Consider the following 144,179-nt stretch of genomic DNA (forward strand, 5'->3'; position numbering starts at 1 on the left):
AGTATTATAGTGTGTAGTATAATATGTTATAGTATTATATAGTGTAGTATTATAGTGTGTAGTATAATATTTTATCGTATTATATAGTGTAGCATTATAGTGTGTAGTATAATATGTTATAGTATTATATATTGTAGTATGATAGTGTGTAGTATAATATGCTATAGTATTATATAGTGTAGTATTATAGTGTGTAGTATAATATGTTATAGTATTATATAGTGTAGTATTATAGTGTGTAGTATAATATGTTATAGTATTATATATTATAGTATTATAGTGTGTAGTATAATATGTTATAGTATTATATAGTGTAGTATTATAGTGTGTAGTATAATATGCTATAGTATTATATAGTGTAGTATTATAGTGTGTAATATAATATGTTATAGTATTATATAGTGTAGTATTATAGTGTGTAGTATTATATGTTATAGTATTATAGTATTATAGTGTGTAGTATAATATAGTGTAGTATTATATAGTGTAGTATTATAGTGTGTAGTATAATATGTTATAGTATTATATAGTGTAGTATGATAGTGTGTAGTATAATATGCTATAGTATTATATAGTGTAGTATTATAGTGTGTAGTATTATAGTGTGTATTATAATATGTTATGGTATTATAGTGTGTAGTATTATAGTGTGTAGTATAATATGTTATAGTATTATATAGTGTAGTATTATAGTGTGTAGTATAATATGTTATAGTATTATAGTGTGTAGTATTATAGTGTGTATTATAATATGTTATGGTATTATAGTGTGTAGTATTATAGTGTGTAGTATAATATGTTATAGTATTATAGTGCGTAGTATTATAGTGTGTAGTATAATATGTTATAGTATTATAGTGTGTAGTATTATAGTGTGTAGTATAATATGTTATAGTATTATATAGTGTAGTATTATAGTGTGTAGTATAATATGTTATAGTATTATATAGTGTAGTATTATAGTGTGTAGTATAATATGCTATAGTATTATATAGTGTAGTATTATAGTGTGTAGTATAATATGTTATAGTATTATATAGTGTAGTATTATAGTGTGTAGTATAATATGTTATAGTATTATATAGTGTAGCATTATAGTGTGTAGTATAATATGTTATAGTATTATATAGTGTAGTATGATAGTGTGTAGTATAATATGCTATAGTATTATATAGTGTAGTATTATAGTGTGTAGTATAATATGTTATAGTATTATATAGTGTAGTATTATAGTGTGTAGTATAATATGTTATAGTATTATATATTATAGTATTATAGTGTGTAGTATAATATGTTATAGTATTATATAGTGTAGTATTATAGTGTGTAGTATAATATGTTATAGTATTATATAGTGTAGTATGATAGTGTGTAGTATAATATGTTATAGTATTATATAGTGTAGTATTATAGTGTGTAGTATAATATGTTATAGTATTATATAGTGTAGTATGATAGTGTGTAGTATAATATGCTATAGTATTATATAGTGTAGTATTATAGTGTGTAGTATAATATGTTATAGTATTATATAGTGTAGTATTATAGTGTGTAGTATAATATGTTATAGTATTATATAGTGTAGTATTATAGTGTGTAGTAAAATATGTTATAGTATTATATAGTGTAGTATTATAGTGTGTAGTATAATATGCTATAGTATTATATAGTGTAGTATTATAGTGTGTAGTATAATATGTTATAGTATTATATAGTGTAGTATTATAGTGTGTAGTATAATATTTTATCGTATTATATAGTGTAGCATTATAGTGTGTAGTATAATATGTTATAGTATTATATATTGTAGTATGATAGTGTGTAGTATAATATGCTATAGTATTATATAGTGTAGTATTATAGTGTGTAGTATAATATGTTATAGTATTATATAGTGTAGTATTATAGTGTGTAGTATAATATGTTATAGTATTATATATTATAGTATTATAGTGTGTAGTATAATATGTTATAGTATTATATAGTGTAGTATTATAGTGTGTAGTATAATATGCTATAGTATTATATAGTGTAGTATTATAGTGTGTAATATAATATGTTATAGTATTATATAGTGTAGTATTATAGTGTGTAGTATTATATGTTATAGTATTATAGTATTATAGTGTGTAGTATAATATAGTGTAGTATTATATAGTGTAGTATTATAGTGTGTAGTATAATATGTTATAGTATTATATAGTGTAGTATGATAGTGTGTAGTATAATATGCTATAGTATTATATAGTGTAGTATTATAGTGTGTAGTATAATATGTTATAGTATTATATAGTGTAGTATTATAGTGTGTAGTATTATATGTTATAGTATTATATAGTGTAGTATTATAGTGTGTAGTATATTTTATAGTATTATATAGTGTAGTATTATAGTGTGTAGTATTATAGTGTGTAGTATAATATGTTATAGTATTATAGTGTGTAGTATAATATGTTATAGTATTATATAGTGTAGTATTATAGTGTGTAGTATAATATGTTATAGTATTATATAGTGTAGTATTATAGTGTGTAGTATAATATGTTATAGTATTATATAGTGTAGTATGATAGTGTGTAGTATAATATGCTATAGTATTATATAGTGTAGTATTATAGTGTGTAGTATAATATGTTATAGTATTATATAGTGTAGTATTATAGTGTGTAGTATAATATGTTATAGTATTATATAGTGTAGTATTATAGTGTGTAGTATTATGTTATAGTATTATATAGTGTAGTATGATAGTGTGTAGTATAATATGTTATAGTATTATATAGTGTAGTATGATAGTGTGTAGTATAATATGTTATAGTATTATATTGTGTAGTATGATAGTGTGTAGTATAATATGCTATAGTATTATATAGTGTAGTATTATAGTGTGTAGTATAATATGTTATAGTATTATATAGTGTAGTATTATAGTGTGTAGTATAATATGCTATAGTATTATATAGTGTAGTATTATAGTGTGTAGTATAATATGTTATAGTATTATATAGTGTAGTATTATAGTGTGTAGTATAATATGTTATAGTATTATATAGTGTAGTATTATAGTGTGTAGTAAAATATGTTATAGTATTATATAGTGTAGTATTATAGTGTGTAGTATAATATGCTATAGTATTATATAGTGTAGTATTATAGTGTGTAGTATAATATGTTATAGTATTATATAGTGTAGTATTATAGTGTGTAGTATAATATGTTATCGTATTATATAGTGTAGCATTATAGTGTGTAGTATAATATGTTATAGTATTATATATTGTAGTATGATAGTGTGTAGTATAATATGCTATAGTATTATATAGTGTAGTATTATAGTGTGTAGTATAATATGTTATAGTATTATATAGTGTAGTATTATAGTGTGTAGTATAATATGTTATAGTATTATATATTATAGTATTATAGTGTGTAGTATAATATGTTATAGTATTATATAGTGTAGTATTATAGTGTGTAGTATAATATGCTATAGTATTATATAGTGTAGTATTATAGTGTGTAATATAATATGTTATAGTATTATATAGTGTAGTATTATAGTGTGTAGTATTATATGTTATAGTATTATAGTATTATAGTGTGTAGTATAATTTAGTGTAGTATTATAGTGTGTAGTATAATATGTTATAGTATTATATAGTGTAGTATGATAGTGTGTAGTATAATATGCTATAGTATTATATAGTGTAGTATTATAGTGTGTAGTATAATATGTTATAGTATTATATAGTGTAGTATTATAGTGTGTAGTATTATATGTTATAGTATTATATAGTGTAGTATTATAGTGTGTAGTATATTTTATAGTATTATATAGTGTAGTATTATAGTGTGTAGTATTATAGTGTGTAGTATAATATGTTATAGTATTATAGTGTGTAGTATAATATGTTATAGTATTATATAGTGTAGTATTATAGTGTGTAGTATAATATGTTATAGTATTATAGTGTGTAGTATTATAGTGTGTAGTATAATATGTTATAGTATTATAGTGTGTAGTATGATAGTGTGTAGTATAATATGTTATAGTATTATATAGTGTAGTATTATAGTGTGTAGTATAATATGTTATAGTATTATATAGTGTAGTATTATAGTGTGTAGTATAATATGTTATAGTATTATATAGTGTAGTATGATTGTGTGTAGTATAATATGCTATAGTATTATATAGTGTAGTATTATAGTGTGTAGTATAATATGTTATAGTATTATATAGTGTAGTATTATAGTGTGTAGTATAATATGTTATAGTATTATATAGTGTAGTATTATAGTGTGTAGTATTATGTTATAGTATTATATATTATAGTATTATACTGTGTAGTATAATATGTTATAGTATTATATAGTGTAATATGATAGTGTGTAGTATAATATGTTATAGTATTATATAGTGTAGTATGATAGTGTGTAGTATAATATGTTATAGTATTATATAGTGTAGTATGATAGTGTGTAGTATAATATGCTATAGTATTATATAGTGTAGTATTATAGTGTGTAGTATAATATGCTATAGTATTATATAGTGTAGTATTATAGTGTGTAATATAATATGTTATAGTATTATATAGTGTAGTATTATAGTGTGTAGTATTATATGTTATAGTATTATATATTATAGTATTATAGTGTGTAGTATAATATGTTATAGTATTATATAGTGTAGTATTATAGTGTGTAGTATAATATGTTATAGTATTATATAGTGTAGTATGATAGTGTGTAGTATAATATGCTATAGTATTATATAGTGTAGTATTATAGTGTGTAGTATAATATGTTATAGTATTATATAGTGTAGTATTATAGTGTGTAGTATTATGTTATAGTATTATATATTATAGTATTATAGTGTGTAGTATTATGTTATAGTATTATATATTATAGTATTATATAGTGTAGTATGATAGTGTGTAGTATAATATGCTATAGTATTATATAGTGTAGTATTATAGTGTGTAGTATAATATGTTATAGCATTATATAGTGTAGTATTATAGTGTGTAGTATTATGTTATAGTATTATATATTATAGTATTATAGTGTGTAGTATTATGTTATAGTATTATATATTATAGTATTATAGTGTGTAGTATAATATGTTATAGTATTATATAGTGTAGTATTATAGTGTGTAGTATTATTTGTTATAGTATTATATACATAGGCGTGCGCAGCCTATTGCATTAGGGTGTGCACCCTAAAGCACAAACACACACCGCATGTATGTATATAAATATATATATATATTTTTGTTTGTTTTATATATATATATATATATATATATATACATATACATACATACACACACACACACACTGCTGTGTGTGTGTGTTTGTGTGCTGTTAGTGCGCTGTGTGAGGGTGCTGGTAGTGTGCTATGTGGGTGAGGGTGTTGTTAGTGTGTTGTGTGTGAGGGTGCGGTTTGTGTGTGAGGGTGCTGGTAGTGTGCTGTGTGTGAGGGTGTGTTAGGGTCCTGTTAGTGTGCTGTGTGAGGGTGCTGTTTGTCTGATGTGTGATATGTGTGTGTGTGTGTGTGTGGGTGCTGTGTGTGTTGGTGCTGTGTGTGTGAGGGTGCTGTTTGTGTCGTGTATTTGTGAGTGTGCTGTTTGTGTGAGGGTGCTGTTAGTGTACTGTGTGTGACGGTGCTGTATGTGTGCTGTGTGTGTGAGGGTGCTGTATGTGCGCTGTGTGTGTGCTGTAGTAAATATCCCCCCTCCCTTCTTACCTTATGATAGGGAGGGGAGATCCTTGCTGCCATGTGCCATCCCTGGTGGTCCAGTGTAGAGTATACTCTAGCCTGCGGGGCTAGAGTTCACTCTCGCGAGATCTGAGCGTTGCCACGGCAATGCTCAGATCTCGCGAGAGGAACCTGGCGAAGCTTCTGTCTAGAGCTCCCCGGGTCCTCTCCTGCCTCCCTCTATGCTGCTGTGGGCCGGTGAGGTAGATCTTTGATCTCCCCGCCAGCCCATGGAGGCTTAGAGCAGAGCCGGCACTCAAATAGTGCCGGCTCTGCATGAGCCTACAGGGGAGATCCGGAGATCTCTCCTGCCGGCAGGGGTCAAGTCCTGGGGAATAAAGTGTAAGAACTCTCCCAAGATTCCCACCCCCCCAAAAAAATAATATACACTTGTGTATATATACGTGCACACACACACTGACACACACACATATATATACGCGTACACACACACATACACTCACAGACACACACACATACACTTACAGACACACACATACTCTGACACCCACCCACACATTCACAGACACTCACATACTCAGACACACACATACTTAGAAACACACACACTCACAGACATACTTAGATACACACACAGACATACTTAGACACACACACACAGACATACTTAGATACACACACAGACATACTTAGATACACACACATACATACTTAGATACACACACAGACATACTTAGACACACACACACACAGACATACTTAGATACACACAGACATACATAGACACACATACACACAGACATACTTAGATACACACACAGACATACTTAGACACACACACACACACATACTTAGACACACACACACACATACTTAGACACACACATACACACACACACACACACATACTTAGACACACACACACACACACACAGAGACACTCACAAATTATTATTTTTTTAATTAAAAATTGTCCACCCAGCCTCCCTACCTGGAGTGCTGGCGTGGACTTGTCCCTGGGGTCCAGTGGGTCAGATGCCGGTCTCCATCTCAGCCACGGCGAGGGAGCTGTGTGCTTTCTGCTTCCTCTCACCGCGCGGGCTGTCTGCTGTAGCTGGGAGCTGGAATATGACGTCATATTCCGGCTCCGGCATCAGCAAACGGCGCGCGGCGAGAGGAAGCAGACAGCACACAGCTCTCTCGCCGCGGCTGAGATGGAGACCGGCGGGGGGGGTCCATTACCTCTTGCCCTCCCCCCCATGACAGGGGGAACTCGGGAGAACTCGGAGGGCATTTGGGGGTGGCAGAGTGCCTACAGGAACGCGTGGGAACATTGTTCCCACACGTTCCTGCAGGACTCACAGGCGTGCCGCGGGGATTAGGGTGTGCCTAGGCACACCCGGCACACCCCGTGCGCACGCCTATGATTATATAGTGTATTATAGTGTGTAGTATTATATGTTATAGTATTATATATTATAGTATTATAGTGTGTCTCTGGTTCGGGAGTTGGTGAATTCGTGTAGTTTACAGTTCGGGAGATTGGTGACTGCAGTAGCTGCTGGTCTATCTGGAAGGGGATTATCGCCTAAACAGTTTTTATCCTCTTGTGAGCGAAACGGTCCGTTACAATTGGTGGCAGGGGAGGGAACATTTCCACAGCCCAGAAGGACAGCTACAGGGCAACACCATTCCTTACATTTCAAAGTGCCAACGCCAGTACCCGCACAGCACCCCTATCTACAAAAGAAGCAACTTCAGGAGAACAAGCATGGCACCCAGCTACACGCAGGAGGAGTTTGACAAAGAGCTGAGATCACGGCTGATTTTCTTCGGACCCAACCCCCCGGAGAGATGCGTGCAGCTCGTGAGGAGACATGTAGAAGAGTACCTGCAGGTCGGAGCAGGGTGGGCACATAAGTTGGCAGGTTGGGAGAGACCCCAGTGGCCGAACAAGTTGCAGGGAGAGAAGCGTGTCGTCCTTCCTCCCCAGCGGCAGTGTGTACCCCAGGGAGCAGAAGGTGCAATCCTTCCTCCCCAGCGGCAGTGTGTACCCCAGGGAGCTGAAGGTGCAATCCTTCCTCCCCAGCGGCAGTGTGTATCCCAGGGAGCTGAAGGTGCCGTCCTTCCTCCCCAGCGGCAGTGTGTACCCCAGGGAGCTGAAGGTGCAATCCTTCCTCCCCAGCGGCAGTGTGTATCCCAGGGAGCTGAAGGTGTCGTCCTTCCTCCCCAGCGGCAGTGTGTACCCCAGGGAGCTGAAGGTGCCGTCCTTCCTCCCCAGCGGCAGTGTGTGTCCCAGGGAGCAGAAGGTGCCGTCCTTCCTCCCCAGCGGCAGTGTATATCCCAGGGAGCAGAAGGTGCCGTCCTCCCTCCCCAGCGGCAGTGTGTCCTGCAGGGAGCAGAAGGTGCCGTCCGTCCTCCCCAGCGGCAGTGTGTACCCCAGGGAGCTGAAGGTGCCGTCCTTCCTCCCCAGCGGCAGTGTGTCCTGCAGGGAGCTGAAGGTGCCGTCCTTCCTCCCCAGCGGCAGTGTGTACCCCAGGGAGCAGAAGGTGCCGTCCTTCCTCCCCAGCGGCAGTGTGTACCCCAGGGAGCTGAAGGTGCCGTCCTTCCTCCCCAGCAGCAGTGTGTAACCCAGGGAGCCGAAGGTGCCGTCCTTCCTCCCCAGCGGCAGTGTGTATCCCAGGGAGCTGAAGGTGTCGTCCTTCCTCCCCAGCGGCAGAGTGTACCCCAGGGAGCTGAAGGTGTCGTCCTTCCTCCCCAGCGGCAGTGTGTACCCCAGGGAGCTGAAGGTGCTGTCCTACCTCCCCAGCGGCAGTGTGTACCCCAGGGAGCTGAAGGTGTCGTCCATCCTCCCCAGCGGCAGTGTGTATCCCAGGGAGCTGAAGGTGCCGTCCTTCCTCCCCAGCGGCAGTGTGTATCCCAGGGAGCTGAAGGTGTCGTCCTTCCTCCCACAGCGGCAGTGTGTATCCCAGGGAGCCGAAGGTGTCATCCTTCCTCCCCAGCGGCAGTGTGTATCCCAGGGAGCTGAAGGTGTCGTCCTTCCTCCCCAGCAGCAGTGTGTGTCCCAGGGAGCTGAAGGTGTCGTCCTTCCTCCCCAGCGGCAGTGTGTATCCCAGGGAGCCGAAGGTGTCGTCCTTCCTCCCCAGCGGCAGTGTGTATCCCAGGGAGCCGAAGGTGTCGTCCTTCCTCCCCAGCGGCAGTGTGTGTCCCAGGGAGCTGAAGGTGTCATCCTTCCTCCCCAGCGGCAGTGTGTATCCCAGAGAGCTGAAGGTGTCGTCCTTCCTCCCCAGCGGCAGTGTGTACCCCAGGGAGCTGAAGGTGCCGTCCTTCCTCCCCAGCGGCAGTGTGTACCCCAGGGAGCTGAAGGTGTCGTCCATCCTCCCCAGCGGCAGTGTGTACCCCAGGGAGCTGAAGGTGCTGTCCTTCCTCCCCAGCGGCAGTGTGTACCCCAGGGAGCTGAAGGTGTCGTCCATCCTCCCCAGCGGCAGTGTGTACCCCAGTGAGCTGAAGGTGCTGTCCTTCCTCCCCAGCGGCAGTGTGTGTTACAGGGAGCTGATGGTGTCGTCCTTCCTCCCCAGCGGCAGTGTGTATCCCAGGGAGCTGAAGGTGCCGTCATTCCTCCCCAGCGGCAGTGTGTATCCCAGGGAGCTGAAGGTGCCGTCCTTCCTCCCCAGCGGCAGTGTGTATCCCAGGGAGCTGAAGGTGTCGTCCTTCCTCCCCAGCGGCAGTGTGTATTCCAGGGAGCTGAAGGTGCCGTCCTTCCTCCCCAGCGGCAGTGTGTATCCCAGGGAGCTGAAGGTGCCGTCCATCCTCCCCAGCGGCAGTGTGTATCCCAGGGAGCTGAAGTTGTCATCCTTCCTCCCCAGCGGCAGTGTGTATCCCAGGGAGCTGAAGGTGCCGTCCTTCCTCCCCAGCGGCAGTGTGTATCCCAGGGAGCTGAAGGTGTCATCCTTCCTCCCCAGCGGCAGTGTGTATCCCAGGGAGCTGAAGGTGCCGTCCTTCCTCCCCAGCGGCAGTGTGTATCCCAGGGAGCTGAAGGTGTCGTCCTTCCTCCCCAGCGGCAGTGTGTATCCCAGGGAGCTGAAGGTGCTGTCCTTCCTCCCCAGCAGCAGTGTGTATCCCAGGGAGCTGAAGGTGTCATCCTTCCTCCCCAGCGGCAGTGTGTATCCCAGGGAGCTGAAGGTGTCGTCCTGCCTCCCCAGTGGCAGTGTGTATCCCAGGGAGCTGATGGTGTCGTCCATCCTCCCCAGCGGCAGTGTGTATCCCAGGGAGCTAAAGGTGTCGTCCTTCCTCCCCAGCGGCAGTATGTATCCCAGGGAGCTGAAGGTGCCGTCCTTCCTCCCCAGCGGCAGTGTGTATCCCAGGGAGCTGAAAGTGCCGTCCTTCCTCCCCAGTGGCAGTTGGAGGGGATATCCTTTATTAGAGAGGCAGTTGGAGGGGATATCCTTTATTAGAGAGGCAGTTGGAGGGGATATACTTTATTAGAGAGACAGTTGGAGGGGATATACTTTATTAGATAGGCAGTTGGAGGGGATATCCTTTATTAGGGAGACAGTTGGAGGGGATATCCTTTATTAGAGAGGCAGTTGGAGGGGATATACTTTATTAGAGAGACAGTTGGAGGGGATATACTTTATTAGAGAGGCAGTTGGAGGGGATATCCTTTATTAGAGAGACAATCTATTATCAGAGAGGCAGTTGCAGGGGATATCCTTTATTAGAGAGGCAGTTTGAGGGGATATACTTTATTAGACAGACAGTTGGAGGGGATATCCTTCATTAGAGAGGCAGTTTGAGGGGATATACTTTATTAGAGAGGCAGTTGGAGGGTATATACTTTATTAGAGAGGCAGTTGGAGGGGGTATACTTTATTAGAGAGGCAGTCGGAGGGGATATACTTTATTAGAGAGACAGTTTGAGGGGATATCCTTCATTAGAGAAGCAGTTGGAGGGGATATACTTTATTAGAGAGGCAGTTGGAGGGGATATCCTTTATTAGAGATACAGTTGGAGGGGATATCCTTTATTAGAGAGGCAGTTGGAGGGGATATCCTTTATTAGAGAGGCAGTTTGAGGGGATATCCTTTATTAGAGAGGCAGTTTGAGGGGATATCCTTTACTAGAGATGCAGTCGGAGGGGATATACTTTATTAGAGAGACAGTTGGAGGGGATATACTTTATTAGAGAGGCAGTTGGAGGGGATATCCTTTATTAGAGAGGCAGTTGGAGGGGATATACTTTATTAGAGAGACAGTTGGAGGGGATATCCTTTATTAGAGAGACAGTTGGAGGGGATATACTTTATTAGAGAGACAGTTGGAGGGGATATCCTTTATTAGGGAGACAGTTGGAGGGGATATCCTTTATTAGAGAGGCAGTTGGAGGGGATATCCTTTACTAGAGATGCAGTCGGAGGGGATATACTTTATTAGAGAGACAGTTGGAGGGGATATACTTTATTAGAGAGGCAGTTGGAGGGGATATACTTTATTAGAGAGGCAGTTGGAGGGGATATACTTTATTAGAGAGGCAGTTGGAGGGGATATCCTTTACTAGAGATGCAGTCGGAGGGGATATACTTTATTAGAGAGGCAGTTGGAGGGGATATCCTTTATTAGAGAGGCAGTTGGAGGGGATATCCTTTATTAGAGAGGCAGTTGGAGGGGATATCCTTTATTAGAGAGGCAGTTGGAGGGGATATCCTTTATTAGAGAGGCAGTTGGAGGGGATATCCTTTATTAGAGAGGCAGCTGGAGGGGATATCCTTTATTAGAGAGGCAGTTGGAGGGGATATCCTTTACTAGAGATGCAGTCGGAGGGGATATACTTTATTAGAGAGACAGTTGGAAGGGATATACTTTATTAGAGAGGAAGTTGGAGGGGATATACTTTATTAGAGAGGCAGTTCGAGGGGATATACTTTATTAGAGAGACAGATGGAAGGGATATCCTTTATTAGAGACAGTTGGAGGGGGATATCCTTTATTAGAGAGACAGTTTGAGGGGATATCCTTCATTAGAGAGACAGTTGGACGGGATATCCTTTATTAGAGAGGCAGTTCGAGGGGATATACTTTATTAGAGATGCAGTCGGAGGGGATATACTTTATTAGAGAGATAGTTGCACCAGTCCTGATGCAAACAAGGTGAGGAAATATAACTGATCACATAACAAAGTGACAACTTCCGTGACAACATATCCCTATAAACCAGATTTCCCTTTCCTCCATGTTTATGGAGAAGCAGGCTGTATATTGAACAGAAAGGGTATTTAAAGTTAACACACCAGACTCTGGGATTGTCCTGTTGGCGTAGCAGCCATTGTCCTGTTGTCTCAGCGCTGGGTGTTTGGGAATTTGCTGACATTCCGGGGGATTATCTGTGTACATGAAATTCCTCTCTTCCTTTATTGTGGTCTCCTGATGCACAGGCAGCTCTGTGACAGTTGTCTTCCATTCACAACTGGTGCAAGGTTCACACTGTTTGCAATAAAACATGCGTCTATTGTGGTTTTCAGAGGTCATCCTGACACGTCACCCACTGGATCTAATGACAAATGTTTGATTAATGTGTGAGTGTGGCACAACTGACGTCCCCTAGACTCAAAGATAACAAGGGTTATTGTCCACGCTCTCAATACTCTGCTGAAGATCAGGGCTAATCTCCAAATGTCTACTTAGTAAAGGAAACCTAGGTAGACAATATGCCCAAATCTGAGCCATTTGGTACCCACAACAAGGAATGCAGAAAATGTTCAAATTCCATATAATGTAAAAGCATTTGTTGCTATAAATTTGGGATTTATTACATTGATCCGAACATATTTTGGATAATATATGCAGCAAAATCTGTTTTGAACTGAAAGCGAGAAATTGGGGGCAATTTTCCATACTATAGACTATATATAACGGGGGCAATTTGCCATACTATAGACTATATATAACGGGGCAATTTGCCATACTATAGACTATATATAACGGGGCAATTTTCCATACTATAGACTATATATAACGGGGCAATTTTCCATACTATAGACTATATATAACGGGGGCAATTTTCCATACTATAGACTATATATAACGGGGGCAATTTGCCATACTATAGACTATATATAACGGGGGCAATTTGCCATACTATAGACTATATATAATGGGGCAATTTGCCATACTATAGACTATATATAACGGGGCAATTTGCCATACTATAGACTATATATAACGGGGGCAATTTTCCATACTATAGACTATATATAACGGGGGCAATTTTCCATACTATAGACTATATATAACGGGGGCAATTTGCCATACTATAGACTATATATAACGGGGCAATTTGCCATACTATAGACTATATATAACGGGGGCAATTTTCCATACTATAGACTATATATAACGGGGGCAATTTTCCATACTATAGACTATATATAACGGGGGCAATTTTCCATACTATAGACTATATATAACGGGGGCAATTTGCCATACTATAGACTATATATAACGGGGGCAATTTTCCATACTATAGACTATATATAACGGGGCAATTTGCCATACTATAGACTATATATAACGGGGGCAATTTTCCATACACCGGGGGAGATTTGCCATACTTAAGACTGTGACAAACTCCCCTTTTTAAGGGAGTTTGCCATGAGTTTTTGGAGGGGCCTGCGTGCCAGCCTCCTAACCTGTGACTATGGCCCCTGGGGTGAATTGTCATTTAAAACGTCTGTTTGGGCTTATTGGATTTTAAAACACTTTTTCTGCCCATTTAAATCCATGGGAAAATGTGCCTCTTCCCCTCCCTCTTTTTCCTGTCCTATTGTTTCTCCAGCAGGGCTTTGTCCCAGGGACACTGCCAGACCAGTTTAAACTGGCTGCTTTGTCCCTCCCCAATCTCCCATCAGCCCTTGCTATTTTCTGACCTCACCCTACTATAGTGCACTTTTAACATTGAAAATAGACGGCCGCACAGCCAAAATCTGTGGAACTATTTTGGGCATGAAAGCCATGCTTGCGGTCGGTCAAAAGAGACAACTTTAACCACATGGCGATCCAACTGTATTCTTGAAATCTGAGCGCTGTTCAGACATATTGAGCGCTCAGATCCAAGCTATCTGGGGACATGTAGGTTAAACGTTGTATTATATGAGTTGTGTATTTTTATGTGGTTTTTGTAACAGTTTTTGGACTTAGAGATATTTCCTGTACCTGGAGATAATTGGCTTACCACAGCCACTTCAGCCAATTATCTCCAGCATAGAGGAGAAGATAGAGCGGCCGCACAGCCTAAATCTGTGGAACTGTTTTGGGCATGAAAGCCATGCTTGCAGTCGGTCAAATGTGACTTCCATAAAACTTTTAAACCCCTGCTCTGATCTGGGTGATTTTGGGATATGTTGTTCGCCCAGTTCAGGGCTATCCAGGGATGTAGGATTTGTGAGGAAATGGTGTTGTTTTGGGGTGTTTTTGGGCTTTGGGTACAACTGGATATTTTCTGCCTGTGGTAATTGAGTTAGTCCATTATGTTTGGTAATTGTATCACAGGCAGAGGGGAGGGTTTGTGTACATTAGCTGGGAGTGTCTGACTATACAATACTGTGTTGATTGGCTGTTGTGACTTTGTGTCCTGTGCTCCACAAGGTCCATGTGGGTGGTAACCTTGTGGGGAAAACTGTATATTAGAAATACAAAAAGAGAAGTCCTGCGCACACTCCCATTACTACTGGGCCGGCAGCAAGGACTACAATATACATCAGCCCCAAAATATAGTAAAAACCAAAGAAAAGAAAAAAGTTACCTGCGCTCTCTCCTTAATCCCTATGTATATTTAGACAAATGGAGGTCATTTAGTTGCTCCAATGGCCATTGGAGGGAATGCCCGCCTGCCATCCCATGCCGCCCATCCCATGTGTTCCCTAGTAAGGGTTAATAAGTATATAGGGGTGTATATAAAAAAATACCCCTCTCTGTCTCATTAGAGATATCTTTGCCAGAAGCTCAAGGAAGCAGGCTGAAGGGTCAGTGTTAGGACCCGCTTAGGGGGGTCTGCCTTGACGTTGGCAGGCGGGCATTCCCTTCAATGGCCATTGGAGCAACTAAATGACCTCCATTTGTATATTAGAAATGCCTTTGTGCTCATTAAACCAGTTCTACTTCACCCTCAATCTAGAGTCCTGTCTCTTATTGGCAGGGCCAGATTAAGAGCCCAGCGGGCCTGGTGCTGACAATTGATGGGGCCTAATTACAGAATCTTATCGACCAAAAACACTAAAACAGTCATAACTCGCAAGCGTCCTTTATCTGATGGAGTTGGTGTTGGAGGGAAACTCAATGGATGCAGCTATAAGAAAACACATACTATTTGCTAATCTCTTTATCTAATTAATGCTTACATCTTTCAAGTAAATCCATACCCCATAACAGCAGTGTCCATGGGCGGGGTAAAAGGGTGCACCACTGACGCGAATCATGTGACCAGAACTGCCAAAAGGGGCGAACATCCCCAAAAAGGGGGCATGTCTGTCCAAAGAATTGGAAGGCCAGTCTGGCATCAGTGTCCCTATGTATCACAGTGTCAATGCCCCCATGTCGCCCAGTCCCCTAGTCTCCCAGTGTCTGTGTCCCCATTTCTCCCAGTGTCCCTATCAGGCCCGGACTGGCCATCGGGCACACCGGGCAAATGCCCGGTGGGCCGCGGTGGCCATGGGCCGAGGCCGGCAGGGGAAGGTCCCAGGATCTCCCCTGCCGGTCTATGCGAGCGCCGGCCCCGCTGTTTTCAATGAAGGGCCGGTGAGGAGATCAGAGATCTCCCTCACCGGCCCCCTTGGAGAGACATGCGGCTGGGGAGGGAGGTAGAGGACCCGGCGGAGCTCTATCTTGCAGCTCCGCCGGGTTCCTCTCACGAGATCCGGCGCGTTGCCATGGCAACGACCGGATCTCGCGAGAGTGAACTCTAGCCATCAGGCTAGAGTTCACTCACCACTGGACCACCAGGGATGGTGTCGGAGTGCCGGTCCCCCCTCCCACTCACCAGCATGCCGGTCCCCCCTCCCAGGCTAAAGGTAAGAAGGGAGGGGGGGACATAATGCATACTCTTTCATTTTATTTTACCCCCCCCCCCCCAACACTCAATCCCTTCTAACATTCACACACAGCACACACATCACTATCACACACAGCACTCTCACTCCCATCACACACAGCACTCTCACTCCCATCACACACAGCACTCTCACTCCAATCACACACAGCACTCTCACACCCATCACACATAGCACTCTCACACCCATCACACATAGCACTCTCACACCCATCACACACAGAACTCTCACACACATCACACTCATCACTCACACACATCATCCACAGCACTATCACCCTCGGCACTCTCACACACATCACATTTAGGACTCACACACACATCACACTCAGCACTATCACAAAACACATCATACACAGCACTCTCACACACATCACACTCAGCACTCACACACTTGGCACTCTCACACACAGCACTCTCACACACATCACATTTAGGACTCACACACACATCACACTCAGCACTATCACAAAACACATCATACACAGCACTCTCACACACATCATACACACATCACACTCAGGACTCACACTCAGCACTATCACAAAACACATCATACACAGCACTCTCACACACATCACACACATCACACACAGCACTCTCACACATCATCCACAGCACTATCACACTCGGCACTCTCACACACAGCACCCTCACACACATCACCCTCAGCACTCACACACATCATCCACAGCACTATCACACTCAGCACTCTCACACACATCACACTCAGGACTCTCACACACATCGCACTCAGCACTATCACAAAACACATCATACACAGCACTCTCACACACATCATACACAGCACCCTCATACACAGCACCCTCACACACATCACACACAGCATCCATCATACACACATACTGCACCCCTCACATACACACCGAACCTCCCCAACACACTGCACCACACACATACACAATACTTCCAAATATATATATATATCTATCTATATATATATATATATATATATATATATATATATATATATATATATATATATATACACACACGCACACACACACACACTACATTCCTGACATACACACTCTGGATCCCCTATACCAGGGGTAGGCAACCTTCGGCTCTACAGATGTTGTGGACTACATCTCCCTTGATGCTTTGCCAGCAATATGGCTGTAAAAGCATTATGGGAGATGTAGTCCAAAACATCTGTAGAGTCGAAGGTTGCCTACCCCTGCCCTATACACACACTAGATTCCTTGTAAGCAAACACATACTACACCCCTAAACACACACTATCTACAAACACTACATCACATATACACACACACACACAATAGCCTGTATGCACACACTTGCTACATCCCCTATACACACATTCTTTACAGACCCTAGCCACATATGCACTACATTACACCACAAACACAACACGACTAAAACCGACCTTATTACACAATACCACACCACAATCAGCTCACTCTATACAAACACACACAATCCCACAAGCAGGCTCCAAACACAGCACGATACTCTTTCCTGGCATTTTTGTCTCCTGGTATCCATTTATAGAGACACCAGAGACAAGTTGCAAGGAAACACAGTGCAAGCATGTTATTAAATTTGCTTGCACTGTGCAGAACAAATACAGGGCTTTTTTCTCATGCTAGAGCTCTTTAGCAGAGCTCTGCGCATGGTCTGCCCTGGCCTGCACTTTGAGAAGGGGGCGTGTTTGTCGTTAGTGACGACAAAACACACCCTCTCTGCACCGCCCCTTCTTAGTGGGCCGCTGTGATAAAAAAATGCCCGGGCCGCATTTTTATCCCAGTCCGGCCCTGGTCCCTATGTCTCAGTGTGTCCTGTGTCACTAGGATACTAGGGGACACTGAGAGACATGGGGGCACGGGGAGACATGGGGGCATTTGTGAATACAGACATGGGGACACTGGGAGACATGAGGACACATACATTTGGGGACACTGGGAGAAATGAGGAGACAGACACTAGGGACACAGAAATGGGGACACAGACACTAGGAGACATGGGGACACAGACACAAGGGACACTGGCTGGGAGGCATGGGGACACAGACACTTGGGGACACTGGGAGACATGGGGCACTTGTGGGCATAGACATGGGGACACTGGGAGGCATGGGGACACTAAGGACACAGAGACATGGGGACACAGACATTGGGAGACATGGGGACACTGAGACACTAGGGACTCTGGCTGGGAGACATAGGGACACTGGGAGCCATGGGGACACTGAGACACTAGCTGGGAGACATGGGGACATTGAGAGACATGGGCACACAGACACTTGGGGACACTGGGAGACATGGGGCACTTATGGACATAGACATGGGGACACAGACATTTGGGGACACTGGGGGACATGGGGACACTAAGGACATAGAGACATGGGGACACAGACACTGGGAGACATGGGAACACTGAGACACTAGGGACACTGGCTGGGAAACATAGGGACACTGGGAGACATGGGGACACTGGCTGGGAGTCATGGGGACACTGGGAGACATGAGGACATTGAGAGACATGGGGACACATATACTGGGAGACTAGGGGACACTGGGAGCCATGGTGACACAGACATTTGGGGAAACTAAGACACTAGGGACACTGAAAGACATAGGGACACAGACACTAGGGACACTGGCTGGGAGGCATGGGGACAGACACTGGGAGACATGGGGCACTTGTGGACATAGACATGGGGACACTGGGAGACATGGGGACACTAAGACATTTGGGGGCACTGGGAGACATGGGGACACTAAGGACACAGAGACATGGGGACACAGAGACTGGGAGACATGGGGAAACTGAGACACTAGCTGGGAGACATAGGGACACTGGGAGACATGGGGACACTGGCTGGGAGTAATGGGGACACTGGGGGACATGGGGACACTGAGAGACATGTGTCCCCATGTCTCCCTGCTGCCTTTCCCCCCATCCTTCACATACCTGAGCTGTAGTCTGTCTCTGCAGGCTGGGAGCTGCTGTCTGGACTCTGTGCTGTGTAGCTGCTCCCCCGTGGATCAGTGAGTAGAGAGAGGCAGGGAGATGCTGTAACTTCCTATCCCCGTCTCTCTCCACACACAGTGACCCCTACTGGCCGGTGCTGGTATTGCAGAGTAATCTCCGTTTATACGGAGAAAAATATTTGCATTTTTATTGCTGGTATTGCTGCAGTACCGTAATGGCCAGGCAGCCTCCAATACCAGCTGTGCCTTAAAATACCAGTCAGGTGGTAAACCTAAGAGTAGTCTGTGTAAAAAAAAAAAAAAAAAGTTAATTTTTTTTTTTTTTACAATGGGCCTATTCCATGGGCCTGGGCCTGGAGCTGCAGCTCCATCAGCCCCTATGTTAATCCGGCCCTGTCCCTATGTCTCTCAGTGTCCCTAGTGTCATAGTTTCCCCAAATGTCTGTGTCACCATGGCTCCCAGTGTCTGTGTCCCCATGTCTCTGTGTCCCTAGTGTCTGTGACCCCATTTCTCCCAGTGTCACCAAATGTCTCATTGTCCCCATGTCTCCCAGTGTCCCCATGTCTGTATCCACAAGTGCCCCCAAGTGTCTCAGTGCCCCCATGTGTCTCAGTGTCCCCGGGTCTCTGTGTCCCCATGTCTCTCCTATCCTAGTGACACAGGACACACTGAGACATGGGGACACTTGGAGAAATGGGGACACAAACACTGGGAGACTAGGGGACTGGGCGACGTAGGGACACTGACACTGTGATACATAGGGACACTGATGCCAGGCTGGCCTTTCAATTCTTTGGATAGACATGCCCCCTTTTTGGACATGTTCGCCCCTTTTGGCAGGTCCGGTCATGTGATTCGCACCAGTGGCCCACCCTTTTACCCCGCCCATTGACTTCCTGCTTCACTGGACACTGCTGTTAGGGGTTATGGATTTACTTGAAATCCATAACCCCTATGGATGCTTTCATCTTTCAAGTAAATCAATAGCCCCTAACAGCAGTCTCCAGTGAAGCAGGAAGTCAATAGGCGGGGTAAAAGGGTGGGCCACTGGTGCGAATCACGTGACCAGACCTGCCAAAAGGGGCGAACATGTACAAAAAGAGATTAGCATAGAGTATGTGTTTTCTTATAGCTGCTTCCTTTGAGTTTCCCTCCAACACCAACTCCATCAGATACATGACGCTTGAGAGGTATGACTGTTTTAGTGTTTTTGGTCAATAAGATTCTATAATTAGGCCCCATCATTATTGTCAGCACCAGGCCCACTGGGGTCTTAATCTGGCCGTGCATAGGGACACAGACACTAGGGACACTGGTTGGGAGGCATGGGGACACAGACACTTGGGGACACTGGAAGACATAGGGCACTTGTGGACATATACATGGGTACACTGGGAGACATGGGGACACTAGGGACACAGAGACATAGGGACACAGACACTGGGAGACATGGGGACACTGAGACACTAGGGACACTGGCTGGGAGACATAGGGACACTGTGAGAAATGGGGACACAGACACTAGCTGGGAGACATGTGGACACTGGGAGACATGGGGACACAGACATTTGGGGACACTGAGAGACATGGGGACACTGAGAGACATGGGGACACTGAGAGACATGGGGACACCGAGAGACATGGGGACACAGGGAGACTAGGGGACACTAGGAGACTACAGGACACTGGGAGCCATGGGGACACTGAGACACTAGGGACACTGGCTGGGAGACATGGGAACACTGGGAGACACTGTGTTCCTAGTGTCTGCGTGTGCCAATGTGTCTCCCTATGTCTCACAGCATCCCCATGTCTCACAGCATCCCCATGTCCCCTAGTGTCTGTGTCCCCATGTTTCCTAGTGTCTCAGTGTCTCTACATCTCCCAGTGTCCCCATGTCTCCCTGTTGCATTTCCCCCATTCTTCACATACCTGAGCTGTAGTCTATCTCCGCAGACTGGGAGTTGCTGTCTGGACTCTCTGTGCTGTGTAGCTGCTCCCCGTGAATCAGTGAGTAGAGAGAGGCAGGAATATGCTGTAACTTCCTATCCCTGCCTCTCTCCATATACAGTGACCCCTACTGGCCGGTGCTGGTATTGCAGAGTAATCTCCGTTTATACTGAGAAAATATTTGCTTTTGTATTGCTGGTATTACTGCAATACCGTCATGGCCAGGCAGCCTAAAATACCGGCTGTGCCTTAAAATACCAGTCAGGTGGCAAACCTAAGAGTAGTGTGTTAAAAGTTTTTTTTTTTTTTTTTACATGTGCCTATTCCATGGGCCTGGGCCTGGAGCTGCAGCTCCATCAGCCCCTATGTTAATCCGGCCCTGACTGTGGTAACCCCGCAGTCCCTCATCTTCTTGTGTCGCCAATTCTACAGGATGTTTCAAAATAAGCAAATTATAACAAATAAAAAACTCCTAATAATCATCATTACTGCTACAAATCTTACAAATAGCGTATTGCAGGTATAATATGACCAATATCCCATGGCACTCTCACTAATGAGTTCCAGAGAACGGGAGTCCTCAGCCTTCCTGTGTTATTAGAGCGGGTGTGCTGACAGGATTAGTTTGTGCTGGCAGCACTCGCCCTGACAGCAGCTTTCAGAGTCTAATCAATCTGACAGCACGGCACGCTTCTCGCAGCCTGCGCCGGCACCAATTAACCACTCAGACTCCACTCAGGCCCTCTGTTTACACTCAGGGTATTCACTAACGTGTGAATTGTCAGGAATTCAGTTAATGTAGCAGTGCACAGGATTCCGCTGAAGAATACCATTAATGAGGCTCGTCCCAACAGTGAGAAGACTACCTGCGCAGGACTCCTCCACTTTGACTCTAGTAAATCTGTCCTATTCAAGATCTGTTCCTTCGGCAGGTTGTCACTTCCTGTTACTCACCCCAATTTCCTCTGTTTAGGTGCTCCTGGCCACAGACCACCATCATGGTCCCTCACCACCATACTCTCTGTGATCAACTGCCCTTTGACATAATCCGTCAGTCAGGTCCCATCTCTGATATAACAGTCTGGTACCCGCCCTTACAGGTCTAACTGCATTCAGGTTACATTTGTAGTTTATTGACAGGTATTTAAAGAGAAGGTTCTTTATTTATGAATCACATGAGAAAAAAAATCAAGTACTGATCCTTCTGACTTCTTTTTCTTACTTAAAGGGACACTATATCCACCAAAACAACTTTATCTTAATGTTGTATTGCTCATGCCTCTGTCATTTAGGAGTTAAATCATTTTATTTACACAGCCCTAGCAACACCTCCCCAACCTGTGAGTATTTGGTATGTGCGCAGCGGGTATAGGGTGCGTGTGCAGTTGGGATGGTATGTGGTGTACAAGTGCAGTATGTGCTTGGAATGTGTGCAGTGGGTGTGGGGAGTGAGCGGCAGTAAGGGGGTGAGCAGTAATGGTTGTGGGGAGTAAGCGGCAGTGGGGAGTGAGCGGCAGTGGGTGTGGGGAGTGAGCGGCAGTGGGTGTGGGGAGTAAGCGGCAGTGGGGAGTAAGCGGCAGTGGGGAATGAGTGGCAGTGGGGAGTGTGCGGCAGTGGGGAATGAGTGGCCGTGGGGAATGAACAGCAGTGGGTGTGGGGAGTGAGCAACAGTTGGGAGTGAGTGGCAGTGGGTGTGGGGAGTGAGCGGCAGTGAGGAGTGAGTAGCAGTTGGGAGTGAGTGGCAGTGGGGAGTGAGCGGCAGTGGGGAGTGAGTGGCAGTGGGTGTGGGGAGTTAGTGGCTGTGAGGAGTGAGTGGCTGTGAGGAGTGAGTGGCAGTGGGGAGTGAGCGGCAGTGGGGAGTGAGTGGCAGTGGGTGTGGGGAGTGAGCGGCAATGGGGAATGAGCGGCAGTGGGGAGTGAGCGACAGTGGGGAGTGAGTGGCAGTGGGTGTGGAAGTGAGCGGCAGTGGGGAGTGAGCGGCAGTGGGGAGTGAGTGGCAGTGGGTGTGGGGAGTGAGCGGCAGTGGGTAATGAGTGGCAGTGGGTGTGGGTGGCAGTGAGGAGTGAGTGGCGTGGGTGTGGGGAGTGAGTGAGTGACAGTGGGGAGTGAGTGACAGTGGGGAGTGAGTGGCAGTGGGTGTGGGGAGTGAGTGGCAGTGGGTGAGGGGAGTGAGCGGCAGTGGGAAGTGAGTGACAGTGGGGAGTGAGTGGCGTGGGTGTGGGGAGTGAGGAGTGAGTGGCGTGGGTGTGGGGAGTGAGCGGCAGTGGGGAGTGAGTGGCAGTGGGTGTGGGGAGTGAGCGGCAGTGGGGAGTGAGCGGCAGTGGGGAGTGAGCGGCAGTGGGGAGTGAGTGACAGTGGGGAGTGAGTGGCAGTGCGTGTGGGGAGTAAGCGGCAGTGGGGAGTGAGTGGCAGTGGGTGTGGGGAGTAAGCGGCAGTGGGGAGTAAGCGGCAGTGGGGAGTAAGCGGCAGTGGGGAATGAGCGGCAGTGGGGAATGAGCGGCAGTGGGGAGTGTGCGGCAGTGGGGAATGAGTGGCCGTGGGGAATGAACAGCAGTGGGTGTGGGGAGTGAGCAGCAGTTGGGAGTGAGTGGCAGTGGGTGTGGGGAGTGAGCGGCAGTGAGGAGTGAGCGGCAGTGGGGAGTGAGTGGCAGTGGGGAGTGAGCGGCAGTGGGGAGTGAGTGGCAGTGGGTGTGGGGAGTTAGTGGCAGTGGGTGTGGGGAGTGAGCGGCAGTGAGGAGTGAGTGGCAGTGGGGAGTGAGCGGCAGTGGGGAGTGAGTGGCAGTGGGTGTGGGGAGTGAGTGAGTGACAGTGGGGAGTGAGTGACAGTGGGGAGTGAGCGGCAGTGGGGAGTGAGCAGCAGTGGGGAGTGAGTGACAGTGGGGAGTGAGTGGCAGTGGGGAGTGAGTGACAATGGGGAGTGAGTGGCGTGGGTGTGGGGAGTGAGGAGTGAGTGGCGTGGGTGTGGGGAGTGAGCGGCAGTGGGGAGTGAGTGGCAGTGGGTGTGGGGAGTGAGCGGCAGTGGGGAGTGAGTGACAGTGGGGAGTGAGTGGCGTGGGTGTGGGGAGTGAGGAGTGACTGGCGTGGGTGTGGGGAGTGAGCGGCAGTGGGGAGTGAGTGGCAGTGGGTGTGGGGAGTGAGTGGCAGTGGGTGTGGGAAGTGAGCGGCAGTGGGGAGTGAGCGGCAGTGGGTGTGGGGAGTAAGCGGCAGTGGGGAGTGAGCGGCAGTGGGTGTGGGGAGTAAGCGGCAGTGGGGAGTAAGCGGCAGTGGGGAATGAGCGGCAGTGGGGAGTGTGCGGCAGTGGGGAATGAGTGGCCGTGGGGAATGAACAGCAGTGGGTGTGGGGAGTGAGCAGCAGTTGGGAGTGAGTGGCAGTGGGTGTGGGGAGTGAGCGGCAGTGGGGAGTGAGCGGCAGTGGGGAGTGAGTGGCAGTGGGTGTGGGGAGTGAGTGGCAGTGGGTGTGGGGAGTGAGCGGCAATGGGGAATGAGCGGCAGTGGGGAGTGAGCGACAGTGGGGAGTGAGTGGCAGTGGGTGTGGGGAGTGAGCGGCAGTGGGTAATGAGTGGCAGTGGGTGTGGGGAGTGAGCGGCAGTGGGGAGTGAGTGGCAGTGAGGAGTGAGTGGCGTGGGTGTGGGGAGTGAGTGACAGTGGGGAGTGAGTGACAGTGGGGAGTGAGTGGCAGTGGGTGTAGGGAGTGAGCGGCAGTGGGGAGTGAGTGACAGTGGGGAGTGAGGAGTGAGTGGCGGGGGTTTGGGGAGTGAGCGGCAGTGGGGAGTGAGTGGCAGTGGGTGTGGGGAGTGAGCGGCAGTGGGGAGTGAGCGGCAGTGGGTGTGGGCAGTGAGTGGCAGTGGGTAATGAGTGGCAGTGGGTGTGGAGAGTGAGCGGCAGTGGGTAATGAGTGGCAGTGGGTGTGGGGAGTGAGCGGCAGTGAGGAGTGAGTGGCGTGGGTGTGGGGAGTGAGTGAGTGACAGTGGGGAGTGAGTAACAGTGGGGAGTGAGCGGCAGTGGGTAATGAGTGGCAGTGGGTGTGGGGAGTGAGCGGCAGTGAGGAGTGAGTGGCCTGGGTGTGGGGAGTGAGTGAGTGACAGTGGGGAGTGAGTAACAGTGGGGAGTGAGAGGCAGTGGGTGTGGGGAGTGAGCGGCAGTGGGGAGTGAGCGGCAGTGGGGAGTGAGTGGCAGTGGGTGTGGGGAGTGAGCGGCAGTGGGGAGTGAGTGAAAGTGGGGAGTGAGTGGCGTGGGTGTGGGGAGTGAGGAGTGAGTGGCGTGGGTGTGGGGAGTGAGCGGCAGTGGGGAGTGAGTGGCAGTGGGTGTGGGGAATGAGCGGCAGTGGGGAGTGAGCGGCAGTGGGGAGTGAGTGGCAGTGGGTGTGGGGAGTGAGCGGCAGTGGGTAATGAGTGGCAGTGGGTGTGGGGAGTGAGCGGCAGTGGGTAATGAGTGGCAGTGGGTGTGGGGAGTGAGCAGCAGTGGGTAATGAGTGGCAGTGGGTGTGGGGAGTGAGCGGCAGTGAGGAGTGAGTGGCGTGGGTGTGGGGAGTGAGTGAGTGACAGTGGGGAGTGAGTAACAGTGGGGAGTGAGCGGCAGTGGGTAATGAGTGGCAGTGGGTGTGGGGAGTGAGCGGCAGTGAGGAGTGAGTGGCGATGGTGTGGGGAGTGAGTGAGTGACAGTGGGGAGTGAGTAACAGTGGGGAGTGAGCGGCAGTGGGGAGTGAGTGACAGTGGGTGTGGGGAGTGAGCGGCAGTGGGGAGTGAGCGGCAGTGGGGAGTGAGCGGCAGTGGGGATGGAGTGACAGTGGGTGTGGGGAGTGAGCGGCAGTGGGGATGGAGTGACAGTGGGTGTGGGGAGTGAGCGGCAGTGGGGATGGAGTGACAGTGGGTGTTGGGGAGTGAGCGGCAGTGGGGAGTGAGCGGCAGTGGGGAGTGAGTGACAGTGGGGAGTGAGTGGCGTGGGTGTGGGGAGTGAGGGGCAGTGGGGAGTGAGTGGCGTGGGTGTGGGGAGTGAGGGGCAGTGGGGAGTGAGGGGCAGTGGGGAGTGAGGGGCAGTGGGGATGGAGTGACAGTGGGTGTGGGGAGTGAGCGGCAGTGGGGAGTGAGTGACAGTGGGGAGTGAGTGGCAGTGGGTGTGGGGAGTGAGCGGCAGTGGGGAGTGAGTAAGTGGGTCTCTATCAAATAATAAACATTTTATTGTCCTGCTCCTGGCTGAAGGTGGGGGCTATTAATTAAATACAGTGCATTGCAAAACTATTCACCCCCCTTGGCATTTTTCGTGTTTTGTTGCCTCACAACCTGGAATTAACACGGATTGTTTGAGGATTTGCATCATTTAATTTACAGAACATGCCACAACTTTGAAGATGATTTGATTTTTTTAATGTGAAGCAAACAACAAATCGGGCAAAATAACAGAAAAAGGTCAATGTGCATAACTATTCACCCCCCTAAAGTCAATACTTTGTAGAGGCTCCTTTTGCGGCAACCACAGCTCCAAGTCGCTTTGGATAAGTCGCTATGAGCTTGCCATCTCTTACCACTGGGATTTTTGCCCATTCCTCCTTGAAAACTGCTCCAGCTCCTTCAAGTTGGATGGTTTGCGCTTGTGAACAGCAATCTTTAAGTCTGACCCCAGATTTTCTATTGGATTGAGGTCTGGGCTCTGACTAGGCCATTCCAACACATTTACATGTTTCCCCTTAAACCACTCAAGTGTTGCTTTAGCAGTGTGTTTTGGGTCATTGTCCTGCTGGAAGGTGAACCTCCGTCCTAGCCTTAAATCACACACAGAGAGGTACAGGTTTTGCTCAAGAATATCCCTGTATTTAGCACCATGCACCTTTCCCTCAACTCTGACCAGTTTCCCAGTCCCGGCTGCTGATGGTGTTCTTTGGATAATGTGATATGTTAGGTTTGCGCCAGACATAGCGTTTTTTTTGATGGACTTAAAGCTTAATTTTAGTCTCATTAGGCCAGAGCACGTTCCTCCATACATTTTGGGAGTCTCCCACAGGCCTTTTCGCAAACTCAAAACGTGCCATTTTGTTTTTTGTTGAAAGTAATGGCTTTCTACTGGCCTCTCTGCTATAAAGCCCAACTCTATGGAGCGTACGGCTTATTTTCGTCCTATGTACAGATACTCCAGTCTCTGCTGTGGAACTCTGCAGCTCCTCCAGGGTTCCCTTAGGTCTCTGTGTTTCCTCTTTGATTAATGCCCTCCTGGCCCGGTCCGTGAGTTTTGGTGGGCGGCCGTCTCTTGGCAGGTTTGCTGTTGTGCCATGTTCTTTCCATTTGGTTATGATAGATTTGATGGTGCTCCTGGGGATCATCAAAGATTTGGATATTTTTTATAACCTAACCCTGACTTGTACTTCTCAACAACATTGTCCCTTACTTGTTTGGAGAGTTCCTTAGTCTTCATGGCAGTGCTTGGTTAGTGGTGCCTCTTGCTTAGGTGATGCAGCCTCTGGGGCCTTTCACAAAAGGTGTGTATATTTAATGACAGATCATGTGACACTCAGATTGCACACAGGTGGACATCATTTCACTAATTATGTGACTTCTGAAGGTAATTGGTTGCACCGGAGCTTTTTATGGGCTTCATAACAAAGGGGGTGAATACATACGCACATGCCAATTTTCAGTTTTCTATATAGTTTTATGTATATATTTTTCTCATTTCACTTCACCAACAGACTATTGTGTTCTGATCCATCACATAAAATTCAGATTAATAAAACATTGAACTTAAGGCTGTAATGTAACAAAATAGGTCAAAAGTCAAGGGGGGTGAATACTTTAGCAAGGCACTGTACATACCATTATCCAGCCCCCTAAAATTAAGGCCAAGTTCCCAAACCCCCAATAAGTCTAATACCTGTAATATAAAATATTATACTTAAAATCAACGTCTTCTTTACCACAAAAGTCCCCCCAAAAAAACCCACACAAATTTCAGATGCTACTATTAAAAAAAGACCCAAGTCACAAGAAACAAGTGAGGGAGCAAAAAGCGTGGGACACATTCAAAATGTATCTTTACCTGTATCCATTATGTTGTTCTAAGTCACAGTATTGTAATAAACTTTATATTGTTCAAAATGAGCCCATTGAGGGCAACCCTCAGGATGACTACCCTCCCAATGGAAGCTCAGTCAGCCAACCAATCAGCATCATGTGCCATGTCCTCTCTGGATTCATTAGTGCGCCCAGTTGCCTGTTTGTGGGGGCATGTCTACTAAATATGGATTTCATTTAAAAAGAGCAATAAATGTGCCTCAAATTAAAATGTATTGCCATCCTGTCTGTTGGATTCAGGTGAATTGATATTACCTGAATCTAACGCACGCCGCAATGTGAAAAATATAAATCAAATAAAAACACCACACTATAAAGTAAAACAATAAAGTCCAATAAACCTCGTCATGGACTTGCGGTCAGTATAGGAATATAGGAAGGCCATCCGCTATGCCACATAGTGTGAGCAATGTCTGGCGTGCCCCATGTTGTCCTATTCAATACGGGACCATGGCTCTCACGTGGCTTTGCGTCACGTTTGACAAATTACAGGACAAAGAGACACGTGGGGACTTTAAAGCCACTCGTTTGGAAGCCTCTCTTGTTAATGAGGAACAGAATGTAATTTGTTTATTTGTAATATAATTATGTAAATCAAAGATGGAACTTTATGAAAATTTCCAGGATTAAAATGAGCTAATTTATCAAACAGAATGTACTTTTCATTTTGTGCGACGACATTAATCGTGCTTGTACCATACATCTTTCTCCTAATGGAATGGATTTGTGCATTGTAACAGAAAATGACTTTTCTCAATTACGCAGATATTCAGTGCTTAGTCAATGCTGCACCAGAACGCAATATCCCTCTCTAAATAAACAAAGTTTATGAATGCAGCCTTCATGCCAATAAGTCTGATTGAAAATCTAATCTGAGCGGCCATTATTTACACATCTCATGCTCGGATTGCAGATCCATTTTGGCTTATTATCGGCGATAAAATGGTCACCGGCTGGATTACACAATGCAGGTTTCTGGGCGTCATTAATCACATACAGTCAGCTGCCGCATCTTGCAACAACGGGTTACGGTCAAAATATCCCAAAATTAGATTTTACTGATTTGTTCTTCAGGATAATTTTATACTCATCCTAAGCATTCCTTTACTGTATTTGTCTTTGCTGCTTCCACTGGAAGGCTATTCCCGGTATCTACTACCATTTCTATATCACTGTTACTGCTCCCACTGGAAGACTATTCCCGGTATCTACTACCCTTTCTATATCACTGTTACTGCTCCCACTGGAAGGCTATTCCAGGTATCTACTACCCTTTCTATATCACTGTTACCACTCCCACTGGGAGGCTATACCAGGTATCTACTACCCTTTCTATATCACTGTTACTGCTCCCACTGGAAGGCTATTCCAGGTAATAAAATAGTGTGTGTATCACAGAGCTCCACGGCAATAAAACTCCGTGATGTGCATTGTGTATGAGTATATCACAGAGCTCCACGGCAATAAAACTCCCAGTAATGTGCAGTGTGTATGAGTGTATCACAGAGCTCCACGGCAATAAAACTCCCAGTAATGTGCATTGAGTATGAGTGTATCACAGAGCTCCACGGCAATAAAACTCCCAGTGATGTGCATTGTGTCTGAGTGTATCACAGAGCTCCGGGGCAATAAAACTCCCAGTAATGTGTCTGAGTGAATAACAGAGCTCCACAGTAATAAAACTCCCAGTAATGTGTCTGAGTGTATCACAGAGCTCCGGGGCAATACAACTCCCAGTGATGTGCAGTGTGTATGAGTGTATCACAAAGCTCCACGGCAATAAAACTCCCAGTGATGTGCAGTGTGTATGAGAGTATCACAGAGCTCCAGGGCAATAAAACTCCCAGTGATGTGCAGTGTGTATGAGTGTATCACAGAGCTCCACAGCAATAATACTTCCAGTGATGTGCAGTGTGTATGAGTGTATACCAGAACTCCACAGCAATAAAACTCCCAGTGATGTGCAGTGTGTATGAGGGTATCACAGAGCTCCGGGGCAATAAAACTCCCAGTGATGTGCATTGTGTATGAGTGTATCACAGAGCTCCGGGGCAATAAAACTCCCAGTGATGTGCAGTGTGTATGAGGGTATCACAGAGCTCCGGGGCAATAAAACTCCCTGTGATGTGCAGTGTGTATAAGGGTATCACAGAGCTCCGGGGCACTAAAACTCCCAGTGATGTGCAGTGTGTATGAGGGTATCACAGAGCTCCGGGGCAATAAAACTCCCAGTGATGTGCAGTGTGTATGAGGGTATCACAGAGCTCCGGGGCAATAAAACTCCCTGTGATGTGCAGTGTGTATGATGGTATCACAGAGCTCCGGGGCAATAAAACTCCCAGTGATGTGCAGTGTGTATGAGTGTATCACAGAGCTCCGGGGCAATAAAACTCCCAGTGATGTGCATTGTGTATGAGTGTATCACAGAGCTCCGGGGCAATAAAACTACCAGTGATGTGCAGTGTGTATGAGTGTATCACAGAGCTCCGGGGCAATAAAACTCCCAGTGATGTGCAGTGTGTAAGAGGGTATCACAGAGCTCCGGGGCAATACAACTCCCAGTGATGTGCAGTGTGTATAAGGGTATCACAGAGCTCCGGGGCAATAAAACTCCCAGTGATGTGCAGTGTGTATGAGGGTATCACAGAGCTCTGGGGCAATAAAACTCCCTGTGATGTGCAGTGTGTATAAGGGTATCACAGAGCTCCGGGGCAATAAAACTCCCAGTGATGTGCAGTGTGTATAAGGGTATCGCAGAGCTCCGGGGCAATAAAACTCCCTGTGATGTGCATTGTGTATGAGTGTATCACAGAGCTGTGGGGCAATAAAACTCCCAGTGATGTGCAGTGTGTATGAGTGTATCACAGAGCTCCGGGGCAATAAAACTCCCAGTGATGTGCAGTGTGTATGAGTGTATTACAGAGCTCCGGGGCAATAAAACTCCCAGTGATGTGCAGTGTGTATAAGGGTATCACAGAGCTCTGGGGCAATAAAACTCCCAGTGATGTGCAGTGTGTATGAGTGTATCACAGAGCTCCGGGGCAATAAAACTCCCAGTGATGTGCAGTGTGTATGAGGGTATCACAGAGCTCCGGGGCAATAAAACTCCCAGTAATGTGCAGTGTGTATGAGGGTATCACAGAGCTCCGGGGCACTAAAACTCCCAGTGATGTGCAGTGTGTATGAGGGTATCACAGAGCTCCGGGGCAATAAAACTCCCTGTGATGTGCAGTGTGTATGAGGGTATCACAGAGCTCCGGGGCAATAAAACTCCCAGTGATGTGCATTGTGTATGAGTGTATCACAGAGCTCCGGGGCAATAAAACTCCCAGTGATGTGCAGTGTGTATGAGTGTATCACAGAGCTCCGGGGCAATAAAACTCCCAGTGATGTGCAGTGTGTATGATGGTATCACAGAGCTCCGGGGCAATAAAACTCCCAGTGATGCGCAGTGTGTATAAGGGTATCACAGAGCTCCGGGGCAATAAAACTCCCAGTGATGTGCAGTGTGTATGAGGGTATCACAGAGCTCCGGGGCAATAAAACTCCCTGTGATGTGCAGTGTGTATAAGGGTATCGCAGAGCTCCGGGGCAATAAAACTCCCAGTAATGTGCAGTGTGTATGAGGGTATCACAGAGCTCCGGGGCAATAAAACTCCCAGTGATCTGCAGTGTGTATAAGGGTATCACAGAGCTCCATGGCAATAAAACTCCCAGTGATGTGCATTGTGTATGAGTGTATCACAGAGCTCCACAGCAATAAAACTCACAGTAATGTGCAGTGTGTATGAGTGTATCACAGAGCTCCACGGCAATAAAACTCCCAGTGATGTGCATTGTGTATGAGTATATCACAGAGCTCCGGGGCAATAAAACTCCCAGTGATGTGCATTGTGTATGAGTGTATCACAGAGCTCCGGGGCAATAAAACTACCAGTGATGTGCAGTGTGTATGAGTGTATCACAGAGCTCCGGGGCAATAAAACTCCCAGTGATGTGCAGTGTGTAAGAGGGTATCACAGAGCTCCGGGGCAATACAACTCCCAGTGATGTGCAGTGTGTATAAGGGTATCACAGAGCTCCGGGGCAATACAACTCCCAGTGATGTGCAGTGTGTATGAGTGTATCACAGAGCTCCACGGCAATAAAACTCCCAGTGATGTGCATTGTGTATGAGTATATCACAGAGCTCCGGGGCAATAAAACTCCCAGTGATGTGCATTGTGTATGAGTGTATCACAGAGCTCCGGGGCAATAAAACTACCAGTGATGTGCAGTGTGTATGAGTGTATCACAGAGCTCCGGGGCAATAAAACTCCCAGTGATGTGCAGTGTGTAAGAGGGTATCACAGAGCTCCGGGGCAATACAACTCCCAGTGATGTGCAGTGTGTATAAGGGTATCACAGAGCTCCGGGGCAATACAACTCCCAGTGATGTGCAGTGTGTATGAGTGTATCACAAAGCTCCACGGCAATAAAACTCCCAGTGATGTGCAGTGTGTATGAGAGTATCACAGAGCTCCGGGGCAATAAAACTCCCAGTGATGTGCAGTGTGTATGAGTGTATCACAGAGCTCCACAGCAATAATACTTCCAGTGATGTGCAGTGTGTATGAGGGTATCACAGAGCTCCGGGGCAATAAAACTCCCAGTGATGTGCAGTGTGTATGAGTGTATCACAGAGCTCCACAGCAATAATACTTCCAGTGATGTGCAGTGTGTATGAGTGTATCACAGAACTCCACAGCAATAAAACTCCCAGTGATGTGCAGTGTGTATGAGGGTATCACAGAGCTCCGGGGCAATAAAACTCCCAGTGATGTGCAGTGTGTATGAGTGTATCACAGAGCTCCACAGCAATAATACTTCCAGTGATGTGCAGTGTGTATGAGTGTATCACAGAACTCCACAGCAATAAAACTCCCAGTGATGTGCAGTGTGTATGAGGGTATCACAGAGCTCCGGGGCAATAAAACTCCCAGTGATGTGCAGTGTGTATGAGTGTATCACAGAGCTCCACAGCAATAAAACTCACAGTGATGTGCAGTGTGTATGAGTGTATCACAGAGCTCCACAGCAATAAAACTCACAGTAATGTGCAGTGTGTATGAGTGTATCACAGAGCTCCACGGCAATAAAACTCCCAGTGATGTGCATTGTGTATGAGTATATCACAGAACTCCGGGGCAATAAAACTCCCAGTGATGTGCATTGTGTATGAGTGTATCACAGAGCTCCGGGGCAATAAAACTACCAGTGATGTGCAGTGTGTATGAGTGTATCACAGAGCTCCGGGGCAATAAAACTCCCAGTGATGTGCAGTGTGTAAGAGGGTATCACAGAGCTCCAGGGCAATACAACTCCCAGTGATGTGCAGTGTGTATAAGGGTATCACAGAGCTCCGGGGCAATACAACTCCCAGTGATGTGCAGTGTGTATGAGTGTATCACAGAGCTCCACAGCAATAAAACTCCCAGTGATGTGCAGTGTGTATGAGTGTATCACAGAGCTCCGGGGCAATAAAACTCCCAGTAATGTTCAGTGTGTCCAGGTGGGATCAGGTTTACTGAGCAGTTAAAGTGGAAAATGAAGTGGATTCACTGACGTCAGATCCTTAGCTGTTGAATTATTGTCCTCTTCCTGTGTACGTCTAAGGCTCTGAATTTCTCGTTGAACGCTTAGCGTCTCGGGATGGAAGATATATTTTGTTTTGTATTATGGTGGCTCATAAATTATAAAAGAGATCCTCATTGTTTCTCTAATCTCACAAAGTGCATTGTATGAATGTGTTTAGGAAAGAATATGCGCATTGTGAGGGACCCCCTGGGACTGTGGACAAACTGCCAGGCAGCAGCGAGGGTCCCCACAGCAGCAGAAGGTCTTCTATCAGCATCTCCCAAACACGGCGCTCCTGGCCGCTGTCACATTGTGTAGGTACCTGGAACAGAGCAGACGAGAGATAGGGGGGCCACAGGCAAACAGAAAGCTGGGGGAGGATAAAACAGACACCGAGAGACCCAAGCTAATGAGCAGCCAAGGAACGAGAAAGTAATTAACTGCCTTCTCCTGATGCACAAATGCTCACATTGTCTGAGTATTTATGAGGCTGGCACCCAGGTCTGACAGAACAAATAGTAGCACTATTGTCTGCAGGTATGTACGAAGATCCTGATTTCAAAGCCTAATAGCTAGAAAATTCAGCAATTAACAATGAAATGGATCTTCTCATTATGTCAGCCCATTCAAATAATTTATTAAGAGTTCCTAAAAGCACGGCATTACAGCCTCTTATTGGGTTACATTATCTTGATTCATATTCAACATGAATACCCAGGGCGTATTCAGCAGTACCCAGGGCGTATTCAGCAGTACCCAGGGCGTATTCAGCAGTACCCAGGGCGTATTCAGCAGTACCCAGGGCGTATTCAGCAGTACCCAGGGTGTATTCAGCAGTACCCAGGGCGTATTCAGCAGTACCCAGGGCGTATTCAGCAGTACCCAGGGCGTATTCAGCAGTACCCAGGGCGTATTCAGCAGTACCCAGGGAGTATTCAGCAGTACCCAGGGCGTATTCAGCAGTACCCAGGGAGTATTCAGCAGTACCCAGGGCGTATTCAGCAGTACCCAGGGCGTATTCAGCAGTACCCAGGGTGTATTCAGCAGTACCCAGGGCGTATTCAGCAGTACCCAGGGCGTATTCAGCAGTACCCAGGGCGTATTCAGCAGTACCCAGGGCGTATCCAGCAGTACCCAGGGCGTATTCAGCAGTACCAAGGGTGTATTCAGCAGTACCCAGGGCGTATTCAGCAGTACCCAGGGAGTATTCAGCAGTACCCAGGGCGTATTCAGCAGTACCCAGGGCGTATTTAGCAGTACCCAGGGCGTATTCAGCAGTACCCAGGGCGTATTCAGCAGTACCCAGGGCGTATTTAGCAGTACCCAGGGCGTATTCAGCAGTACCCAGGGCGTATTCAGCAGTACCCAGGGCGTATTCACCAGTACCCAGGGTGTATTTAGCAGTACCCAGGGCATATTCAGCAGTACCCAGGGCATATTCAGCAGTACCCAGGGTGTACTCAGCAGTACCCAATGTGTATTCAGCAGTACCCAGAGCATCAAACCGACCTGTCACCAACCGACATCAAACCGGCCTGTCACCAACCGGCATCAAACCGGCAAACTAGTCACAAACTAGCAACAAATGCAAAGAAAACTAGTGCAGACCAAAAATAAAAAATAGAATTCCTTGTATGAAACCATTTCAAATACTTAAAAATAATGAAATAGAAAATGTGTCTATATGTGATAGGTACGTCAACAATCCTGCAGTACCAACTCCTAAATCATAGAACACAAATCAGGCCGAGCAAACCACTTGTAGCCCCGTGAGAAAGGCTTATTTAGGTTGGAAAACGGTTTACTCTCCACCTGAAAAATGAACACTTTGATTGTTTGACCAGTCTTCCAATCTTTAGCAATTTTTATTGTTCTTTAACTCTCAGCCAGACATTTTGAGTACAGGCATCCCTCAATCGACATGGATTGTACCCAAAGTACCTGCCGATCCTACGCACCCACCAGGAGGGCTCTCACCAATATTTGCTTTGGATTTTCTGATCACCAAACAATCCCAGGCAGACAGAATGACTGCTGTGAGCTGTGCCCCCAAGCTCATCGAAGACAAGCCAAAACATTGCCGTAAAAGTGAGTTCGTTTGAAGAAGGTAAATCTTAGGAAATTATAAAACAAACAAGAATTGATTTTTCTATTAACTACTTTATTAAAACATGAATTCAGTTTATGATATCTGTTCCCTTTCTACCCGCTTCTTATTATTGCAGAGAATTACGCAGTCGCAGGAACTGGGCAGAGGGGGAGATATGCAGGATGTGCTGACAGCAATCCCAAACCTAAAAGCATCTGATAAGAACTGAAAGGGACAATAAAGGCACCCTATTTCATCACGTTGAAGTAGTCTGGGTGCAGTGTCCCTGCCCCCTTAACTTTGCAAAGTAAAGCAATGCGGTTTTAGGTTAAGACTGCCTCTAGTGGCAACTCCATAAAATGATGCTGGACATCCTCACATTTTGCATGAGGACGTCCCGTGCCCACCACACACACAAAGAAAAGTATTGATTCAATACTTTCCTATTGGAAAAGCCTAAAGTGTGTGCATGCGCATTAGGCTCTCCCCATTAAAAGAGGGAAAAGAGGCGCATGTTTCCCTGTTACCACTAGTGAAATGGGGACTGGGTGACTTTGTCTATACCAAATATACACAATTTATTTCAATCAATTTACAGTTCTATAACTGAACATGCATAATCACCAACCCGCTTAGAAACACCGGAAAGCACTTTATCTTGCTGAAATGCTACAAGCGTGAACAGTGTTTCCTCTTTTTTCATTTTACAAAAAGTGCGTATTTCAATAGAAATTGCCATTTTTATAAACTAATCTTGTTACACCCACCTTGGCTGTCAATCAAACACCCGGTCCTGTTACTTCCTGGTAGTTTCGTTCAGTTGGGATAAACCACAAGAGGCAGCAACTGCCCAGAGCACCTGCTTTGTAAAGATTTCTCATTGAGCTGCATTTGAAAGTCTGTGATTGGACAGCCACAGAAAATATGGGCGGGGTTAGAAGGGGAGGGTTTACAAAGGCTGCAGACAAGAGATCTACAGCTATTGCATGCTGTTTTTATATACACCCCAAGGAAACCATGTATAATTAAATGCATGCAGGGCTTCATCAGGAATTTATCTACTAAATAATGTTTTTTATTTTATTATTTTGGCATTAAAGTGTCCCTTTAAATTAATTAATTAGAAATAAAGAAACAAGGGTCTTTATTGTTAAATCTTGCCTCACCTAATATTTAACCCCCTCCAGAACAAAGAGTTCCCTGTGCACTATCCCAAATCCCTATGAACATTTAAAGAGCTAGAGGTTTTTTAATATCACTCCAGTGGCCATTAAAGTGTAAGCTCTCCTGCCAATCCTTGATGATTTCAGCTACAAGGCAAAATCTCTTAAGACACAGAGAGGGGTACTTTTCACTTATTAACCCTTAATAGCAGCACTGTAACATGAATGTGTAATACAAATACATTGTAATATACAAAATCAAGTCCTGCTGTGTTCAAACTCCCACTACTCCAAGGCAGCAACAATGGCGATAGCACACAACAGCTCCAAATCATAGAGTAAAACCCTTGAAAAACAGTTACCCGCACACCATCCAAAGTCCCTATGCACACTAATATTTAGCATGAACGCTGGTTTTCTTACATTATATTATCAGGCCCTTACTCTCGGTGAACACTCCGGATACTGAACCTGCTGTGTTTGTTTAGTAAATAAAACAGAGAGACAGGATGCAGCCAGGAAATCAAATCCCTCTGGAATTTATGTAGCGGGTACCTTTCACGCCTCGCAGGCCGCGGCGGGACAATATTTGGAGATTTGCGCACTCTGGTTCGTGTTTTGTTTACTGGGTGAATCACTAACCTTATTTTTTGGCTGAGAATGTGTAATTCTTCACAAGAGTCAGGAACTGCAGAAAACAGCCGCAGACAGCCGCAGAAAAGCTCAATATCGGATTTATTTTATTTATAAAAGAAATTGAAAGGCTGAAAGGATTGTGTAATTGACTTAGTGGGATGACAGTTAAACCCTCTAAATTTAATCTTATCCACTCAAGTACAACATATCTTGCTTACAAATTATCACCCCGTGGCAGGCAGGCTGGCTGGCAGTACCTAATCCAAATGGAAATGAAGACCCTGTTATTGTATTATCTGACTTTTCTATCAGCATTAATCCAGCTTTACTCGTTTAATGATACCACTTGTGGCGCGAGAGAAGTCTATGAACTGCTTCCATTAAAATGCAAATCGGGCCCTCAGAGAAAATGTGTGACACGCAAGTCGGGGATTCGGCCATAGCTGTGTGTCTGATACGCGAATAATAACTGATGCTCTGATTATTAATCTGCTGGTGGATTTCAAATGAATCTCAGTTGGTTAAACCGCCGAACGTCACAAAGATGCCTCATCGAGTCGGCCCTCTCATTTCTAAAGAGATTTCTATTTTTTTGTTGTCAGGAAATGAACAAATACTTATTAATGTTAAAGCGCGGTATCGTCCATCTCCCCAGCTGGGTTTCTTTGGCGGATATTGTTTGCCGCGTGCGACACAGGATATGAAAGCTTTTCCCATTACTTTCATATCCCCGACGGTATCTTGCAATCCCCTGGTAACGCTCTACGGGTTTCATTGTGAGAAGCCAAAACAAAACTTGTGTAGCGTAAGGTGATCTGATTTAAATGTCAGGGTGTAAATCTTTTACTGCCGTCTCAGATCTGACGTTTCAGCAAAGTCATCAAACCTGCTCTCACTTTACATTCTACATGTGACTGGTATCGAAAGGAATAGATATTTTAAATCAATCTGTTAACTTGTGACCAGAGTGTAGTTGGGAATGAAGTTAGTATGAATATTTAACATATTGTTTCATTACGAGGACCTGTGGAACCGATGATTTTAGAGCGTCAGAGAGCTCGGAGGGAGCGCATGGCCTGCATGTGGATCTGACACCAGGCAGCGATGTATTCCATGCAGGACATGGAACAGTTTAAAGAAGAATTTGGGAATAGCAGGCTTTGTTTTAATGTGTGACGATCGTTACAAATTAGCAGAAATATGAGCCATGGAGTTTAGAAAAGGGCAGATTAAAGACTGAGAGGATAAAACAAGCCTCAAATGTCCTCTCTGTGAATCCACAGCGTGTCCTGTCCAGACAGCGCCATTAATAACAGCCTGTACTCTGGGTAAGATTTATGTGTGAGATTCAGGAAGATCAAACACTTCCACGGACATCATGACGGGCAAAATAGAGAGTGAATGGACCTCACACCCGTAGCTGGCTCAGGGTGCCCCCTGTAGGCAGCAGGCTGGCATTGAAAGGTGGCATGACAGCCCCAGTGTACACTGTTCACAACACACCATGAGAACCAACATGGGAAATGGCACAGTGAACTACAAGGCTTATTAGGTGATACGGGAATTACTGAGAGAACATAATTCATCTCAATATCAAAAACCATACACTTTGTCATTACAGGAGACACAGAAAGCAATTTACAGTTTTTGCGTTTAATTTACCTATTTCACACACTTAAAGGAATACTCTAAGTACCAAAAAACCTTTATCTTAATGAAGCAGTTTTGGTGTATAGATCATGCCCCTGCAGTCTCACTTCTCAATTCTCTGCCATTATGGAGTTAAATCACTTTTGTTTCTGTTAATGCAGCCCTAGTAACACCTCCTCTGGCTCTGACTGGCACAGCCTGCATGGAAACAAAAATGGCTTCATTTTCAGTCAGATCTTACAGCACAGTGTGTTTACTTTAGACGTTTTCATCTCCTGCTCTGTTAGATAGTATAGCCTGCAGCAGCCTCCTGTGTGCAGGAGTTATGACATTGTAAATGACGCAGAATGTGCTGAGTCAGGTAGGTATAATAATATAGATATATTTTTGCAGATGTGTGTAAGTAGGCTTTGTACGTCATATACAGGTGAGGTGTGACTCGAGCTTTGTAAACATAATGTAAAGTTATAGGAAGAGTTAAATGGAGTAATGGGTTGAGTTATAAGGAGGGACATATGGAGTAATAGGAGGAGTTATAGTAAGGGTTATATGGCGTAATAGGAGGGAGTTATAGGGAGTCATAGAGTGAGAGAGCAGCCAGCCGGTACGGGATTAACCCTTTCAACTCCCTGTTTATAGAGTGAGAGAGCAGCCAGCCAGTACGGCTCCATGCCAGTCATTGTTATAAGCTCCGCCCTTTACACCTGGCAGTCAGTATAGAGAGAGCCACCTCCATCTTAGCTCCCTGTCAATCATTGTTATAAGCTCCGCCCTTTACACCTGGCAGTCAGTATAGAGAGAGCCACCTCCATCTTAGCTCCCTGTCAGTCATTGTTATAAGCTCCGCCCTTTACACCTGGCAGTCAGTATAGAGAGCCACCTCCATCTTAGCTCCCTGTCAATCATTGTTATAAGCTCCGCCCTTTACACCTGGCAGTCAGCATAGAGAGAGCCACCTCCATCTTAGCTCCCTGTCAATCATTGTTATAAGCTCCGCCCTTTACACCTGGCAGTCAGTATAGAGAGAGCCACCTCCATCTTAGCTCCCTGTCAATCATTGTTATAAGCTCCGCCCTTTACACCTGGCAGTCAGTATAGAGAGAGCCACCTCCATCTTAGCTCCCTGTCAATCATTGTTATAAGCTCCGCCCTTTACACCTGGCAGTCAGTATAGAGAGAGCCACCTCCATCTTAGCTCCCTGTCAATCATTGTTATAAGCTCCACCCTTTACAACTGGCAGTCAGTATAGAGAGAGCCGCCTCCATCTTAGCTCCCTGTCAGTCATTGTTATAAGCTCCGCCCTTTACACCTGGCAGTCAGTATAGAGAGAGCCACCTCCATCTTAGCTCCCTGTCAATCATTGTTATAAGCTCCGCCCCTTACACCTGGCAGTCAGTATAGAGAGCCACCTCCATCTTAGCTCCCTGTCAATCATTGTTATAAGTTCCGCCCTTTACACCTGGCAGTCAGTATAGAGAGAGCCACCTTCATCTTAGCTCCCTATCAATCATTGTTATAAGCTCCGCCCCTTACACCTGGCAGTCAGTATAGAGAGAGCCACCTCCATCTTAGCTCCCTGTCAATCATTGTTATAAGCTCTGCCCTTTACACCTGGCAGTCAGTATAGAGAGAGCCGCCTCCATCTTAGCTCCCTGTCAATCATTGTTATAAGCTCCGCCCTTTACACCTGGCAGTCAGTATAGAGAGAGCCACCTCCATCTTAGCTCCCTGTCAATCATTGTTATAAGCTCCGCCCCTTACACCTGGCAGTCAGTATAGAGAGAGCCACCTCCATCTTAGCTCCCTGTCAATCATTGTTATAAGCTCCGCCCTTTACACCTGGCAGTCAGTATAGAGAGAGCCACCTCCATCTTAGCTCCCTGTCAATCATTGTTATAAGCTCCGCCCTTTACACCTGGCAGTCAGTATAGAGAGAGCCACCTCCATCTTAGCTCCCTGCCAATCATTGTTAGAAGCTCCGCCCTTTACACCTGGCAGTCAGTATAGAGAGAGCCACCTCCATCTTAGCTCCCTGTCAATCATTGTTATAAGCTCCGCCCTTTACACCTGGCAGTCAGTATAGAGAGAGCCACCGCCATCTTAGCTCCCTGTCAGTCATTGTTATAAGCTCCGCCCTTTACACCTGGCAGTCAGTATAGAGAGAGCCACCTCCATCTTAGCTCCCTGCCAATCATTGTTAGAAGCTCCGCCCTTTACACCTGGCAGTCAGTATAGAGAAAGCCACCTCCATCTTAGCTCCCTGTCAATCATTGTTATAAGCTCCGCCCTTTACACCTGGCAGTCAGTATAGAGAGAGCCACCGCCATCTTAGCTCCCTGTCAGTCATTGTTATAAGCTCCGCCCTTTACACCTGGCAGTCAGTATAGAGAGAGCCACCGCCATCTTAGCTCCCTGTCAGTCATTGTTATAAGCTCCGCCCTTTACACCTGGCAGTCAGTATAGAGAGAGCCACCTCCATCTTAGCTCCTTGTCAATCATTGTTATAAGCTCCGCCCTTTACACCTGGCAGTCAGTATAGAGAGAGCCACCTCCATCTTAGCTCCCTGTCAATCATTGTTATAAGCTCCGCCCTTTACACCTGGCAGTCAGTATAGAGAGAGCCACCTCCATCTTAGCTCCCTGTCAGTCATTGTTATAAGCTCCGCCCTTTACACCTGGCAGTCAGTATAGAGAGAGCCACCTCCATCTTAGCTCCCTGTCAATCATTGTTATAAGCTCCGCCCTTTACACCTGGCAGTCAGTATAGAGAGAGCCACCTCCATCTTAGCTCCCTGTCAGTCATTGTTATAAGCTCCGCCCTTTACACCTGGCAGTCAGTATAGAGAGAGCCACCTCCATCTTAGCTCCCTGTCAGTCATTGTTATAAGCTCCGCCCTTTACACCTGGCAGTCAGTATAGAGAGAGCCCCCTCCATATTAGCTCCCTGTCAATCATTGTTATAAGCTCCGCCCATTACACCTGGCAGTCAGTATAGAGAGAGCCACCTCCATCTTAGCTCCCTGTCAATCATTGTTATAAGCTCCGCCCTTTACACCTGGCAGTCAGTATAGAGAGAGCCACCTCCATCTTAGCTCCCTGTCAATCATTGTTATAAGCTCCGCCCTTTACACCTGGCAGTCAGTATAGAGAGAGCCACCTCCATCTTAGCTCCCTGTCAGTCATTGTTATAAGCTCCGCCCTTTACACCTGGCAGTCAGTATAGAGAGAGGCGGACACATGAAACAATGTTACCATTTCTCCTCCACATTTACAATGTGTGCCCTGGCTGTGCCTTGTTTGAACTGGATTATTCTATGGGGCATATAATCTTGCAGGGATTTGTGTGTAGTTATGCTTTCTCCATGAGAATGTAACAATATACGATATGACAATCACAACCCTAAAGCAGTTAAATAATACAAGTAAAAATTGGAATCAGACTTTCCTTATACAGAAAATCTCTACCCCGAAGACTTTCTCAATCTTCCAATATAAATACCAAGACACAATAGGGGTGGACCTGCTAGGAAAGATGGGAAGAAAGGCACAACATAGTGCTTAACTGTGTTGGTTAAAACCAGTATTAGATACAATTGGCCACTTACACTTTGAACGCCAAATTCAAGCCTTCGCTATAATTCATTATGTAAATGGTGGTCTCCTGTTGTGTAGCCTCAGTAATCTCAGTAGTATTGGACCATAAATGTCAGAAAAAGAAAGTGCAAATTCCAATAAAGTGAAAAGATAGTAAAAATATATCATATCATATCATTAAAAAACAGCATGTGTGGTAATTAAAATGCCAGTCCACCAGTCTGACGCGTTTCGTCCCTGCAAGCGACTTCCTCAGGGACAAAGTGCTGTGCAAACCAACATAAACAAAGTACAATAAAACCTCCCACCTCTCCTCCTTCTAAATCCCCTTAAGGACCAAACTTCTGGAATAAAAGGGAATCATGACGTGTCACACGTGTCATGTGTCCTTAAGGGGTTAAATCCCCTTAATAGTTTCAAAGTTGATCCTCATTGGTTCCTTCGTTCCTCCAGGTGTTTGTTCTAATCTGTAGAAGATTTCCGGGTTTTTCGCCGACGTCATCGCGCTTGAAATGCGGTGACGTCATGAGTGTCGGGCGTGCATTCCAGCGCTTTCAGTAATATGTCTGGATCAGTCTTGGGTCGCGATGACGTTTGACGTCGTGCGTTCCACCTGGGGGTCATGTTGTAGCATGTGTTCCATCCTTACACAATGTATAGAAAAAGGGGGGTGGAAGATATAGACATGGGAGGGATTTTGTTTAAAAACATTACAAAGGATCCTATTTATTAAACAATAACATATGCATTTCTTTATAAAAAAAAATTATGAAATGTATTATGCCAAAACAAGTGTCATTCACATATAATGGAAAAGACACAGTATAAACCTGCAGAAAGTGTATTATATATTAAAAGTATCTATGTATAAAAAATATCTACATGTGGATAATCTGTCACAAAAAGTTATGCATGAATTCCCTAGAATTGTAGATTAAGCTAACACAGTGCTCCTATAATCTTTCTTTTATTAAGGACAGGAGGCAAATATTTTGCATTGAAGTCTCTTTACAAAACTCCAGGAGACACAGATTTAACAATAAAATTTGGTTAAAAAAAAAAAAAAACATATTGTGACAGGGTATAAAAGGCCCTTCCCATGTGTCACTTTTGGTAAGTTTGGTTTTTTTTACAGTTATTTAGCTTTATTGTCCCCCCCCCTCACTATTTTTAAGGTGTGGGGGTGACTAGGAGCTTGGGGACCCCTAGTCACCTGGGCAGAGGGGGTTACGTTTAGCCCCCACCCACCACCCTTGGTTGGGTCCGGGGGAGGACAATAGGTCCCCCCCACATTGTCATTTAAAGCCCCCACCTGTCGCCCATGGGTGGGAGACGGAAGGGAAGACAATAGGTCCCCCCTATTTTCATTTAGGGCCCCCATCCATCGCTCATGGGTGGGGGATGGGGGGTAGGACAATAGGTCCCCCCCATTTACATTTAGGGCCCCTACCCGCCACTCATGGGTGGGGGCTTGGGAGGGGGGGAAACTAGGGGGCTTTTTTAACAGTGAGCTGCCACTAGCATAGCACAGCGAGTAGGGGCATTTGGGAGATTTTAATCTCCCTTATGCTATTATGGCAGTCATACTGACCCCCATAGGGAGGACATGGGGGGCTTAGGAAGTGGCAGGGAGCACTGCTCCCTGCCGCTTCTATTTTTACATGTTACAAGGAGGGAGCTGCACGACAGTAGCTCCCTCCTTGTAATAAACCAAACGAACGCACGAATAGGTCTTCGTTCATTCGTTTGAAATTTCTAGGGATGCATAGAAATTAAAATTCTGGGCCAAAACTGAAAATTCAGGATGCCCTTGGCCAAAAACCGAAACCGAAAATGACTTTTTTCCCAAATGCAATAGATCAATCTGGAAGGTAGACAAGGGGTTAAAACATAAAATACGTTGGATGTAGCAAGGGGAAACTGGAGGTATTTAACCCCTTAAGGACACATGACATGTGTGACATGTCATGATTCCCTTTTATTCCAGAGGTTTGGTCCTTAAGGGGTTAAAGCCACTCCCGACTCTACTACATCTGATTGTCTCAGTCTAAGCTCCTTGAATCTGCCAACTGCTTGTTGGTCCGAGATGCAAATAGGTACAACTGGATCTGTCCTCGTAGAGACCTCAGTTTGCAGAATATCGAGACTTTCAGTCTCCAGTCGCTGACGTCCCTCCAGTGTCAAGAGAACCAGTCCGCCGTTTGATTGTTGATTCCTGGTAAGTACTCCGCTCATAGAGTGATGTTGTGGGGTAAGCAGAATCGGTATATGTCGTTTGTTGCCTCTGTAAGGTCCCGGGATCGGGCTCCACCCAAGCGGTTTATGTATTGAACCGCCGATATGTTGTCCATACAGAGGGGTATGCAACAATTCGAAACATCTTTGGCCAGACTGCGAATCGCGAACGAGCCTGCAATCAGTTCCAGACAGCTTACATAGTAATTTTCTCTTCTTCGGTCCACGGTCCACGCCTGCATGTGAAGTAACCACCAGGGGAATTCGGTCCTTACTTTGGGTTTTACTAGTTTCCAATGGTCGTAAGAGTGACCTGTGCATAAATAATGGGCTTTCAGCCGTTGCATAGCTCTGTAGTGAAGCGAACCTGAATGGATGATGATAGGAGTCCCTACTTGAACCAGGATTTGTAGAGTTTTTTTTGTGTTGGGTAAGTGAAGGACGCATTTGGTCGAGTCAATCTTGAATCCCAGGAATTGTATCACCTGAAAAGGCGTTACAGCTGATTTCTCCTTGTTCACAATGAATCCCAGTAATTCCAGAAAGTACACAATGAATTCCATCAATATGTCGTCCAGGTAGACCAGATACATTGGGTTCGTAGGTGAGCCATTACCGGTTTCAGAAGCCTGATGAAGCACCATGGTGCCGAGCTGAGTCTGAATGGCAGACATTTGAATTGGCAAGGACGGTCCTGCCAGATGAATTTCAGAGTGTCTGCTCTCTGGTGCTATGGGGATGGAGAGAAAGGCATCCTTCAAATCTAGACAGGTGAACCAGTCGTTGGCCAGTAGGAGATCTCTTAACAGATGAATACCTTCCATTTTGAAATAGCGGTATACTACAAAGGTGAAGTAAATTGATGACTGGGCAGGAGTCTCCTGTCTTTTCCTTGACCATGAATTTATTGCTGAAGAAAACCTGTTGTGCCCGGAGCCACTTGGGCTGCTCCTTTGGTGAACCGGGCATGGATCTTTTCTTCTATGAGTGACATGTGGGTCGCTGCCAAATGCAATGGAGGGGGACCCCTGCCAAGCTTAGGGAAAAACACTTGTCTCAATGACTTGACTGGGCTTTTTGAGAGTGGTGAAGAGGTTTGCATGCTTTTTAAGTTCAGCGATGAAAGGTTCACCAAATATTAAGGCATTTGCCAATGGTCCTAGTTCTCTCTTCCCCAGATCCAAGAGCTTGTTGTCGATTTTAAGACGAGCGACCTTATGTTGTTCAGTGCATAGAGCCGCGTTTGTGTTACCCATCATACAGATGGCTCTCTGAGCCCATTCTCGAATATTGTTTGGATCCAGTGGGGTGTTGCGTGAGAGAGCGAGATCTGCATAGTATAGGATCTTTGCCAGTGGACCCAACATGTCCAGGAGTTTAACCGGTGTAACCTTCAGCCCTTTTTATATCCCCTTACGAGGGTCTCGTCTCATCTGTGCCATGAAGACCACTATTGTGGTATCAAACTCCGGGGTGACACTTACTTTTTCTGGGAGGATCGTACGAGGAAATTATGCGTGAAGGCGTGCGGGCACCTCCTTCTCCAAAGGCTTTTGTAGACAAAATTGCACATATTGTGCGAGATGGTCTGGAAGACGCCTATTCGCAAGATCTTGGGTGTTGTACCGCCCGTGGGTCAAATCCTGGGTATCAATGAACACGTCTTCATCGGTGTTCATAAGTTTGTGGCTACCCATTTTACGTGGTGAAGGCTTTACTGCGTATTCTTTGACGTAACATGATTCTGTACGCGGCATACCAACCAGTTGTCATCAGAGGTCGAGCTGTCTGTTCGCCATTCGTCCACAATCGCCATAGTGGGTAGAATTCGGGTAAGAGCCTTCCTCCTCGGAGGATGGAAGTGGAGGTGGGAGTACGTTGTGTGATTCTACACAATTAGGTCTCTTGAGAGGAGCCTTCTCTTTAGATTTCCTGGTTACGAAGCTGGAGTCCTTCCAGTGCCGTTTAGGAACAGACATGGGTACTCTGGGTGTCTGCTCCCTCCACATCATGGTTGTCGGATGGGATATTTCCCGTGTTCTTAGGTGGGAGGGTGCATACTCTGTAAAGTGACTTCTCCACTGATGCTGCTATGGCAGCATTTATCATGCTTTGGAAGTCTCGAGTTGGTGTCTGTGATGGGTCAGACATCTTGCCACAGTGTTCATGTAATGGCAGAACGGGATACCTGTAATAAACACGTGTGCACCACGTAATGTTGCAGGATATCTGGCTTCTAGTACAACTGGGGGTCACCCAGAATTTGTGCACAAAGTGGTTGGAGTGCCAAATGAGAGGGGATCACCCTCTAAAGACCGGTGCCAGTGGTCGTGTATTTACACAAGGGGGTTTCCCTTGGTAGTATTGGAGACACTGACGTTCTCATAATTCAATAGAGGGGTCACCCCTGTATTGTCCTGTAGGATGGGATGGGTACCAATGGAAGGGTTCTCAATGAAAGCAGCTCGCTAAATGGTCAGGGCGCGTGAATGTGGGGTTCACCACAGTTATACAGCAGGGCTGTAACTCTGCGACACCAAGTAACTTGTACAGTTTTAACATACAGATATAGGTACTCCAGTACTTGGGGGTCACCCCAGTAATAGTAAGGGAGGTCATCGTTAATGTAATATAGCCACAGGTGGCTGATAAAAATGCCAGGGAGGTAGCCATGTTAAGGTGTCATATGGTATGGTTCACCCCTTACAATTCCAATATCGTAGTAGTGAACTAGTATTCAGTTATGTTGAGGTTTGTATTTCTGTAGTGTTCTATGCCAGGTTAGTGTGTTACTGTGTGGGTTACAGGGCAAGGCAGTAGGACCTTGATGTGTAATTAACACTTATATAACAGACGTATGGATAGTGATCAAGTACTGATATAACATAACAGGTATGGATAGATTAATATAGGAGAAAGACCATAATGAGAACGGATCAGATTGTGTGAATCACGCTCTGATCAGCCTACAATGGTTGCCGAGGATCTCGCGAGATCCAAGATGGCCGCCATTCATGCCAAAATAACAGCGTCAGCAAATGGATCAGGTCTAAGGGCTAGCTGTGGCAGCCCAGACCTGAAGAGCCCAGGATAAATAGTAAAACCTGAGGTACGGTGGGAGAAGAAGGATAAACAATATCCAGGGGTGGAAGGGAAGGGAATACACATACAAAAAAAGCTATAAACAGTATCAGTTATAGACAATATTAGGCAATGCTATAGTAATAAGATATGAAGAAACAAAATAATCTGACCTATGCCAGCAGGAGCAGCAAAGAAAGAGGAAGTGATACAGGGGGAGGGGCCTTTTATACCCTGTTGCAATGTTTTTTTCACTATACATTTTTTTGTTAAATTGGCTGCTCCTGGTGTTTAGTAAAGAGAGATTATGCAAAATATGAAGCCTCCTGTCATGTTATACAATTATTAATTGCATATATAGAAGGGTTCAGTTATGTTTCTCTCTGGAAACCATTTTCCCTCTCTATAAGCAACTGAGCATTTGGGGATTTCAAGAAAAATAAACTTTAAGAAGAAAAAAAAAGTTTTCCTTGTTTAAACAACAAACCCTCCAGCACATTTTAAGGACCGATGACGGTTCAGGACCGTCATTGGTAACATCCCCTTGAGGACCGGTGACTGTCCTGAACCGTCATAATGGTATTATGTAGTTACCTGATCGCCGCCGTTCCCCCGGTGCGTTGCTCCCAGTGTGGGGGACTGCCTGACAGCCCGGACAGTCCCCCCTTGCAAATTAGGCCCCCGCAGCCATGTGATCGCTCTAACAGAGTGTTCACATGTTCGCAATAGGCGTCCAAGTATCTGTCTGCAGGCGGACTATCTGTGCTGACAGGCAGTCTCCCTGCATGTGAAAAAAATAAAAACAGTTAATGAATAAAAATATTATATATATATATGATATATAGACATATATTAGAAACATAGACTGTGACGGCAGATAAGAACCATTCGGCCCATCTAGTCTGCCCAATTTTCTAAATACTTTTCAATTTTTTTATTATATCTATATAATATATGTCTATATATCTTATAAATATATAATATAATACTAAGTGTATTTTTATATTAATATACACATATTACCGTATATACTCGAGTATAAGTCGAGTTTTTCGGCACATTTTTTGTGCTGAAAAACCTCAACTCGACTTATACTCAAGTCAATGTCTGTATTATGGCAATTTACATTGCCATAATACAGACAAGGGGCTGTGTAGGAGGGGGGCTGGCAGGGAGCTCTTACTTACCTTTCCTGCAGCTCCTGTCAGCTCCCTTCTCCTCCGCGCCGGTCCGGTCAGCTCCCCTGTCAGCTCCCAGTGTAAGTCTCGCGAGAGCCGTGGGGTCATAGCGCGGCCGCGAGACTTACACTGGGACTTGCAGAGGGAGCTGACCGGACCGGCGCGGAAGAGAAGGGAGCTGACAGGAGCTGCAGGAGAGGTAAGTAAACGCTTCCTGCTAGCCCCCTCCACTGAACTGCCAATGCCACTGGACCACCAGGGAGTGAGAGCCCCCCACCCTGCCATGTATCAAGCAGGGAGGGGGGACGAAAAAAAAATAATAATAATAAAATAATAATATTTAAAAAAAATAATAATAAAATAAAAAATATTAATTTAACAAAAATGTTTTATTAAAATAATAATTAAAAAATAATCATAATAAAAATGCCCACCCCCCACCAAGGCTCTGCAACACATACACAAACATACACTGCATCACACACACTCACACTGCATTCATACACACACACTGCACTCATACACACACACTGCACTCATACACACACACTGCACTCATACATACACACATTGCATTCATACACACACACACTGCATTCATACACACACTGCACTCATACACACACTGCACTCATACACACACACACTGCATTCATACACACACTGCACTCATACACACACACACACTGCATTCATACACACACTGCACTCATACACACACACACTGCATTCATATATACACACACTGCACTCATACACACACACTGCACTCATTCATACACACACTGCACTCATACACACACACACTGCATTCATACACACACTGCATCACACACACACACACACTGCACTCATACACACTCACACTGCATTCATACACACACACACATTACAGTCATACACTCACACTGCATTCACACACACACACTGCATTCATACACACACTGCACTCATACACACACACACTGCATTCATATATACACACACTGCATTCATACACACACTGCACTCATACACACACAGTGCATTCATTATATACACACACTGTAAATAAATATTCAATTAATATAATTCTTTTAGGATCTAATTTTATTTAGAAATTTACCAGTAGCTGCTGCTCTTTCCACCATAGTCTTATACTCGAGTCAATAAGTTTTCCCAGTTTTTTGGGGTAAAATTAGGGGCCTCGGCTTATATTCGGGTCGGCTTATACCCAAGTATCCTATGACCTAATGCACCACATACAGTGAATCAGTGACCGGAGGGCGTACTATTACGCCTTATTTTAAGCGGCTCTAAACGCCGCCAGGAGACTTTGCTGAATACAAATATTAGTGTTTCAAAACATGAAAACATATCACAGCGATGATAATGTCAGTTAAAGTAATGTTTTTCGCACTTTTCACATACAAACGGCACTTTCACTGATGATACATTTTACTGTTTTAAAACACTAATATTTGTGTTCAGCTAAGTCTCCCGAGTATAACAGCACCCCCCATGTAGAGGTTTTATAGTGTTTTTGAAAGTTACAGGGTCACATATAATGCTTGATTTTATTTTTACATTGAAATTTGCCAGATTGGTTAGGTTGCCTTTGAGAGCGTATGGTAGCCCAGGAATGAGAATCACCCCCATGATGGCATACCAAGTGCAAAAGAAGACAACTCAAGGTATTGCAAATGGGGTATGTTCAGCCTTTTTTCATAGCCACTTAGTCACAAACACCGGCCAAAGTTAGCGTTCATAATTGTTTTTTGTATTTTTAACACACAAACAAATATAAATGCTAACTTTGGCCAGTGTTTGTGACTAAGTGGCTACTTAAAAAGACTGGACATACCCCATATTGAATACCCTGGGTTGTCTACTTTAAAAGAATATGTGCATGTAAGGTGTGATTCAGAGATTTATGACAGATAATAGTGTTATAATGTCACTATTGATAAATGGAAAAAATATATATTTTCAAACAGCAATTTTCTACTTGTACCTACAGCCCTATAACTTGCAAAAAAAAGCAATAAAGCTCGTAAACACTGGGTGTTTTTCAACTCAGGACAACATTTTGAATCTATTTTGCAGTTTTTTTCTTTAGCTTTTGTAGTTAAGTAAAATATTTTTCAAGTAAAAGTGCAAAAACTTGTTTTTTTTCAATTTTTCACCATATATTTTTTTTTAAAGTAAATTATATGACATGATAGGAATAATGGTCTGTAAAGAAAGCCCTTCTTGTCCTGAAAAAACCCCAATATATAATTTGTATGGGAACCATAAAAGAGAGAGCGGAAAATTACAGCTAAACACAAACACCACAATAGTGTTAAAACAGCTCTGGTCTTTAACGTACAACATGGCCAAAACAGGCCGGTCCTTAACGTACAACATGGCCAAAACAGGCCGGTCCTTAACGTACAACATGGCCAAAACAGGCCGGTCCTTAACGTACAACATGGCCAAAACAGGCCGGTCCTTAACGTACAACATGGCCAAAACAGGCCGGTCCTTAACGTACAACATGGCCAAAACAGGCCGGTCCTTAACGTACAACATGGCCAAAACAGGCCGGTCCTTAACGTACAACATGGCCAAAACAGCCCCGGTCCTTAACGTACAACACGGCCAAAACAGGCCGGTCCTTAACGTACAACATGGCCAAAACAGGCCGGTCCTTAACGTACAACATGGCCAAAACAGGCCGGTCCTTAACGTACAACATGGGCAAAACAGGCCGGTCCTTAACGTACAACACGGCCAAAACAGGCCGGTCCTTAACGTACAACATGGTCAAAACAGGCCGGTCCTTAAGTACAACATGGCCAAAACAGGCCGGTCCTTAACGTACAACATGGTCAAAACAGGCCGGTCCTTAACGTACAACACGGCCAAAACAGGCCGGTCCTTAACGTACAACAAGGCCAAAACAGGCCGGTCCTTAACGTACAACATGGCCAAAACAGGCCGGTCCTTAACATACAACATGGCCAAAACAGGCCGGTCCTTAACATACAACATGGCCAAAACAGGCCGGTCCTTAACGTACAACATGGCCAAAACAGGCCGGTCCTTAACATACAACATGGCCAAAACAGGCTGGTCCTTAACGTACAACACGGCCAAAACAGGCCGGTCCTTAACGTACAACATGGCCAAAACAGGCCGGTCCTTAACATACAACATGGCCAAAACAGGCCGGTCCTTAACGTACAACATGGCCAAAACAGGCCGGTCCTTAACGTACAACACGGCCAAAACAGGCCGGTCCTTAACGTACAACATGGTCAAAACAGGCCGGTCCTTAACATACAACATGGCCAAAACAGGCCGGTCCTTAACGTACAACATGGCCAAAACAGGCCGGTCCTTAATGTACAACACGGCCAAAACAGGCCGGTCCTTAACGTACAACATGGCCAAAACAGGCCGGTCCTTAACGTACAACACAGCCAAAACAGGCCGGTCCTTAACGTACAACATGGCCAAAACAGGCCGGTCCTTAACGCACAACATGGCCAAAACAGGCCGGTCCTTAACATACAACATGGCCAAAACAGGCCGGTCCTTAACGTACAACACGGCCAAAACAGGCCGGTCCTTAACGTACAACATGGTCAAAACAGGCCGGTCCTTAACGTACAACACGGCCAAAACAGGCCGGTCCTTAACGTACAACATGGCCAAAACAGGCCGGTCCTTAACGTACAACATGGCCAAAACAGGCCGGTCCTTAACATACAACATGGCCAAAACAGGCCGGTCCTTAACGTACAACACGGCCAAAACAGGCCGGTCCTTAACGTACAACATGGCCAAAACAGGCCGGTCCTTAATGTACAACACGGCCAAAACAGGCCGGTCCTTAACGTACAACACGGCCAAAACAGGCCGGTCCTTAACGTACACAGGGCCAGATTAAGAGCACACTGGGCCTGGTGCTGACAATTATGATTGGCCTAATTACAGAATCTTATCGACCAAAAACACTAAAACAGTCATACCTCCCAAGCGTCATGTATCTAATGGAGATGGTGTTGGAGGGAAACTCATAGGATGCAGCTATAAGAAAACACATGCTCGATGCTAATCTCTCTCTAATTTATGCTTTCATCTTTCAAGTAAATCCATAACCACTAACAGCAGTGTCCAGTGAAGCAGGAAGTCAAAGGGTGGGGTAAAAGGGTTGGGCCCCTGGTGCGAATCATGTGACCAGACCTGCCAAAAGAGGAGAACATGCCCAAAAAGGGGGCATGTTTGTCCAAAGAATTGGAAGGCCAGCCTGGCATGAATGCATGTCAGGCTGCGCGCCAATCTTGCAAGCTGTCCAACTAAGGGCATACTAAGCAGGCAGCACCCTGAGTTTGACATAAATGTGTCTAATGATGCTCTCACTCATGCTTTCTAAGGACTGTCCCCTAGCACTCGCTGGTCCACTTGTCTCCTTACCTTCTTACTAGCAGGCAGAAGTTCCTGGTATATAGTCTGAGACAGAGAAAAGGTGTATGTAGTGAGTGTAGAAGAAAGGGAACATGCCACAGTGTTAGAGAGACCAACGTCTGCATTACCTAAACTAATTTTATTGTCAGCCAGTCCACACAAGTTTTGTTCACATACATCCATCTTAAGCTTCCAAACTTAAAGGGACACTATAGTCACCAGAACAACTACAGCTTATTTTATTTGTTCTGGTAAGTAGAATCATTCCATGCAGGCCTTTTGCAGTAAAAACTGTCTTTTCAGAGAAAATAACTCAACTGGCCACTCCTTAGATGGCTGCTAGAGGTGCTTCCTGGGGCAGTACTGCCTAGTGTGCAGCACTGCCATTCAGTGTATCCACCCTCTGCATGCAGACAATGAACTTTCCTCATAGAGATGCATTGATTCAATTTATCTTTATGAGGAGATGCTGATTGGCCAGGGCTATGTTGGACTTGTGCTGGCTCTGCCCCTGATCTGCCTAGTTGACAGTCTCAGCCAATCCTATGGGGAAGTATTGTAATTTGCTCAGACCACCACTTCTGATGATGTCAGCAGGCAGTCAGTTCAGAGGCAGAGCCAGCAGCTGCAGACTTGAATACAAGTTATATTTTACTATACTTAGGGAGGCAAGAAGGGGCCAGGTGGTTTTAACATAATAGGGTCAGAAATACATGATTGTGTTCCTGACCCTATAGTGCGCCTTTAAGCAAGAGTATGTGAAGAGTAGTTAGGGTTGCCACCTTTCTTGGAATAAAATACCAGCCTTAATCATTTGTGTAATCACAAGGAGTGACATCAGAGAAAATTCTGTAAAATCACCAACAAACTACTCACAGTTTGATTCTGCTATATAGATGGATTGCTCCCAGTGTCTCAGTCTCGCAAGTCACCCAGTGTCTCAGTGCCCCTATGCATCACAGTGTCAGTGTCCCCATGCCGCCCAGTTGTCACGACTAGTAATGTGGTCCAGCACGCAGAAACTATGTAAACATATACATAAGTAAGAAAAGGAAAATAACAGGATAGAGCGTAAACCGGACCTTAGAATGGCCGGACTAATACGCTAGAGACAGAGAATGGTCAAAGGGAAAGCCGAGGTCAAGGAAGCCAGAAAATACTCAATACCGATAAAACAAGCCAAGTCAGGGAAACCAGAGATCAGAATAACCAGGGAAACGCCAAGGATCAGGATACCAGGAAATCAGAAACACAGAATAGCACTTTCAGGAAACCAGGAAACTGAAACCACGAAATGGCAAAGTACTGGGGTGAATTAGGGGTTTAAATACCCCTCTCTAAGCTATGATTGGTCAGAGGACGACCTCTGACCCCAGAACGTGCGTGTGCGTTGACGTCGTGACGTCACGCACACGTTAGTATAATTCTCGGGGGCGGGGCTATCCATAGACGCGACCACGTGGTCGGCGCCATATTGTATTCGGGCGTGATGCCCGGAAGAACTACGTGCGCGGTTCCCGGCTCGCCGACGAGCAGGTAAGCTCGTGTAGTCGGTGCGGTCGTGCCGGTCGGGCACGGCCGTGAGGCTCGGCGGGCCGGTGACCGCAACACCAGTCCCCTAGTCTCCCAGTGTCTCCATTTCTTCCAGTGTCCCAATGCCTCAGTGTGTTCCCATGTCACTAGGATACTGGGGACACAGTGAGACATGGGGACACAGTGAGACATGGGGACACAGTGAGACATGGGGACACAGTGAGACCCGGGGACACTGAGAGACATGGGGACACTGAGAGACCCGGGGACACTGAGAGACCCGGGGACACTGAGAGACCCGGGGACACTGAGAGACCCGGGGACACAGAGACATGGGGACACAGAGACATGGGGACACTGGGAGACATGGGGACAATGAGACATTTAGGGAAACTGAGAGAAATGGGGACACTAGGGACACAGACACTGGGAGACATGGGGACACTGAAACATTTCGGAACACTAAGACACCAGGGACACAGAGACATGGAAACACAGACACTGGGAGACTAGGGGACACTGGGAGACACTGGGGACACTGGCTGGGAAACAGACACTTGGGGACACTGGGAGACATAGGGATAGTTGTGGACATAGATATGAGGACACTGGGACATATAGGGACACTGGGACACATGGGGACACTAGGCACACTGAGAGACATGGGACACAGACACTGGGAGACATGGGGACACAAACATTTGGGGACACTAAGACACTAGGGACACAGACATGGGGACACTGGGAGACTAGGGGACACTGGCTGGGAGACATGGGGACAGTTGTGGACATAGACATGGGGACACTGGGACATATAGGGACACTGAGACACATGGGGACACTAGGCACACTGAGAGACATGGGACTCAGACACTGGGAAACTTGGGGACACTGAGACACTAGCGAGACTGGATGGGGGACACTGGGAGAAATGGGGACATAGTGTCTTTGTGTCCCAATGTCTCAGAGTCTCCCAATGTCTCACAGCATCCCCATGTGTCTCAGCATCCCCATGTTTTCCAGTGTCCCCAAGTGTCTCAGTGTTTCCAGGTCTCCCAGTGTCTGTGTCCCCATGTGTCCTAGTGTTCCCATGTGTCCCCTAGTGTCGTTGTCTCCTAGTGTCTCAGTGTCCCTTAGTGTCTCAGTGTCCCCATGTGTCCCCTAGTGTCTCAGTGTCCCCATGTGTCCCTGCTGCCTTTCCCCCATCCCTCACTTACCTGAGCTGTAGAGCTGTAGAGCTGTAGAGCTGCTGTCTGGACTCTGTGCTGTGTTGCTGCTCCCCTATGGATCAGTAAGTAGTAGAGAGAGGCAGGAAAATGCTGTAACTTCCTATCCCTGCCTCTCTCCACACACAGTGACCCCTACTGGCTGCTGATGGTATTGCAGAGTAATCTAATTATTTTGAGAAAAATACCTGCATTTGTATTGCTGGTATTACTGCAATACCGGCACGGAACGGCAGCCTCAAATATTGGCTGTGCCAGTAAAATACCAGTCAGGTGGCAAACCTAAGAGTAGTGTGTAAAAAAAAAAAAAAAAATATATATTTTTTTTTTTTAAATGGGCCTATTCCATGGGCCTGGGCCTGGAGCTGCAGCTCCATCAGCCCCTATGTTAATCCGGCCCTGAACGTACAACATGGCCAAAACAGGCCGGTCCTTAACGTACAACACGGCCAAAACAGGCCGGTCCTTAACGTACAACACGGCCAAAACAGGCCGGTCCTTAATGTACAACATGGCCAAAACAGGCCGGTCCTTAACGTACAACACGGCCAAAACAGGCCGGTCCTTAACGTACAACATGGCCAAAACAGGCCGGTCTTGAAGGGGTTAAACTAAGTGGTGCTTTCAATAATGAATTCCACAGTTATTGTAAATGTAGCAGCTCTTTCGTGTCCTTGCGCTTTGTAGAACGTCAAGTCTTAGTTTATTTCTACAAGTAGGTTCAGGGAACCGGCCCGAGTGTAAAAGAATAAATTGCCCTTTCTATGGCGATCCGTCTCAATCTGCGAGAAAATAAACAAGAATCCACTGTCCTCCATACAAATATAAATCAATAAACAAAGCTGCTGATTATGCGTTCTGATCCGTATTAGTTACCGGTAAATACTTTCAAAGACGTTTTAAATAATTTGATAATTCCACCCAAAAAACGATGAATCAGTCTACGTATACTCGGAGGTATTTTATGTATTATTTACGTAACGTGAGGAGCTGTCCCAAACGCCATCCATGCACACACAACTAGAGCGAAGTTGGCGTGTAATCTCCTCCATTTTGTCTCGGGCAGACAGGTGTGCTGTCTTATTCCGTGATTCCTTAGCGAGCAGATTAGGGAGGATTGCACACATTCTAATGTCTTGTTACAAGCCCAGTTTTGTTTTGCACGCCAGATCTACATAACATTAACAGCTGGGATCTGCGCCAAATGTACAAAGGAAGATTAATGCGATTAATGAGATTAATGAGATTTATACACGGCTATCTGCTGCCAAACTGCCAGGGAGGAGAAATCCTACACTTTTTAATTTGCAATGTGCTTCTTTATTGATAAATAACTTCATAGTCTGTCATCACTTTGGGAACCTTTAAAAAGCAACAGATTTTACATTCGCGAGTAATGTGTGAGCTCAGAGAGGCCAGACAGATGGTGTACGTGGGGGAGAGATAAATGGAGTGTACAGTATAACAGTATAGGTGGGCCAACCCAGAGAGCGAGGGGATAAACTAATTCATGATGGCTTGTATATATATGGCTAATAGCTTGGGGGAGAGAGACCTGCTCCAAACCATGCCAGACTCTGCTCCAAACCATGCCAGACTCTGCTCCAAACCATCAAACCATGCCAGACTCTGCTCCAAACCATGCCAGACTCTGCTCCAAACCATGCCAGACTCTGCTCCAAACCATGCCAGACTCTGCTCCAAACCATGCCAGACTCTGCTCCAAACCATGCCAGACTCTGCTCCAAACCATGCCAGACTCTGCTCCAAACCATGCCACATTCTGCTCCAAACCATGCCAGACTCTGCTCCAAACCATGCCAGACTCTGCTCCAAACCATGCCAGACTCTGCTCCAAACCATCAAACCATGCCAGACTCTGCTCCAAACCATGCCAGACTCTGCTCCAAACCATGCCAGACTCTGCTCCAAACCATGCCAGACTCTGCTCCAAACCATGCCAGACTCTGCTCCAAACCATGCCAGACTCTGCTCCAAACCATGCCAGACTCTGCTCCAAACCATGCCAGACTCTGCTCCAAACCATGCCAGACTCTGCTCCAAACCATGCCACATTCTGCTCCAAACCATGCCAGACTCTGCTCCAAACCATGCCAGACTCTGCTCCAAACCATGCCAGACTCTGCTCCAAACCATGCCAGACTCTGCTCCAAACCATGCCAGATTCTGATCCAAACCATGCTAAATTGTGCTCCAAACCATGCTAAATTGTGCTCCAAACCATGCTAAATTGTGCTCCAAACCATGCCAGACTCTGCTCAAAACCATGCCAGACTCTGCTCAAAACCATGCCAGACTCTGCTCAAAACCAAGCCAGACTCTGCTCCAAACCATGCCAGACTCTGCTCCAAACCATGCCAGATTCTGATCCAAACCATGCTAAATTGTGCTCCAAACCATGCTAAATTGTGCTCCAAACCATGCTAAATTGTGCTCCAAACCATGCCAGACTCTGCTCCAAACCATGCCAGACTCTTCTCCAAACCATGCCAGACTCTTCTCAAAACCATGCCAGACTCTTCTCAAAACCATGCCAGACTCTGCTCAAAACCATGCCAGACTCTGCTCAAAACCATGCCAGACTCTGCTCCAAACCATGCCACATTCTGCTCCAAACCATGCCTGACTCTGCTCCAAACCATGCCAGACTCTGCTCCAAACCATGCCAGACTCTGCTCCAAACCATGCCAGACTCTGCTCCAAACCATGCCAGATACTGATCCAAACCATGCTAAATTGTGCTCCAAACCATGCTAAATTGTGCTCCAAACCATGCTAAATTGTGCTCCAAACCATGCCAGACTCTGCTCCAAACCATGCCAGACTCTGCTCCAAACCATGCCAGACTCTGCTCCAAACCATGCCAGACTCTGCTCCAAACCATGCCAGACTCTTCTCCAAACCATGCCAGACTCTGCTCAAAACCATGCCAGACTCTGCTCAAAACCAAGCCAGACTCTGCTCCAAACCATGCCAGACTCTGCTCCAAACCATGCCAGATTCTGATCCAAACCATGCTAAATTGTGCTCCAAACCATGCTAAATTGTGCTCCAAACCATGCTAAATTGTGCTCCAAACCATGCTAAATTGTGCTCCAAACCATGCCAGACTCTGCTCCAAACCATGCCAGACTCTGCTCAAAACCAAGCCAGACTCTGCTCCAAACCATGCCAGACTCTGCTCCAAACCATGCCAGACTCTGCTCCAAACCATGCCAGATTCTGATCCAAACCATGCTAAATTGTGCTCCAAACCATGCTAAATTGTGCTCCAAACCATGCTAAATTGTGCTCCAAACCATGCCAGACTCTGCTCCAAACCATGCCAGACTCTTCTCCAAACCATGCCAGACTCTTCTCCAAACCATGCCAGACTCTTCTCCAAACCATGCCAGACTCTTCTCAAAACCATGCCAGACTCTTCTCAAAACCATGCCAGACTCTGCTCAAAACCATGCCAGACTCTGCTCCAAACCATGCCAGACTCTGCTCCAAACCATGCCACATTCTGCTCCAAACCATGCCCGACTCTGCTCCAAACCATGCCAGACTCTGCTCCAAACCATGCCAGACTCTGCTCCAAACCATGCCAGACTCTGCTCCAAACCATGCCAGACTCTGCTCCAAACCATGCCAGATACTGATCCAAACCATGCTAAATTGTGCTCCAAACCATGCTAAATCGTGCTCCAAACCATGCTAAATTGTGCTCCAAACCATGCCAGACTCTGCTCCAAACCATGCCAGACTCTGCTCCAAACCATGCCAGACTCTGCTCCAAACCATGCCAGACTCTTCTCCAAACCATGCCAGACTCTGCTCAAAACCATGCCAGACTCTGCTCAAAACCAAGCCAGACTCTGCTCCAAACCATGCCAGACTCTGCTCCAAACCATGCCAGATTCTGATCCAAACCATGATAAATTGTGCTCCAAACCATGCTAAATTGTGCTCCAAACCATGCTAAATTGTGCTCCAAACCATGCCAGACTCTGCTCCAAACCATGCCAGACTCTGCTCCAAACCATGCCAGACTCTGCTCCAAACCAGGCCAGACTCTGCTCCAAACCATGCCAGACTCTTCTCCAAACCATGCCAGACTCTGCTCAAAACCATGCCATACTCTGCTCAAAACCATGCCACATTCTGCTCCAAACCATGCCAGACTCTGCTCCAAACCATGCCAGACTCTGCTCCAAACCATGCCACATTCTGCTCCAAACCATGCCAGACTCTGCTCCAAACCATGCCAGACTCTGCTCCAAACCATGCCAGACTCTGCTCCAAACCATGCCAGACTCTGCTCCAAACCATGCCAGACTCTGCTCCAAACCATGCCAGATACTGATCCAAACCATGCTAAATTGTGCTCCAAACCATGCTAAATTGTGCTCCAAACCATGCTAAATTGTGCTCCAAACCATGCTAAATTGTGCTCCAAACCATGCTAAATTGTGCTCCAAACCATGCCAGACTCTGCTCCAAACCATGCCAGACTCTGCTCCAAACCATGCCAGACTCTGCTCCAAACCATGCCAGACTCTGCTCCAAACCATGCCAGACTCTGCTCCAAACCATGCCAGACTCTTCTCCAAACCATGCCAGACTCTGCTCAAAACCATGCCAGACTCTGCTCAAAACCATGCCAGACTCTGCTCAAAACCGTGCCAGACTCGGCTCCAAACCATGACAGACTCGGCTCCAAACCATGACAGACTCTGCTCCAAACCATGCCAGACTCTGCTCCAAACCATGCCACATTCTGCTCCAAACCATGCCAGACTCTGCTCCAAACCATGCCACATTCTGATCCAAACCATGCCAGACTCTGCTCCAAACCATGCCACATTCTGATCCAAACCATGCCAGACTCTGCTCCAAACCATGCTAGACTCTGCTCCAAACCATGCTAGACTCTGCTCCAAACCATGCCAGACTCTGCTCCAAACCATGCCAGACTCTGCTCCAAACCATGCCAGACTCTGCTCCAAACCATGCCAGACTCTGCTCCAAACCATGCCACATTCTGTTTCAAACCATGCCAGACTCTACTCCAAACCATGCCACATTCTGATCCAAACCATGCCAGATTCTGCTCCAAACCATGCTAGACTCTGCTCCAAACCATGCCAGACTCTGCTCCAAACCATGCCAGACCCTGCTCCAAACCATGCCAGACTCTGCTCCAAACCATGCCAGACTCTGCTCCAAACCATGCCACATTCTGCTCCAAACCATGCCAGACTCTGCTCCAAACCATGCCACATTCTGATCCAAACCATGCCAGATTCTGCTTCAAACCATGCTAGACTCTGCTCCAAACCATGCCAGACTCTGCTCCAAACCATGCCAGACCCTGCTCCAAACCATGCCAGACTCTGCTCCAAACCATGCCAGACTCTGCTCCAAACCATGCCAGACTCTGCTCCAAACCATGCCAGACTCTGCTCCAAACCATGCTAGACTCTGCTCCAAACCATACCAGACTCTGCTCCAAACCATGCCAGATTCTGCTCCAAACCATGCCAGACTCTTCTCCAAACCATTTAAGATTCTACAGTAAACCATAACAAATTGTGCTCCAAATCGTGCCAGATTCTGCTCCAAACCATGCCAGATTCTGCTCCAAACCATGACAAATTCTATTAAAATCAATGCCAGATTCTACTACAAACAAACCATGCCAGGTTATATTAAAAACATGACAAATTCTATTACAAACCATGCCAGGTTATATTACAAACATGACAAATTCTATTACAAACCATGCCAGGTTATATTACAAACATGACAAATTCTATTACAAACCATGCCAGGTTATATTACAAACATGACAAATTCTATTACAAACCATGCCAGGTTATATTACAAACATGACAAATTCTATTACAAACCATGCCAGGTTATATTACAAACATGACAAAGTATATTACAAACCATGCCAGGTCATATTACAAACATGACAAAGTATATTACAAACCATGCCAGGTCATATTACATACATGACAAAGTATATTACAAACCATGCCAGGTTATATTACATACATGACAATGTATATTACAAACCATGCCAGGTTATATTACATACATGACAAAGTATATTACAAACCATGCCAGATTCTACTATAAACTTTACTCTAAAATGTCCCAAACTCTGGTGAGATGATATCAGATTGAAAGAGAATTATACTATGAAACTGCCTAAAATAAAAAGTTTGTGTTTATAACATTTGACCTAGAATTGGCTGGTTTGCTAACTCCACACTCCGATTGCCGCAATGCCGGTATTCCCATCGCCATCTTGGTATGAGGAGTGGAGAGCCAGGCTGCATGTCTGTGCCGTATTAATGTAGGCCTGGAGGAATGCACACAGTCCAGCCCAGTTTTAGCTAATACTGTCTGGCAGGAAGAGATCACCCCAGGAGAGGCATTTTTCCATTTTGGGCCGTCAGAGGGGGTGGGTTGTTGAATGCGTTGATTTGGCACATTCTGAGCGAAGGATTTATAAAGAATAAACTTTCAATCCATTTTCTTTCCCCAGAGCTCAGTGCTGACCGTGTCGGGGAAATATTATTTGTAGCGTGAGGGAAAATAACATTTAGAAGTTTTAGAAACCGTGCGCGCGCTCCCAGGTTCTCTCCGCCTATTTCACTTCACTTAACTAGTGTCCTACTCGCTAGCAAACTGGCAGCGATATGACAGGTGGGTTAACGGGGAACATGGCGTTTCCTGCTATAATCGTCTCCGATTACTCTGTATTACAGACCAAAGGACCCGCGTTTATTGGCATTAAAAGGCTCCCCCGAGAAACTTCCAGTCTGGAGGATCGTGTTCTGCGTCTCTTCTCACTTTCTTTATTTTACTTTCATCCATTCTGCCGTTTTCTATTTTTTTTAAATACGTCCAAAGCAATCATTCGCCTCTCTCTGCATGATATGATTAATGCTACGGAGATAAAGGACGCGTCGTCTCCAGAGGATTTATCACATTGTGTTTGTGAATGAAAAAAAACATCCAGTTCAATGTGTGAAACGGAGTGTGTTTTATATTAAGGAGCGGAGTGTGTGAGCCCATGATGGATGGAGTGAAATCCACTTCTAATTACATACAATTTAACCCAAAACAGAGACGAGCAAGAGCCTTCTTTTTAACACTTCATAGTAACTAATGCTTTACATACGACCTGGATTTGGTATAGAATTGGTTTGCCAAACTGCCAGGAAACAGACACCTTGCATGTTATTATATAGGACACATACATGTGAACAAAGACACTAATCCCTGACTACTAACTAACAGCACCGTATTCCCAGACTACTAACTAACAGCACCGTATTCCCTGACTACTAACTAACAGCACCGTATTCCCTGACTACTAACTAACAGCACCGTATTACCTGACTACTAACTAACAGCACCGTATTCCCAGACTACTAACTAACAGCACCGTATTCCCTGACTACTAACTAACAGCACCGTATTCCCAGACTACTAACTAACAGCACCGTATTACCTGACTACTAACTAACAGCACCGTATTACCTGACTACTAACTAACAGCACCGTATTCCCTGACTACTAACTAACAGCACCGTATTCCCAGACTACTAACTAACAGCACCGTATTCCCAGACTACTAACTAACAGCACCGTATTACCTGACTACTAACTAACAGCACCGTATTACCTGACTACTAACTAACAGCACCGTATTCCCTGACTACTAACTAACAGCACCGTATTACCTGACTACTAACTAACAGCACCGCATTCCCTGACTACTAACTAACAGCACCGCATTCCCAGACTACTAACTAACAGCACCGCATTCCCAGACTACTAACTAACAGCACCGTATTACCTGACTACTACCTAACAGCACCGTATTCCCTGACTACTAACTAACAGCACCGCATTCCCAGACTACTAACTAACAGCACCGTATTACCTGACTACTAACTAACAGCACCGTATTCCCTGACTACTAACTAACAGCACCGTATTCCCTGACTACTAACAGCACCGTATTACCTGACTACTAACAGCACTGTATTCCCAGACTACTAAATAACAGCACCGTATTCCCAGACTACTAACTAACAGCACCGTATTCCCTGACTACTAACAGCACCGTATTACCTGACTACTAACTAACAGCACCGTATTCCCTGACTACTAACTAACAGCACTGCATTCCCAGACTACTAACTAACAGCACCGTATTCCCTGACTACTAACTAACAGCACCGTATTCCCTGACTACTAACAGCACCGTATTACCTGACTACTAACTAACAGCACTGTATTCCCAGACTACTAAATAACAGCACCGTATTCCCAGACTACTAACTAACAGCACCGTATTCCCTGACTACTAACAGCACCGTATTCCCAGACTACTAACTAACAGCAGCGCATCCCAAACAACTAACTAACAGCACCGTATTCCCTGACTACTAACAGCACCACATCCCAGACTACTGACTAACAGCACCGCATCCCTGACTACTAACTAACAGCACCGTATTCCCAGACTACTAACAGCACTGCATCCCTGACTGAAAAACAGAGGTTTACATTCAGAGATTCCCATACAGTGTACACAATCTCTCCCCTCTGCCTGTGATACAATTAACAAAGACAATGGGCTAACTCAATTAACTCCAAGCAGAAAAAACATACATTTCTAAAAAGTCCCAAAAGTACCCCAAAACACATGATTTTGGATTTGTTGTTCACCCAGATCAGGGCTATCAAGGGATGTGACATTGTCACATCCCTTGATAGCCCTGATCTGGGTGAACAACAAATCCAAAATCATGTGTTTTGGGGTACTTTTGGGACTTTTTAGAAATGTATGTTTTTTCTGCTTGGAGTTAATTGAATGTCACATCCCTTGATAGCCCTGATCTGGGTGAACAACAAATCCAAAAATCACCCAGATCAGAGCAGGGGTTCGGGATTTCCATGGAAGTCTCTGCTTGACCCACCGTGCACATGGTCCCATGCCCGAAACAGTTCCAGAGAATTAGTCGGTCTCTCTGTCTGGAGTACAAAGTACATGAACAGAGCCTTTTAAAGTGCATTGGGCAAAGTATATTGCAGGGCCCATAGTCCCGAGGCAAGAGGCTGGCCAGCAGGCCCCTCCAAGAACCAGTGGCGAAGTTGCTTTCGTCACAGGCTGTTCCCCTGTTTAACCTGCAGTCTGACCCACATGGTTGGTGGCTTTGCTCCAGTGAATAAATGTCTTACCTATCCATTCCATATTTAGACACTGCTGGTGTCCTTGGGGCTATATCTATTGTTTGCCATTATAGAGGGTGAGCCCCTCTCCATTACATTTGACTCTTCACTGGGTTTGGGCCCCCACCAAGGGTGACCTCTATTTACTACTGCACGCCCCACTGCCCCGTGGGTGGCTCCATAAAGCATTACTGAGGGGTGAGCCCCCTACTGACACTAAGAAGTGCCTACCATAGTGCCTACCAAGTTGTATACTGCGCACCCCATGATTGGTGTCTTGCTATACAGCGCCTAAGACTGGCCCGCTTTGTCTATCTATATCTGGTAACTAAATTGAGTTGAGCCCCGTATTCATGTATTTGGTGTAGATTTATTACCACTAGGGGTGAGCCCCCTCTGTCAAACTAACAGGACCTACCATGGCATTGGTTTACGGAGACGGCTGTCACTGTTCCAGCCCCCTGATTGGCCTGGTTTGTCAGTGCCCACTAACTTCCACAGGGTTTATCACTGGGTGAGCCCCAATTGTTTTATATTTGTGGTGTACTAGAATATTGCAGGATTTCATTACTCGGTCCCACTGAGATTTACCACTAGGGGTGAGCCCCCTACATCAAACTTACAGAACTTACCATTGCATTACCTAACATTGGTTTACGGAGACGGCTGTCACTAGTCCAGCACTCCTGATTGGCCTGCTTTGTCTGTGCCCTCTAACTTCCACAGGGTAGGTCCCTGGAGGGTTTGTCACTGGGTGAGCCCCAGTTGTTCTATATTTGTGATGTACTAGAATATTGCAGGATTTTCATTACTCGGTTGTCCATCAATTACACACCTCTTGTTTCTCCCCATAAGTGTCGTTGTGCTTCACATCTCTACTGTCACCATGGTGGACACCCCTGCTCAAGAACAGAACTGTAACGGAGCTTCCTGTACCCCGGTTAGGTACCTCCGCCGACGGATGCTCCTAGTGCTCACCGAGGACTCCAAGCACTCCACCAGACACCATCAGCACCGCAGTCCCCACGTCCAGCATTACAGCTTGGCTGGGAACTCGCCGTCCTCCATCCACCCTGGACCTAAGACCAGGATCCAGCTTCCAGTATGTGATCCTCTCCTCCAAGAGAGAGTAGCAGGAACAGCTGTTTAAAGAGCTTAGTGAGTATAATTCCTGGGGAGTATAGTGATATAGCATGCCTTTTCCCCCACACATGAGACGAGACTCTATGTTGAGGGTAAAACAGGAACTCAATTTTGATGGAGGCACACTGGGCTTTTATGCAGGTTTCACAACAAAGGTGATGCCCAGGTGGACCTTGTTGGACACAGGGACACAAAGTGTACAAGCCAAGAAAAATAATGTGACAATGAATGACACTCATAAAGTACACAATCCCTCCCTTCTGCCTGTGATATAATTAAGGCAGATAATTTATTAACGTAATTATCCCCAGACAGAAAAAACACACATTTTTACAAAGTCCAATAAGTACCCCAAAATACAACATACGCCCTGATAGCCCTAATGTGGGTGAAGAACATATCCCAAAATCACCCAGATCAGAGCAGGGGTTCAGGAAATTCCTGGAAGTCTCTTTTTGACCGCACGCACGCATGGTTTCACGCCCAAACAGTTCCAGAGAAGTAGGCTGTGCGGCCGGTCTATTTTAAACAGTCGAAGTACCATTCGAATTACCAAACGAAATGGTGAATGAACATAGTCAATGTGTGTCCCTTGTTCGTGGGCTTCGACTCACCGATTTGAATTGATTTGAGCCTACCCTTTGGGCTCAGCTCGGCTCAATTGAACTTCACCAAATTTCTGACGCTGGTGACGACACATCTTTGAGCTATGGAATTTGTTTTCTCATTTAGCTGGATGACTTATTGCTTTTGCACAGACGCACTGTGCCACGTTTTTATTTGAGTCACTGAATTTCATGGTGGGCCTGGAGATATCGTCCCTCACAACCTGTCGAATAACTCTGATATAAGGGGAATAGGGTAGGCGTTTTTTATCGTAATCCTATTCAAACCCCTATAGTCTATACAGGGGCGTAGGTCTCCTTCTTTTTTAGAGACAAAGAAGAACCCAGCCCCGGCGGGTTATGAGGACCTACGGATATGACCCTTTCTGAGAGCATCCTTTATATACTTCTCTAAACAAAGATTTTCTTGGGGGGATAGAGCATAAACTCCTCCCTTTGGAGGCATAGTACCTGGTAATAAATGTATGGCACAGTCATAGGGTCTATGTGGAGGCAACCCCTCCGACTGGGCCTTGTTGAACACCTCCTTTAAATCCAAATACTGCGGCGGTATCTGTGTGGTCAGGAGAGGTGCAATGGGAACATTGATGGTACCAATTGGTTGTGGTATCTGCTTTAAGCAAACACCTTTGCATCTCTCACTCCAACTCACAATCTCTCCTTCAACCGAATCTAAACGTGGATTGTGTTTTATGGAAAGGCAAGACACTGGCGAAACATGGAGAACGGACTCTCTAGAGAGGTCCACCGCACAGAGAGAAAAATGGCAGTACTTCTATACATGTATGACAAGCTCTCTGAGCCGGGGTTCTTGGAGTTAGGTCCCTTGGCTAAGGGCCTAATTTTCGGGGAGCCGTTTATCATAGAGTTTCTTAAATACGTTAACGTATACACCACACTCACTGTCTCGACTGGGCTTGAGTACTACAGACGATCTAAGGTTACATAATCGAATTCCATTCCCCTCCTGTCCAGGTGTCACATTTTCCATTTCCAGTGTCTGGAGGCGGAGATTCCTACTCTGGTCAAGAAGGATGCAGTTCTCCTTGCACTTGACGACAGAGGCTTCATCAGCTCCATTTTCTTGGTCAGAAAGAAGACCACAGAGTTTCGGCCAGTCATATATCTGTGGCAATTGAACTCCTTCGTTATTTATTAGTACTGCAAGATGGAGGGCATTCACCTCCTTCGCGACTGGTTCATCCGTTTGGATCTGAAGGACGCATACCTGTCGGTGCCGAAACATCCTACAAGCCAGCGCTTCCCACGTTTCTTCTGAAAGGGCAGGACCTGCCAAGTCACATGCCTAACCTTTGGGCTCAGCTCGGCTCAATTGAACTTCACCAAATTTCTGACGCTGGTGACGACACATCTTTGAGCTATGGAATTTGTTTTCTTATTTAGCTGGATGACTTATTGCTTTTGCACAGACGCACTGTGCCACGTTTTTATTTGAGTCACTGAATTTCATGGTGGGCCTGGAGATATCGTCCCTCACCCCACCTAAGGTGGTCCAGTTCCTGACTGGGAAGCGGACTACCATATCAACTGCCTGGAGTTGATCGCGACCTCATTCTTGATCCGCAGCCAAGTGAACCACCCGTCAGACTGCTGCGTCTTGCTGAGGATGGACAACGTCCCGGCCGGGAAGTACATCAACAGCATGCATGGTTGTAGATAACTTCCTCTTGGAATGGCTGTCTCAGGGAGCTTGTACATTCCCTCCTTTCGCTTTGATTGCCAGGGTCCTGCTACAGAGACGCAACTAGCGGGCATCATTGGTGCTTTTGACTTTGCTCTGGCAGGTTTTACAGGCCTCCTACAATTGTAATACCTGGATCTGCTCCTCCTTCCATCGATCCCAGACCTACTCTCAGATCTGAGGAACAACAAGCACCATCTAGCAGTGGTGGGCTGTCTTCCTTTGGTGGTGTCACGACTACTAGTGTGGTCCAGCACGCAGAAACTATGTAAACATATACATATACAAGAAAAGGAAAATAAAAGGACAGAGCGTAAACTGGACCTTAGAATGGCTGGACTAATACGCTAGAGACAGAGAATGGTCAAAGGGAAAGCCGAGGTCAAGGAAGCCAGAAAATACACAATACCGTTTACACTAGCCAAGTCAGGGAAACCAGAATTCAGATTAACCAGGGAAAAGCCAAGATCAGGATACCAGGAAATCAGATTCACAAATATAAAGCACTCTCAGGAAACCAGGAACAGGAAACCACGACAGGGCAAGGTACTGGGGTGAGTTAGGGATTTAAATATCCCTCTCTATGCTCTGATTGGTCAGAGGGCAACCTCTGACCCCAAAATGTGCGTGTGCATTGACGTTGTGACCTCACGCACACGTTAGTATAATTTTCGGGGACGGAGCTAGAGATGGACGCGACCACACGGTCAGCGCCATCTTGGATTTGGGCACGATGCCCGGAAGACCTGGGGGAGCGGTTGCCGGCTCGCCGACGAGCAGGTAAGCTCGTGCTGTTGGCGAGGCTGTGCCGGTCAGGCACGGCCGTGTGACGCGGCGGGCCGGCGACCGCAACAGTACCCCCCACTCGAAGACTGCTCACCGGGCGGGAAGGACCCGGCTTAAGAGGAAAGCGGTTGTGAAACGACCGGACAAGACGGGGCGCATGAACCCGGTCAGCAGGAACCCAACAACGTTCCTCGGGACCATAACCCTTCCAGTCAACAAGATAGGACAAGATACCTCTGGACATTTTGGAATCCGTTATAGAATGAACTTCGTACTCCTCCTGGTCACCCACTACCAAGGGCGGAGGAGGTGTGGATATTCTAGTGTATCGATTGCAAGTAAGGGGCTTGAGTAAAGATACATGAAACGAATTGGCAATCCTCATATGAGCAGGAAGTGCCAAGGAATAGGTCACTGGATTGATACGTCGGATGACTCGAAAAGGACCTATGTACCGAGGGGCAAATTTCATGGAAGGAACCTTAAGTTTGATATGGCGTGTGGATAGCCACACCTTGTCACCTGGATGATAGACAGGATTGGCACCCTGTTTCTTGTCAGCTTGGACTTTCGCACGTATCGAAGCCTTTTGCAGAGCTGAATGAACGGAATCCCAAGTATCATGAATAGATTCTAAACGGGTGTTTAAAGCAAGAATGTCCGTGTCTGAGAATTCAGAAGGGAAAACTGTGGGGTGATAACCCTGATTTACAAAAAATGGACTATGATTAGAAGATTCATGAGTCGCGTTGTTCCTGGCGAACTCAGCCATGTTAGACTGATTGGCATTAATAAAACAACGTAAATAGGATTCTAAATACTGATTAGCCCTCTCTGCTGCTCCATTTGTTTGAGGATGATATGCTGACGAAAAGGAGAGTTCGATACCCAATTGTTTACAAAAGGAACGCCAAAACCTAGAAACAAACTGGGTACCTCTGTCAGACACTATGTTTTTGGGCACACCGTGCAACCGAAAGATCTCTCTCAAGAATATCTGAACGAGATCTTGAGCAGATGGTAATTTTTTAAGTGGAATAAAATGTGCCATCTTCGAGAATCTATCGATGACCATAAGGACTGTATTGAACCCGTTTGAACTGGGTAGATCCACAATGAAATCCATGGCTAAATGGGTCCATGGAGCATTAGGTATGGGCAGTGGTTGTAACAGTCCAGGAGGTGATCTAGGAGGAACTTTAGAAACGGCACATATTTGACATGCCCCCACATAATCTTTGATATCGTTCCTAAGAGTAGACCACCAAAACCTCCTGGAGATAGCAGAGAGGGTTTTATGGATTCCAGGATGACCTGCTGTGAGGTTATCATGGAATAAATCAAGTACCTTTTTTCTTAATGGAGGTGGCACATACAGTTTATCCGGAGGTTTTCCCACGGGTGCCTGAGTTTGATCTGCTATTATGGCACAGAAGAGTGGAGAAGACACTTCGGAAACTGTGGTGGCAATGAGGCATTCTGGAGGTATGATAGGAAATATCTCTTGTTCAGGAACTTCATCTGTCTCAAACTGTCTAGAAAGTGCATCTGCCTTTGTGTTCTTAGTTCCAGGCCTATAAGTAATTACAAAATTGAATCAGGAGAGGAACAATGACCATCTAGCCTGACGAGAGGACAATCTCTTAGCGTCCCCAATATAAGCCAAATTCTTATGATCGGTAAAGATCAAAAGTGGCTCTTTGGAATCTTCCAAGAGATGCCTCCATTCCTTAAGGGCAAGTACAATGGCCAAAAGTTCCCTATTCTCTATGTCATAGTTCTTCTCTGCAGGTGTGAGTTTGCGAGAGTAAAATCCACAGGGATGTAAAGGCGTATCAGGACTTTCTCTCTGAGACAGAATGGCTCCAAGTCCTGTTTCTGACGCACCCACTTCTAGAATAAATGGCTTGGTTGGATCAGGATGGGTCAGGACAGGTGCTGAGGAAAATAAAGATTTTAACTGTTCAAATGCCTCTCTTGCTTCTTTGGGCCATGATATGCAATTTGCTCCTTTTTTGGTTAGATTGGTTATAGGAGAAATTACAGAAGAAAACCCCTTAATAAATTTGCGGTAGTAATTCGCAAAACCTATAAAGCGTTGTGTAGCTGTAAGACCCTAGGGCAACGGCCACTGTAAGACTGCCTCCAGCTTGCGGGGATCCATCTGGAAACCAGACGGAGATAAAACATATCCAAGGAATTTTATCTCCGTTTGGTCAAACTGGCATTTCTCCAGTTTACAGTAGAGACCGTTCTTTAACAGGGTTTTGAGTACTACTCTCACATGTTCGTGATGTGTCTCTAGGTCTGGGGAATAGATGAGAATGTCGTCTTGGTACACTAGAACGAACATGTGGAGATACTCTCTTAGGACATCGTTAATAAAATCCTGGAATACCGCTGGAGCGTTGCATAATCCAAACGGCATAACCAGGTATTCGTAATGTCCCATTCTAGTATTAAATGCGGTCATCCACTCGTGACCGTCCTTAATCCTGACTAGGTTGTACGCACTTCTGAGATCGAGCTTAGTGAAGACTCGAGCTCCTTTCAACCTGTCGAATAACTCTGATATAAGTGGAACAGGGTAGGCGTTTTTTATCGTAATCCTATTCAAACCCCTATAGCAGGGATAGGCAACCTTCGGCTCTCCAGATGTTGTGGACTACATCCCCCATAATGCTCTTACACACATAATGCTGGCAAAGCATCATGGGAGGTGTAGTCCACAACATCTGGAGAGCCGAAGGTTGCCTATCCCTGCCCTATAGTCTATACAGGGGCGTAGGTCTCCTTCTTTTTTTGAGCCAAAGAAGAACCCAGCCCCGGCGGGTGAGGAGGACCTACGGATATGACCCTTTCTGAGAGCATCCTTTATATACTCCTCTAAACAAAGATTTTCTTGGGGGGATAGAGCATAAACTCCTCCCTTTGGAGGCATAGTACCTAGTAATAAATGTATGGCACAGTCATAGGGTCAATGTGGAGGCAGCCCCTCCGACTGGGCCTTGTTGAACACCTCCTTTAAATCCAAATACTGCGGCGGTATCTGTGTGGTCAGGGGAGGTGCAATGGGAACATTGATGGTACCAATTGGTTGTGGTATCTGCTTTAAGCAAACACCTTTGCATCTCTCACTCCAACTCACAATCTCTCCTTCAACCCAATCTAAACGTGGATTGTGTTTCAGGAGCCAAGGGAAACCGAGTATTATCTGACATGTAGGTGAAGATATGATTTGAAAAACCATATCTTCAGAGTGAAGAATTCCCACTGAGACAGTGATTGGCAGAGTTTCGTGTGTGATGAAAGGCTGGGTAAGAGGCCTTCCATCAATGGCCTCGACTGCTATAGGTCTCTCTTTCTGTCTTAAGGGCAGGAGATACTTTGCAGAGAATTCTTTGTCTAGGAAATTCTCAGCTGCCCCAGAGTCAATCATAGACTCACACTGTACAGCGGTTTTCTTAAAAGACACGGTAACTCTGACAAGGAAATGATTCTTAGTCAATTTAGGGGACATATACATCACACCTAAGGTTGGTCCCCGTACGTGCCTTAGGTGTGCAAGTTTTCCGGCCGAACCGGACATGAAAATCTTTGATGCCCCTTCTTGCCGCAATACATACATAACCCTTCATTACGTCTGTGTTGTCTCTCTGCCTCAGGGAGTTTAGCAATACCCAATTGCATGGGTTCAGGTTCTGGAGGTGGAGCTTGGCTAATCACCACTGGGTTAGAGAAACGAGGGGCTATGAACAAGTTAGGACGTCTATTACGTTGTTTGTTTTTCTCTCTTTCTCTGAGCCTGTTATCAATATCTATCATGCACGCAATAAACTCATTGAGATTAACCGGAAGGTCTCTAGCTGCGGTCTCGTCCTGTATACTCTCAGCTAGACCTTCAGAGAAGGCAGCCACCAAACCACTATTGGTCCAGTCAACCTCGGACGCCAGTGTTCTGAACTCTATGGCGTAATCGGCTACAGAGCGACTGCCTTGTTTTATCCTCATAAGGGCTTTGGCAGCGTTCTTCTCCCTGCCTTTAGGTTCAAAAGTAGCCTTAAATGCTGTGAGGAAGACACTGTAATCACGGGCTACTGCGTTTCCACTCTCCCATAAGGGGTTAGCCCAGGTTAAGGCCTTTCCTGTTAATTGGTTCATCAGATAGCCAATTTTTTATCTATCTGTAGGGAATGAACCTGGGGAGGCTTCGAAGTGATACTCAATTTGGTTTAAAAAACCTTTAAATTCTCTGGAATCACCTCCATAACGAGGGGGAGGTGAAAGGGTTATGGACGGTGGTTTATGTGGCACGGGAGCAACTACAGGTAGCTGAACCACAGGTGGTACAGGAGGTGCCTCTAAATAGGCAGTCCTCTGGAGCAAGGTCTGAAATGCCTGAGCAAATTGGTCTAACCTGTGCTCCATATCCTCCACCCTACTCTCACAAGCAATCATATGTTTGCATAGTTCTGCAGGATCCATGGCCCTGTCGTAATGTCACGACTACTAGTGTGGTCCAGCACGCAGAAACTATGTAAACATATACATATACAAGAAAAGGGAAATAAAAGGACAGAGCGTAAACCGGACCTTAGAATGGCCGGACTAATACGCTAGAGACAGAGAATGGTCAAAGGGAAAGCCGAGGTCAAGGAAGCCAGAAAATACACAATACCGTTTACACACGCCAAGTCCGGGAAACCAGAATTCAGAATAACCAGGGGAAAAGCCAAGATCAGGATACCAGGAAATCAGATTCACAAATATAAAGCACTCTCAGGAAACCAGGAACAGGAAACCACAACAGGGCAAGGTACTGGGGTGAGTTAGGGATTTAAATATCCCTCTCTATGCTCTGATTGGTCAGAGGGCGACCTCTGACCCCAAAATGTGCGTGTGCGTTGACGTTGTGACGTCACGCACACGTTAGTATAATTTTGGGGGGCGGAGCTAGAGATGGACGCGACCACGCGGTCAACGCCATCTTGGATTTAGGAGCGATGCCCGGAAGACCTGGGGGAGCGGTTGCCGGCTCGCCGACGAGCAGGTAAGCTCGTGCTGTCGGCGAGGCTGTGCCGGTCGGCACGGCCGTGTGACGCGGCGGGCCGGCGACCGCAACAGGTGGCTTGGACTCTTTTTGGATTATCTGGAATGTTGGCAGTCTATTGCAGACAGCTAGGGAGCTCCTCTGGAATTCCTGGGCCCCTGGGTCTCAGTGATGCTACTTGGAACACTTGGTGTCGTTGGTGCCTGGAGCTGATCCCTTTACAGCCCCTGTATCCAGTGTCCTTTCTCATCTTTTGTCCAAGAAAGGTTGTACCGTTAATGTAGCCAGGTCAGCGATCTCAGTGTCTCACCTTCCACTTCAAGGTTCTCCTATCGATCAGGACCCATTGGTATGTAGACTCATCAGAGGCATCAGACTATCGTGTCCTCCGGCACCTAAGTACACCCCCCTTTGGGATGTACGTATGTGTAACGGATCACCTTCCGTTGACGGATGCTCCTAGCGCTTCCTGAGGACTCCACGCACTGCAGACGACACCACAACCACCACAGACTCCACAACCGCCGTAGCTTAACTGGAGCCGCGCCGTCTTCCTTCCACCCTGAATGAACCTCCAGCATTCAGGACCGTGTGGGAAAGACCTCTCCTCCAAGAAGAGCGTAACAGGAACAAGAACAAAGTGATTAAAGCTCAAGGGAGTATGCAGAGCATAGCAATCCCCAGTGTGATATAGCAGTTCCCTCCAATAACGAGACAAGGCTACGTATTGAGGGTCAAGAAGATCTCTGATGTTTAATGACAGGGACAGGGCTTTTATGCAGTGCTCCCCTGCAAGGGAGACGCCCACAGGCAATTAAGCATTAACCAATCAAACAGTGGTTACAACCCACATATTCCCTCCCCTCTGCTTGGGAGATAATTGAGTTTCTTACTGTATCTACTCAATTATCTCTAAGCTAAAACTATTTTTTTATGCATTTTCATAACTTCCCCATTTTACATGGTACATGAATAAAACTTGCATTTTTACGAACAACATAAATTGTGGAACAACATCCAGTGGTTCCGGAGATATTAAAAAGTCTCTTTGGACCAACCGCAAGCACATTTCCCTGCCCAAAACAGTTCCACAGATTCAGGCTGTGCGGTCGGTCTATTTCTGCCCTGAAAAGTTACAAAGTCCCATCCGAAGGCGCCGTTCGAATCGTCGAACTCACTTCGACTTCTGTCGAAGTGTCGAAGTGAAACCGGGGTTGTTTCCGTGGTGTTCTATTGTCTACCAGAGGTCTGTTTTACACCCAGAAATGACAAAGTCCCGTTCGAACGTGTGTTGGAATCTTCGAACGGGACTTAGTCTCCAGCCGCAGTGTCGAAGGGTAGGGGAAGGTACAGCTCACCGCGTTCGACTGGATTAAAATGGCCGCCGCCACGTGTTCGACTGTAATGGCGGCCACTTCGACGGCTTTGGCACTTTGACGGCTTTGGCACTTCGACTGCATTCGAAGTGCCAGTTCAAAAGTTGGAACACTGCTCCCAAGTATTTAAAGGGCCAGGAACAGCATACAAACATCCATTGGGCCCAAATACAAGTCTCAAAGGGCAATACCTTCCAGGGCCATAGTCGCAGGGCAGGAGGCTAGCAATAAGTCCTCTCCAATGCCCAGTGGCAAATGGCAGTTTGTCACAGTATGGTTTTGACTTTCCTCCAGGATTGGCCAGTTAACCAGGATCTCTCACAATGACTATTATCAGCTCAGTTTAACATGCTTCTATGCCTCATTTCCTTCCGTCGGGTCTTCGATGTTGACGTGTTCACTTTCTCTCCAGAAGGGGTTACTTTCTCTGTGTCCAGACGTAACAAGTCGGACTCGACGGCTATTGTGCGAGGTTTCTGCCCGATCTCACTATGTAGCAATTACTGCTCCTCTTTATCCTTCTTACTCCAGCCAACTACTGGTTTCATATGTATGACCTTACAAACCGATCTCTTCCACTACCTTGGCACGATGGATCAGATGGTTGTTATCCTGAGCAGGTGTGGATTCATCTTTCTAAGCCCACTCAGTGAGGGGCGCTGCGGCGTCCGCCACCTTAGTACTTGGCATTTCCCTTTGCGATATTTTACATTCTGCGAACTGGTCTCGAGAAGACTCCTTCGGACGGTTCTATTTTAAGCAGGCTAAGCATACATTGTTTGCTTTGCTGACTGAGCGTTAAAACAGCAAATATGAAGCCTCTGACAAAACGACCAAACAAGGGTAGGGTTGAAAAACTGAGAGGGAAATATTCGCCTCCTGTCATTAATAAAAATTAAGATTATAGGTACACTAAAGCTAGCATAATCTACAGTTTGTGCTGGCGTTCCATATTAGTAAGATTCACACATGCAGGGGGAGGGACTGACACAATATTTCAGCTCTCTGTACACAGCCTCAGTTTTACGCATGTATGTATGTAGTGGGGAATCGCGATGCAGCCTAGAACAAAAACTAACCCTATTCAACCCCCCCCAATAACGACAGACCACTTAATATGGATGAACAGGCCACCGCATTTATTATCACAAACTAAATTACTGCATAACACATCCATAACTTTATTTATTAAATCTCTTATTTTTCTGTAACCAAAAACGTTAGACATAAATAAGCATAAATTAACATATATACATATATAACTCCACGCATAGTGTTATACAGTGACCCAACCGTCCTTGCCAATAAACATACAGTGGTTCCTAATCACCACTTCCTCTCACCTCCCCCTCGTCACAAAAATCATATCTTTCCAATGCCCGCCATCAGCCGACCTTATCCACGCTCGATGGGAACGACACCTCAGGCAACCTAATGTTAAACCTTTGAAGCAGGGTAGGTTGAGACCTTAAAAACTTGTTCATCTCATTCCATATACTTAAACGTAACCCCTCAAACTCAAATGGCAAGGACATACCCCCGCCACAACCCTACTGTTTTACACCTAAAATCAGCGGGGGGACCCCACCACAACCAGCCATGGCCTGTTCCACCACTTCTTGCAGCGCTAGATTAACATAGGCCTAGTCCGACCTCCAGCAAGCGCATCCATCCCCTCGAGATAACTAGGCCACATCCGGCCAAACCCTAAGGCGAACTGGAATCCCCCAGGCCCCCAAGACAAACCTAGAAACCCATCTTGTCCGATTCTGACGGCAGCACATCAGGGCACTCACATTGCTGAGCGCACTGCCAACAGGAACAGGCGATAGCCTCAGCCCGGCCCCTGAGAACCTCTGGGAAGAAACAGAATGCGTAAGATGTCCAGATTTAAGAGCACCCAAATCCCAAACAGTCACCGAACCCAGGTCATTCCACCCAGACAGATGACAAAACCCCCAGTACTCCTAGGAGGCGGGACAGCTGACCTCGTACGAGGAGGAGCCACACCCCCTCATGTATCTGGTGCCAGACCACCGAACATCCGCTCCCGAAGGCGTAAGCTCCAACCACTCGCCCCCACCTCCTGGCCCAAATTACATACGAGCATCCCACCGAGGGGGACCGTAACCGCGGAGATAAATCCATTCGGAGACCAGCAGGGTGAACCTAAGGAACCCACCACCCTGACTCCCACCATTCTAGCCCTCTGAACCATTGGTGCAGGCACGCCAAGCATGGCGGCGTCCGTAGCCTCCCCCAACCAGAATGAATGCCCCTTGAACTCCCCACCATCCTTATCCAGGAATTTGAGGCCCCAAGTGGAACACCCCAACTAAATGTACGCAGGAGAGAAAACTCATCTCCGAGAACCAAACAAGGGTGAGGAGGCCAAATAATCCAGGGGATGGAATAGCACTCCCAATGAAAAACAGGCCCCCGATCAGAACGGTATATTTCAGACTCTCCTGGGAACCCACTGTCGGTTTTGGTGATCCTTCAATATTGATAGTTATGGCTCGCTTCAGGTATGATGTGGACCTTTACCGACAAAAGGTCACTCCGGGTCATTCTAAGCTTAGCGTGTCTTTATGCAATCTATAGCTGTATACGGAGTAGACCCTTCCGTTCCCAAATTACTTATAAATACTGTTTTCCTTAACCATTCTAGATGATAACTTGACTATCACTAAAATAATCCAGTGTCTGAAGACCCAAAAGGCACTGTAAAAATATTGTAATAAATGAAACAATGACTCAAATAAATATAAGATAAAAGTGTATTGAATGAATGTTACAGAATGCAAAAATAGTCAGTAAATAATCAATCTTACCAAAGTATTAGTGGCTACAGCATATGTCCTTGTGTATGATGCTCGTATGCAAGTAAGAATGGAATGAAAGTAAGTAATGGCTGAATGACAACATCCTATCCTTTCTCCTTTAGTTAAATAGTATTTTTGTCCTCTATAAAGCAGCCCCCACCTGTGTGATTTTCCCAAAAAGGTTTTCTAACTTGTTACATGATGTAATGTATTGCATATCTAAGTTTGGGATATTCCATAAATGGTTCTGCCTATAGTTAGCTTCAAAATTAAGTGAAGTATTTTGTATACATTTGACTGACAACACATGTGTTTGTTCTAATTTAACTTCAACCTTTTAGCTGTTAACCTTGTGGAATGTCATTGAAAATTTAACTTTTTCAAATCTAAGCAAAAAGGCCTGCAATATTTCATACACCTATTTTATACAGCTAAATGTACATTCATATTAGATATATATATGCACCATACCATATAATACACATATATATTGCAAACTACACATTAAATAATGATCAATACTCCACACTCACTACATCATGTTAGGAGCCCAACCATTACCCCGTGCATTCCATCTACCTCAGGAGAATGCAGAAAGGCCAGGGCATGTCAACCCCGCAACATCCAAGCATTGCACAGATTCTATCGACAAATTAGCCAACCGCAACCGACTTACCCTTCCCAACGACAACAGTTGTTGAGCAGCGAAACCTGAAGGAAATCCGTTCCAACACTTACTCAACTCCACCAAAACACCCTTCAACTTGCCGACGACCGTAGCATGAACGGGAAGCCGAGCCCTGCTAATTACAGAAATCGCCCCCAACACCCGTAATAGACGGAACCAAACATGTAGATGCGCAGTCCACTCCCGGAACCCCCAATGAAACGTTCCCATCCGTCCCGATCACTCCCACCTTACTGAAGCGGGCCCCACGCCGCCTCAGAGATCAACCCACGGACCAGCTTCATCAGACTGTTGGACCAAGCGACCACACCTCCACTGCCCTATAAATAAACGACATTGGGAGCAACTCACGTGGAGGCACATAGCCACCTAATCCTGACCATCAGAAACACAGCCTGGAAACAGTAACCCGACGGGCGTACCGGCAGCAGACGGAAAACAGATTCCACAGCCACCCACGCAGACCGTTGCGCTGAGCCACCATCCCAAACCTAGCCCCCGGAAGGAAACGACAACTGAGTAAATAAGGAATCTGGCGATATCAACCCCGCTCCTCCATGGGCACCACATCCCAAAGGGGGGACCCGCACAGCAGACTTCAGGGGCACACTAAACGATTGGGAAGTAAGCTTATCGAGCATTCTTGGTAAACTGGACCCACACCACCCGATGGAGCTCTCACATGGACTGAGGGTCCTGCACCGAGAGCACCCACGTCCCCCATCCCGACAGATTGCAGAGAGGACGAAAAACGCACTGAGCTGAGGCGCCAGACGAGCCCTAAGTAAAACCAGAGGCCGAAGCCCATCCGGCCCCAGGCCAAGAAGCTTTGCACCGCCAACCGTTGACGAAAGTGCAAAACGTACCTCCACCAACCCAGCTCATCCCAGGGATAATATGCGTCCCGAGAGTGTCCTGACGGCAGAACCACGCAGCGCATTCTCGGGGAGCCCTCTCCCCGACCATGCTATCCAGAACACAGGGTGCATTTGAATATGCGCCATGGGGTGTAACTGACCACAGCATGCTCCCCACGACCCTCCCGGAGCCCCTAATGTCCCTCTTAGTCAAGGGACCCCCCGTGGCAAGAGGGAACATACCTGCAATAAAAGCCCCTTCCCCCATCTGCTCCCTAGTATTGCGCGCAAGCCAAGCAGGCCATATTAGCTCAGCAACACCCAGAGTCACGTGAACCTGGGACGCTGCCGGAAAGCGTACTTAAACATACGATACATACGGAAAATGAAGGGGGTGGGGGAGCGGCGTTCATGTACCCAATTACTTGGATTCTATTTCAGTTTTTTTTTTGTTTAATCTTCCTCTTGTATTTGTTATTGTATTCATGTTTATTTTTTTATTTTTTTGGTAATTTATTCCATTTGGTAATTTTAATTTTATTTCTGTCCTGTAATTTTTTTTTGTGTGTGTGTGCAAAGAGGACTAGACTGAATAAAGAAGGAACAACGTACGCACGCGAAGCGCTAAAAAGAGGGGGGAAATGTACTCACCGGTCGCAACCTGGTGATCCAAGCCCGGCACTGCGCACACAGAAGGCTGAGGCAAAGAAACAGCAGTTCCAGCATCCACAGAAGACATCAGCAGTGACCACCTGCTGGACGGGTCCATGAACTGCAGCAGTGTCCTGAGAAGGAAGCAGTGAAGATGTGAGTCCACGCCCCAGAGGAGATGGCCGAGGTAAGTGACCTGCAGGGGGGGAGGGGGTCCAGGCAAGGTAGGGGGGGGGAGAACAGAGGGGACCCAGATAGAGCAGGAAGAGGGGGGGAGGGGGGAAGAGAAGGACAGTAAGGGATGAGAGGGTCCCAAGGGCCCTGTCAGTAGAAAGCTGGGCCCCCCAGGGGACCCACTCGCAGAAACCACATGGGAGGGGGAGGGGACAGGGGAAAGAGAGTACCGTGAGCCTTCCTCACTGGCAGAGGAGGTTCCCGACCCACAAGGGGACCCCCCTCGCACCCCCAATGGCTGTACCACGGTACCTCGCGTGACCCTTGCAGGCCCACTCACCACAGGGGCCCCAGCGGCAGCCCCACACCCCCGCCTGCTGCCCGGATGTATTCATGGGCCTCCCACCGCCCCCGGACCGCGTTCCAACGCTGGCGGCCGGGGTGGGAGTCAGGGAAACCGGCCGGGCACGTGGAGCCCGCCGGGTAGGCCGCGCTCCAGGCCTCTGGGCCGCAGGGCGCGCAGCAGATGAAGGCCTCACCTAAGGCCTTGAGGGAGCAGGCTGCGCCATGCGCGCAGCTGCGGAAGGTCGCAAATCACGGCCACTGGACCCAGACACGCGGTCCTGTTGATGCCTTGGGCCCGAGGAGTATGATCAGGGGAACGCCTGCCAGTGCTGGTGCGGCCTCGGGGGCAGGCACCGCATGGGAGTCAGCAGGGGAGTCCGCAGGGGTGCTCCAGGGGGAGGCAGGGCGCGGGGGGGCCCCACCCCGGTAGCCATACCTCCAGTAATGTACCCAAATTGCTCCCTCAGTCGCCAGGGAAGCCAGAAATCCTCAACCTCCATCCCTCAAGCTGTGTAAATCTGCAGGCCCAGGAAAACAGGAGCAGGAGGACAGGAAGCTGTTTGTGGGCCCGAATCCCAAGTAGCACTGACCTCCCCCACACTAACTTACAGAGAACATAATCCCACCCACACACTCTTTCCCAACCAATCCCATGCATCTATCCCCACACGCCTACATGTGCCCTTGTCCGCTTAGCTATCTCCCCAGGGCCTGAGCAGAGGATTCTGGGAAGTTTAGCTCAGCTTTCTGTTTATTGGATATATTACCTAAACTAAAACTGGCCAAGCTTACATGGCTGTCCCTGGCAGAATTGGTGGACCTGCGCATTATAGTGGATGGGGCTACTGACTGCTGTAATTGTGGCGTGGGCCCCGTGTGCCAGGGAAGCTTCCATAATAGCCAACATTTGTACATTAATTTCACAAACTCTCCGCTTCCACATGCTTCCTTGTTGGCTTTTTCTTGGGTGACATTTCAGATTCCAAGTGCTACATTGTTTGTAAATGTTACACTGTTTAAAATGGACATTTCTGGGACAGACAGAAAGTTCCAAAAAATATCTGAGTCACTAGCCATTCTGTACAGCACTGATGAAAAAACGCAGACTGAGTACAATTCTGACAAGCTGTGCTTATCCCTTTAGTGAATTTGTAACGGGGCCCTCGATGACTATTTACTAATCCCTCTAGTATGGCTGACCCTGGGCATGGGATGATTGTGTGTTAGTATAGCTTTGTGTTGGCTTCCTTGTACGGCTCTATGAGTCTGCCTTCCTTCAATAGGATCCCACGCCCATGGTAATAGTGTGCTTCATAGAACAATAAAGACATTTACAACATAATATTTCACGACACACTCCTCTACCGGTAACTCACTCTGCCGCTGGGGAGGGAGACTAACACTCTCCGGTCCTGGTAACTCGAGCAGCCACTGGGGAGAGAGATCAGCTGTCTCAGCTCTCAGTAACCTACCCTGCTGTTGGGGACAGAGGCATGTATGTACGTAGTGTTCATTGGATAGCATTCCCTTCATCCCCCAGAAAACCATAACTTACCCCTTCAAATAACGACAGACAACTTCTTGGAGAAAACAGGCCACAGCATTTATTAACACAACCAAATACTGTATAACTTCTTTTAACATATAACCTTGCCAATCTAACTTCCCCAAGGCTCTCACCTCCCCCCCTCGGCATGATAAAAACATCTTCCTTTTCAGGGCTCCCCACCAACTCGGTGGGGCCCAACCATAATGCTCCCCACTGGTCGACTTACAACCCAGTGGGGACACGTCCAACCTGGTACCTCCTCCAGGTTCACCATAAGAGACAGGGGGAGGATGAGACCCGGCCATTATCCCCCTTTTTCATCTAATCTACCAATCCATCCCTTATTTGGCAAGGACACCCCCCCGCCTCGCTGTGACAACCGCCCAGGTCCAAAGCAGCAAAGGGAGGGTGGGCGGGAAACTTGTTGCTGGCCCGGCTCCTAAGTGGCACTGAGGTCAGTCTGATTTATCACCACCCACTTCCTCACATCTCACACTCCCACACGTAGCACATAGCCAATCATGCACCATCCAGCCCACACTCATACATGTGCCCCTGTCCGCTAAGCTGCGCACACTCCCTGGGGCCTGATACTCTCCCTGCACAACAGTTTGCCGCTGGGGAAGGAGATCAGCTATTTCCACTTCCGGTAACTCGCTCTGCTGCTGGGCTGGGGGGGTGGAGAGGGAAGTACGATAGTCTCCTCTTCCATGGTTGTAAAGTCCAGAAAATCACCAGTTTTTGAGGCCTGTTGCTGTATACAGTAGCACAGGCATACGTAACCCGGCTCAAGCTTCCACTCCAGGGTCTGGCTCTAGCTCAGTGACCTCTGAGAGGGCCAATAGATCTTCCCGCTCATATCGAATGCACCAGAAGCGAGAACCCTCCGGGCTTCCGAATTCTATATTGTCCTCAGAAGACTCCCACAGAAATCCAGGACCATTGTCGTCCTCCCCTTCAGTCCAGACAACCAGTCCCAGGCATAGCTGGGTCACATCCAGCCACATTTCTGGCATGACAAGAACCTAGAGTTCCCCTACCCATTCATCCAGGGTCTGCTCTCCGCAACTCGAGTTGTTCCCATCTGTGCTGTTCTGTAGTCAGGAGGTACTCACTCCAGAACGGTCGAATCTCCTCAATGGATCTTTTTCCATAGGTCAGTTCGGACCGCCATCCTCCATTCTAGTTCCCTGCATGCACAAGGTCATCAATCACGCACAGAACCTCCTGCAGCTGCTGCTGGAGTTTTACATCGAAGCAGGATACTACATGAGGGCGAGCGCCATCCATACCCACGACCTCCAGAAGGCAGGCATCCCCGAAGATTTCCCCAATTACTAGGAAGCCATCCCACCACTGCCACCAAATGTGACAGAGATCCCGAACTATGACCAAGTACCTCTGCCCAGTTTGCTTCCTAGTCGCTTGCCAAGACTCTGGAGCGCTCCAACCCCAGTCGCAGAGGCTTCACCTCCGCAGTACCTCTGGTGCTTTTCCACCACACCAGGCTGCAGCTGTTCTTCTAAGCATGTTTGCACCTCTGCCTGCAATGTGATAGCTCTTATCTTTATAAAGACACTTGTGGCTCTCAGGCCTAGAACTCTTACTCTGTTACTCTGTTACTTGCAACTATGTTACTGGGTGTAACGGAGCTCCAGTACTCCAACCGAGTACCTCCGTTGATGGATGCTCCTAGTGCTTCCCGAGGGCTCCAAGCACTCCTCCAGACACCATAAGCACTGCAGACCGAACATTTCTTCCTTCAGAGAGCAAAGCTGGAACGAGCTCTTAAAAGAGCTTAGTGATTATAGCCAAGGGAGTACAGTGTATAGAAAACCCTCAGTGTAAATGCAGCCTTTCCCCCCACAGATGCGAAGAGGCTCTATGTTGAGGGTAAAACAGGAACTCAGCAGTCTGAGGGTTTATTGGCACTTATATGCAACTAACCTCTCATAAGGTTACCACCCACGTGGTCTTGTGGAACAACCAATCAAAACATTACAATACAGTCAAACACTCCCATGTATTCCAGCAAAATCCTCCCCTCCAGGAAAATACGCAATATTCATAACTTTAAAGGTATACATAACATTCACATAAAACTTACATATCCTGAACCAGCATATGCAGTATACAAGCATATGTCAAAATCATACAAATTGGTCTAGTGGTTCATAAGTTAGATGGAAGTCCTTTTTGACCAGCTGCAAGCATGGCTTTCCTGCCCCAAACCAGTTCCACAGAGTTAGGCTGTGCAGCCGGTCTATCTTCTCCGCTATCCTGGAGATAATTGGCTTAACTGGGTGTGGTAAGCCAATTATCTCCAGGTACAGAAAATATCTCAACAACAGCAGCAAAAATACACAAAAATACATAATTCCTATTACACTGAACAAAACCCCCACATTTAACCTATCCCCAGATAGCTTGGATCTGAGCGCTCGATAGATCCGAACAGCGCTCAGTTCCCACGAACAGAATAAAATCGCCATGGGGTTAAAGTTTAGCACGGGCTGATGAGAGGTTGAGAAGGGACACTGGGGACACAGTTTTAAAGGGGCATTGCCACAAAAGGTCTTAACATGCCCATATACTGTTTTTAAAGGGCCATACACCCCAGGGCCATAATCATAGGGAATGAGGCTGGCAACCAGGCTTCTCCATAAGCCAGGGGAACAGGGTAGTTTGTCACATGAAATACCAGTGACAAAAGGCCTTTTGTCACACTGGGATCCCTAAACATTCACACAGGACACACAGTAACAAAAGGATGTAACAAACATAGCTTTATTTTTAGGCACAACCAGCCTATATGCTTATTACATTTATATTCTGTGACCACTGCAATAAAATACAAATATCTAAATCATATCAGGCAGCAGGAACTTATAATAACATAATGCCATATTTATAAAGCGATGGGGAAGACAATAATGACTACAAAATATCTCTCCTGCCTGCAGAACTAGCAATCTGCAAATCTACCTGAATATGCATATTGACGAGCCTTGCTATTCAGGTAGTGCATATAGTTGTTGCTACCAACAGAGGGCGCTGTAAAGGCTCCTCAGCCAAATCCACTTTGTTGGTAGCAGTCCTCAGCAGGACAGGACAGCACACAAAACATTTAACCACAACCATATTAGACACACCCTGCACCTTCATTGAGCGCAAGGTGACTAAAATGTATGTAAGGTGTTCTTCTACTCCCAGTGATGGTGATTATCGTCACAATATATTATCTAATTATTGCTGTGCAGCTCCGTCATACACTCACACTGTAATACATTTGCATTCTTCTTCTTATGATATATTTCTTCTTTCTTCTCATTGGGAGGCTGGCCGTGTTAAAATACATCTATATTATAATTACCGTGTGGGTCAGTTACAAACAGCCATACGCATCAGACTTGTGCTTTCTTCAGTTTTATTCTTACAGTTACAGATACTTAATAAAACAACAAAGGATGTTACAATATAATGGATGTTCACCAGCAGATGGTAATTTCTGGACTCCTGAAGGGAGAGATAGACTCTACATAGTTAGAGAACAGACAGACAACAAGCAGCAATAGGTCATTTATCTACTATTCTATATAGCTATGGCCATAATGACGTCACTATTCTATATAGCTATGGCCATAATGACGTCACTATTCTATATAGCTATGCCCATAATGACGTCACTATTCTATATAGCTCTAACCATAATGACGTCACTATTCTATATAGCTATGGCCATAATGACGTCACTATTCTATATAGCTCTAACCATAATGACGTCACTATTCTATATAGCTCTAACCATAATGACGTCACTATTCTATATAGCTATGGCCATAATGACGTCACTATTCTATATAGCTATGGCCATAATGACGTCACTATTCTATATAGCTATGGCCATAATGACGTCACTATTCTATATAGCTATGGCCATAGTGACGTCACTATTCTATATAGCTCTAACTATAATGACGTCACTATTCTATATAGCTATAACCATAATGACGTCACTATTCTATATAGCTCTAACCATAATGACGTCACAATTCTATATAGCTATGGCCATAATGACGTCACTATTCTATATAGCTATGGCCATAACGACGTCACTATTCTATATAGCTATGGCCATAATGACGTCACTATTCTATATAGCTATAACCATAATGACGTCACTATTCTATATAGCTATGGCCATAATGACGTCACTATTCTATATAGCTATGGCCATAATGACATCACTATTCTATATAGCTATGGCCATAACGACGTCACTATTCTATATAGCTATGGCCATAACAACGTCACTATTCTATATAGCTATAACCATAATGACGTCACTATTCTATATAGCTATGGCCATAATGACGTCACTATTCTATATAGCTCTAACCATAATGACGTCACTATTCTATATAGCTATAACCATAATGCCGTCACTATTCTATATAGCTATAACCATAATGACGTCACTATTCTATATAGCTATAACCATACTGACGTCACTATTCTATATAGCTCTAACCATAATAACGTCACTATTCTATATAGCTATGGCCATAACGACGTCACTATTCTATATAGCTCTAACCATAATGACGTCACTATTCTATATAGCTATGGCCACAATGACGTCACTATTGTATATAGCTATAACCATAATGACGTCACTATTCTATATAGCTATGGCCATAATGAGGTCACTATTCTATAAAGCTATGGCCACAATGACGTCACTATTCTATATAGCTATAACCATAATGAGGTCATTATTCTATATAGCTATGGCCACAATGACGTCAATATTGTATATAGCTATGGCCACAATGACGTCACTATTCTATATAGCTATAACCATAATGACGTCACTATTTTATATAGCTCTAACCATAATGACGTCACTATTCTATATAGCTATAACCATAATGACGTCACTATTCTATATAGCTCTAACCATAATAACGTCACTATTCTATATAGCTATGGCCATAACGACGTCACTATTCTATATAGCTCTAACCATAATGACGTCACTATTCTATATAGCTCTGACCATAATGACGTCACTATTGTATATAGCTCTAACCATAATGACGTCACTATTCTATATAGCTATGACCATAATGACGTCACTATTCTATATAGCTATGGCCATAATGACGTCACTATTCTATATAGCTATGGCCATAACGACGACACTATTCTATATAGCTATGGCCATAATGATGTCACTATTCTATATAGCTATAACCATAATGACGTCACTATTCTATATAGCTATGACCATAATGATGTCACTATTCTATATAGCTATGGCCATAATGACGTCACTATTCTATATAGCTATGGCCATAACGACGTCACTATTCTATATAGCTATGGCCATAATGACGTCACTATTCTATATAGCTATAACCATAATGACGTCACTATTCTATATAGCTATGGCCATAATGACGTCACTATTCTATATAGCTATAACCATAATGACGTCACTATTCTATATAGCTATGACCATAATGACGTCACTATTCTATATAGCTATGGCAATAATGACGTCACTATTCTATATAGCTATGACCATAATGACGTCACTATTCTATATAGCTATGGCCATAATGACGTCACTATTCTATATAGCTATGGCCATAACGACGTCACTATTCTATATAGCTATGGCCATAATGACGTCACTATTCTATATAGCTATAACCATAATTACGTCACTATTCTATATAGCTATGACCATAATGACGTCACTATTCTATATAGCTATGGCCATAATGACGTCACTATTCTATATAACTATGGCCATAACGACGTCACTATTCTATATAGCTATGGCCATAATGACGTCACTATTCTATATAGCTATAACCATAATGACGATACTATTCTATATAGCTATAACCATAATGACGTCACTATTCTATATAGCTATAACGATAATGACGTCACTATTCTATATAGCTATGACCATAATGACATCACTATTCTATATAGCTATGGCCATAATGACGTCACTATTCTATATAGCTCTAACCATAATGATGTCACTATTCTATATAGCTATGACCATAATGACATCACTATTCTATATAGCTATGTCCATAATGACGTCACTATTCTATATAGCTCTAACCATAATGATGTCACTATTCTATATAGCTATGACCATAATGACATCACTATTCTATATAGCTATGGCCATAATGACGTCACTATTCTATATAGCTATAACCATAATGACGTCACTATTCTATATAGCTCTAACCATAATGACGTCACTATTCTATATAGCTATGGCCATAATGACGTCACTATTCTATATAGCTCTAACCATAATGACTTCACTATTCTATATAGCTATGGCCATAATGACGTCACTATTCTATATAGCTCTAACCATAATGACTTCACTATTCTATATAGCTATGGCCATAATTACGTCACTATTCTATATAGCTCTAACCATAATGACGTCACTATTCTATATAGCTACGGCCATAATGACGTCACTATTCTATATAGCTATGGCCATAATGACGTCACTATTCTATATAGCTCTAACCATAATGACTTCACTATTCTATATAGCTATGGCCATAATGACGTCACTATTCTATATAGCTATAACCATAATGACATCACTATTCTATATAGCTCTAACCATAATGACATCACTATTCAATATAGCTATGGCCATAATGAAGTCACTATTCTATATAGCTCTAACCATAATGACATCACTATTCTATATAGCTGTAACCATAATGACGTCACTATTCTATATAGCTCTAACCATAATGACGTCACTATTCTATATAGCTATGGCCATAACGACGTCACTATTCTATATAGCTATAACCATAATGACGTCACTATTCTATATAGCTCTAACCATAATGACATCACTATTCTATATAGCTATGACCATAATGACGTCACTATTCTATATAGCTATAACCATAATGACGTCACTATTCTATATAGCTCTAACCATAATGACGTCACTATTCTATATAGCTCTAACCATAATGACGTCACTATTCTATATAGCTCTAACCATAATGACGTCACTATTCTATATAGCTCTAACCATAATGACGTCACTATTATATATAGCACTAACCATAATGAAGTCACTATTCTATATAGCTCTGACCATAATGACGTCACTATTCTATATAGCTCTGACCATAATGACGTCACTATTCTATATAGCTATGGCCATAATGACGTCACTATTCTATATAGCTATGGCCATAATGACGTCACTATTCTATATAGCTCTAACCATAATGACGTCTTTATTCTATATAGCTATGACCATAATGACTTCACTATTCTATATAGCTATGGCCATAATGACGTCACTATTCTATATAGCTATGGCCATAATGACGTCACTATTCTATATAGCTCTAACCATAATGACGTCACTATTCTATATAGCTATGGCCATAATGACGTCACTATTCTATATAGCTATGGCCATAATGACGTCACTATTCTATATAGCTATAACCATAATGACTTCACTATTCTATATAGCTATGGCCATAATAACGTCACTATTCTATATAGCTATGGCCATAATGATGTCACTATTCTATATAGCTCTAACCATAATGATGTCACTATTCTATATAGCTATTGCCATAATGACGTCACTATACTATATAGCTCTAACCATAATGACTTCACTATTGTATATAGCTCTAACCATAATGATGTCACTATTCTATATAGCTATGGCCATAATGATGTCACTATTCTATATAGCTCTGACCATAATTACGTCACTATTGTATATAGCTCTAACCATAATGACGTCACATAATATAGCAATGGCCATAATGACATCACTATTCTATATAGCTATGGCCATAACAACGTCACTATTCTATATAGCTATAACCATAATGATGTCACTATTCTATATAGCTATTGCCATAATGACGTCACTATTCTACATAGCTATGGCCATAATGACTTCACTATTCTATATAGCTCTAACCATAATGATGTCACATAATATAGCAATGGCCATAATGACGTCACTATTCCATATAGCTATGGCCATAACAACGTCACTATTCTATATAGCTATAACCATAATGATGTCACTATTCTATATAGCTATGGCCATAATGACGTCACTATTCCATATAGCTCTAACCATAATGATGTCACTATTCTATATAGCTATGGCCATAATGACGTCACTATTCTATATAGCTATGGCCATAATGACGTCAGTATTGTATATAGCTCTAACCATAATGACGTCACATAATATAGCAATGGCCATAATGATGTCACTATTCTATAAAGCTATGGCCATAACAACGTCACTATTCTATATTGCTATAACCATAATGATGTCACTATTCTATATAGCTATGGCCATAATGACGTCACTATTCTATATAGCTCTAACCATAATGACGTCACTATTCTATATAGCTCTGACCATAATGACGTCAGTATTCTATATAGCTATGACCATAATGACGTCACTATTCTATATAGCTATGGCCATAACAACGTCACTATTCTATATAGCTATAACCATAATGACGTCACTATTCTATATAGCTATGGCCATAATGACGTCACTATTCTATACAGCTCTAACCATAATGTTGCCACTATTCTATATAGCTATGGCCATAATGACGTCACTATTCTATATAGCTATGGCCATAATGACGTCAGTATTGTATATAGCTATGGCCATAATGACGTCACTATTCTATATAGCTATGACCATAATGACTTCACTATTCTATATAGCTATGGCCATAATGACGTCACTATTCTATATAGCTCTAACCATAATGATGTCACTATTCTATACAGCGATGGCCATAATGACGTCACTATTCTATATAGCTATGGCCATAACAACGTCACTATTCTATATAGCTATAACCATAATGACGTCACTATTCTATATAGCTATGGCCATAATGACGTCACTATTCTATATAGCTCTAACCATAATGATGTCACTATTCTATATAGCTATAACCATAATGATGTCACTATTCTATATAGCTCTGACCATAATGACGTCACTATTCTATATAGCTATGAACATAATGACGTCACTATTCTATATAGCTATGGCCATAACAACGTCACTATTCTATATAGCTATAACCATAATGACGTCACTATTCTATATAGCTATAACCATAATGATGTCACTATTCTATATAGCTATGGCCATAACAACGTCACTATTCTATATAGCTATGACCATAATGACGTCACTATTCTATATAGCTATGGCCATAGTGACATCACTAATCTATATAGCTATAACCATAATGACGTCACTATTCTATATAGCTCTAACCATAATGAAGTCACTATTCTATATAGCTATGGCCATAACAACGTCACTATTCTATATAGCTATGACCATAATGACGTCACTATTCTATATAGCTATGGCCATAATGACGTCACTATTCTATATAGCAAGGGCCATAATGACGTCACTATTCTATATAGCTATAACCATAATGACTTCACTATTCTATATAGCTATGGCCATAATGACGTCACTATTCTATATAGCTATGGCCATAATGACGTCACTATTCTATATAGCTATGACCATAATGACGTCACTATTCTATATAGCTATGGCCATAATGACGTCACTATTCTATATAGCTATGACCATAATGACGTCACTATTCTATATAGCTCTGACCATAATGACGTCACTATTCTATATAGCTATGACCATAATGACGTCACTATTCTATATAGCTATGGCCATAACAACGTCACTATTCTATATAGCTATAACCATAATGACGTAACTATTCTATATAGCTATGGCCATAATGACGTCACTATTCTATATAGCTATGGCCACAATGACGTCACTATTCTATATAGCTATAACCATAATGAGGTCACTATTCTATATAGCTATGGCCACAATGACGTCACTATTGTATATAGCTATAACCATAATGACGTCACTATTCTATATAGCTATGGCCATAATGACGTCACTATTCTATATAGCTATAACCATAATGACGTCACTATTCTATATAGCTCTAACCATAATGACGTCACTATTCTATATAGCTATAACCATAATGACGTCACTATTCTATATAGCTCTAACCATAATAACGTCACTATTCTATATAGCTATGGCCATAACGACGTCACTATTCTATATAGCTCTAACCATAATGACGTCACTATTCTATATAGCTCTGACCATAATGACGTCACTATTGTATATAGCTCTAACCATAATGACGTCACTATTCTATATAGCTATGACCATAATGACGTCACTATTCTATATAGCTATGGCCATAATGACGTCACTATTCTATATAGCTATGGCCATAACGACGTCACTATTCTATATAGCTATGGCCATAATGACGTCACTATTCTATATAGCTATAACCATAATGACGTCACTATTCTATATAGCTATGACCATAATGACGTCACTATTCTATATAGCTATGGCCATAATGACGTCACTATTCTATATAGCTATGGCCATAACGACGTCACTATTCTATATAGCTATGGCCATAATGACGTCACTATTCTATATAGCTATAACCATAATGACGTCACTATTCTATATGTCTATGGCCATAATGACGTCACTATTCTATATAGCTATAACCATAATGACGTCACTATTCTATATAGCTATGGCAATAATGACGTCACTATTCTATATAGCTATGGCCATAATGACGTCACTATTCTATATAGCTATGGCCATAATGACGTCACTATTCTATATAGCTATGGCCATAACGACGTCACTATTCTATATAGCTATGGCCATAATGACGTCACTATTCTATATAGCTATAACCATAATTACGTCACTATTCTATATAGCTATGACCATAATGACGTCACTATTCTATATAGCTATGGCCATAATGACGTCACTATTCTATATAACTATGGCCATAATGACGTCACTATTCTATATAGCTATGGCCATAATGACGTCACTATTCTATATAGCTATGGCCATAACGACGTCACTATTCTATATAGCTATGGCCATAATGACGTCACTATTCTATATAGCTATAACCATAATTACGTCACTATTCTATATAGCTATGACCATAATGACGTCACTATTCTATATAGCTATGACCATAATGACGTCACTATTCTATATAGCTCTAACCATAATGACGTCACTATTCTATATAGCTCTGACCATAATGACGTCACTATTGTATATAGCTCTAACCATAATGACGTCACTATTCTATATAGCTATGACCATAATGACGTCACTATTCTATATAGCTATGGCCATAATGACGTCACTATTCTATATAGCTATGGCCATAACGACGACACTATTCTATATAGCTATGGCCATAATGACGTCACTATTCTATATAGCTATAACCATAATGACGTCACTATTCTATATAGCTATGACCATAATGATGTCACTATTCTATATAGCTATGGCCATAATGACGTCACTATTCTATATAGCTATGGCCATAACGACGTCACTATTCTATATAGCTATGGCCATAATGACGTCACTATTCTATATAGCTATAACCATAATGACGTCACTATTCTATATAGCTATGGCCATAATGACGTCACTATTCTATATAGCTATAACCATAATGACGTCACTATTCTATATAGCTATGACCATAATGACGTCACTATTCTATATAGCTATGGCAATAATGACGTCACTATTCTATATAGCTATGACCATAATGACGTCACTATTCTATATAGCTATGGCCATAATGACGTCACTATTCTATATAGCTATGGCCATAACGACGTCACTATTCTATATAGCTATGGCCATAATGACGTCACTATTCTATATAGCTATAACCATAATTACGTCACTATTCTATATAGCTATGACCATAATGACGTCACTATTCTATATAGCTATGGCCATAATGACGTCACTATTCTATATAACTATGGCCATAACGACGTCACTATTCTATATAGCTATGGCCATAATGACGTCACTATTCTATATAGCTATAACCATAATGACGATACTATTCTATATAGCTATAACCATAATGACGTCACTATTCTATATAGCTATAACCATAATGACGTCACTATTCTATATAGCTATGACCATAATGACATCACTATTCTATATAGCTATGGCCATAATGACGTCACTATTCTATATAGCTCTAACCATAATGATGTCACTATTCTATATAGCTATGACCATAATGACATCACTATTCTATATAGCTATGTCCATAATGACGTCACTATTCTATATAGCTCTAACCATAATGATGTCACTATTCTATATAGCTATGACCATAATGACATCACTATTCTATATAGCTATGGCCATAATGACGTCACTATTCTATATAGCTATAACCATAATGACGTCACTATTCTATATAGCTCTAACCATAATGACGTCACTATTCTATATAGCTATGGCCATAATGACGTCACTATTCTATATAGCTCTAACCATAATGACTTCACTATTCTATATAGCTATGGCCATAATGACGTCACTATTCTATATAGCTCTAACCATAATGACTTCACTATTCTATATAGCTATGGCCATAATTACGTCACTATTCTATATAGCTCTAACCATAATGACGTCACTATTCTATATAGCTATGGCCATAATGACGTCACTATTCTATATAGCTCTAACCATAATGACTTCACTATTCTATATAGCTATGGCCATAATGACGTCACTATTCTATATAGCTATAACCATAATGACATCACTATTCTATATAGCTCTAACCATAATGACATCACTATTCAATATAGCTATGGCCATAATGAAGTCACTATTCTATATAGCTCTAACCATAATGACATCACTATTCTATATAGCTGTAACCATAATGACGTCACTATTCTATATAGCTCTAACCATAATGACGTCACTATTCTATATAGCTATGGCCATAACGACGTCACTATTCTATATAGCTATAACCATAATGACGTCACTATTCTATATAGCTCTAACCATAATGACATCACTATTCTATATAGCTATGACCATAATGACGTCACTATTCTATATAGCTATAACCATAATGACGTCACTATTCTATATAGCTCTAACCATAATGACGTCACTATTCTATATAGCTCTAACCATAATGACGTCACTATTCTATATAGCTCTAACCATAATGACGTCACTATTCTATATAGCTCTAACCATAATGACGTCACTATTATATATAGCACTAACCATAATGAAGTCACTATTCTATATAGCTCTGACCATAATGACGTCACTATTCTATATAGCTCTGACCATAATGACGTCACTATTCTATATAGCTATGGCCATAATGACGTCACTATTCTATATAGCTATGGCCATAATGACGTCACTATTCTATATAGCTCTAACCATAATGACGTCTTTATTCTATATAGCTATGACCATAATGACTTCACTATTCTATATAGCTATGGCCATAATGACGTCACTATTCTATATAGCTATGGCCATAATGACGTCACTATTCTATATAGCTCTAACCATAATGACGTCACTATTCTATATAGCTATGGCCATAATGACGTCACTATTCTATATAGCTATGGCCATAATGACGTCACTATTCTATATAGCTATAACCATAATGACTTCACTATTCTATATAGCTATGGCCATAATAACGTCACTATTCTATATAGCTATGGCCATAATGATGTCACTATTCTATATAGCTCTAACCATAATGATGTCACTATTCTATATAGCTATTGCCATAATGACGTCACTATACTATATAGCTCTAACCATAATGACTTCACTATTGTATATAGCTCTAACCATAATGATGTCACTATTCTATATAGCTATGGCCATAATGATGTCACTATTCTATATAGCTCTGACCATAATTACGTCACTATTGTATATAGCTCTAACCATAATGACGTCACATAATATAGCAATGGCCATAATGACATCACTATTCTATATAGCTATGGCCATAACAACGTCACTATTCTATATAGCTATAACCATAATGATGTCACTATTCTATATAGCTATTGCCATAATGACGTCACTATTCTACATAGCTATGGCCATAATGACTTCACTATTCTATATAGCTCTAACCATAATGATGTCACATAATATAGCAATGGCCATAATGACGTCACTATTCCATATAGCTATGGCCATAACAACGTCACTATTCTATATAGCTATAACCATAATGATGTCACTATTCTATATAGCTATGGCCATAATGACGTCACTATTCCATATAGCTCTAACCATAATGATGTCACTATTCTATATAGCTATGGCCATAATGACGTCACTATTCTATATAGCTATGGCCATAATGACGTCAGTATTGTATATAGCTCTAACCATAATGACGTCACATAATATAGCAATGGCCATAATGATGTCACTATTCTATAAAGCTATGGCCATAACAACGTCACTATTCTATATTGCTATAACCATAATGATGTCACTATTCTATATAGCTATGGCCATAATGACGTCACTATTCTATATAGCTCTAACCATAATGACGTCACTATTCTATATAGCTCTGACCATAATGACGTCAGTATTCTATATAGCTATGACCATAATGACGTCACTATTCTATATAGCTATGGCCATAACAACGTCACTATTCTATATAGCTATAACCATAATGACGTCACTATTCTATATAGCTATGGCCATAATGACGTCACTATTCTATACAGCTCTAACCATAATGTTGCCACTATTCTATATAGCTATGGCCATAATGACGTCACTATTCTATATAGCTATGGCCATAATGACGTCAGTATTGTATATAGCTATGGCCATAATGACGTCACTATTCTATATAGCTATGACCATAATGACTTCACTATTCTATATAGCTATGGCCATAATGACGTCACTATTCTATATAGCTCTAACCATAATGATGTCACTATTCTATACAGCGATGGCCATAATGACGTCACTATTCTATATAGCTATGGCCATAACAACGTCACTATTCTATATAGCTATAACCATAATGACGTCACTATTCTATATAGCTATGGCCATAATGACGTCACTATTCTATATAGCTCTAACCATAATGATGTCACTATTCTATATAGCTATAACCATAATGATGTCACTATTCTATATAGCTCTGACCATAATGACGTCACTATTCTATATAGCTATGAACATAATGACGTCACTATTCTATATAGCTATGGCCATAACAACGTCACTATTCTATATAGCTATAACCATAATGACGTCACTATTCTATATAGCTATAACCATAATGATGTCACTATTCTATATAGCTATGGCCATAACAACGTCACTATTCTATATAGCTATGACCATAATGACGTCACTATTCTATATAGCTATGGCCATAGTGACATCACTAATCTATATAGCTATAACCATAATGACGTCACTATTCTATATAGCTCTAACCATAATGAAGTCACTATTCTATATAGCTATGGCCATAACAACGTCACTATTCTATATAGCTATGACCATAATGACGTCACTATTCTATATAGCTATGGCCATAATGACGTCACTATTCTATATAGCAAGGGCCATAATGACGTCACTATTCTATATAGCTATAACCATAATGACTTCACTATTCTATATAGCTATGGCCATAATGACGTCACTATTCTATATAGCTATGGCCATAATGACGTCACTATTCTATATAGCTATGACCATAATGACGTCACTATTCTATATAGCTATGGCCATAATGACGTCACTATTCTATATAGCTATGACCATAATGACGTCACTATTCTATATAGCTCTGACCATAATGACGTCACTATTCTATATAGCTATGACCATAATGACGTCACTATTCTATATAGCTATGGCCATAACAACGTCACTATTCTATATAGCTATAACCATAATGACGTAACTATTCTATATAGCTATGGCCATAATGACGTCACTATTCTATATAGCTATGGCCACAATGACGTCACTATTCTATATAGCTATAACCATAATGAGGTCACTATTCTATATAGCTATGGCCACAATGACGTCACTATTGTATATAGCTATAACCATAATGACGTCACTATTCTATATAGCTATGGCCATAATGACGTCACTATTCTATATAGCTATAACCATAATGACGTCACTATTCTATATAGCTCTAACCATAATGACGTCACTATTCTATATAGCTATAACCATAATGACGTCACTATTCTATATAGCTCTAACCATAATAACGTCACTATTCTATATAGCTATGGCCATAACGACGTCACTATTCTATATAGCTCTAACCATAATGACGTCACTATTCTATATAGCTCTGACCATAATGACGTCACTATTGTATATAGCTCTAACCATAATGACGTCACTATTCTATATAGCTATGACCATAATGACGTCACTATTCTATATAGCTATGGCCATAATGACGTCACTATTCTATATAGCTATGGCCATAACGACGTCACTATTCTATATAGCTATGGCCATAATGACGTCACTATTCTATATAGCTATAACCATAATGACGTCACTATTCTATATAGCTATGACCATAATGACGTCACTATTCTATATAGCTATGGCCATAATGACGTCACTATTCTATATAGCTATGGCCATAACGACGTCACTATTCTATATAGCTATGGCCATAATGACGTCACTATTCTATATAGCTATAACCATAATGACGTCACTATTCTATATGTCTATGGCCATAATGACGTCACTATTCTATATAGCTATAACCATAATGACGTCACTATTCTATATAGCTATGGCAATAATGACGTCACTATTCTATATAGCTATGGCCATAATGACGTCACTATTCTATATAGCTATGGCCATAATGACGTCACTATTCTATATAGCTATGGCCATAACGACGTCACTATTCTATATAGCTATGGCCATAATGACGTCACTATTCTATATAGCTATAACCATAATTACGTCACTATTCTATATAGCTATGACCATAATGACGTCACTATTCTATATAGCTATGGCCATAATGACGTCACTATTCTATATAACTATGGCCATAATGACGTCACTATTCTATATAGCTATGGCCATAATGACGTCACTATTCTATATAGCTATGGCCATAACGACGTCACTATTCTATATAGCTATGGCCATAATGACGTCACTATTCTATATAGCTATAACCATAATTACGTCACTATTCTATATAGCTATGACCATAATGACGTCACTATTCTATATAGCTATGACCATAATGACGTCACTATTCTATATAGCTATGGCAATAATGACGTCACTATTCTATATAGCTATGGCCATAATGACGTCACTATTCTATATAGCTATGGCCATAATGACGTCACTATTCTATATAGCTATGGCCATAACGACGTCACTATTCTATATAGCTATGGCCATAATGACGTCACTATTCTATATAGCTATAACCATAATTACGTCACTATTCTATATAGCTATGACCATAATGACGTCACTATTCTATATAGCTATGGCCATAATGACGTCACTATTCTATATAACTATGGCCATAACGACGTCACTATTCTATATAGCTATGGCCATAATGACGTCACTATTCTATATAGCTATAACCATAATGACGATACTATTCTATATAGCTATAACCAAAATGACGTCACTATTCTATATAGCTATAACCATAATGACGTCACTATTCTATATAGCTATGACCATAATGACATCACTATTCTATATAGCTATGGCCATAATGACTTCACTATTCTATATAGCTCTAACCATAATGATGTCACTATTCTATATAGCTATGACCATAATGACATCACTATTCTATATAGCTATGGCCATAATGACGTCACTATTCTATATAGCTCTAACCATAATGATGTCACTATTCTATATAGCTATGACCATAATGACATCACTATTCTATATAGCTATGGCCATAATGACGTCACTATTCTATATAGCTATAACCATAATGACGTCAATATTCTATATAGCTCTAACCATAATTACGTCACTATTCTATATAGCTCTAACCATAATGACGTCACTATTCTATATAGCTATGGCCATAATGACGTCACTATTCTATATAGCTCTAACCATAATGACTTCACTATTCTATATAGCTATGGCCATAATGACGTCACTATTCTATATAGCTATAACCATAATGACATCACTATTCTATATAGCTATGGCCATAATGAAGTCACTATTCTATATAGCTCTAACCATAATGACATCACTATTCTATATAGCTGTAACCATAATGACGTCACTATTCTATATAGCTCTAACCATAATGACGTCACTATTCTATATAGCTATGGCCATAACGACGTCACTATTCTATATAGCTATAACCATAATGACGTCACTATTCTATATAGCTGTGGCCATAATGACGTCACTATTCTATATAGCTCTAACCATAATGACATCACTATTCTATATAGCTATGACCATAATGACGTCACTATTCTATATAGCTATAACCATAATGACGTCACTATTCTATATAGCTCTAACCATAATGACGTCACTATTCTATATAGCTCTAACCATAATGACGTCACTATTCTATATAGCTCTAACCATAATGACGTCACTATTCTATATAGCTCTAACCATAATGACTTCACTATTCTATATAGCTGTGACCATAATGACGTCACTATTCTATATAGCTGTGACCATAATGACGTCACTATTCTATATAGCTCTAACCATAATGAAGTCACTATTCTATATAGCTCTGACCATAATGATGTCACTATTCTATATAGCTCTGACCATAATGACGTCACTATTCTATATAGCTATGGCCATAATGACGTCACTATTCTATATAGCTATGGCCATAATGACGTCACTATTCTATATAGCTCTAACCATAATGACGTCACTATTCTATATAGCTATGACCATAATGACTTCACTATTCTATATAGCTATGGCCATAATGACGTCACTATTCTATATAGCTATGGCCATAATGACGTCACTATTCTATATAGCTCTAACCATAATGACGTCACTATTCTATATAGCTATGGCCATAATGACGTCACTATTCTATATAGCTATGGCCATAATGACGTCACTATTCTATATAGCTATAACCATAATGACTTCACTATTCTATATAGCTATGGCCATAATAACGTCACTATTCTATATAGCTATGGCCATAATGATGTCACTATTCTATATAGCTCTAACCATAATGATGTCACTATTCTATATAGCTATGGCCATAATGACGTCACTATACTATATAGCTCTAACCATAATGACTTCACTATTGTATATAGCTCTAACCATAATGATGTCACTATTCTATATAGCTATGGCCATAATGATGTCACTATTCTATATAGCTCTGACCATAATTACGTCACTATTGTATATAGCTCTAACCATAATGACGTCACATAATATAGCAATGGCCATAATGACATCACTATTCTATATAGCTATGGCCATAACAACGTCACTATTCTATATAGCTATAACCATAATGATGTCACTATTCAATATAGCTATTGCCATAATGACGTCACTATTCTATATAGCTATGGCCATAATGACTTCACTATTCTATATAGCTCTAACCATAATGATGTCACATAATATAGCAATGGCCATAATGACGTCACTATTCCATATAGCTATGGCCATAACAACGTCACTATTCTATATAGCTATAACCATAATGATGTCACTTTTCTATATAGCTATGGCCATAATGACGTCACTATTCCATATAGCTCTAACCATAATGATGTCACTATTCTATATAGCTATGGCCATAATGACGTCACTATTCTATATAGATATGGCCATAATGACGTCAGTATTGTATATAGCTCTAACCATAATGACGTCACATAATATAGCAATGGCCATAATGATGTCACTATTCTATATAGCTCTAACCATAATGATGTCACTATTCTATATAGCTCTAACCATAATGATGTCACTATTCTATAAAGCTATGGCCATAACAACGTCACTATTCTATATTGCTATAACCATAATGATGTCACTATTCTATATAGCTATGGCCATAATGACGTCACTATTCTATATAGCTCTAACCATAATGACGTCACTATTCTATATAGCTCTGACCATAATGACGTCACTATTCTATATAGCTATGACCATAATGACGTCAATATTCTATATAGCTATGGCCATAGCAACGTCACTATTCTATATAGCTATAACCATAATGACGTCACTATTCTATATAGCTATGGCCATATTGACGTCACTATTCTATATAGCTCTAACCATAATGTTGCCACTATTCTATATAGCTATGGCCATAATGACGTCACTATTCTATATAGCTATGGCCATAATGACGTCAGTATTGTATATAGCTATGGCCATAATGACGTCACTATTCTATATAGCTATGGCCATAATGACTTCACTATTCTATATAGCTATGGCCATAATGACGTCACTATTCTATATAGCTCTAACCATAATGATGTCACTATTCTATACAGCGATGGCCATAATGACGTCACTATTCTATATAGCTATGGCCATAACAACGTCACTATTCTATATAGCTATAACCATAATGACGTCACTATTCTATATAGCTATGGCCATAATGACGTCACTATTCTATATAGCTATAACCATAATGATGTCACTATTCTATATAGCTATAACCATAATGATGTCACTATTCTATATAGCTCTGACCATAATGACGTCACTATTCTATATAGCTATGAACATAATGACGTCACTATTCTATATAGCTATGGCCATAACAACGTCACTATTCTATATAGCTATAACCATAATGACGTCACTATTCTATGAAGCTATAACCATAATGATGTCACTATTCTATATAGCTCTAACCATAATGATGTCACTATTCTATATAGCTATGGCAATAACAACGTCACTATTCTATATAGCTTTGACCATAATGACGTCACTATTCTATATAGCTATGGCCATAGTGACATCACTAATCTATATAGCTATAACCATAATGACGTCACTATTCTATATAGCTCTAACCATAATGAAGTCACTATTCTATATAGCTATGGCCATAACAACGTCACTATTCTATATAGCTATGACCATAATGACGTCACTATTCTATATAGCTATGGCCATAGTGACATCACTATTCTATATAGCTATAACCATAATGACGTCACTATTCTATATAGCTATGGCCATAATGACGTCACTATTCTATATAGCTATGGCCATAATGACGTCACTATTCTATATAGCTATAACCATAATGACTTCACTATTCTATATAGCTATGGCCATAATGACGTCACTATTCTATATAGCTATGGCCATAATGACGTCACTATTCTATATAGCTATGGCCATAATGACGTCACTATTCTATATAGCTATAACCATAATGAAGTCACTATTCTATATAGCTATGGCCATAACAACGTCACTATTCTATATAGCTATGACCATAATGACGTCACTATTCTATATAGCTATGGCCATAGTGACATCACTATTCTATATAGCTATAACCATAATGACGTCACTATTCTATATAGCTATGGCCATAATGACGTCACTATTCTATATAGCTATGGCCATAATGACGTCACTATTCTATATAGCTATAACCATAATGACTTCACTATTCTATATAGCTATGGCCATAATGACGTCACTATTCTATATAGCTATGGCCATAATGACGTCACTATTCTATATAGCTATGACCATAATCACGTCACTATTCTATATAGCTATGGCCATAATGACGTCACTATTCTATATAGCTCTAACCATAATGACGTCACTATTCTATATAGCTCTGACCATAATGACGTCACTATTCTATATAGCTATGACCATAATGACGTCACTATTCTATATAGCTATGGCCATAACAACGTCACTATTCTATATAGCTATAACCATAATGACGTCACTATTCTATATAGCTATGGCCATAATGACGTCACTATTCTATATAGCTATGGCCATAATGACGTCACTATTCTATATAGCTATGGCCATAATGACGTCACTATTCTATATAGCTATGGCCATAACAACGTCACTATTCTATATAGCTATAACCATAATGACGTCACTATTCTATATAGCTATGGCCATAATGACGTCACTATTCTATATAGCTCTAACCATAATGACTTCACTATTGTATATAGCTCTAACCATAATGATGTCACTATTCTATATAGCTATGGCCATAATGATGTCACTATTCTATATAGCTCTGACCATAATTACGTCACTATTGTATATAGCTCTAACCATAATGACGTCACATAATATAGCAATGGCCATAATGACATCACTATTCTATATAGCTATGGCCATAACAACGTCACTATTCTATATAGCTATAACCATAATGATGTCACTATTCTATATAGCTATTGCCATAATGACGTCACTATTCTATATAGCTATGGCCATAATGACTTCACTATTCTATATAGCTCTAACCATAATGATGTCACATAATATAGCAATGGCCATAATGACGTCACTATTCCATATAGCTATGGCCATAACAACGTCACTATTCTATACAGCTATAACCATAATGATGTCACTATTCTATATAGCTATGGCCATAATGACTATTCTATATAGCTATAACCATAATGACTTCACTATTCTATATAGCTATGGCCATAACGACGTCACTATTCTATATAGCTATGGCCATAATGACGTCACTATTCTATATAGCTATGACCATAATGACGTCACTATTCTATATAGCTATGGCCATAATGACGTCACTATTCTATATAGCTATGGCCATAATGACGTCACTATTCTATATAGCTATGACCATAATGACGTCACTATTCTATATAGCTATGGCCATAATGACGTCACTATTCTATATAGCTCTAACCATAATAACGTCACTATTCTATATAGCTATGGCCATAATGATGTCACTATTCTATATAGCTATGAACATAATGACGTCACTATTCTATATAGCTATGGCCATAACAACGTCACTATTCTAAATAGCTATAACCATAATGACGTCACTTTTCTATATAGCTCTAACCATAATGATGTCACTATTCTATATAGCTCTAACCATAATGATGTCACTATTCTATATAGCTATGGCCATAACAACGTCACTATTCTATATAGCTATGGCCATAGTGACATCACTAATCTATATAGCTATAACCATAATGACGTCACTATTCTATATAGCTCTAACTATAATGAAGTCACTATTCTATATAGCTATGGCCATAATGACGTCACTATTCTATATAGCTATAACCATAATGACTTCACTATTCTATATAGCTATGGCCATGATGAAGTCACTATTCTATATAGCTATGGCCATAATGACGTCACTATTCTATATAGCTATGACCATAATGACGTCACTATTCTATATAGCTATGGCCATAATGACGTCACTATTCTATATAGCTATGGCCATAATGACGTCACTATTCTATATAGCTATGACCATAATGACGTCACTTTTCTATATAGCTATGGCCATAATGACGTCACTATTCTATATAGCTATGACCATAATGACGTAACTATTCTATATAGCTATAGCCATAATGACGTCACTATTCTATATAGCTATGGCCATAATGACGTCACTATTCTATATAGCTATGACCATAATGACTTCACTATTCTATATAGCTATGGCCATAATGACGTCACTATTCTATATAGCTCTAACCATAATGATGTCACTATTCTATACAGCGATGGCCATAATGACGTCACTATTCTATATAGCTATGGCCATAACAACGTCACTATTCTATATAGCTATAACCATAATGACGTCACTATTCTATATAGCTATGGCCATAATGACGTCACTATTCTATATAGCTCTAACCATAATGATGTCACTATTCTATATAGCTATAACCATAATGATGTCACTATTCTATATAGCTATGGCCATAATGAAGTCACTATTCTATATAGCTCTGACCATAATGACGTCACTATTCTATATAGCTCTAACCATAATGACGTCACTATTCTATATAGCTATGGCCATAATGACGTCACTATTCTATATAGCTCTAACCATAATGACGTCACTATTCTATATAGCTCTAACCATAATGACGTCACTATTCTATATAGCTATGGCCATAATGACGTCACTATTCTATATAGCTATGGCCATAATGACGTCACTATTCTATATAGCTATGGCCATAATGACGTCACTATTCTATATAGCTATGGCCATAGTGACGTCACTATTCTATATAGCTCTAACTATAATGACGTCACTATTCTATATAGCTATAACCATAATGACGTCACTATTCTATATAGCTCTAACCATAATGACGTCACAATTCTATATAGCTATGGCCATAATGACGTCACTATTCTATATAGCTATGGCCATAACGACGTCACTATTCTATATAGCTATGGCCATAATGACGTCACTATTCTATATAGCTATAACCATAATGACGTCACTATTCTATATAGCTATGGCCATAATGACGTCACTATTCTATATAGCTATGGCCATAATGACATCACTATTCTATATAGCTATGGCCATAACGACGTCACTATTCTATATAGCTATGGCCATAACAACGTCACTATTCTATATAGCTATAACCATAATGACGTCACTATTCTATATAGCTATGGCCATAATGACGTCACTATTCTATATAGCTCTAACCATAATGACGTCACTATTCTATATAGCTATAACCATAATGCCGTCACTATTCTATATAGCTATAACCATAATGACGTCACTATTCTATATAGCTATAACCATACTGACGTCACTATTCTATATAGCTCTAACCATAATAACGTCACTATTCTATATAGCTATGGCCATAACGACGTCACTATTCTATATAGCTCTAACCATAATGACGTCACTATTCTATATAGCTATGGCCACAATGACGTCACTATTGTATATAGCTATAACCATAATGACGTCACTATTCTATATAGCTATGGCCATAATGAGGTCACTATTCTATATAGCTATGGCCACAATGACGTCACTATTCTATATAGCTATAACCATAATGAGGTCATTATTCTATATAGCTATGGCCACAATGACGTCAATATTGTATATAGCTATGGCCACAATGACGTCACTATTCTATATAGCTATAACCATAATGACGTCACTATTCTATATAGCTCTAACCATAATGACGTCACTATTCTATATAGCTATAACCATAATGACGTCACTATTCTATATAGCTCTAACCATAATAACGTCACTATTCTATATAGCTATGGCCATAACGACGTCACTATTCTATATAGCTCTAACCATAATGACGTCACTATTCTATATAGCTCTGACCATAATGACGTCACTATTGTATATAGCTCTAACCATAATGACGTCACTATTCTATATAGCTATGACCATAATGACGTCACTATTCTATATAGCTATGGCCATAATGACGTCACTATTCTATATAGCTATGGCCATAACGACGACACTATTCTATATAGCTATGGCCATAATGAAGTCACTATTCTATATAGCTATAACCATAATGACGTCACTATTCTATATAGCTATGACCATAATGATGTCACTATTCTATATAGCTATGGCCATAATGACGTCACTATTCTATATAGCTATGGCCATAACGACGTCACTATTCTATATAGCTATGGCCATAATGACGTCACTATTCTATATAGCTATAACCATAATGACGTCACTATTCTATATAGCTATGGCCATAATGACGTCACTATTCTATATAGCTATAACCATAATGACGTCACTATTCTATATAGCTATGACCATAATGACGTCACTATTCTATATAGCTATGGCAATAATGACGTCACTATTCTATATAGCTATGACCATAATGACGTCACTATTCTATATAGCTATGGCCATAATGACGTCACTATTCTATATAGCTATGGCCATAACGACGTCACTATTCTATATAGCTATGGCCATAATGACGTCACTATTCTATATAGCTATAACCATAATTACGTCACTATTCTATATAGCTATGACCATAATGACGTCACTATTCTATATAGCTATGGCCATAATGACGTCACTATTCTATATAACTATGGCCATAACGACGTCACTATTCTATATAGCTATGGCCATAATGACGTCACTATTCTATATAGCTATAACCATAATGACGATACTATTCTATATAGCTATAACCATAATGACGTCACTATTCTATATAGCTATAACCATAATGACGTCACTATTCTATATAGCTATGACCATAATGACATCACTATTCTATATAGCTATGGCCATAATGACGTCACTATTCTATATAGCTCTAACCATAATGATGTCACTATTCTATATAGCTATGACCATAATGACATCACTATTCTATATAGCTATGGCCATAATGACGTCACTATTCTATATAGCTCTAACCATAATGATGTCACTATTCTATATAGCTATGACCATAATGACATCACTATTCTATATAGCTATGGCCATAATGACGTCACTATTCTATATAGCTATAACCATAATGACGTCACTATTCTATATAGCTCTAACCATAATGACGTCACTATTCTATATAGCTATGGCCATAATGACGTCACTATTCTATATAGCTCTAACCATAATGACTTCACTATTCTATATAGCTATGGCCATAATGACGTCACTATTCTATATAGCTCTAACCATAATGACTTCACTATTCTATATAGCTATGGCCATAATTACGTCACTATTCTATATAGCTCTAACCATAATGACGTCACTATTCTATATAGCTATGGCCATAATGACGTCACTATTCTATATAGCTCTAACCATAATGACTTCACTATTCTATATAGCTATGGCCATAATGACGTCACTATTCTATATAGCTATAACCATAATGACATCACTATTCTATATAGCTCTAACCATAATGACATCACTATTCAATATAGCTATGGCCATAATGAAGTCACTATTCTATATAGCTCTAACCATAATGACATCACTATTCTATATAGCTGTAACCATAATGACGTCACTATTCTATATAGCTCTAACCATAATGACGTCACTATTCTATATAGCTATGGCCATAACGACGTCACTATTCTATATAGCTATAACCATAATGACGTCACTATTCTATATAGCTCTAACCATAATGACATCACTATTCTATATAGCTATGACCATAATGACGTCACTATTCTATATAGCTATAACCATAATGACGTCACTATTCTATATAGCTCTAACCATAATGACGTCACTATTCTATATAGCTCTAACCATAATGACGTCACTATTCTATATAGCTCTAACCATAATGACGTCACTATTCTATATAGCTCTAACCATAATGACGTCACTATTATATATAGCACTAACCATAATGAAGTCACTATTCTATATAGCTCTGACCATAATGACGTCACTATTCTATATAGCTCTGACCATAATGACGTCACTATTCTATATAGCTATGGCCATAATGACGTCACTATTCTATATAGCTATGGCCATAATGACGTCACTATTCTATATAGCTCTAACCATAATGACGTCATTATTCTATATAGCTATGACCATAATGACTTCACTATTCTATATAGCTATGGCCATAATGACGTCACTATTCTATATAGCTATGGCCATAATGACGTCACTATTCTATATAGCTCTAACCATAATGACGTCACTATTCTATATAGCTATGGCCATAATGACGTCACTATTCTATATAGCTATGGCCATAATGACGTCACTATTCTATATAGCTATAACCATAATGACTTCACTATTCTATATAGCTATGGCCATAATAACGTCACTATTCTATATAGCTATGGCCATAATGATGTCACTATTCTATATAGCTCTAACCATAATGATGTCACTATTCTATATAGCTATGGCCATAATGACGTCACTATACTATATAGCTCTAACCATAATGACTTCACTATTGTATATAGCTCTAACCATAATGATGTCACTATTCTATATAGCTATGGCCATAATGATGTCACTATTCTATATAGCTCTGACCATAATTACGTCACTATTGTATATAGCTCTAACCATAATGACGTCACATAATATAGCAATGGCCATAATGACATCACTATTCTATATAGCTATGGCCATAACAACGTCACTATTCTATATAGCTAGAACCATAATGATGTCACTATTCTATATAGCTATTGCCATAATGACGTCACTATTCTACATAGCTATGGCCATAATGACTTCACTATTCTATATAGCTCTAACCATAATGATGTCACATAATATAGCAATGGCCATAATGACGTCACTATTCCATATAGCTATGGCCATAACAACGTCACTATTCTATATAGCTATAACCATAATGATGTCACTATTCTATATAGCTATGGCCATAATGACGTCACTATTCCATATAGCTCTAACCATAATGATGTCACTATTCTATATAGCTATGGCCATAATGACGTCACTATTCTATATAGCTATGGCCATAATGACGTCAGTATTGTATATAGCTCTAACCATAATGACGTCACATAATATAGCAATGGCCATAATGATGTCACTATTCTATAAAGCTATGGCCATAACAACGTCACTATTCTATATTGCTATAACCATAATGATGTCACTATTCTATATAGCTATGGCCATAATGACGTCACTATTCTATATAGCTCTAACCATAATGACGTCACTATTCTATATAGCTCTGACCATAATGACGTCAGTATTCTATATAGCTATGACCATAATGACGTCACTATTCTATATAGCTATGGCCATAACAACGTCACTATTCTATATAGCTATAACCATAATGACGTCACTATTCTATATAGCTATGGCCATAATGACGTCACTATTCTATACAGCTCTAACCATAATGTTGCCACTATTCTATATAGCTATGGCCATAATGACGTCACTATTCTATATAGCTATGGCCACAATGACGTCACTATTGTATATAGCTATAACCATAATGACGTCACTATTCTATATAGCTATGGCCATAATGAGGTCACTATTCTATATAGCTATGGCCACAATGACGTCACTATTCTATATAGCTATAACCATAATGAGGTCATTATTCTATATAGCTATGGCCACAATGACGTCAATATTGTATATAGCTATGGCCACAATGACGTCACTATTCTATATAGCTATAACCATAATGACGTCACTATTCTATATAGCTCTAACCATAATGACGTCACTATTCTATATAGCTATAACCATAATGACGTCACTATTCTATATAGCTCTAACCATAATAACGTCACTATTCTATATAGCTATGGCCATAACGACGTCACTATTCTATATAGCTCTAACCATAATGACGTCACTATTCTATATAGCTCTGACCATAATGACGTCACTATTGTATATAGCTCTAACCATAATGACGTCACTATTCTATATAGCTATGACCATAATGACGTCACTATTCTATATAGCTATGGCCATAATGACGTCACTATTCTATATAGCTATGGCCATAACGACGACACTATTCTATATAGCTATGGCCATAATGAAGTCACTATTCTATATAGCTATAACCATAATGACGTCACTATTCTATATAGCTATGACCATAATGATGTCACTATTCTATATAGCTATGGCCATAATGACGTCACTATTCTATATAGCTATGGCCATAACGACGTCACTATTCTATATAGCTATGGCCATAATGACGTCACTATTCTATATAGCTATAACCATAATGACGTCACTATTCTATATAGCTATGGCCATAATGACGTCACTATTCTATATAGCTATAACCATAATGACGTCACTATTCTATATAGCTATGACCATAATGACGTCACTATTCTATATAGCTATGGCAATAATGACGTCACTATTCTATATAGCTATGACCATAATGACGTCACTATTCTATATAGCTATGGCCATAATGACGTCACTATTCTATATAGCTATGGCCATAACGACGTCACTATTCTATATAGCTATGGCCATAATGACGTCACTATTCTATATAGCTATAACCATAATTACGTCACTATTCTATATAGCTATGACCATAATGACGTCACTATTCTATATAGCTATGGCCATAATGACGTCACTATTCTATATAACTATGGCCATAACGACGTCACTATTCTATATAGCTATGGCCATAATGACGTCACTATTCTATATAGCTATAACCATAATGACGATACTATTCTATATAGCTATAACCATAATGACGTCACTATTCTATATAGCTATAACCATAATGACGTCACTATTCTATATAGCTATGACCATAATGACATCACTATTCTATATAGCTATGGCCATAATGACGTCACTATTCTATATAGCTCTAACCATAATGATGTCACTATTCTATATAGCTATGACCATAATGACATCACTATTCTATATAGCTATGGCCATAATGACGTCACTATTCTATATAGCTCTAACCATAATGATGTCACTATTCTATATAGCTATGACCATAATGACATCACTATTCTATATAGCTATGGCCATAATGACGTCACTATTCTATATAGCTATAACCATAATGACGTCACTATTCTATATAGCTCTAACCATAATGACGTCACTATTCTATATAGCTATGGCCATAATGACGTCACTATTCTATATAGCTCTAACCATAATGACTTCACTATTCTATATAGCTATGGCCATAATGACGTCACTATTCTATATAGCTCTAACCATAATGACTTCACTATTCTATATAGCTATGGCCATAATTACGTCACTATTCTATATAGCTCTAACCATAATGACGTCACTATTCTATATAGCTATGGCCATAATGACGTCACTATTCTATATAGCTCTAACCATAATGACTTCACTATTCTATATAGCTATGGCCATAATGACGTCACTATTCTATATAGCTATAACCATAATGACATCACTATTCTATATAGCTCTAACCATAATGACATCACTATTCAATATAGCTATGGCCATAATGAAGTCACTATTCTATATAGCTCTAACCATAATGACATCACTATTCTATATAGCTGTAACCATAATGACGTCACTATTCTATATAGCTCTAACCATAATGACGTCACTATTCTATATAGCTATGGCCATAACGACGTCACTATTCTATATAGCTATAACCATAATGACGTCACTATTCTATATAGCTCTAACCATAATGACATCACTATTCTATATAGCTATGACCATAATGACGTCACTATTCTATATAGCTATAACCATAATGACGTCACTATTCTATATAGCTCTAACCATAATGACGTCACTATTCTATATAGCTCTAACCATAATGACGTCACTATTCTATATAGCTCTAACCATAATGACGTCACTATTCTATATAGCTCTAACCATAATGACGTCACTATTATATATAGCACTAACCATAATGAAGTCACTATTCTATATAGCTCTGACCATAATGACGTCACTATTCTATATAGCTCTGACCATAATGACGTCACTATTCTATATAGCTATGGCCATAATGACGTCACTATTCTATATAGCTATGGCCATAATGACGTCACTATTCTATATAGCTCTAACCATAATGACGTCATTATTCTATATAGCTATGACCATAATGACTTCACTATTCTATATAGCTATGGCCATAATGACGTCACTATTCTATATAGCTATGGCCATAATGACGTCACTATTCTATATAGCTCTAACCATAATGACGTCACTATTCTATATAGCTATGGCCATAATGACGTCACTATTCTATATAGCTATGGCCATAATGACGTCACTATTCTATATAGCTATAACCATAATGACTTCACTATTCTATATAGCTATGGCCATAATAACGTCACTATTCTATATAGCTATGGCCATAATGATGTCACTATTCTATATAGCTCTAACCATAATGATGTCACTATTCTATATAGCTATGGCCATAATGACGTCACTATACTATATAGCTCTAACCATAATGACTTCACTATTGTATATAGCTCTAACCATAATGATGTCACTATTCTATATAGCTATGGCCATAATGATGTCACTATTCTATATAGCTCTGACCATAATTACGTCACTATTGTATATAGCTCTAACCATAATGACGTCACATAATATAGCAATGGCCATAATGACATCACTATTCTATATAGCTATGGCCATAACAACGTCACTATTCTATATAGCTAGAACCATAATGATGTCACTATTCTATATAGCTATTGCCATAATGACGTCACTATTCTACATAGCTATGGCCATAATGACTTCACTATTCTATATAGCTCTAACCATAATGATGTCACATAATATAGCAATGGCCATAATGACGTCACTATTCCATATAGCTATGGCCATAACAACGTCACTATTCTATATAGCTATAACCATAATGATGTCACTATTCTATATAGCTATGGCCATAATGACGTCACTATTCCATATAGCTCTAACCATAATGATGTCACTATTCTATATAGCTATGGCCATAATGACGTCACTATTCTATATAGCTATGGCCATAATGACGTCAGTATTGTATATAGCTCTAACCATAATGACGTCACATAATATAGCAATGGCCATAATGATGTCACTATTCTATAAAGCTATGGCCATAACAACGTCACTATTCTATATTGCTATAACCATAATGATGTCACTATTCTATATAGCTATGGCCATAATGACGTCACTATTCTATATAGCTCTAACCATAATGACGTCACTATTCTATATAGCTCTGACCATAATGACGTCAGTATTCTATATAGCTATGACCATAATGACGTCACTATTCTATATAGCTATGGCCATAACAACGTCACTATTCTATATAGCTATAACCATAATGACGTCACTATTCTATATAGCTATGGCCATAATGACGTCACTATTCTATACAGCTCTAACCATAATGTTGCCACTATTCTATATAGCTATGGCCATAATGACGTCACTATTCTATATAGCTATGGCCATAATGACGTCAGTATTGTATATAGCTATGGCCATAATGACGTCACTATTCTATATAGCTATGACCATAATGACTTCACTATTCTATATAGCTATGGCCATAATGACGTCACTATTCTATATAGCTCTAACCATAATGATGTCACTATTCTATACAGCGATGGCCATAATGACGTCACTATTCTATATAGCTATGGCCATAACAACGTCACTATTCTATATAGCTATAACCATAATGACGTCACTATTCTATATAGCTATTGCCATAATGACGTCACTATTCTATATAGCTCTAACCATAATGATGTCACTATTCTATATAGCTATAACCATAATGATGTCACTATTCTATATAGCTCTGACCATAATGACGTCACTATTCTATATAGCTATGAACATAATGACGTCACTATTCTATATAGCTATGGCCATAACAACGTCACTATTCTATATAGCTATAACCATAATGACGTCACTATTCTATATAGCTATAACCATAATGATGTCACTATTCTATATAGCTATGGCCATAACAACGTCACTATTCTATATAGCTATGACCATAATGACGTCACTATTCTATATAGCTATGGCCATAGTGACATCACTAATCTATATAGCTATAACCATAATGACGTCACTATTCTATATAGCTATAACCATAATGAAGTCACTATTCTATATAGCTATGGCCATAACAACGTCACTATTCTATATAGCTATGACCATAATGACGTCACTATTCTATATAGCTATGGCCATAATGACGTCACTATTCTATATAGCAAGGGCCATAATGACGTCACTATTCTATATAGCTATAACCATAATGACTTCACTATTCTATATAGCTATGGCCATAATGACGTCACTATTCTATATAGCTATGGCCATAATGACGTCACTATTCTATATAGCTATGACCATAATGACGTCACTATTCTATATAGCTATGGCCATAATGACGTCACTATTCTATATAGCTATGACCATAATGACGTCACTATTCTATATAGCTCTGACCATAATGACGTCACTATTCTATATAGCTATGACCATAATGACGTCACTATTCTATATAGCTATGGCCATAACAACGTCACTATTCTATATAGCTATAACCATAATGACGTAACTATTCTATATAGCTATGGCCATAATGACGTCACTATTCTATATAGCTATGGCCACAATGACGTCACTATTCTATATAGCTATAACCATAATGAGGTCACTATTCTATATAGCTATGGCCACAATGACGTCACTATTGTATATAGCTATAACCATAATGACGTCACTATTCTATATAGCTATGGCCATAATGACGTCACTATTCTATATAGCTATAACCATAATGACGTCACTATTCTATATAGCTCTAACCATAATGACGTCACTATTCTATATAGCTATAACCATAATGACGTCACTATTCTATATAGCTCTAACCATAATAACGTCACTATTCTATATAGCTATGGCCATAACGACGTCACTATTCTATATAGCTCTAACCATAATGACGTCACTATTCTATATAGCTCTGACCATAATGACGTCACTATTGTATATAGCTCTAACCATAATGACGTCACTATTCTATATAGCTATGACCATAATGACGTCACTATTCTATATAGCTATGGCCATAATGACGTCACTATTCTATATAGCTATGGCCATAACGACGTCACTATTCTATATAGCTATGGCCATAATGACGTCACTATTCTATATAGCTATAACCATAATGACGTCACTATTCTATATAGCTATGACCATAATGACGTCACTATTCTATATAGCTATGGCCATAATGACGTCACTATTCTATATAGCTATGGCCATAACGACGTCACTATTCTATATAGCTATGGCCATAATGACGTCACTATTCTATATAGCTATAACCATAATGACGTCACTATTCTATATGTCTATGGCCATAATGACGTCACTATTCTATATAGCTATAACCATAATGACGTCACTATTCTATATAGCTATGGCAATAATGACGTCACTATTCTATATAGCTATGGCCATAATGACGTCACTATTCTATATAGCTATGGCCATAATGACGTCACTATTCTATATAGCTATGGCCATAACGACGTCACTATTCTATATAGCTATGGCCATAATGACGTCACTATTCTATATAGCTATAACCATAATTACGTCACTATTCTATATAGCTATGACCATAATGACGTCACTATTCTATATAGCTATGGCCATAATGACGTCACTATTCTATATAACTATGGCCATAATGACGTCACTATTCTATATAGCTATGGCCATAATGACGTCACTATTCTATATAGCTATGGCCATAACGACGTCACTATTCTATATAGCTATGGCCATAATGACGTCACTATTCTATATAGCTATAACCATAATTACGTCACTATTCTATATAGCTATGACCATAATGACGTCACTATTCTATATAGCTATGACCATAATGACGTCACTATTCTATATAGCTATGGCAATAATGACGTCACTATTCTATATAGCTATGGCCATAATGACGTCACTATTCTATATAGCTATGGCCATAATGACGTCACTATTCTATATAGCTATGGCCATAACGACGTCACTATTCTATATAGCTATGGCCATAATGACGTCACTATTCTATATAGCTATAACCATAATTACGTCACTATTCTATATAGCTATGACCATAATGACGTCACTATTCTATATAGCTATGGCCATAATGACGTCACTATTCTATATAACTATGGCCATAACGACGTCACTATTCTATATAGCTATGGCCATAATGACGTCACTATTCTATATAGCTATAACCATAATGACGATACTATTCTATATAGCTATAACCAAAATGACGTCACTATTCTATATAGCTATAACCATAATGACGTCACTATTCTATATAGCTATGACCATAATGACATCACTATTCTATATAGCTATGGCCATAATGACTTCACTATTCTATATAGCTCTAACCATAATGATGTCACTATTCTATATAGCTATGACCATAATGACATCACTATTCTATATAGCTATGGCCATAATGACGTCACTATTCTATATAGCTCTAACCATAATGATGTCACTATTCTATATAGCTATGACCATAATGACATCACTATTCTATATAGCTATGGCCATAATGACGTCACTATTCTATATAGCTATAACCATAATGACGTCAATATTCTATATAGCTCTAACCATAATTACGTCACTATTCTATATAGCTCTAACCATAATGACGTCACTATTCTATATAGCTATGGCCATAATGACGTCACTATTCTATATAGCTCTAACCATAATGACTTCACTATTCTATATAGCTATGGCCATAACAACGTCACTATTCTATATAGCTATAACCATAATGACGTCACTATTCTATATAGCTATAACCATAATGATGTCACTATTCTATATAGCTATGGCCATAACAACGTCACTATTCTATATAGCTATGACCATAATGACGTCACTATTCTATATAGCTATGGCCATAGTGACATCACTAATCTATATAGCTATAACCATAATGACGTCACTATTCTATATAGCTCTAACCATAATGAAGTCACTATTCTATATAGCTATGGCCATAACAACGTCACTATTCTATATAGCTATGACCATAATGACGTCACTATTCTATATAGCTATGGCCATAATGACGTCACTATTCTATATAGCAAGGGCCATAATGACGTCACTATTCTATATAGCTATAACCATAATGACTTCACTATTCTATATAGCTATGGCCATAATGACGTCACTATTCTATATAGCTATGGCCATAATGACGTCACTATTCTATATAGCTATGACCATAATGACGTCACTATTCTATATAGCTATGGCCATAATGACGTCACTATTCTATATAGCTATGACCATAATGACGTCACTATTCTATATAGCTCTGACCATAATGACGTCACTATTCTATATAGCTATGGCCATAATGACGTCACTATTCTATATAGCAAGGGCCATAATGACGTCACTATTCTATATAGCTATAACCATAATGACTTCACTATTCTATATAGCTATGGCCATAATGACGTCACTATTCTATATAGCTATGGCCATAATGACGTCACTATTCTATATAGCTATGACCATAATGACGTCACTATTCTATATAGCTCTGACCATAATGACGTCACTATTCTATATAGCTATGACCATAATGACGTCACTATTCTATATAGCTATGGCCATAACAACGTCACTATTCTATATAGCTATAACCATAATGACGTAACTATTCTATATAGCTATGGCCATAATGACGTCACTATTCTATATAGCTATGGCCACAATGACGTCACTATTCTATATAGCTATAACCATAATGAGGTCACTATTCTATATAGCTATGGCCACAATGACGTCACTATTGTATATAGCTATAACCATAATGACGTCACTATTCTATATAGCTATGGCCATAATGACGTCACTATTCTATATAGCTATAACCATAATGACGTCACTATTCTATATAGCTCTAACCATAATGACGTCACTATTCTATATAGCTATAACCATAATGACGTCACTATTCTATATAGCTCTAACCATAATAACGTCACTATTCTATATAGCTATGGCCATAACGACGTCACTATTCTATATAGCTCTAACCATAATGACGTCACTATTCTATATAGCTCTGACCATAATGACGTCACTATTGTATATAGCTCTAACCATAATGACGTCACTATTCTATATAGCTATGACCATAATGACGTCACTATTCTATATAGCTATGGCCATAATGACGTCACTATTCTATATAGCTATGGCCATAACGACGTCACTATTCTATATAGCTATGGCCATAATGACGTCACTATTCTATATAGCTATAACCATAATGACGTCACTATTCTATATAGCTATGACCATAATGACGTCACTATTCTATATAGCTATGGCCATAATGACGTCACTATTCTATATAGCTATGGCCATAACGACGTCACTATTCTATATAGCTATGGCCATAATGACGTCACTATTCTATATAGCTATAACCATAATGACGTCACTATTCTATATGTCTATGGCCATAATGACGTCACTATTCTATATAGCTATAACCATAATGACGTCACTATTCTATATAGCTATGGCAATAATGACGTCACTATTCTATATAGCTATGGCCATAATGACGTCACTATTCTATATAGCTATGGCCATAATGACGTCACTATTCTATATAGCTATGGCCATAACGACGTCACTATTCTATATAGCTATGGCCATAATGACGTCACTATTCTATATAGCTATAACCATAATTACGTCACTATTCTATATAGCTATGACCATAATGACGTCACTATTCTATATAGCTATGGCCATAATGACGTCACTATTCTATATAACTATGGCCATAATGACGTCACTATTCTATATAGCTATGGCCATAATGACGTCACTATTCTATATAGCTATGGCCATAACGACGTCACTATTCTATATAGCTATGGCCATAATGACGTCACTATTCTATATAGCTATAACCATAATTACGTCACTATTCTATATAGCTATGACCATAATGACGTCACTATTCTATATAGCTATGACCATAATGACGTCACTATTCTATATAGCTATGGCAATAATGACGTCACTATTCTATATAGCTATGGCCATAATGACGTCACTATTCTATATAGCTATGGCCATAATGACGTCACTATTCTATATAGCTATGGCCATAACGACGTCACTATTCTATATAGCTATGGCCATAATGACGTCACTATTCTATATAGCTATAACCATAATTACGTCACTATTCTATATAGCTATGACCATAATGACGTCACTATTCTATATAGCTATGGCCATAATGACGTCACTATTCTATATAACTATGGCCATAACGACGTCACTATTCTATATAGCTATGGCCATAATGACGTCACTATTCTATATAGCTATAACCATAATGACGATACTATTCTATATAGCTATAACCAAAATGACGTCACTATTCTATATAGCTATAACCATAATGACGTCACTATTCTATATAGCTATGACCATAATGACATCACTATTCTATATAGCTATGGCCATAATGACTTCACTATTCTATATAGCTCTAACCATAATGATGTCACTATTCTATATAGCTATGACCATAATGACATCACTATTCTATATAGCTATGGCCATAATGACGTCACTATTCTATATAGCTCTAACCATAATGATGTCACTATTCTATATAGCTATGACCATAATGACATCACTATTCTATATAGCTATGGCCATAATGACGTCACTATTCTATATAGCTATAACCATAATGACGTCAATATTCTATATAGCTCTAACCATAATTACGTCACTATTCTATATAGCTCTAACCATAATGACGTCACTATTCTATATAGCTATGGCCATAATGACGTCACTATTCTATATAGCTCTAACCATAATGACTTCACTATTCTATATAGCTATGGCCATAACAACGTCACTATTCTATATAGCTATAACCATAATGACGTCACTATTCTATATAGCTATAACCATAATGATGTCACTATTCTATATAGCTATGGCCATAACAACGTCACTATTCTATATAGCTATGACCATAATGACGTCACTATTCTATATAGCTATGGCCATAGTGACATCACTAATCTATATAGCTATAACCATAATGACGTCACTATTCTATATAGCTCTAACCATAATGAAGTCACTATTCTATATAGCTATGGCCATAACAACGTCACTATTCTATATAGCTATGACCATAATGACGTCACTATTCTATATAGCTATGGCCATAATGACGTCACTATTCTATATAGCAAGGGCCATAATGACGTCACTATTCTATATAGCTATAACCATAATGACTTCACTATTCTATATAGCTATGGCCATAATGACGTCACTATTCTATATAGCTATGGCCATAATGACGTCACTATTCTATATAGCTATGACCATAATGACGTCACTATTCTATATAGCTATGGCCATAATGACGTCACTATTCTATATAGCTATGACCATAATGACGTCACTATTCTATATAGCTCTGACCATAATGACGTCACTATTCTATATAGCTATGACCATAATGACGTCACTATTCTATATAGCTATGGCCATAACAACGTCACTATTCTATATAGCTATAACCATAATGACGTAACTATTCTATATAGCTATGGCCATAATGACGTCACTATTCTATATAGCTATGGCCACAATGACGTCACTATTCTATATAGCTATAACCATAATGAGGTCACTATTCTATATAGCTATGGCCACAATGACGTCACTATTGTATATAGCTATAACCATAATGACGTCACTATTCTATATAGCTATGGCCATAATGACGTCACTATTCTATATAGCTATAACCATAATGACGTCACTATTCTATATAGCTCTAACCATAATGACGTCACTATTCTATATAGCTATAACCATAATGACGTCACTATTCTATATAGCTCTAACCATAATAACGTCACTATTCTATATAGCTATGGCCATAATGACGTCACTATTCTATATAGCTATAACCATAATGACGTCACTATTCTATATAGCTATGGCAATAATGACGTCACTATTCTATATAGCTATGGCCATAATGACGTCACTATTCTATATAGCTATGGCCATAATGACGTCACTATTCTATATAGCTATGGCCATAACGACGTCACTATTCTATATAGCTATGGCCATAATGACGTCACTATTCTATATAGCTATAACCATAATTACGTCACTATTCTATATAGCTATGACCATAATGACGTCACTATTCTATATAGCTATGGCCATAATGACGTCACTATTCTATATAACTATGGCCATAATGACGTCACTATTCTATATAGCTATGGCCATAATGACGTCACTATTCTATATAGCTATGGCCATAACGACGTCACTATTCTATATAGCTATGGCCATAATGACGTCACTATTCTATATAGCTATAACCATAATTACGTCACTATTCTATATAGCTATGACCATAATGACGTCACTATTCTATATAGCTATGACCATAATGACGTCACTATTCTATATAGCTATGGCAATAATGACGTCACTATTCTATATAGCTATGGCCATAATGACGTCACTATTCTATATAGCTATGGCCATAATGACGTCACTATTCTATATAGCTATGGCCATAACGACGTCACTATTCTATATAGCTATGGCCATAATGACGTCACTATTCTATATAGCTATAACCATAATTACGTCACTATTCTATATAGCTATGACCATAATGACGTCACTATTCTATATAGCTATGGCCATAATGACGTCACTATTCTATATAACTATGGCCATAACGACGTCACTATTCTATATAGCTATGGCCATAATGACGTCACTATTCTATATAGCTATAACCATAATGACGATACTATTCTATATAGCTATAACCAAAATGACGTCACTATTCTATATAGCTATAACCATAATGACGTCACTATTCTATATAGCTATGACCATAATGACATCACTATTCTATATAGCTATGGCCATAATGACTTCACTATTCTATATAGCTCTAACCATAATGATGTCACTATTCTATATAGCTATGACCATAATGACATCACTATTCTATATAGCTATGGCCATAATGACGTCACTATTCTATATAGCTCTAACCATAATGATGTCACTATTCTATATAGCTATGACCATAATGACATCACTATTCTATATAGCTATGGCCATAATGACGTCACTATTCTATATAGCTCTAACCATAATGACGTCAATATTCTATATAGCTCTAACCATAATTACGTCACTATTCTATATAGCTCTAACCATAATGACGTCACTATTCTATATAGCTATGGCCATAATGACGTCACTATTCTATATAGCTCTAACCATAATGACTTCACTATTCTATATAGCTATGGCCATAATGACGTCACTATTCTATATAGCTATAACCATAATGACATCACTATTCTATATAGCTATGGCCATAATGAAGTCACTATTCTATATAGCTCTAACCATAATGACATCACTATTCTATATAGCTGTAACCATAATGACGTCACTATTCTATATAGCTCTAACCATAATGACGTCACTATTCTATATAGCTATGGCCATAACGACGTCACTATTCTATATAGCTATAACCATAATGACGTCACTATTCTATATAGCTGTGGCCATAATGACGTCACTATTCTATATAGCTCTAACCATAATGACATCACTATTCTATATAGCTATGACCATAATGACGTCACTATTCTATATAGCTATAACCATAATGACGTCACTATTCTATATAGCTCTAACCATAATGACGTCACTATTCTATATAGCTCTAACCATAATGACGTCACTATTCTATATAGCTCTAACCATAATGACGTCACTATTCTATATAGCTCTAACCATAATGACTTCACTATTCTATATAGCTGTGACCATAATGACGTCACTATTATATATAGCTCTAACCATAATGAAGTCACTATTCTATATAGCTCTGACCATAATGATGTCACTATTCTATATAGCTCTGACCATAATGACGTCACTATTCTATATAGCTATGGCCATAATGACGTCACTATTCTATATAGCTATGGCCATAATGACGTCACTATTCTATATAGCTCTAACCATAATGACGTCACTATTCTATATAGCTATGACCATAATGACTTCACTATTCTATATAGCTATGGCCATAATGACGTCACTATTCTATATAGCTATGGCCATAATGACGTCACTATTCTATATAGCTCTAACCATAATGACGTCACTATTCTATATAGCTATGGCCATAATGACGTCACTATTCTATATAGCTATGGCCATAATGACGTCACTATTCTATATAGCTATAACCATAATGACTTCACTATTCTATATAGCTATGGCCATAATAACGTCACTATTCTATATAGCTATGGCCATAATGATGTCACTATTCTATATAGCTCTAACCATAATGATGTCACTATTCTATATAGCTATGGCCATAATGACGTCACTATACTATATAGCTCTAACCATAATGACTTCACTATTGTATATAGCTCTAACCATAATGATGTCACTATTCTATATAGCTATGGCCATAATGATGTCACTATTCTATATAGCTCTGACCATAATTACGTCACTATTGTATATAGCTCTAACCATAATGACGTCACATAATATAGCAATGGCCATAATGACATCACTATTCTATATAGCTATGGCCATAACAACGTCACTATTCTATATAGCTATAACCATAATGATGTCACTATTCAATATAGCTATTGCCATAATGACGTCACTATTCTATATAGCTATGGCCATAATGACTTCACTATTCTATATAGCTCTAACCATAATGATGTCACATAATATAGCAATGGCCATAATGACGTCACTATTCCATATAGCTATGGCCATAACAACGTCACTATTCTATATAGCTATAACCATAATGATGTCACTTTTCTATATAGCTATGGCCATAATGACGTCACTATTCCATATAGCTCTAACCATAATGATGTCACTATTCTATATAGCTATGGCCATAATGACGTCACTATTCTATATAGATATGGCCATAATGACGTCAGTATTGTATATAGCTCTATCCATAATGACGTCACATAATATAGCAATGGCCATAATGATGTCACTATTCTATAAAGCTATGGCCATAACAACGTCACTATTCTATATTGCTATAACCATAATGATGTCACTATTCTATATAGCTATGGCCATAATGACGTCACTATTCTATATAGCTCTAACCATAATGACGTCACTATTCTATATAGCTCTGACCATAATGACGTCACTATTCTATATAGCTATGACCATAATGACGTCAATATTCTATATAGCTATGGCCATAGCAACGTCACTATTCTATATAGCTATAACCATAATGACGTCACTATTCTATATAGCTATGGCCATATTGACGTCACTATTCTATATAGCTCTAACCATAATGTTGCCACTATTCTATATAGCTATGGCCATAATGACTGTGACGAAGTGCCCTTCGCCACTTTGTCCTGGAGAGGCCTGCTTGCCTGCCTCCTCCCCTGCGACTATGGTCCTGGACTATATTGCACTGTAAACCCTGTATTCAGGCATATGGACTTGTATTAGACTGTCTTTTTCCCTTTATCTATGCTGTAGGTTTGGACTACTAAAATAACCTAACAGCCAGGAGATTTAGGCGAATATATTGCATAAGAATCACATTACTGGAGAATACAGCCGTTCGCATGATTTCATGCGAATTCTTTGTGCTCTGAATAGGTGGCCGCCATTTCGGGACTTTTCCACGTGTTCGCGGCCATCTTGCGTGCGAACAGCGGTGTTTGCCTGTGAACGCATGGAACTGAAATCGGCAGCGCAAACAGGCGAATACCGCTAAGACCTCCAGACATCCAGAACTTCGCACGGAAACTACCGAACGACCGGCCGTTCGGTAGTTATACTTAACTTAGTATGGGGATTCTAGCGACCACAAAGATGCGAATGGATGGCAAGAATTTCGTCTATTTCACCGTGCGAACGGAGACCGACCGCAAGGCCAAAACTCATGGAACTATTTTCGGCTAGTTGGTCTGTGCGGTCGGTCAAAACTTTGGAGCCCTGTATCTCCCGAACCATCCATCCGAATGGGCTGATTTTTGGACAGACTGTTCCCCTGAACAAGGGCTATTTGGGGATACCAGATTTAAAGCTGTACCCCCTGTTTTTGGGGTACATCCAGAAACTGGGTAAAACAATGTATGTTTTAATTGGGTTATGTGCTTATCTGAGGGGAGGAGACGTGGGGGTGTTACCATGCATGTGATTGGTCAATTTCATCCTCCCCCTGGGAGTGTCCTGTATGTACCTGATCCTAATAAAAAGCAGGCTGGGTGTTCCAGTCCTCAGACCTCTTCTGACCCTCAATACGTAGCCGTGTCTCGTTATTGGAGGGAACTGCTATATCACACTGGGGATTGCTATGCGCTGCATATTCCCCTGAGCTCTTAATCACTTAGCTCTTTTAAGAGCTTGTTCCTGTTACGCTCTCCTGGAGGAGAGGTCTTCCCCACACGGTCCTGGAGGACAGAAGCCGATCCAGGGTGGAAGGAAGACGGCGCGGCTCCAGTTAAGCTACGGCGGTTGTGGAGCCTGCGGTGGTTGTGGTGTCGTCTGCAGTGCTTGGAGTCCTCTGAGAGCGCTAGGAGCATCCATCAACGGAGGGTACTCGGTCGGGGTACACGGAGCTCCGTTACATTGGTGGCAGCGGTGGGATGGCGTCCTAGTGCGAGGAGAAGCAGCTCAGAGACACGGGTAACGTTTGGAGTTACAATTGAGGGCAACGCTAGCCATTGGGCAGCGCCCCTGGCTACAACAGGATGGCTTCCCTAGTGCGAGGAACAGCATCCTGGGAACACCAAGCAAAACTGGACTATTGGTATAGTCACGTACAGTTTGACGCTATGCTGAAGCGGCGGTTGGCTATCTACGGGCCCCTCCTAACAGAGGAAGTTGTACCGATAGTGAGGAGAGAACTGGCGGAGTATCTGCAGATGGAAGCAGAATATCGGGCAGTGAGGGCAAAGTATTCCGTCCCTGCGCCCCAACAACAGCGTGAGTTACAGGGGGCCGAAGGTGCCGTCCTTCCCCCCCAGCAGCAGTGTGTCCTACAGAGAGCAGAGACAGTTGGTCCCTCTCTACAGCAACAGGACCATGGTAAGGGAGTGGAGACAGGCGGTCTCCCTCTCCAGCGGCAGTGTGTACCCCAGGGGGCCGAAGGTGCCGTCCTTCCCCCCCAGCAGCCGTGTGTCCTACAGAGAGCAGAGACAGTTGGTCCCTCTCTACAGCAACAGGACCATGGTAAGGGAGTGGAGACAGGCGGTCTCCCTCTCCAGCGGCAGCCTGTGTTTCCAGGAAAGGAGCACAACCCCCCCTCTCCCCAGCGGCAGCTTTCCCCAACAAGGGGAGACACCAATCCTCCAGACGGCGCAGATGGGACCGTGGTCTCTGTGCCTGACCTACAGGGATGCTGGACAGCCTTTCCAGATCCCCAACTACCCTCACCGGGACACCCAGAGGAGGGGGTAAGTACAAATTCCCCTCCCCAGCTAACTCCTAGCGTGGCACCAGGGTTAACGGAGGCGATGCTAACCCCTCCTGACGTCCAGGTTCCCTTAACTACTGAGCCGGATTATGGTCTCAGTACCCCAGCAGAAGAGCTGGCAGCTGGACAGAGCGCAGTCGGCCTCTGCCCTACCTTTGTCCCTGGTCCAGAGCCTGATGTCCTGCAGGCTACCCCAGCGGAAGAGCTGGCAGCTGGGCAGAGTGCAGTCGGCCTCTGCCCTACCTTTGTCCCTGGTCCAGAGCCTGATGTCCTGCAGGCTACCCCAGCAGAAGAGCTGGCACCTGGGCAGAGTGCAGTTGGCCTCTGCCCTTCAAGTACCCTCGGCATGTGGCCTCATTACCACAGCAAAATACCCAGGTGCAGTAATTGTGTCTTGTGGGTGGGTCACCCTTGTACCTGTTTGTTGTGGGTGGGCTACTCTGGCATTTGTTTATTGTGGGTTGGTGGATCGACTAACGGAGGCACTGACCGACAGAAGGTCAGGTGCCTGGTTAGTCTTCCCCCCAAAGGGGAGATGTGTGACGAAGTGCCCTTCGCCACTTTGTCCTGGAGAGGCCTGCTTGCCTGCCTCCTCCCCTGCGACTATGGTCCTGGACTATATTGCACTGTAAACCCTGTATTCAGGCATATGGACTTGTATTAGACTGTCTTTTTCCCTTTATCTATGCTGTAGGTTTGGACTACTAAAATAACCTAACAGCCAGGAGATTTAGGCGAATATATTGCATAAGAATCACATTACTGGAGAATACAGCCGTTCGCATGATTTCATGCGAATTCTTTGTGCTCTGAATAGGTGGCCGCCATTTCGGGACTTTTCCACGTGTTCGCGGCCATCTTGCGTGCGAACAGCGGTGTTTGCCTGTGAACGCATGGAACTGAAATCGGCAGCGCAAACAGGCGAATACCGCTAAGACCTCCAGACATCCAGAACTTCGCACGGAAACTACCGAACGACCGGCCGTTCGGTAGTTATACTTAACTTAGTATGGGGATTCTAGCGACCACAAAGATGCGAATGGATGGCAAGAATTTCGTCTATTTCACCGTGCGAACGGAGACCGACCGCAAGGCCAAAACTCATGGAACTATTTTCGGCTAGTTGGTCTGTGCGGTCGGTCAAAACTTTGGAGCCCTGTATCTCCCGAACCATCCATCCGAATGGGCTGATTTTTGGACAGACTGTTCCCCTGAACAAGGGCTATTTGGGGATACCAGATTTAAAGCTGTACCCCCTGTTTTTGGGGTACATCCAGAAACTGGGTAAAACAATGTATGTTTTAATTGGGTTATGTGCTTATCTGAGGGGAGGAGACGTGGGGGTGTTACCATGCATGTGATTGGTCAATTTCATCCTCCCCCTGGGAGTGTCCTGTATGTACCTGATCCTAATAAAAAGCAGGCTGGGTGTTCCAGTCCTCAGACCTCTTCTGACCCTCAATACGTAGCCGTGTCTCGTTATTGGAGGGAACTGCTATATCACACTGGGGATTGCTATGCGCTGCATATTCCCCTGAGCTCTTAATCACTTAGCTCTTTTAAGAGCTTGTTCCTGTTACGCTCTCCTGGAGGAGAGGTCTTCCCCACACGGTCCTGGAGGACAGAAGCCGATCCAGGGTGGAAGGAAGACGGCGCGGCTCCAGTTAAGCTACGGCGGTTGTGGAGCCTGCGGTGGTTGTGGTGTCGTCTGCAGTGCTTGGAGTCCTCTGAGAGCGCTAGGAGCATCCATCAACGGAGGGTACTCGGTCGGGGTACACGGAGCTCCGTTACAATGACGTCACTATTCTATATAGCTATGGCCATAATGAAGTCAGTATTGTATATAGCTATGGCCATAATGACGTCACTATTCTATATAGCTATGGCCATAATGACTTCACTATTCTATATAGCTATGGCCATAATGACGTCACTATTCTATATAGCTCTAACCATAATGATGTCACTATTCTATACAGCGATGGCCATAATGACGTCACTATTCTATATAGCTATGGCCATAACAACGTCACTATTCTATATAGCTATAACCATAATGACGTCACTATTCTATATAGCTATGGCCATAATGACGTCACTATTCTATATAGCTATAACCATAATGATGTCACTATTCTATATAGCTATAACCATAATGATGTCACTATTCTATATAGCTCTGACCATAATGACGTCACTATTCTATATAGCTATGAACATAATGACGTCACTATTCTATATAGCTATGGCCATAACAACGTCACTATTCTATATAGCTATAACCATAATGACGTCACTATTCTATGAAGCTATAACCATAATGATGTCACTATTCTATATAGCTCTAACCATAATGATGTCACTATTCTATATAGCTATGGCCATAACAACGTCACTATTCTATATAGCTTTGACCATAATGACGTCACTATTCTATATAGCTATGGCCATAGTGACATCACTAATCTATATAGCTATAACCATAATGACGTCACTATTCTATATAGCTCTAACCATAATGAAGTCACTATTCTATATAGCTATGGCCATAACAACGTCACTATTCTATATAGCTATGACCATAATGACGTAACTATTCTATATAGTTATGGCCATAGTGACATCACTATTCTATATAGCTATAACCATAATGACGTCACTATTCTATATAGCTATGGCCATAATGACGTCACTATTCTATATAGCTATGGCCATAATGACGTCACTATTCTATATAGCTATAACCATAATGACTTCACTATTCTATATAGCTATGGCCATAATGACGTCACTATTCTATATAGCTATGGCCATAATGACGTCACTATTCTATATAGCTATGACCATAATGACGTCACTATTCTATATAGCTATGGCCATAATGACGTCACTATTCTATATAGCTATGACCATAATCACGTCACTATTCTATATAGCTATGGCCATAATGACGTCACTATTCTATATAGCTCTAACCATAATGACGTCACTATTCTATATAGCTCTGACCATAATGACGTCACTATTCTATATAGCTATGACCATAATGACGTCACTATTCTATATAGCTATGGCCATAACAACGTCACTATTCTATATAGCTATAACCATAATGACGTCACTATTCTATATAGCTATGGCCATAATGACGTCACTATTCTATATAGCTATGGCCATAATGACGTCACTATTCTATATAGCTATGGCCATAATGACGTCACTATTCTATATAGCTATGGCCATAACAACGTCACTATTCTATATAGCTATAACCATAATGACGTCACTATTCTATATAGCTATGGCCATAATGACGTCACTATTCTATATAGCTCTAACCATAATGACTTCACTATTGTATATAGCTCTAACCATAATGATGTCACTATTCTATATAGCTATGGCCATAATGATGTCACTATTCTATATAGCTCTGACCATAATTACGTCACTATTGTATATAGCTCTAACCATAATGACGTCACATAATATAGCAATGGCCATAATGACATCACTATTCTATATAGCTATGGCCATAACAACGTCACTATTCTATATAGCTATAACCATAATGATGTCACTATTCTATATAGCTATTGCCATAATGACGTCACTATTCTATATAGCTATGGCCATAATGACTTCACTATTCTATATAGCTCTAACCATAATGATGTCACATAATATAGCAATGGCCATAATGACGTCACTATTCCATATAGCTATGGCCATAACAACGTCACTATTCTATACAGCTATAACCATAATGATGTCACTATTCTATATAGCTATGGCCATAATGACTATTCTATATAGCTATAACCATAATGACTTCACTATTCTATATAGCTATGGCCATAACGACGTCACTATTCTATATAGCTATGGCCATAATGACGTCACTATTCTATATAGCTATGACCATAATGACGTCACTATTCTATATAGCTATGGCCATAATGACGTCACTATTCTATATAGCTATGGCCATAATGACGTCACTATTCTATATAGCTATGACCATAATGACGTCACTATTCTATATAGCTATGGCCATAATGACGTCACTATTCTATATAGCTCTAACCATAATAACGTCACTATTCTATATAGCTATGGCCATAATGATGTCACTATTCTATATAGCTATGAACATAATGACGTCACTATTCTATATAGCTATGGCCATAACAACGTCACTATTCTAAATAGCTATAACCATAATGACGTCACTTTTCTATATAGCTCTAACCATAATGATGTCACTATTCTATATAGCTCTAACCATAATGATGTCACTATTCTATATAGCTATGGCCATAACAACGTCACTATTCTATATAGCTATGGCCATAGTGACATCACTAATCTATATAGCTATAACCATAATGACGTCACTATTCTATATAGCTCTAACCATAATGAAGTCACTATTCTATATAGCTATGGCCATAATGACGTCACTATTCTATATAGCTATAACCATAATGACTTCACTATTCTATATAGCTATGGCCATGATGACGTCACTATTCTATATAGCTATGGCCATAATGACGTCACTATTCTATATAGCTATGACCATAATGACGTCACTATTCTATATAGCTATGGCCATAATGACGTCACTATTCTATATAGCTATGGCCATAATGACGTCACTATTCTATATAGCTATGACCATAATGACGTCACTTTTCTATATAGCTATGGCCATAATGACGTCACTATTCTATATAGCTATGACCATAATGACGTAACTATTCTATATAGCTATAGCCATAATGACGTCACTATTCTATATAGCTATGGCCATAATGACGTCACTATTCTATATAGCTATGACCATAATGACTTCACTATTCTATATAGCTATGGCCATAATGACGTCACTATTCTATATAGCTCTAACCATAATGATGTCACTATTCTATACAGCGATGGCCATAATGACGTCACTATTCTATATAGCTATGGCCATAACAACGTCACTATTCTATATAGCTATAACCATAATGACGTCACTATTCTATATAGCTATGGCCATAATGACGTCACTATTCTATATAGCTCTAACCATAATGATGTCACTATTCTATATAGCTATAACCATAATGATGTCACTATTCTATATAGCTATGGCCATAATGAAGTCACTATTCTATATAGCTCTGACCATAATGACGTCACTATTCTATATAGCTATGAACATAATGACGTCACTATTCTATATAGCTATAACCATAATGACGTCACTATTCTATATAGCTATAACCATAATGATGTCACTATATTATATATCTCTAACCATAATGATGTCACTATTCTATATAGCTATGGCCATAACAACGTCACTATTCTATATAGCTATGACCATAATGACGTCACTATTCTATATAGCTCTAACCATAATGACGTCACTATTCTATATAGCTATGGCCATAGTGACATCACTAATCTATATAGCTATAACCATAACAACGTCACTATTCTATATAGCTATGACCATAATGACGTCACTATTCTATATAGCTATGGCCATAGTGACATCACTAATCTATATAGCTATAACCATAATGACGTCACTATTCTATATAGCTCTAACCATAATGAAGTCACTATTCTATATAGCTATGGCCATAATGAAGTCACTATTCTATATAGCTATGGCCATAATGATGTCACTATTCTATATAGCTCTAACCATAATGATGTCACTATTCTATATAGCTATAGCCATAATGACGTCACTATTCTATATAGCTATAACCATAATGATGTCACTATTCTATATAGCTCTAACCATAATGATGTCACTATTCTATATAGCTATGGCCATAACAACGTCACTATTCTATATAGCTATGACCATAATGACGTCACTATTCTATATAGCTCTAACCATAATGACGTCACTATTCTATATAGCTATGGCCATAGTGACATCACTAATCTATATAGCTATAACCATAATGACGTCACTATTCTATATAGCTCTAACCATAATGATGTCACTATTCTATATAGCTATGGCCATAACAACGTCACTATTCTATATAGCTATGACCATAATGACGTCACTATTCTATATAGCTATGGCCATAGTGACATCACTAATCTATATAGCTATAACCATAATGACGTCACTATTCTATATAGCTATGGCCATAATGACGTCACTATTCTATATAGCTATGGCCATAATGACGTCACTATTCTATATAGCTATAACCATAATGACTTCACTATTCTATATAGCTATGGCCATAATGACGTCACTATTCTATATAGCTATGGCCATAATGACGTCACTATTCTATATAGCTATGACCATAATGACGTCACTATTCTATATAGCTATGGCCATAATGACGTCACTATTCTATATAGCTATGGCCATAATGACGTCACTATTCTATATAGCTATGACCATAATGACGTCACTATTCTATATAGCTATGGCCATAATGACGGCACTATTCTATAGAGCTCTAACCATAATGACGTCACTATTCTATATAGCTCTGACCATAATGACGTCACTATTCTATATAGCTATGACCATAATGACGTCACTATTCTATATAGCTATGGCCATAACAACGTCACTATTCTATATAGCTATAACCATAATGACGTCACTATTCTATATAGCTATGGCCATAATGACGTCACTATTCTATATAGCTCTAACCATAATGATGTCACTATTCTATATAGCTATGGCCATAATGACGTCACTATTCTATATAGCTATGGCCATAATGACGTCAGTATTGTATATAGCTATGGCCATAATGACGTCAGTATTCTATATAGCTATGACCATAATGACTTCACTATTCTATATAGCTATGGCCATAATGACGTCACTATTCTATATAGCTCTAACCATAATGATGTCACCATTCTATACAGCGATGGCCATAATGACGTCACTATTCTATATAGCTATGGCCATAACAACGTCACTATTCTATATAGCTATAACCATAATGACGTCACTATTCTATATAGCTATGGCCATAATGACGTCACTATTCTATATAGCTCTAACCATAATGATGTCACTATTCTATATAGCTATAACCATAATGACGTCACTATTCTATATAGCTATAACCATAATGATGTCACTATTCTATATAGCTATGGCCATAATGAAGTCACTATTCTATATACCTTCAAACCACCGGTACAGCCATGGGGACCAGGTTCGCCCCCAGCTATGCAAACATATATATGAGGGATTGGGAATCCAACCACATATGGAGTGGGCATAGCTGGGTAGCGAACCTGGTCCTATGGAAACGTTTTATTGATGACATAATACTAATCTGGCGAGGCTCACACGAAGATTTGTCATCATTTATATACTACATCCATCAAAATGACTATGGTTTAAAATTTACACATGAAACCAATATCACTAGCATCAACTTTCTGGATCTAAATCTCTTTATAGAAGATAATCAGATTCAATCAAAATGTTTTTTTTTAAAAAACGGAGGGTAATAGTTTTATTCACAGAAAAAGTTGTCACAAAGATAAATGGCTGGAGACCATACCAAGAAGCCAGCTAATACGAGTGAGAAGGAATTGTACAAAGAATTCAGACTTTAGGGAACAAGCCAAACATTTAAAAAATAAATTTGTGGCAAAAAAATATGAAACAACTTTGCTAGACAAAGAAATTAAGGAAATAGGAGAAAAGAACAGAAGAGACTTGATAGTATCTAATCCCAAAAAACATTCTAAGGACAACTATAATTTTTCTTTTACGACCCAATATAACACACAACATTGGAAAATAAAAAAGATTCTCAACAAACATTGGGATATCTTACGTCAGGATCCCATTTTGGGTAAAGTGCTACCAAAAAAAACACCAGTCATTTTCAGGAGAACAAAAAACTTAAAAAATATATTGGCACCAAGTTTTGCTCTAAAAATTCCACGCAAAAGTACGACTCTAAACATCAGTGGTTTTAACCCCTGCAATTCTTGCAAAGCATGCAAAAACCAAAAATTCACCCAAAAAAAAAGAATTTATAAGCTTCACTACAAAAGAGAGATTTAAAATAAAATCGAATATAAATTGTAATACGAAAAATGTGGTATACATGCTACAATGCCCTTGCGGGAAACAGTACGTGGGGAGAACATGTAGAAAATTAAAAGAGAGCATATTAGAACATCAAAATAATATCAGGAAAAATTCAACGAAACATATAGTACCACTACATTGCAACACTTGTAATAAATTTCATTGGCGGAGTTTCAGTTTTTTGGGTATAGAACATGTGGACCCATATTGGAGAGGAGGGGATTTGACCAAAAAGCTCTCTCAAAGAGAGACTTTTTGGATCAATAAATTAAAAACACTCCAACCCCTTGGTCTAAATTTAGATATAGATTTATGGAGTTTTTTTTGAAGACTAAATGCACCATCTATTTCATATTCTGTTTCTGTGGAATGTTTGGGAATCATTGTACTTTTCTCTCATTCAAAAATCAAGGATTTTTATTATGTATATACATTTTTTCATTACTAATTTAATTTAATTTTTATCCCCATTTTCATCTTTATTTCTATTTTCATTTTTTTCCATTTTTTATTTTCATTTTCATTTTCATTTTCATTTTCATATTTATTTTTATTTTTATTTTTAATTTTAATTTTAATTTTAATTTTTATTTTTATTTTTATTTTCATTTTGATTTTTATTTATTTTTTATTTTTATTTTTTTATTTTTATTTTTATTTTTATTTTTATTATTTTTATCATTTTTTATTTTTATTTATTTTTATTTTTATTTATTTTTATCTTTATTTTTAATTTTAATTAAATTTTATTTTTATTTTCATTTTAATTTTATTTTTATTTTTACTTTTATCTTTATTCTTATTTTTATTTTTTCATATAACTTAACATTTTTTAACATAGCTCTAACCATAATGATGTCACTATTCTATATAGCTATGGCCATAATGACGTCACTATTCTATATAGCTATGGCCATAATGACGTCAGTATTGTATATAGCTCTAACCATAATGACGTCACATAATATAGCAATGGCCATAATGATGTCACTATTCTATATAGCTCGAACCATAATGACGTCACTATTCTATATAGCTATGGCCATAATGACGTCACTATTCTATATAGCTATGGCCATAACAACGTCACTATTCTATATAGCTATGGCCATAATTACGTCACTATTCTATATAGCTATGGCCATAATGACGTCACTATTCTATATAGCTATGGCCATAATGACGTCACTATTCTATATAGCTATAACCATTATGACGTCACTATTCTATATAGCTATAACCATAATGATGTCACTATTCTATATAGCTATGGCCATAATGACGTCACTATTCTATATAGCTCTAACCATAATGACGTCACTATTCTATATAGCTCTGACCATAATGACGCCACTATTCTATATAGCTATGACCATAATGACGTCACTATTCTATATAGCTATGGCCATAATGACGTCACTATTCTATATAGCTATGGCCATAATGACGTCACTATTCTATATAGCTCAAACCATAATGAAGTCACTATTCTATATAGCTATGGCTATAATGATGTCACTATTCTATATAGCTATCGCCATAATGACGTCACTATTGTATATAGCTCTAACCATAATGACGTCACTATTCTATATAGCTCTAACCATAATGACGTCACTATTCTATATGGCTATGACCATAATGACGTCACTATTCTATATAGCTATGGCCATAATGACGTCACTATTGTATATAGCTCTAACCATAATGACGTCACTATTCTATATAGCTCTAACCATAATGACGTCACTATTCTATATAGCTATGGCCATAATTACGTCACTATTCTATATAGCTGTGACCATAATGACGTCACTATTCTATATAGCTATAACCATAATGATGTCACTATTCTATATAGCTATGGCCATAATGACGTCACTATTCTATATAGCTCTAACCATAATGACGTCAGCTCTGTGATATCTCCATATAGACTGCATAGTGCTGGGAGTTGTATTGCAGTGGAGCTCTGTGATATCTCCATATAGACTGCATGTTGCTGGGAGTTGTATTGCAGTGGAGCTCTGTGGTATCTCCATATAGACTGCATATTGCTGGGAGTTTTATTGCAGTGGAGTTCTGTGATATCTCCATATAGACCTCATAGTGCTGGGAGTTATATTGTAGTGGAGCTCTGTGATATCTCCATATAGACCTCATAGTGCTGGGAGTTGTATTGCAGTGGAGCTCTGTGATATCTCCATATAGACCTCATAGTGCTGGGAGTTGTATTGTAGTGGAGCTCTGTGATATCTCCATATAGACTGCATGTTGCTGGGAGTTGTATTGCAGAGGAGCTCTGTGATATCTCCATATAGACTGCATATTGCTGGGAGTTGTATTGCAGTGGAGCTCTGTGATATCTCCATATAGACTGCATGTTGCTGGGAGTTGTATTGCAGTGGAGCTCTGTGATATCTCCATATAGACTGCATGTTGCTGGGAGTTGTATTGCAGTGGAGCTCTGTGATATCTCCATATAGACTGCATGTTGCTGGGAGTTGTATTGCAGTGGAGCTCTGTGATATCTCCATATAGACTGCATAGTGCTGGGAGTTGTATTGCAGTGGAGCTCTGTGATATCTCCATATAGACTGCATATTGCTTGGAGTTTTATTGCAGTGGAGCTCTGTGTAGTCCAGTTGATCTGCTCTGGAATTTGAATAATTTGCATTTTTTTTGTGTTTTTTTTAATTGTGCCTATGTTTGGTGTGTACAAAGTGTCTGACACTGAGCTAGAAACACACTGTCCAGCCAGGTGGGGGCACAGCCTCCCCTGTGATAGTGCTCCCCCTACAGGCAGCTATAAGGGACTGTGCAAGTCATTGCGACTGTATTGGATTAGCTATGGAAGAAGCTTGGATTGTCCTCATAGCCATTACGTGTCTTGTAGCCCAGTATAGAGCCAGTCGCTGGCCTCCAGGAGAAGCACGCTCCGAACGGAAGCAGTTTGGATGGCACGTTATCTCAGCGTGCAGTTAAATAAGCTTATTTTAAGCCTTCTGATGAGAGTTCTGCAAAATGAGCTGAGAGACGAACGCGCGGTCTGATCCCAGGGGGAGCGCAGGCCCTTCACAATGTGTAATTACATACATTATTAACGACTGATTGCATCCAAATTAAAGCAGCATTAACCCAATATTTCCTCCCATCTACAGCTCTGGATAGAAAGAGATAGCAGTTCTTTTATTCATTCCAGACCCATTAAATTAAATTCCATTTAATTAGAATTTTACTAAAATACAGCAGTTTTGCTTTTATTATGTCTTTGGAAATGTGAAATTAAAATAGAATAGGATCTTAAAATGGTCTTTGAAGACGAACTGAACTGTCAGCGAATTCCGGCAAAATTAATTATTTCAGCTTGATAAACCTTTTCATCTACTTGACTCCTTTTGCAGAAAAGCCAATTAATAATGTCAAACATGCTTTGGCTGCGGCGAGCGGGAGCCTAATAAGACTGTTTACTGTGGTGTGGCTCATGGTAAGGACATTATGGAGAGATGCTGTAATCGGACCTCTCCTGTCAAGCGTCTCTCGTTATCAGAGCGCTGGGGGCAATCCTCACTTTGTCAGGAGCCGTTTCTGAAGAACTAACAACTGCCCGCAAAGTATACAGGACTGTCGAACAGTAGATGAGTCATTTAATTAGCAGCGAGAGGAGCAGAAACAAAATCCTTAATGGCGCATAACACCAACCCAGCTATTCCAGCCTAGCGCTACGCGATATGTGTGTGGATATGTAGGATATGTGGTGCGTGGGTGGACACAGGAAGCGTGTGATATGTTTGAAATTATACTTGTGTGTGTGTATACTATATGTCTACCCATATCCCGGCTTTGCTGGCAGAACCTCTACCTCATTGGTTATTTTATATCTAGTGAAACTACAACGACAGAGCATTGCACCCTTATACAGAACAACAGAGTATTGCACCCTGATACAGAACAACAACAGAGCATTGCACCCTGATAAAGACCAACGACAGAGCATTACACCCTGATACAGAAAAACAGAGTATTGCACCCTGATACAGAACAGCAATAGTGTATTGCACCCTGATACAGAACAATGGCAGAGTATTGCACCCTGATACAAAACAACAGAGTATTGCACCCTGATACAAAACAACAATAGAGTATTGCACGCTGATACAAAACAACAGAGTATTGCACCCTGATACAAAACAACAGAGTATTGCACCCTGATACAGAACAACAATAGAGTATTGCACGCTGATACAAAACAACAGAGTATTGCACCCTGATACAAAACAACAGAGTATTGCACCCTGATACAAAACAACAGAGTATTGCTCCCTGATACAGAACAATAGAGTATTGCACCCTGATACAGAACAACAATAGAGTATTGCACGCTGATACAAAACAACAGAGTATTGCACCCTGATACAAAACAAGCGAGTATTGCTCCCTGATACAGAACAATAGAGTATTGCACCCTAAAACAGAACAATAACAGAGCATTGCACTCTGATACAAAACAACAGAGTATTGCACCCTGATACAAAACAACAGAGTATTGCACCCTGATACAAAACAACAGAGTATTGCACCCTGATACAGAACAATAAAGTATTGCACCCTGATACAGAACAATAACAGAGTATTGCACCCTGATACAGAACAATAACAGAGTATTGCACCCTGATACAGAACAACGACAGAGCATTGCACCCTGATACAGAACAACAGAGTATTGCACGCTGATACAGAACAACAGAGCATTACACCCTGATACAGAACAACAGAGTATTGCACCCTGATGCAGAACAGCAATAGAGTATTGCACACTGATACACAACAATGGCAGAGTATTGCACCCTGATACAAAACAACAGAGTATTGCACCCTGATACAGAACAGAGTATTGCACCCTGATACAAAACAACAGAGTATTGCACCCTGATACAGAACAACAGAGTATTGCACCCTGATACAGAACAACAATAGAGTATTGAACGCTGATTCAGAACAATAACAGAGCATTGCACCGTGATACAGCACAATGACAGAGTATTGCACCCTGATACAGAACAACAATAGAGTATTGCACCCTGATACAGAACAACGACAGAGCATTGCACCGTGATACAGCACAATGACAGAGTATTGCACCCTGATACAAAACAACAGAGTATTGCACGCTGATACAGAACAACAACAGAGCATTGCACCCTGATACAGAACAACAACAGAGCATTGCAGCCTGATACAGAACAATAACAGAGCATTGTACCGTGATACAGCACAATGACAGAGTATTGCACCCTGATACAAAACAACAGAGTATTGCACGCTGATACAGAACAACAACAGAGCATTGCACCCTGACAAAGAACAATAACAGAGCATTGCACCCTGATAAAGACCAGCGACAGAGCATTACACCCTGATACAGAACAACAGAGTATTGCACCCTGATACAGAACAGCAATAGAGTATTGAACGCTGATACAGAACAATAACATAGCATTGCACCGTGATACAGAACAACGACAGAGTATTGCACCCTGATACAGAACAACGACAGAGCATTGCACCCTGATACAGAACAACGACAGAGCATTGCACCCTGATACAGAACAATAACATAGCATTGCACCCTGATACAGAACAACAACAGAGCATTGCACCCTGATACAGAACAACAACAGAAAATTGCACCCTGATACAGAACAATTACAGAGCATTGCAGCCTGATACAGAACAATAACATAGCATTGCACCCTGATACAGAACAACGACAGAGCATTGCACCCTGATACAGAACAATAACATAGCATTGCACCCTGATACAGAACAACAACAGAGCATTGCACCCTGATACAGAACAACAACAGAGCATTGCACCCTGATACAGAACAACAACAGAAAATTGCACCCTGATACAGAACAATTACAGAGCATTGCACCCTGATACAGAACAATTACAGAGCATTGCACCCTGATACAGAACAATTACAGAGCATTGCACCCTGATACAGAACAATAACATAGCATTGAACCCTGATACAGAACAACAACAGAGAATTGCACCCTGATACAGAACAATTACAGAGCATTGCACCCTGATACAGAACAATTACAGAGCATTGCACCCTGATACAGAACAATAACAGAGCATTGCACCCTGATACAGAACAACAACAGAGAATTGCACCCTGATACAGAACAATTACAGAGCATTGCACCCTGATACAGAACAATAACAGAGCATTGCACCCTGATACAGAACAATTACAGAGCATTGCACCCTGATACAGAACAATAACAGAGCATTGCACCCTGATACAGAACAATTACAGAGCATTGCACCCTGATACAGAACAATAACAGAGCATTGCAC

Source organism: Pelobates fuscus, chromosome 8 (genome assembly GCF_036172605.1).
Source record: "Pelobates fuscus isolate aPelFus1 chromosome 8, aPelFus1.pri, whole genome shotgun sequence".
Lineage (NCBI taxonomy): Eukaryota > Metazoa > Chordata > Amphibia > Anura > Pelobatidae > Pelobates > Pelobates fuscus.